The sequence below is a fragment of the Podarcis pityusensis genome (assembly GCF_964106645.2).
Source record: "Podarcis pityusensis genome assembly, chromosome: 9".
NCBI classification, from domain to species: Eukaryota; Metazoa; Chordata; class Lepidosauria; order Squamata; family Lacertidae; genus Podarcis; species Podarcis pityusensis.
Window position 1 is genome coordinate 28,578,038 of NC_138034.1, and position 144,179 is coordinate 28,722,216.

The 144,179-nt window shown below is 41.6% G+C and overlaps 1 long non-coding RNA gene across 2 annotated transcripts; it reads left to right on the top strand.

Annotated features, from left to right (window-relative positions):
• Positions 1–22,839: 22,839 nt before the first annotated feature.
• On the top strand, positions 22,840–105,880 carry LOC308485786. Of its 2 annotated transcripts, XR_013990776.1 has the most exons (4): positions 22,840–22,920; positions 70,735–70,873; positions 96,716–96,849; positions 105,095–105,880. It is a non-coding gene; the product is annotated as an uncharacterized lncRNA (long non-coding RNA). The 2 variants fall into 2 exon arrangements; XR_013990777.1 differs by lacking the exons at positions 96,716–96,849; positions 105,095–105,880 and adding an exon at positions 71,821–71,912.
• Positions 105,881–144,179: the final 38,299 nt, after the last annotated feature.

The following is a 144,179-nucleotide window of genomic DNA, read 5'->3' on the forward strand; positions in this document are numbered from 1 at the left end:
ATTGCATCTAGGGGATTTGCGGGATTTTGGAGTAGTATTTTGTATATTGCGGATACCGTCCCTTTACCGTTTCCCTTTGTTGTTAGGAGGAGGTTTTCGAAGGTTGTCAGGGGCCTAGTTGCTGCTGATTTTACTGTTGGGTTGTTTAAGAGGGCATGTAGTTGGTGTTGTGTTAACCAGGGCATTTGGGTGTCTTCTAGTTTGTCTTGTATTTCTTGTGTTGACAAGGGTTTGTTATTTTTATAAAAGTCTATTAGGCGATATAAGCCTTTGGTTTGCCAGGTTTTTATCTGGAGGTTTTGTGCTGCATGGTGGAATAATGGGTGGTACGCCAGGGGGATTAGTGGGGATGGGGTTGGGGATAGTTTGCCTATTTGTGTTTTCCATGCTTTGAGCATGGTCTGTGTGTACCTGTTAAGTGTTGTGGGAATTTTCTTTAGTTTGTTTGGGAGGAGTGGGTATGTTGTGGTGCAGGTATTTTCAATTGTGTCCCTCTCTAGGTGTACCCATTGTTTTGTCTCATCTTCTAGTATATATGGGATTATATGGCGTATTTGGTTGGCATTGTAATATGCTTCTATGTTGGGGATTCCCCATCCTCCTTCTGAGGTGGGGAGGTGCAGGTATTTGAGGCTTATTCTTGATTTTTTATGTGAGAAGATGAAAGAGTGTAGTTTTCTCTGCCAACTGCGAAGTTGGGTTGAGGGGATCCAGATTGGGAGGGTTTGGAATAGGTAGGTTAGTTTTGGGAGTGTGATCATTTTGATCATGGCTATTTTGTCTGAGAGAGTGAAATTCATGTTATTCCATCTCTTTAGGTCTTTGTTAATTTGTCGCCACAGGGGCTTGTAGTTGTGGAGGTACAATTTATTGAGGTTTCTGGTTATTTGTACCCCTAGGTATCTGAACTTGGTGTGGCAAAGTTTTATTTTGGTGACCTTTGTGAGTTCTCTTTGGGTGTGAGGAGGGGTGTTGAAGCACATAGCTTCTGACTTGGTAAAATTTACCTGTAGGCCCGACACCATTGCAAATGTGTTGAGTTCTCTGATTAGGGAGGTTGCTGTGCTTATGGGGTCTGGTGTTGTGACCATTAGGTCATCTGCAAAGAGCCCTAATTTATAGGTTCTGCCTTTTATTTCCACTCCCTTGATGTCTGTGGCTGCTCGGATGCGGATTGCTAAGGGTTCCAGAGCCAGGATAAATAAGAAGGGAGACAGTGGGCATCCTTGTTTCGTGCCTCTTTGGATAGCTATAGTATTAGAATCCATATTGTTAGTTCTGCATTTTGCTGAGGCCTGGGAGTATATTTGTTTGAGGATTTGTAGGAAGTTGGGGCCAAATTTCATGTTAGTTAGTACTGCTAATATGTATTTCCACTCTAAGCAATCAAAGGCTTTGAGGATGTCTAGGGACATAATTGTCAATGGGAGTTTGGTTGCCTTGCTGTGTTCGATCAGGTTCAGTAGTTTCCTGATGGGGTCTGTTATATTGCGGCCAGGGACAAAGCCAGTCTGGTCTGGGGCTATTAACTTGTGTAGGAAGATTTTTAGGCGGTTGGCCAAGATTGATGTGAATATCTTGTAGTCTTGGTTTATTAATGAGATTGGGCGGTATGATTCTACTTTGAGGCTGTCTTTTAGTGGTTTTGGGATGGAGACTATTTTGGAGTGGGTCCAGGTTTTGGGGATGGGGCCCCCTTTTATGATGTCGTTGACTAGGCGGGTCATGTAGGGCATCAAGGGATCTTTGAATTTCCTATAGAATTCTGCTGTGAAGCCGTCTGGGCCTGGGGCTTTGTGTGGTTTCAGGTTTTTGAGGACCACATCTATTTCCTCTGGGGTGGTAGGGCTGTCCATGAATTCCTGTTCCTCATCAGTTAGGGTAGGCATGGTCAGTCCTGCTAGAAATGTTCTGATTTCCTTCTCTGGTTTGGTTATGGGAGGTATATAGGTTGGAGTAGAATTCTGCAAATTCTGAGGTTATTTCTTCGGGGGAGAATGTTATGTTGCTGTCTTTTTTGGTGATGCAGTGTATTCTTGTTTTGAGTGCTTTTTTCCTACATCTATTTGCTAATAATCTGGAGTTTTCCCCTCCATATTCGTAGAAACGTTGTTTAGAGTATAGAATGTTGATCATTGTTTTGTTAATTTCTAGGGAGTCTAGTTCTCTCCTTTTTTGTTCTATAAGTTTGAGGAGTTTTTTAGATCCTGTTTGTTTGTAGCATGATGAGAGGGCTGTGATGTCTTGTTCTATTTTGCTAATTTTTGAGGAGGTTTGTTTTTTAAGGAATGTTTTCTCTTTTATGCAAGCTCCTCTGGTGACCGCTTTCATTGCGTCCCATTGTTGTTATATTGTTTACATCGTTTTCCTTGAAGTAGTTTTGGAGGGTTTTTGTGAGACTCTCTCTAATTTGTTTGTTTGTAGTTAGGATGGGACTGAAGGACCATGATGGGGTGGTTTGTGTTCCTTCTCCTATTTTAACTATGACTTCTACTGGGGCGTGATCTGTGATTTTAATGTTACCTATGTTTGTTGATTCCACTGAGGGGATCAGACCCTGTGTGAGTAGAATGCTGTCCAGTCTGGACACTGTATCATGGCGTCCCGATTGGAATGTATGGCTGATGTCTCCCGGGTTTTGCTCACCCCAAATGTCATAGAGACCCCTGTTTTTTAGCATTTTTAGTAACTTGTAAGGGTTCCTAGTTGTTGGGAGTTTCCTTCAGAGGAAGGTTGCCCATGGGGTTGTAGGGTGGATATCTTTCAGGGATATACCTTTCATATTTAGATTGAGGTCCCCTCCTAGGATTGCTTCCCCTTCAGAGAAGGAGAGGAATTTGTTTAGTGTCTTCTGGAAGAATTCTAATTGTTTCGTGTTTGGGCCATATATGGAGCCGATTGTCAGTTTGATTTTGCCAACTAGTGTCCCTTTAGCGAAAATGAATCTGCCTTTTTTGTCCTTGAGGACTGTTGTGGCAGTGAAGTTCAGGTCTCTACTGAGTATTATGGCTACACCACGAGCTTTCCCTGAGCCTTGTGCGACCCACTGTTGACTGAAGTGGAGGTCGCTCAGGAGTTTGCTGCCTTTGGGTGGGTTGTGTATTTCTTGTAGGAAGGTGATGTGTGGTTTCATGGTGTTTATGTATGCGGTGATGCGTTTTCTTTTGATGGGGTTTCCCAGCCCCCTCACGTTTAATGTAATTGCTTTTAGGTTAGCCATCTTGCTTATCTATTATGTGGGGCGATTCCCTGCCAACCCGTTTGGGTTGTCTTGTATCTCTCTCTTCGTGTTGTTTAAAGTACCAGTGGGGTTGCGCTGACCTAGGGTGTGGTGGGTGGGGGGCTAGTGGGATTAGAGTGAGATTTGGGTTAAAGAGTAGGGGGTAAGTTGTAGGGAGTTTCCTATATGTAGTCATATAGGTGTTTGTTTGGGGTATTTTGAGCCATCTGGCATTTAGCCGGTTGGTCCTAGGTCTCAGCTGGTGTGGAAGGCCATGTTCAAGGACAGGCCATCCCCCCTGTTGTTTGCGATAGGGGGTGATCAGCGAGACAGTGTGAAGTGACTTTGTAACGTCGCTGTCAGGTATAAGGTTCATAAGCAATGTTGCCAATGTTATGAGCAACATTGTTGGTGTGTTGGGGTGGGGATGTGGGTGCTGGTACGCTCTGGTGCCACCATAGTGCTGGTTGGGTATCAGATTTTAACCTGATTGTGGGTTGTGTTATTAAGGTTGGAGGAGTTGTTTTTTCTTAGTATGGAGTATGGGGATGTTGAAGGTGTGGGTGATGGGGAATGTGGTTGAGGTCGTCTGGACTGGTGTTGGGGTGGGGATTTCTGTGGGGGTGCGGGGCTGGGGGGGATGTTGATGGTGTTAACTAAATCTATGTTTTGGGGGGGAGAGAGGGGGAAAGGGGGGGGAATCACCAGTCCTTCAGTTTGTGGTTTTTTCCTGGTTGCTTCATTCAGCTGGGGTTGTTGTTGTAGGGTTGTCCATCTGCGATGAATTGGTTTGGTTAATCTTGGTCTGGTTTCTTGTGTCGTATGGCCGGCGGGACGATTCTGAGCGTGATGCTTCTCTGTATTGGTTTGCATTGTTGTGCCGCTTCTGTTGTTTCTTTTTCTTCTGCACCGTCGTCCAGTTGTTTGCTGTTGTTTCCTCCTGGTTGGGGCTGTCACTTGGTGGGTTTGTCGGCTGCCATTCCGGTGGGAGGTCGAGTTCAAGGTTTTTTAGTAGTTGCAGGGCCTCAGGTATGTTGGTAGCCATGTGTTGTGTTGTATTGGTTGTTACAATGAGGTGGAAGGGGAAGCCCCATCGGTATTTGATCCCTGCTTGTTGGAGATGCTGGGTGCATGGGCGCAAGCTTTTCCTCCGGTTTAGGGTATCCTGAGATAAGTCCTGTAAGGCCAGAATGGGGATTTCTCCATATCGAAGGTTGGTTGAGTTTCTGAGGTGGTTCCATACCTCTTCCTTCTTTTTGTAGCGTGTGAAGCATACAATGATGTCTCTTGGGGGGGCGCTGGGTTTTGGCATAGGTTTTAGGGCTTTGTGAGCCCTCTCCAAGTCATCTGCCTCAAGTTTCAGGCTTGGGATTTATTTTAAAAGAGGGGGTGGGGGGAAAGGGCTCCCCCCTCAAAAACAAACTGACAAACAGGCTAAAAAGGGGGGTTGATTTTAAAAAATAAAGGGGATAGAAAACAAAGTTGGGGATGGAAAGTGAAGGGTGGGATAAAAGGAAAAAATAAGGAGGGGTGAAGAGAGAGAGAGAGGAGAGCAAAAAGGAGGAGAAAAATAAAAGGGGGGGAGTTGAGGGGGAGAGTATCAATAGCAATAGCAGTGATATGGAGAAATTTTTTGTTTTAAAAGAGAGTGGTGGTCATAGCAGGGGGTGAAGGATTCCCCCCTCAAGAAGAAGCTAACAATTAGAATAGAAAGGGCTTTAAAAAGAGGGGGGGGGGGAATTGTGTGTGTTTTTTTTCCTTAAAAACAAAACAAAACTATTTCCCCCTAATTATTATTATTATCCTTTGTTTGTAAAAAAGTAATTAAAAATGTACGGGTAAAAGAGAAAAATGAGAAATAAAGGTTAAAAAAAAAGTTTTTTTGTTTTTTTATATATATAGATGGATAAAGTTATTTTATTTTTAAAAATGTGTAAAGTACGAAGAAGATAGGTAAAAGAGAGTGGAAAGTCTGGGGCGAAGTGGCAGTCCCAGGAAATGACCTGTGTTGTTTCAGGGCTCTTTTCTGGATACTGCCATTTTAATACTTAAGAGGGGAGTTAGAGGTGAAAATAAAATGAGGTTTAAATTGAGGGTGTGTGTGTGGAAAAGTGTGTCTTTAGATAGTGTGTAGAAAAGGTAGAAATAAAAATAAAAATTCAAATAAAGGGTGGCTGCAGCAGCAGTGGCCCCTCTTTTAAAAAGAAAAGTGATAAAAGTAGGTATATGGGGGGGGGGAGGGATATAAAATATTTTTTTTTTTTAAAAAAAAGGGGGAGGGAGGGGGAGGGAGGGGTTAAAAAAAGGGTTTAAAAAAAAAGAAAGGGGAAAAAAAGGTAGTTTCTTCCTTTCTGCGATCTCCTTTGTTATGTGGCTTCTCTGTGTTTTCCTTGCCGCTGGAGCTCCCGGTCGGGCTCAGCCACGTGTTTTTTCCGGAGCCTCTTTTGCCTTCCTGTGCTCACCTACCTCTCCTCTTATTTCCCGTCGGCAGAGATGGGGGCAGCAGCAGTAAAGTTGGGGCTCCTTTTTCTTTCTTTCTTTTTCTTCCTCTCTCCCCCTTTCTTTCTCCCTCTTTGCGTTAGCTCCACTGTCCTCCTGGTTTTGGAGTTCCTCTCGGCTGTTGGGGGTGCCTTTCCGGCTCAATCTCAGTCGTTGGGGGGGGTGTGTTTTGGCTCCTTTGATAGACGCCCGGGCACCCCCGATTCCTCTCCGCTGGCGGTGCTGGCGGCAGCAGTCCTGGGAGCCCGGGAGTCGGCCAGACAGAGCCTTTTACTCTGGCTGGCTTCAGGAGCTCTTTTCTGCTGTTGCAGCCGCCATGCTGCCTCGCCAGAACTCCGGATCACCACATAATTAAGAACTCTGGAATTCCAAGTTTCTAAATTACCTTGGGAGTGTGGCAGGCTCTCCCACTGAAGAAGTTGTCATGCCAGTGCATGGAGGTTTATGGAACTGAGTAACAAGAATATTATAGATTGGGTGAAGCCAATGGACTGGTCCTTACTCTCCCCGTCATGAAATCCTAACTGTGTGTATGGTGGCGGCTTTTGTTACAATGTGTAAACTTGAAGACTATCCCAAAAAGAGAGGGGGCAGATTGAAGATGGGTTGGTGACAAGATCACAAGGACATAAGAAGAGCATGTTGCAACAGGCCCATGGCCCATCAAATCCAGCATCCTGTTCTCACAGTGGCCAAACAGATGCCTGTGGTCAACCCACAAGCATGATTTGAGCACAGCAGCACTTGCCCCTCCCATTGTTTCTGGAAACTGGTATTCAGAAGCACTGCTGCCTCCAGCTGTGGAGGCAGAGCAGAGCCATCATGGCTATCAGTGCTCAGTAGCATGTTCCTCCATAAATTTGTCCATCCGTCATACAAACAGTACAAACCTAACTATATCTACTCAGAATTGAATTCAATGGGCTTACCCCCAAAGTAAGTGGGGTTAGGATTTCAGCATATAGAAGCAGTAGAGAAGCCAAGGATAATTTCTGAAAATAGGGTTGTGGATGCTTCATTGTTGACTAGGCAGTCAGATAGTCACAAAGGTCCTCAGGGAATTAGTTAGAGACAGGGTGTCATCTTGATTGCATCTGGATGTAGTGAAAACTGTTTTAGCACACCTGGGGGCACTGATGTTCTGAGCATTCAGATGCCATGACCTGATTACCAATTGACTGAAGGTACCATTAAAGTAGAACCATGTTTTGTAGGGTATTTGTCATGATCTGCAAGGATACCCACCACTGGGGAAAGGCGATGGCCCAGGCAAGGTGAGGTGAGTAAACCCTGGTTCCCCAGGCAGGCAAGATGATGAGGCAGAGCAAGGCAAGGCAAAATCAGCACCAAGTGTGGGTTCAAGGCAATGGCTAGTTCTCCTAAAGCTGAGACCAAATGCCTGTTGCCTCAGTGAGGTTCTAGAACAACTGGCAGAGTTGTATAGCAGGTTGCAGTAGTCACTACAGACCCCATTTTCAGTGCTGGCTTTTGGCCAGTTAATTTATGGCTACTTTCTTCTGTACCTGTTGGATTCATCCACGTAATTGTATTTCTGGCTCCGGGGATATCTCCTCAGGATTCTCCAAGAGGTTTGTGGATTAGTCATCAGAGTCTGATGTTAGAGGTATCTGTCTCCTTAGGGTTCAGGGAATGGGAAGTGGGCTTCAGTACCCAGATACGTACAGAGACAGAAACAAGAATGGCTCCATCTCCCCCTCCTCAGGATTGTAGCAGCTGGAGAATTCTGACTCTGGGGAGTCCAGGCCCAGAGCCATGACTATATTATTTGTATGATGTTACAAAATGTCAGAATTTCTTCACAAAGGCGTAGACATGAGCAATCTGTGGCTCTCTGCTTCTGAAAATATTTTAGATATTATTCAATAGTTTGTAAGGCTACTTGTATATACATTCCACCTGATCTCTCCCTTTTACATCAGTTTGAGGCTGAACCCGGGAGGACCAGAAGAGACAATTCTTCCAGCTTTGACGTTTCTGTCAATGATAGACAGCTTATCCATATGATGCTTCTATAGTTGCAGTAGTGCAAAGAGCGAGCAAAGAGCGATTCATACCATAGATACTAAAGCAAAATTTATTAGTTTTGACTACCCTAAAAGACAAGCACAATACTGAGCCCATGCACTCACATGGCAGCCCTCAGAATCATTTACAAGGGGGAGCAGTTCCATAGACACCAGCTATGTCTCAGCTTTCTCTAGCCACAGAGCTTGTCTACCGGCTTCAATGAGATCTAAAGTTCAATGCATCTCTTTCTGCAGGTCTGTTGAAATGGATAAGGAAGCCTATTTGTGCATGAGCTCTATGTGCCCACAAAATGTTTCAATAATGGCAATTTAAAAGACTTCATTGAGAAAACTCAAGGGCAAATCTTCTGTGGATAATGGCCAAGTAGTAATTTCCAAGTATTCGATGTAGATCTTTTGTTTTTATTAAAATAATTATTTCTATAGAAGCTTCATAAGCTGCTAAGTGCCTGCTACCTTCCTTCTCGACATCCAACACCAGTATAATGTGATAAATAAACTTCCATGAGTAATAAACTTCTATGAAAAATAATAAACAACAGTAACTCTACAAATCCTTCTTAAATGTGAAGAGAAAAAGCCTATTTCAAAGCTCCCACCTACTTAAACTTCATGAATTTTGAATTACAATAGAACATCTTCTGGAGTAATTATGACTACCGATTGATTTTATTATGATGAAGGCAATCAAAGTGCATGCCTAATTAATTTGTCTGACTATTTACAATAAATTGTTATCTATGTTGGCACACAGAGCAAAGGCAGGGATGCATGAGGAAAACATTTTTTAAGAGGACACCCACTGCTGGAACAAATTAATAACTATAATGGGTCTTTCTCCCTGTAACAATATGAACTGGAGGAGTGGTCTGAAAACATTATTACAGCTCTCCCTTCACAATAATCGGCTTCATTCAGCAGTCACTGTTCCATCTGAAGCACTGGGGCATATGCTCAAATGTTGATTAATGTCTGCATCATATTGATCTTGGATAGCTGGGCATAACAGGATCACATTGTACAGTAAACTTCAAATTGATTCTTAACAGAATCATTTTCAAAGTAATTCAGTGCTGATTTATTCATGAATCCGCAGGAGCCATTTTCCACCTTTTCTACTGTAGCTCTGGAATATAAGATATAACGCATTGTGGAATTAGTGTTTAGCCAGATGTGCATCTAGGCAGAAATTTATTTTAGCCCTTCATGTTGGGAATTAAGATTGTCTCCTGAGTGATGAATATTAACTAATAATTACATTGCTTTTGGCACACTCATAAAGTGAGGGAATGTGTCAGAAAAGAGGCATGTAGAATAGATTGTTCAAGTGGAAAAGAATGTATAGAAAGCTTTAACAGGCATATTCAAGCTTAGAACCCCAAGCTTTTATATAAAAAACCCCCAGACAGCAGTACATAAATTACTGAAGGAAATGTTTGATCCTACATTACTATAGGCCCCAAACTAATTGATGATTTAACAAATATACAGAAGTAAGGCAGGGCAATTAAAACAGTTGTTTAAATGGGTTTCTGCAGGCTGAGTGGCTGTTTTAATTGCTTCTGATCTGCCAGTCAGGGTCAGTCCACCCACGGGACAAGGTGAGGCAACTGTCTCAGTTGGCAGGATCCATAGAGGCAACAGACCCCAATGCCAACCTTTCTTCCTCCCCTTGTTAATGATGTAGATCTTTCCTTACCCCTTCTGACCTGGTGGGAGGTGCGTGGCATTCTGGGGTCTGCCTAAGGTGCCAAAATGTCTTGGGCCAGCCCTGCTGCAAGTCTACAAGCACAGTTGCTCAGGCAATAAGCAGGAAAATACTCCTCTGGAAGTTAAAGGAGAAGGTGTCCCAGAAGGTTGGATGTGGGTGGCGCTGTGGGTTAAACCACAGAGCCTAGGACATGCCGATCAGAAGGTAGGCAGTTTGAATCTCCGCGACGGGGTGAGCTCCTGTTGCTTGGTCCCTGCTCCTGCCAACCTAGCAGTTCGAAACCACAAAGTGCAAGTAGATAAATAGGGACTGCTCCAGCGGGAAGGTAAACAGCATTTTTGTGTGCTGCTCTGGTTCGCCAGAAGCGGCTTAGTCATGCTGGCGACATGACCCAGAAGCTGTACGCTGGCTCCCTTGGCCAATAAAGATGAGCGCCGCAACCCCAGAGTCGGCCACAACTAGACCTAATGGTCAGGGGTCCCTCTACCCTCTACTAGGCCATTATGCCATGTTGAACATTCCTTGTTGGGTCAGATGGTGCATCCTGCATGTTGTTAAGCCCACTTGGTGGAATTCAGTGCTACACTAATTTGATTGTTCCATCTGCAGAAGCATTTCTGTTCTCCTCTCTCTGTATACCATTCCAGGGTTTTTCCCAACACTCCAGAGCAGATTTGGGGGAGATGCGAGCATCCTACCAACGCTTAAGAATGAGCATATCAAAGTATGACCTCTTGCTCATTTAAACATGTTGCTGAAGAGAAGAAATAGAAGAGGTTTTAAAATATATTTCTTACAAAAATGACATATTAGGAAGGTAAATAATATCTTGTTTCAAATATTCCCTTTTTAGATATAAGAGAATATTTGGAACACGATATTATTTATCTTCCTTTATTATAAGAGAGTTGCTCTAATGGATAAGTCTGAGTTCTTAGGGTTTTGCTGTAAAGAATACTAGTCAGCCTACATGAACAACATACTGTAATATAGATGTATGGGTAGATATATTTCCTGAAGGGATAATTATGCTAGTTGACAGGGGTTTTTTTTGTAATATACTGTGTTATTAGTAATATAGCATCTTGGAAGTTTTGTAAAGGACAATATAATAACATAGCATCAGATTTATCTAGCCATTTAAAACGCGCTTTCCAACTGCTGTGTCTTTTCAATGGCCATTCTGATGTATCTTCATTTCATTAGAATTTATCACTGTGTGTTTTGAGGCCATGAAACTGGAATGGTAAGTGAGCTTTGATCAGGAGAACAGCTGTCACCCAAAATATATGGCTGTTAAGACACAGTTGATTCTTGAGAGTGATATATTTCAGGGACTTTAAAAAGTGATGAGTTACTAGTAGGTACGTGATAATTAATGAATGACACTCCTTTACTAATAAATCAGTCATTGTTAGCAGAACTGTTGCAACCGATTTCTGTCGGACTTACTTCTAAGTATGTCTTCTAAGTAAGTATATCAGCCAGGCTCTTGTGTGTGTACAGCACTTTGAGAACCACCATGGTGGAGTGACCTGGTTGGGGTGAAGGGTGGCCATAGATTCACAAGCAGGTCTGAATTCCTCCCAAGTTTTCTGTGTTTGTTTCTTTATATATATAAAAACTACAGAACTATATGTGCAGCAGCAGAGAATTGGTGGTGGATTTGCTTTTCCCGTACTGAGTGTTGGAGGTGACACAGAACAAAGATTTACTGTCAGTAAGAAGCCAGATTCAATAGATAGATCCTGACCAGACTTCATTCTTTTTATTATCTTTTAGCCTAGAGAGCCTGCATATCTCCTTTAAAGTTCCAAAGCAGTGAAAGAAGATGCAGTGGCTATGCCTTCACCTAATCTTTCACTGACCCCTGTAACCACTCTTCTTTCTTATGTGATTTGCGTAGAAAACGGAACTTTTGCTCGCTCTGTCAGACAGGAATAGAAGGGGGTGAGGCAACTGCATCTTTTCTTAATATTTCAAACTGGTAAAGAGACAAACAGTATCTGCAGATGGATGGCTGCTGGCAATGCTGCTAAATCTAAATTATATGTTCTCTTGGCTAATTCGCACTACAGTGTTGGTAAGAGGATGTTGGATTTAGACTGGGATAGGCAAAACTGTCTAATTCTGGCTTGTGCCATTTTCACACGTTCTTATCCACAATTCCATTACCCTATTACAAAACGTTCTCTGAAAATACATATTTAAATGTATGCATTTAAAATGTGTAAATTTATTCTGAATGTGCATATATATATATATATATGTGTATATATATATATATATATATATATATATATATATATGCATTTAAACTGTGGACATCTGCTTTGCAACATTTGGAGAAGAGTAAAAGCTTATGAAGAGCTAAGTTCCAATCTGCACATTATTTAAAAATCAGGTCTCCCCCCCCCCTGCCTGAGGGCTTCCCATAGGCATCCTTTTAGCTTATTGACAAAAAGTCATTAAAGGATAGGACACAACACTAAGTTATTGAACAAAACCAAATACCAGAAGTTGGCAATAAATGTGAAAACCCACAGCAGAAACTTACCATAAAAAGCAGTACAATGATAGGACATTTGCCCGGCTTTTCTCCCAGTGTAACCTGGGAACAAAAAGCAAGTCTTAAGGAATGATTCTTAACTGTACTGGTGCCATCTCCAGGGGGCCCTGGGGGCCCAGGGACCCACAGAATTTGGGTCGGGGCATCCACCTCCACTGTGGGGCCTTTGATGGGGCTCGCTGCAGTCGCGGATGTGCTTCCATGCTCTGCTGCCCCCACTGCTGCCCCCATGGAAGCACGAAAGTGGCGTTGGAGAATGGCAGCAGAACACACAATGTGATGTGACATCATGATGTCATGTCACTCATGCGCACTGCTGGGCACCCACAGTTTGGGGCTGAAGTTGGCACCTCTGCTTAACTAGATAGATCCAATACCTTGATTATATCAATTCTGGAACATTTAAAAACAATCTCAAAAGGCATGTAAGGAAGTAACGATTGGTTTCTTCAACAGGTGTCTGTAATGCATTGGATTAGAGATGGCAAACCTGTGGTCCTTTAGGTGATGTTGGACTACAACTTCCATCATCCTTAATCACTGTCCATGCTTACTGGGGCTGATAGGCATCTAATGGCACCTGTCAGTTCAGAAATCATTCATCCCTTCACCAGATGAATGCTTCCTATATTAACAATTTATTGGAACCCTTCTTATAGTTCAGTGAAGGATGGATAGTACAAGTCTGTGTGCCACAGAACTTAATGCAAATATGTAAGTGCAAATATATAATTGTCCTTGCAACCCATCCCTTCATCTGGCATAGAGATCATGATCTATTTTTACTTGCAGAGAGAAACTAGAAAAGGGAAAGATTATCCAGCAGCCAAAAGTGAAGTCATGAGCTCTGGTCATTCTTGTATTCTTTAGGCTGCTGGCCAGCAAATGAAGGGAAAAATGAGAACGGGAGTTATGCATACAAATTTCATTACTGATATTTGCTATTTATTAAGCAGTCTGTGGTCTTGCACTGCTTGCAACTCCCCTGCTTTCTTTCTAACTTCTGTTCTGAGATTTTTCAATAGCCTCCAAATAGAGGCAAAGTAGTCTTTATGCTTAATTTCCAAGGTTTAATTTCCAACATTGCCATTTTTTTTGCCAGTGAAAAGAAAAATATATATTCCAGTTCCCTCACCACAAGCCCATGCTGGATCTCAGATGTGATCTGCAAGTAATTTCTGTTTATAATATTTTGCTGAAGGCTCTTAGAGGTGCAGCTGCCATGTGGTTGGCAGTGCCACCAGGAAGGCTCAGGTTGAGAAGCAGAAGCCCTAGCAATATAAACTGTAATATAAAACTTAAGTTGTCTAGGGAATCTCCAACAGTACTACACTGTTAGATTTAAATATTTAATATAATAAAATCATGAGCCCAGGCAAGTGGTATGCGTGATTGCTACTATGGGGAAATGACTGCATGGCTTATTGTGGATGGATGCAGAAACAAGGGTACTGTAAACCTTTTCTAGAATCCTAAAGTGAAAGAAAAGGTCTAAATAAAGCTATTGCCTTCCATTTTTAAGTCAACCCAGCCCCACTCCAGCGTTGCTAGAAACCTCAATATAATTATTACCATTGGGCTATATTATCCCATGCATCGGATATACTATTCCATGATAGATGACCACTTGATTCAGCCAAGATCCCTGATTAGGTGTCAAGAGCCTATGCACATCAGTTTGTACTTATGTAGGGGCTATACTGACAAGGTCAATTGAACTCTATGTGGAATAACTTTTGAAAACCAACTGAAAAATTCAGTTTGCTGAAAGTGATGTGGTCAGGCTTTTGATTGGTTCTGGGTGTAAAGAGCATTGTTGAAGCAACTGCACCAGTTCCTTATTTGTTTCTGGGACCAAATTAAGCATTGGTTGTGACCTCTCAAGCGTTATCTGGCTTGGGAGCAGAATAGCTCAAGGGCTGCCTGGTCCAGTAGCAACCTGCCATATATAAAGATCCTCAGCATGATCATAACATGAATTTGTCTGTACTGGAACAAATGAGGGGGCCTTTTCTTACCTGTGGTTCTGGAACTCCCTACCCAGAGAAGCCTTCCTTGCCCCTTCCATTATTGCTATCCAGCACAGCATAAAGCTCGCCTTCTTCAGGAAACTTTTTGGTGTTTAGAGATTGGATTTAAATGCTTAGTTTTGATTGTCTGACTCTCCAGAGTGTGTTTTATGAGATTATATAATTTCCTTTATAGCTCTATATTTTTTAAAGAGCTGCTTGTTTTTAATTTCTGTCTGTTGGATTGTTATTCCGCTCCTTTTGCTTTGTAGCTTTCGGTCATTTGAATGCATATTTTCTGTAAGGTGACTTGGACTTTGTAAAGAAAATGCAGGAGATAAATGGCTTAAATAATAAATTAATAAATCATATCAATTCAGGCAGATCTAGCAGGTACAATCCTGATGACCCAGCAGACTCGCCCTCCAACACCGGTGCTACATGCCATGTAATCAAATAAAAGGTATAGGTTAGGAGCACAACTTTTGTAGCAAAACATAACCTTCATAATCTAGAAGCAAGTAATAGTCAGTACATTGCTGGAATTGCAAATAATACAAAAGAACATTATCTTGCGTTGTCTGAATCTTCTTTTCCAAAGCGAGGCTATGACTTCTCTTAAGGGGAATTGGGTGAGGAAGGTTTGTTATCAGGAATTATTGGCTTTCTGTATAACGGCTGTTCTCCTGCAAGTATGCTAGGTGATTATGATACCCAGCAGTCAATTACACTTTCTTCTCTGTTTCAGGACCTGTAATGGCTCTGCAAATCTGTCCCGTGATTACTTCATAGGTGTCCATTGTCTGCACCCTAGTAGATAGCACCATTGCCACAAAATATTTTGGAGCAAGAAGGTGAGCAGATTTCCTCACATTATCCACCCAGACTCATGATGGTAACCATAATAGTTAGCATCTGCCTAGTCCCAAAGCATCTACCTACTACCAAACTACATATTTTTGCCCAAGACTGCTGCTGGCTTGTGATGTTGGGCTTTTGTCTCTGAGAGAGTTTGGTGCTTATGAATGAGCTTCCTGGGGCATTGATGCTGATCTCCTGGTAGCAGGGCATAAGTCCTGCCCCTGACATAATTTGCTGCCAAGTCACCAAGAGCAATTTCACAGTGTTTGTGCTTTGCTCACTAAATCTTTGGGGATATTTCTGGGGGCTTTATCTATGCCTCTCCCAGTGAGAATTGTTATCATTGCAATGTCAATTCAATTTTTCTTCGGATACTTCTATCAGGGCATGTTTCAACATACTCACCACTTGCCACAGAATAGTTATTATCTGGAGAAGTTCTCATGGTTATTGTGTGAACTGAAGATTTATAAGTAATAATTTCCAAATAATTTTCAAAGGACAGACTATAAATACACTTATTTTATGGTATTCAGAACTCCTTAAACAATCATAATTTATTGGAACAAATAATGGCTAAAATCCATACATTATAACTACATCCCAAGCAGGGCAGAAATTGTGTTTATATGTTGATCTTTTACCTGAGCAATTTTATTAATTCAGAAATGTAAATGTACTATAAAATATTAATGGAGCACTACATTATGCCAACAATTAAAATGTCAAATTAAATATAGCTGATGTAGTTTCCATGAGTCTATTGATGATATATGATCCTTCTGTTAGGTTAAACAATCTTGCTTGCAATCAAATTTTAACACACAGTCTTAGCTTTGAAATACCATAAGTAGTAATCTTGTTTCTGTGTTATAAGGTAGATCACTCCACTGTTGCTTGTTCCCATTGCCTGCCTAAAATGTGAATAACCTTCAGATTTACCTAAAGGGGAGAAAAACAGCAACCATCATCTCCTATCTTTAACCTCAGAGGAAGCTCCTTTCTTTATGTTCTGTCAGAGGAAATGGTTTGGAAGGGTAATTAATAATAAATGAATTTAACATTCATTTGGAAGGAGGCAGGCTTTGGGTGTGTGTTGTGCATACAACACTCTTGAGGTGAAAAGAATTATATTTGATTTAATTCATTTATGGCTTGGCCTGTACATGTAGGAGAATGAGATGTGGGAGTCCAGAGATGGGCAGAATAGATTGTGTCATTTCTGACTGTGGTTCAAAAGGAATGTTATCCATATAAAATAAAATGCTCTGAAATCAGAAAACTAGTAGAACAGAGACTGGGCTGGGCTGGAATGTTTCTTCTGATGTATCTTTTGTTACTTACAGGAAGTATGATTTATGAGCAGTCAAAAAAGAACAGTAAAAATTGGTACCTGCCTTTAGTGGTTGACTTTAGGAAGACTGTACTACCTCATTCTGCTGGCTGCATAGACCTGATCTCATATGAAGGCATAAACAGACAACAAAAAGTGGTCTAAGATTTGCAACCTGAGATACTAGCCATACACATTTTCATATTTGATGTCCCTGGAGTAAAAAATGTTCAGGCTTTAAGTTTAAATATACTTCCTGAGTTTTAGACAGCATGAGACAGGGCAACTATGTACTCACATGTGCACTCAAAGTACACACTCAAGGCAACTGGAGAACTTCATTTAATTCTCTGTGTATCTACCTATCTTTAAGTTTATCCATCCTTCAACCCTTGGAAAGCTGTGGCCACACTGGCAAGACTGATGGATGTTGGAGTTCAACAATATCTGGAGGGCCACAGCTTTCCAAATGTTGAAGGATGGATAGACTTAAAGATTGGTAGATACACACTGATTTCTTACACAGGCAAGGGAGTTTTCTATTATTTTTTATGTGCTGTATTTCTCATTACAATTAAAGAGTATCTTGCCATTACTGAGATGGAATGTGGACCACATCTATTTTGTGAGGTTGCTGCCTACGAATATTTGCTAATAGTTGTAATTTTCAGTGGATAGTGAGGAGCTGACAATTTCTTTTTCCCATTGTCAGTGAATTCATACTAGTGCACACTGTGCTTCAGACAAAGCCCCCCCCCCCAAGTGTTTGGACACAGACCATCTGTTTTATACATGTTGGGTGGAGAATGAACTTCAATATTAATACTTTTGCCTGGTGCATTTTGATATGTGAGTAATGTGCTCTTGTGCAATATCAAGGCTTGAGGCAAAATGCCTTCATTTGTAAAGATGTTCTGGGTCTCCGTTGCAAGAGGTTAATTTGCAGCAGAATTTTGTGGGAAGAATGATAGAACTGAACTAATTATTTTACTATTTTACACATTGCACTTGGGTTACAGATAAGTGCTAATTTGAATTATTACTTCAAATGAGGTGTGTGCATATTCAGTAGAAGTATTTAAATATACTAGTGTATATATAGGAAAGTAATATGAAAATATAAAACAGATGTTTTATCTAGTCAGAATTTCCACTCTTTCACTCCTCTCAGTTCATTATAGGGCTTCCTGATTTATCTTTCAATTAATTCTTTCAAGATAATTCTCATACTCATAATTGCTATACCTGAGTATAAACTATGTGCAGTGCTAGATGTGATGTTCACACCTGTGTCTTGCTGTGTCTGCATCTTTAAAATGAACAGATATGGTGATATGGAAAGGATCAGGTCACTACTAAGGTATATTTAAAGGGACCTCTACCCCCCCAATGCCGCAATACATCTTTGCAGCATTCACATTATATATTGTGTACATGCATTTTGTGCTCATATATGTATAAAGTAAACATAAAGTACCAGACTTGCCTATGCATGGCTGGAAGGCTGGCATTTTCACTGAGTGGAGTTACTGGAAGATTGTCTTGGGAGATAGAACAGATTCCCCCCACCCCACCCCACCCTGACCCCATTAAAACATTTGTCTAAATGTCTTGAAACTGATACCATAAATAGTACTGGAGTTTTTAAAATGCCATAGGTGGTTTTTCTTCTTGGGCATGGAATTTCAGCATCTGAAAGAATGTCAGCATCTGATTGAACCATATTGTACAATGCTAAAAAGCAACTTCAGAGCTGGAGGTTTAGCTCGGTAAATTCAGGTGGAACTTATCTTGCTGTATTCAGCCACACAAAGGCAGGGAGCAGCTCACAAAAGGGCTGTGTTATGCCATTTCTTTGTTAGGTGCCTTCCAACGTCATCGTACGTGACATTCTGTCATTTAAGATGAATTAAAAATAGAATGTGATAGAATGGTGCAAATAAAAAATAGCAGCCAGGAAAGCACAGAAATAAGATCATAGGCAAACAAACTAACTGGTTTGTCCCTCCTAGATACACTTTTAAAAACCTACTGTTTTTTTATTTGCTGTCTTAGTTCAGAAAGGACAAATATGAAAGTGAGATCATGCAAAAGCAGAAAAATTCACATGAAGCTAAGCAGAAACCTGAATTATGGATTAATTGTGTGTGCAGAACAGTGGCAGAATAATCTGAAATGTCATATTATCTGTACTTGTATCCAGAGTCTGAATTAAAGACTCATTGGGTTGGTTTAGTCATTTTTATTTATTTTATTTAGTAAAATTTATATACTGCTTGAGTGTAAAAAAAGAAACCCTGCTGAAAGTTTACAAAAAGATAAAATCCAAGGACAACTTAAAACAATATGTACTTTAAAGCATACAAAAATAAAATAAAATATTAAAACAAATTAAAAGTAACCTCAACTTTCTAAGCACCTTGGTAGACTTGTCTAAAAAAGAATGCTTTTAGCAGGCGCTGAAAAGAGTGCAGTGAAAGCTCCTGCTTGATATCAGTAGGCATGGAGTTTGAAAACATAGGTGCTGCCGTGCTAAAAGATACAAATTCATACAAATGTGGAACGGGTATGATGTGGCACCTGTGGTACTGCCAGCCTAATAAAACCATTACCAATCAGACACAGAATGAGCCTTGCATCCACAAACTTCTTCAGAGGTTTGTAAACAGAGATTAAACTATAGTTTAATAGGATGAAACAGGAAACTGTCAGTTGAATCAACCCTAGAAGTACTGAATTATGGCATGCAAGAGAAAGCAGAAGAGGAAGCCCACATACACAAGGTTTGTTCTCAGTTAATAAACCATTAGACTTATATTATGACAGGACCAGTGCATTAAATCTCTCAGGAACAAAAGTTGGCTCAGTAAAATTTACTGACTTTATGTTGCTTCTGCATTACTCTCTAAAAAGCTCTGCAAAAAACACCCTTTTAGGAAAGGACCTGTAACTGGGCTGTAAGGTACAAAAGGGTAAAGGACTCCTGGATGGCTAAGGCCAGTCAAAGGTGACTATGGGTGTGGCACTCATCTCGCTTTTCCGGCTGAGGGAGCCAGCGTTTGTTCGCAGACAGCTTTCTGGGTCCTGTGGCCAGCATGACTAAACCACTTCTGGTGCAACGGGACACCGTGATGAGTGCCAGAGCACACAGAAACACTGTTTACCTTCCCACCACAGCGGTACCTATTTATCTACTTGTGCTGGTATGCTTTTGAACTGCTAGGTTGGCAGGAACTAGGACAAAGCAACGGGAGCTCACCCCATCAAATGGATTTGAACTGCCAATCTTCCAGTCGGCAAACCCAAGAGGCTCAGTGGTTTAGACCACAGCGCCACCCCCATCCCTATAACCTGGGCTGTACATAATCAAGGCTAGCACTCTATTCAGTATATCACAGGCAGATATTGCAAACTAGTTCCATATATTTCACTTATATGTGCACAACTCTCTTAAATAGTTGACACAGGAGTCTACTGGGTTTGAAAACTTTTGGGATAGCTTTATAAGCAGATATGTAGAGAAAATAAATACTTGTTCTTTAAAATAGCTGTGGTTGTTGCCCAAACTCACATAGCTAAGATCAACATATTCTTAAAATAAAAGCCTCTTGTTGAAGTCAGCCACTTGTTTAATTTCAGTCCTTAACCTCTATCTCATCTATCTATCTATCTATCTATCTATCTATCTATCTATCCATATCTATCATCTCTCTATCTCTCTATCTCTCTATGTCTCTATCATCTCTCTATTATCTATCTATCTATCTCTGTGTTAAAATAAGCATATTATCTCCCTGTTTCTTGCCCAAATATTAGTAAAGTATTTTTACTATATCAGAAGTAAGATTCTAAGCTGGCAACCATGATCTATTACTACTAATTTTTATATGACTATAAAGTATGATCTAGCTTATAAGTCTAGACATTTCAATGAGGATTTAAATTTCCAATAATTCTTGAATGAGCAATGATCGATCTTAATCAAAGAGATTAATAAAGTATAATTGTAATGTTCAAATTTGTAAGTGATGAAACTTTTCTTAAAGTGGATCTAGGTTATGTAGAATATTTGACTCAACTGTACATTTATCAAGTGTCATTAAATATTTTAAAATGAGAATACACTGGAAAGAGAAAACCGAGACTGCTAATATAGACTCATGGCTTCATGGGAACAATATTTGGATCATTTAGCACCTTTTCTTAATTCTAGTAAAAAATAAATAAATGGCATTAGTCAAATATTCAAAGAACAAGCAATAGTTCAACCAGCAAGAACATGGGTTATTTTATGATAAATACTTTGCAATTGAATACATGACTATGATTCATTTTTAGCGTGTTTGAAAATGTTTCTATATGCATTAGCATCAGGACAAAGCAAGCCGGCATTGTTTTACATCATGCCCTCTAGAAAGTCTGGATAGGAACCAATAATACACTGCAGTGCATGGCAAATGAGATTTATCACACAAGTGCATCTGTCTAGGTGTATCAATAACTTCAGACATTGTTGGGTTGTAAATTCCAACATTATGTGAGGAGAGAAAAGGTTTGTGACAATGTTAGTAACTGGGATCAATATAATCAGCTAATGCAGAATGTCCTGGAAAAGTCCTGTACAGATCTATTTCTAGCCTATTTTGTGCCCAGGCTATGAAGAAATATATTTGCTGGATATTCTTCATCCTGCTGGATTGCAAGTTGTCCTTCTTCCTATGCTTCTTCCATACCTGCTTTGACCTTTTGAGCTCCTAAGGCCTCTACTTGTACAGACTTTCTTCCACCAATCTACACACACTTACACACATGCATACACAGAGAGAGAGCTTTTAGTCCCAGTCAACCCATGTTTTCTGTGTAACAGGGTTAACAGGGAACCTGTAATTCTGCAGGAAGAGCTTGGACCAATCATTGTTGCTTAGCCTAACCTACCTCAGAAAGTTGTTGAGAGGAGAGGAAAGCCCATGTATCCCACCTTGAGCACCTTGGAGGAAAGGTGGGATAAGAACATAATAATAATGTAGCACATTTTCAAAGTTTATCACATTAGAATGCAACAACAACAAACAAGAGTCATACATATATGAATGAAAAGCATTGTGCCATTATAACCAGAGATATTTTTTTTTGGGGGGGGGGTCCATCTGCGGCTGCCCTGAGCAGGGAAATGACTTTCAAGATCCCATCCAACTCATCAGCTAGCACGGATGGAGCCAGGAAAACGCACATGCTAAGAAGCAGGTTCTGATAAAATGAGAATGCAGATATTGCCTATGAAATATAATGCTTTTGCTATGTGGATAAACTTTTGCCTTTTCTACTTTTAAAAGAATCAAGAAATCATTTTTGGTTCAAGATCAGTGTTCGCCCTCCTCCTACTTCTCTTTTCAACCTGGTAATATTATTAATGTACCAAGTAAGAGAAACTGATACCAGTTTAATGAACTACATGAATACTTATGCTAGTCAGATGCTATATACTACAACAGGCAAGAAATAGTGCTACCTTAAAAGCAGTGACTTTAAGATAACCCCTACATTTAAATACAGTGGTACCTCGGGTTACATATGCTTCAGGTTACATATGCTTCAGGTTACACACTCCGCTAACCCAGAAATAGTGCTTCAGGTTAAGAACTTTGCTTCAGGATAAGAACAGAAATTGGGCTCTGGCGGTGCGGCGGCAGCAGGAGGCCCCATTAGCTAAAGTGGTGCTTCAGGTTAAGAACAGTTTCAGGTTAAGAATGGACCTTCAGAATGAATTAAGTACTTAACCCGAGGTACCACTGTAGTTGGAAAGGGTTGCTGTTACCGGTATTTCTTTTTTCATTTTTGACAGATTAAGTTCCTTTTGTCAATCTTGAAATAAATTTCCATGTTCCTATCATTCTTGTAAAAACCTATTTTTGTGAGTAATTTAGTTGAAATTATATTGCACTGTAATAGAAATTATTGACTTAATAAGAAATTAAGTACAATTCTGAGATCTGGAGAGAAAGCTTAAACAACAGTGAAGGCTCTACCTATGTTTTTCTAAAACACCACAATATTCAGGCATATCAATATTACTGCTGAGCCCAAACCACATGCCTAAGAAGCTGTGACATTTTGAAATATGAATGTGCTAGTGTCCCAGCCTCATAGCTGCAAGTTTATTGTTTTATACCTCTCTTTACAAACTTGCTTAGTTGTGGGTGTGAATTGTTTGTGGTCAAGCCTATTAAATATCTTCGTGGCCCATACCAGTAGAAATGAAAATTATGTATCTTTGCTAACCACACCAGAGATAAATGAAAAGCTAAAAAAAAAATGGGGTCAGTGCCACACTTTGCTGAATATGAAATTGTGGAGGTAACGACCATTCGGAATGTTATTTTGGAATTGACTGACAGAACATGCCTGCATGAAGGGTCTTAAGAACAGTATGTGCTCTTACCCCTGTCACTTCAGGACAGCTCAAGTCAAAGTGTGAGGCCATCAGTGAGATGCATGCTGGTATGTGATTTTATTTTGGCACATAGATGTTTATGGGGAAATGGAAAAGTACATCTAGCAGTTGACTGTGAATGACACTGTCAACCAGTAAAGCAACAGCTTGGTGAGGTGACTGTTATGAGGCCATGGAGACTAAGATGAGAAGCTATTTTTAATTATGTTGAATTAACAAGTAAGTTTCTGCTTTTTCTTTGCCCCCAAAATAAATGGAGTATCTATTTTGCTAGAAGTGACTAGTGAATGGTCTGTGACCACTTAATGGTTGAGTAGTATAGAAGCAAAGATCTGGTTATTGGTCTGTGTTAGCTGTTCTGCTCTTTTCTAAGAAGAAATAGTGGTATGCATGTATGTAGATTTATTACAAAGATAATTATTAAAAGTAATAGATTGTTTCCAAACTTCATCCTACTCAGACTAGATTCATTGGAACTTATGGACCTCAGTTACTTATATTCATTACTTTCATTGGGTCTAGAAGTAGCTTTGGATACAACCTTTAGAATTATAGAATTATGTAGCTACACAAATAAACAGCTTTAGTCTATTCTTTAAATGGAATTTACCAAAAGCTACAAATCCATTCTAAGGAAGTGTTAAGGATCTGTGATGGCAGTATCTCCATCAATAATAAAAAAGACAAATCTATCTCTCCTTTATTCAATGTGAAATGTCCTGGAAGGTTGATAATGCTTTTTACCCCAAAGTGTATTTGATGACTTACAAAATGAGTGTAAGAGTCATAGAAAAGAAAGAAAGAGGACAGATGGCTGAAAAGTGTAGTCCAAATCTAGTATTCTCCATCACTGAAAATCCACAGAACTGGTAAAACTGCAGAGTGGTTTTATAATTCATAATTCTAATAGAGGAACCCAGGCACCTTCAGACACTACATTGGTATATTGTGCAACTTCTGTTCCTCCAAGTAAGATCTTTTTAAAGGCTTATATATATGACAGCAACAATGACAAATGAGAATACTAATGCACAAGGTCCAATTATTTCATACTGATTTCTTGATAGAAACAATCAAGAGCTTTGTGATGCCTTAAAGACCAACAACTATGGCTGCAACCTTTCGAAGGGAAAAAGTCTACTTCACCAGGTGCATTACTGAGTAAAAATGTTCAGGATAAGAATATTGACCTGTTCAAGCCTTGCCCACCCTAACTAGGATAAAGCAGCCCTTTGCCTTGAAATTCTGTAGCTTTGGTTGTGGCTAGAAAGTAAATGTGTTATTTATGTATTAGCTATTATGCCTAGATATGACGAGTTCTGCAGCAGAGCTGATAATATGATGATGTGGTTTCTCTCCACTGCTGAAACAGAATAACTTTTAGTGTGCAAAAAAAAAAAAGACCTTTTAAAGAAAATCTAAACCGAAAAATAAGCATTTCAAATGGAATGTACTTGGGCTAATAACATTTGGGTTGGGTTAATAATATATGGAGTACTGTTCTATCAGAATGCCTCACATACCACCGGTGACTAATCAAGGGCATCTCTAAAAAAGAGACCTTTGATACAATATGGTCTCCATTTTTCCTCTTTTATTGAAGAAGAACAGGATATTTTAATGTCATCATCATCATCATCACAAGGGTGTCTGTGCAGGAGAAATATTCATTGAAAATTTTAGCTTTTCTTCCTTTTCTTTTCTTTTTAAGAAAGTAAACTACCTGTTTGTTAAGTCTGGCACCGGAGGTCCTTCTCTAAATATTCCTGCTGCTTTGTAGGCTTTCTTAATAATAATTACTTTTATTTATAAGCCACCACGTGACTGGGTTGCCCGGAGACCCACGTTTTAGACATTTTTTTTTTTAAAAAAGATTGCCCAGGATTTTAACTGCTTTTATATCTAATGCTTTTTGTATTTTTACTGTTGATATGATGATTGCTTTTGTTTGTGATGTTTTTGATCTGTTTTATATTTGTTTTATAGTTCTCTTTTGAAGGCTATCTTGAAAATCTAGATTAAGGGGGAAATTTTTTTTTTATTGGAATGTACTCTGTGTGTGTGTTTCCTACTTCTTTTCAGGCCAGAATTTTTAATCCTCGGAGTTCAGGATGGAAAAGTTTTGCTTTCCCCACAATGGCTGGAGCGTCTCATTGCCTGTCAATACACATATTTATTGTTTTGCTAAGTTAGTTCAATTTGCTCCAGGAAGCCACTTTGCTCTTTTGATTTCAGGCCACGACTTGACAGCACCCATCAAGTAACCCAGCTAATTACCAAGTTAAAGCATAGCCAGGAAATGTACTGCTCTTAATTATTGTTAAAATCCAAATAGTGTCCTCATGCTCAAAAAAGGATATGGATTCAGCAAATGCCTCTGCTAACAGAAGGGGAGGGCAGGAGATTTGGACCAATTTGCAATTCCCCCTGCAGCCCCTTCCATACTTCCTTGTGTAGGGTGCTCCAAACTGTCTGGAGCCAGTTTTCAGGAACTCCTGGTGGTTGCAGGGAGAGTGAAATCAGCTAGAGGTGCTTCTCCTCATCTTCCATTAGCGGAAGCGCCTGCTGAGTCAAAAGGGCACCAGGAGGTTTCTATTCAATTTATACAAAAGACATGGGGCACAGTCCTTGTTTCTTGGCCCCCATTCATACAGTCAGCTGGAGGTGGTATTGAAATCACATTGTGGAGGAACTTTGTGAGTACTTCCTCTCTACCATGGAGATAGCCCCCGTTATGATCTTTGTCATGTGTACTTTTTCTTCCCCGAAGAAGAAAAAGAAGAGCAGGCTCTCGTCTACTCTTGCTCACACAGAGGTCTCTGTCCATACTGTGGGAATATCATTAAAAGATATAAAGATATAAAAACTGATAATTGTATATGAGAAATGTAGAAAGGTATGGCTGTAGTGCCAAAGGCCGTAAAGTTAAAATGGACGTATGCAGGAAATGTGACAATAGACAATTCAGTCCGATGGAATAAATTGTAAAGTCTCCATATGTTAATATGGAGACTCTATACTTTCAAAAGACCAAGGGGACCACCACTGGTTCTTGGTGGATGATCCAAAACTAACAGCGGGGCTTGTGTTGATACAAGAAGCAAACGAGAAAATTATGGAGAGAACATGAAGAGGTGCATATGGAAAGATGGATGTGAGAAGACCTCAGAATTTTGTTGCTGCTATGTCAGGAACGTATTTGTGATTGGTTGAAATAATCTCTTCACATGAGTCAGGAGCTATGTTTCAAATATGTAACCAAAGTTCACATACGTTAGACGTACTTGTTTCATGTACGCACTGATTTCCTCATTTTACAGTTTACATTTCCTATTGCCAGTTTTTTAATCCCTTCCATCCCTCTGCTGTTTTTTGGGTTGGACATGGGCTGAATGTAAGTGACCCTATATTTCATTTCAGTCAAGGATGTGATGATAAATAGCACACTTTGTGCTGCATAGGTGCACGTGATGAATCATACAGATATCGCTAAAAGCCTTCAGCACTCTCCCTGGTACCTTTCTTAGCATCTGTGCAATGCCAGATATGTAGGAATGAATGGAACAACCTAATCATCTGAAATGTTTTTTGAAATGTGCTAGCAAGATGGATCCAGATGGATTTTACATCAGAGATCATATTTATCCATTCCTCTGCTACTTGGTGGTATTACCAGTGAGGTGATCTATTAATGTTACAAGGAGAAATTTTCGTGATGGGGGTCAGGTGGTTGAAAATGAATTTAGCTTATTTTTTTCCACTCCTCACTCTGTTCCAGCTAGTTGATTTTCTCGGCTCTCTGATTTTTTGCTGCACTGAGAAAAACCCTCTGAAAAGTGCAATTAAAGATTTTCTGAATCAGTGGCTGTTACTTACAAATACAAAAAATAATTTAAAAAGCCCCATACCAAAGTTTGATTTGAGATAATATTTCCCATCCCTTCTTATTTTCACAAAACTGCTTTAACCGTAGCTGTATTATAATAAGTCATCTCACTTATAGGCCAGATCATAAATTTGTTTCCAACATCTTTATGGCCTTCGAAAAAGCAGAGATGAATTGAGCACTGTGGGGCTGACTTAATTGGCTGAAACGCTTTTAAAATGTGATGTGGTGTGATTTAATCAGACTGTGGCACTAATGGAGTTAAGCACTCTGTCCACTAGGAAATGATATGATCTTTCAGAGTTCTAAGTGCCTGTTTATGGCTCTGTTGAAGGTGCTCTTTTATAACTCCTGTATTCTAACCCATTGCCTGGGGTTAGAGGGTTTTTATTTTATTTTTAAAAAGCAGTTATGTACTACAAAATGTAGAGTGCCTAGGTCCTTAAGCTGGACTTCATGAAATGTATTCTTTAAAAAAACCAATCAATTATGCAATAAATAAATAAATAAATAAATAAATCAGATGAACGTTCTAAAACATCTGATAGCAAATGGACAAATCTTCCCTTTCCTCAACAGCAGCACATCTGCACTCATGCCCACATTTCAGAACTATCTGTAAATAATCTCATTTTCTATTAAATCAGCATTAGCTTGACCAAATTACAGTGCTTGAACAGTACTAATGGAAAGCGCTTTAGGAATTCTCTGGCCTTATTTCACATTGAGAATATGAAAAAAGAACCCTGCATTTTCCTAAAATGGAAGTGCCTGTGGGTATCGTCCAGTGATGTCATATTGCACAACAAACTTCTGCTTGCACACACAGGATTTCCCCATCCTCTTCTCCCCCTGTAACCCCTCTCCCATGCCCCCAAATCTTCTCCAGACTGTTGAGGTACCCTCTGCAGCAAATTGAGGGGTGCAGGAGTAAAGAAAGGTAGAAGGAGAAGTTTAATCTCCACCCCAGTTGCCATCACCCTAGCCTTCAAATGCCTAAAACAACGAGTTTACCTCAATGGAAAACTCAAAACAAAATGGGAAACGTGCCACTCTATTTTACAGTTAGACAGTCCTCAGTGATTGCTTGTTGCTTCAGTAAGTCAATCTAGTTGAACCTGGATATAAAAATCCCTTGTAGTTGGTTTAAGAATCTCAGATTCCAAACCCAAGTCAATTATGTGGGGTTTTTGTGTGTGTGTGTGTGTGTGTGTGTGTGTGAAAGAGAGAGAGAGAGAGAAAGAGATACTTAAGGCATTCTAAATACCGCAAAATTCTGAGGGATAAAATAAAAGTACAATGTGATAACTGAAAGATGTCTGCTTCTTTTTGGCTTCCTAGTATGGTCACCAAATTCTGTTCCATCACGGTGAGATTGATGCCTTCAGGCAAGAGGAAAGCTAAGGGCCAATGGTATCAGATCAACCAGACTACAGAGTCTGCAATGTCAATGACATAGTTTGAATACCACCCTATTTCTTCAGCTATATTTCCAGTCTTCTGTTTTGCCAGGTACTGTATGTGCCTCAATTCCCAGATATGCTATAGATTATGTGGAATCAACAAATTTGTATGATTGGTTAATCTTTAAAGCCTGATGCTAACATTAGAACTACTACATACAGAATATGACTGTAGTGTGATATATGGATATATACAAAAAATAATAGGAATTCATATGATATACAAATATGCTAGTCGAGGAGCTCCTTATATGAGAAAATAGTATATACATGGCTCCATTTCATTTTCTTACTTTGACGACAAAAGCAAATTTAAGTCTTCATATATTGCAAATTGAAACGAACAGCTGCTCAGTTTCTTCATAAACTTTAATATGGTTGCTATAAAACCTAATTGTGATGTTTAATAAGTACCTTTACTGGTAAATTCTAATTAATCTGAGATAGAGGGAGGAAAAAAGAAGTCATTTTTTAAAAAACGGACTTCCTTTCCTATCCACTTCTAATCTGAATATAACCTAATGAGGCAAATTTAGTTCGATATTTAGCCTAGCCATTCTTCTCTGGTAGCTAAAGAAACAACAGTTGCTGGTTTTTTTTACAGCCATTATACATGTAGTATAGCATTGCTAAGGCTATTGATTTGGTCAATAACCATTTATTCACATCTAAACTAAGTATAATTGGATGGGCACAAGATAAACTGTAACACAGTAGTTACCTAGTTAGGCACAGGAAAAGCCGAGAATGAGAACAGAAGCTGGTCCCTTCCTGTCATAAATGTATTGTATCATGTACCATGTACCATGTACTTCCACTAAAGTGTTTCTGAGGATTTCAGTGAACCACTTAGTAGTAGTAGTAGTAGTAGTAGTAGTAGTAATAGTTTAACAAATCAAAGCTCATGTTTTAACAGTGTTTATTTTCTTTGTCTCTGGCATCATCATCAAAATCAGCATTGTATTATAAAATCATAGGTCCTAAGACAGACCATTAGTACATTTTTAAAGGAAATATGAGTACAGTGAACTAGCAGTTTATTATAAAATCGTGGGTCCCAGCTCCAAGTCTTGTTGGCTAGTTTGATAACCCAGTTCTGGTCAAAACTGGGCCAACCACGAGAGTCAGAAAGCAAACTAATCAAATGCAGAAACAAATACAAATATTCTTGACTTTTTTTCAACCTTTCCATGGCCCACTTGAAGGGAGCTCATGAACCACAATTTGAGCATCTGGCTGAGTCCATAGAAAGAGAGAGCTAATTAGTACATCCAGGTAGATTTTTTATTATTATTCTTTTCTCAGCCAATATACACATGCAGAAGATTCATTGCTGGGCCTACCATTAGGCAGTGTGAAGCAGCCACACCAGGCAGCAAATGCTAGGAGATAGGGAGCCAGCAGGGTTGGAAGTGGCTATTTTGGCACCAGGACCAACAACATGAAATGCATCCCATAGTCAACCATGTATGTAGTGACATAAAAAATTAACAACAGTTGTAATAACATGATAAAAAACCCAAACATATTTATTTTAATTACATTGTAACATTACATTATTACGTGCAATCGCATGTAAAGGAGAAACATTAAAAAAATCATAATTATTCTATCAGTAACTTTACACATTATATTTTTTCATGCAGTCCCTTACCAATAGTGTCACCTAATACATTATTAGAATGAATACATTTTATTTTTGTAAATAATATATATAGGTCTATTACAGTATGGAAACATTTAACATTAATCATGATTTGACACCCTCTTGAATCAGGTGCCCTGGGCACAGGACACCACCCTAGTTGCATCCCTTGGGAGTGGCAGGGAAGTGTTGGAAGACAGAGTTGTATGTTCCATGTGACCTGCCCTACACTCCACAAAGCTAGTTAGTGCCCTCAGTTACATGGGTCCTGGCTTCCATCTCAGAAGCAATGTCAGATGCTCCTACATGTGTGTAAAAAAGAAAGCTTTAATCAATGCTTCCAGTGATTTTGGTCAGACTAAGAGCACAGATAGCAAATGGTGCAACTAAGAGGTGAAGAATGATATCAGTGGGTCCAAAAAGAGACTAAAGTTGTGAAGTTGCCTCAACAACTGGTCATGTCCCTCCCATCAGCTTCAGACGGAAGACGTGGTACACTCAAAAGAGCTCTCTCTTTCCCCATGAGATTGGTGTGCTTGGAGGTGTGTGCTAGCTGTCCAGCCTCCCCCAGCTGTCCAGTCTCCCCTCCTGGCAGATTGACATCTTCCCCTGTTGCTAGGGAATCTTCTGCTCTGTGCAAGCAGCTTGACGGAGCCACTCATGCTTCCTCCCTTCCCTGGCTTCTAAATGCAACAGAGTAGGGGTAACATCCTTCCTCTCAGCCCACTCCCTGCCAGTGGAGTGCTCTGTGCTCTCTTCTGACTCATCTGACAGTAACAGTCCCTTCCAGCCCTAAACCAGTTGGAACTGAAGGACTCACAGCACTGTCCTGTCCCCAATGTTGAAATAAGGTTCAATTACCAGTCTGAGCAGCTCCTGTATGTAGAACTGGGCAAGTAATGGGAGGTTGGACAAGCACTCGTATCTGGTCCTTTGCCTCAAGCAATGAAATATATTGGGCTGGCTCCAGCAGACTCCTCTATGTAAGAGGACTGGATCACATCAGTCTGCTGGCAAGGATGCATATTGCCCTAGCGCTTTCTAGATGAAGGACTCAAATATTGTTTTCTGCTACTAGCTTTAATCAGATCAGTATGGTACATAAGCTATGCAAGGGTCACTGCTATAGCAGGCACATAGAATGTCTAAGCAAGCTGAGATGTGGATCCAACCTGGACTCTTGTTATAAAGGAGTGGAGTGGGGATGGCTTCATTGCAGATCTTCCCACCTCTCACCTTCATCTGACCAGTCCTTCCAGGATGATTCCTCAGGACTCATGACACATATGTTTCGAGTGCATCCCCAAACCCTTCCAACATACACGGATGGATTCAGTTAACTTGCCCTGCTAGCAGAAGTCAGGGCAAGGATAGTCACCTGCTCTATGGGGCTATTCCCTTCCTCTCTTCCCCCTGATCTCCTTAGTACTACATTGAATTCCACCAATAGAAAATTAGAACACCAGGGAAAATCTAGCCTAGACTGCTTCCCTGACAATGCTAGTTTTAAAGAAACAGCCCCTCGTCTGCAGTTTAAATGCTGTGGTAGGAACTACACAATGAGAATCTGCTGATTGTAAATAGAATATCATGCTCTTCTAAATGGATGGCAGGTCTATGTGGATATTTAAGAGAGGCATTATTTATATCTGACCTTGCATGCTTATCAATTAATGTCTTATTGATACTACAGCCAGAATTGATCCCTGCCTCCAGTTGCGGATTCTCTTGATGAAAGGAGGAAGAAAAACAAGCAGGTTTCAGTGTGTTGCTCTGCCCTCAGGAATAGTTTTCTTGAAATATCTGGCATGAAATACATTACTCTTAAACCCAGTAAAGATTTTGCTGTGATCTTTGTGAACTCAGAAAAGACCTTTCACTCTGCAAGGGATATTGGCTTGGAATATATTGGGTATGCAGAGCACTTTGCCAAAAATAGACTTACTTGTGCATCAAATTTTTACTTCTATGAAGTTTGGTAGTGGAATCAGACTTTCTGCTGGATGAGGCAAAGGTCTCAGTTGCACTCAGTTGGTGCAGGAGAATCAGAGTTGCTGGAGGGAAAGAGGCAGTCAGGCCTAGAGTAAGAAGGCAAATTGAGCAGCAGCAACCCTGAGTCACTACTGAGAGTTACAAGAACAGAGCTGGCCTGTTGCCCAGGCAAGAGTTAAAAGGTCACATAGAAGAATTTGCAGGTAGTTCAGAATCAGCAGTAGTCATTGAATGTATAAGGGGCTTCCCTTATACAACAATGTTTTAGGTTTTTTAAAAAACAAAACACATAAACAAATACTTGTTTAAATGTACATAGTAATCATAGGGAAAAATTGCAACTTTTAAAGATCTGAAAAGGAACTGATTTTTAATGCTCAAAAATGGGTGCACAGATTTTTGCCCTCTAGGGTCATATGTAGTGGTGGGTGTATGGTTGAAGACCCTCCAGGTGTCCCTATATTTGCCAGGGATGGTTCTGGATTTACAGAAGCCAGTTTCTGATTTGCTCCCAGAATGTTCTGCTTCTCATTAGGATGGACCTATGGAGAAATGTTGAAGGGTATGGAGTTATGTGAGCTCTGAGTCAAGGAGATAAGTAACTATACAACCTTTAGACATCTATATAAGGAAGTTTTTAAAAAATGTTTAATGTTTTGTTATGTTTTTATATGTGTTGGAAGCCACCCAGAGTGGTTGGGACAACCCAGTCAGATGGGTGGGGTATTATTATCATTATTTTCATTGGAGAAATGTTGGAGGGTATGTGGTTGAGGACTACATGTCAGTGGTTGTGGTCAGTGATGGTCAAGGCCATGAACACGCACATATTCAGCAAACACACATGCATTTCACTGGGATTACTGGTCTGCACAACCTTGTAATCATGATACTTGACAAATCACTGTCTGCACGCTACTAGAATCATAGAATCATAGAGTTGGAAGAGACCACAAGGGCCATCGAGTCCAACCCCCTGCCAAGCAGGAAACACCATCAGAGCACTCCTGACATATGGTTGTCAAGCCTCTGCTTAAAGACCTCCAAAGAAGGAGACTCCACCACACTCCTTGGCAGCAAATTCCACTGTTGAACAGCTCTTACTGTCAGGAAGTTCTTCCTAATGTTTAGGTGGAATCTTCTTTCTTGTAGTTTGGATCCATTGATCCGTGTCCGCTTCTCTGGAGCAGCAGAAAACAACCTTTCTCCCTCCTCTATGTGACATCCTTTTATATATTTGAACATGGCTATCATATCACCCCTTAACCTCCTCTTCTCCAGGCTAAACATGCCCAGCTCCCTTAGCCGTTCCTCATAAGGCATCGTTTCCAGGCCTTTGACCATTTTGGTTGCCCTCCTCTGGACACGTTCCAGTTTGTCAGTGTCCTTCTTGAACTGTGGTGCCCAGAACTGGACACAGTACTCCAGGTGAGGTCTGACCAGAGCAGAATACAGTGGCACTATTACTTCCCTTGATCTAGATGCTGTACTCCTATTGATGCAGCCCAGAATTGCATTGGCTTTTTTAGCTGCCGCGTCACACTGTTGGCTCATGTCAAGTTTGTGGTCAACCAAGACTCCTAGATCCTTTTCACATGTACTGCTCTCAAGCCAGGTGTCACCCATCTTGTATTTGTGCCTCTCATTTTTTTTGCCCAAGTGCAATACTTTACATTTCTCCCTGTTAAAATTCATCTTGTTTGTTTTGGCCCAGTCCTCTAATCTGTCAAGGTCGTTTTGAAGTGTGATCCTGTCCTCTGGGGTGTTAGCCACCCCTCCCAGTTTGGTGTCATCTGCAAATTTGATCAGGATGCCCTTGAGTCCATCATCCAAGTCGTTGATAAAGATGTTGAATAAGACCGGGCCCAAGACAGAACCCTGTGGCACCCCACTAGTCACTCTTCTCCAGGATGAAGAGGAACCATTGATGAGCACCCTTTGCGTTCGGTCAGTCAGCCAGTTACAAATCCACTGAGTGGTAGCATAGTCAAGACCGCATTTTACCAGCTTCTTTACAAGAATATCATGGGGCACCTTGTCAAATGCCTTGCTGAAATCAAGGTAGGCTACATCCACTGCGTTCCCTTCATCTACCAGGCTTGTAATTCTGTCAAAAAACGAGATCAGGTTAGTCTGACATGACTTATTTTTCAGAAATCCATGCTGACTATTGGTGATCACAGCATTCCTTTCTAGGTGCTCACAGACTGTTTGCTTAATGATCTGCTCCAGAATCTTCACTGGTATTGATGTCAGACTGACTGGGCGGTAATTATTTGGGTCCTCTCTTTTCCCCTTTTTGAAAATAGGGACAAATTTGCCCTCCTCCAGTCTGCCGGGACTTCGCCTGTTCTCCAGGAATTCTCAAAGATGACTGCCAGTGGTTCTGAGATCACATCTGCCAGTTCTTTTAATACTCTTGGATGCAGTTCATCTGGCCCTGGAGACTTGAATACATATAAACTAGCCAAGTATTCTTGTACTATCTCCTTAGTTATTCTGGGCTGTGTTTCCTTTGCTGAATCATTTGCTTCAAATTCTTCAGGTCTAATAGCAATCTTATCTAAAGTAGGATTGATGAGGCATAGAAGTTCTAACTTTTCCCATGGCTGTGACCCAGTAAAGAACACTGGCCTTGCTCAGTTAACAGCTGGGCAGCAGGAAAAGGAGTAGCTCTGTGGGGCTAGATGAGCTGCACAAAGATTGGCCAAGAGAGGCTAAAATATCCCTTTGCCTAATTATTATTATTTATAAAATTTATCTACCACACCTCATCCGCGGATCACGAAGTGGTTTACAATATAAAGACACAAAAATACACAGTAACCAACAAAAACAATTATGCCCCAAAGACCACGAATGATGTTCGGATGAGTTAGTGTTCCCTGGTGCTCTTTGGCCCCATGTTCAAGTCAAATAGTCATGCTGCTGACTGCAGGTATCACCTGACAGCTTGGTCTTTGTAAGCTTTTATTCAATGGCACCTTACCTCTTTGTTTCCAAACAACAATTCTTCATTTTCTTTCCAAGGGGGAAAAACACTTGCATGAAATGTGAGATTGTCATTGTATGAGTGAGTAGTAAGACTGGCCCAATTTATCATTTTTCCCTGTACGCATTAATGTCAACTTTTCCATACCATATTTGCATGGCAAGATATGAGAATGAAAAAGAACACCGTAAGTTACCATAGCATATGAAAACATTTTAAAAAACCAAATATTCATTCTGTTATTAGTTCTGCCACCATGAGGCATGTTCACTAAAAGTACTAATTAAGGAAGCAGGGGTGATTGAAGCATGAATGCCACTGTATTCTTCTAGGTTCAATATTCAACATGGATCTTTTTCCACTGGTACAATTGTCACAAGCTTTTCACATGTCTGATTCTGTCCAGGTCACTACGCATCAGGGGGTATAAATAATCAGTACCTGCTGTACAAGTTAGGTAGAAAAATAGTAGCTTAGATGCTCATCCAAGTGTAGATTTATGCCAGGATTTCGTTCCTCTTGATTGATGCATGTTTTGATAGGCATTCTGATGTGAATTAAAACGCACATTCTCTGACATAGCAAGCACAACTAGTCATGCATAACTCCATATACCTGTTGCACATGCATGGACAAAGCCTGATGGAAAGAAGCAAAACAGTTTTTTAAATTATAGCCGACATTTTCCAGAGTGTTCTATGCAATGTACCGGTATTTCCCTCATCCAGTTTTCCATGTGCTCAGTTATCACGGAAAAGCAGGACATTGGATTGAAAATGTTAGATAGCAATCAGCAGTTTTACATATACATACCAAAAGTTAACCACTATAGTTCAGAACCCCTCCCTCCTGCAGCAGAAAACATTTGTTTGAGGATCTTTTTGGCTGGTGAGGTAGAGGGAAAGGATATCCAACATATCAGGTTTTCAATGAATATTTGGCATAATTATTCTGTCTGAGACTTTAGCACTGAATGAGGGAGTAGAGGTCTTTCTTTCTTTCTCATATCTTGCCTTCCAAGGTGTGATATTTATAGGTACCATGCAGGTTGAACAACCTCAATGATTTTTTTGATGACACAGTCAACCTAGAACCATTTCAATATGAGCTTTGAATGTTAGCATGGTGATGTGAATAACACAGACAGAGTCTACAGAGAAAAGAAACTGACAATGCTTTACTGAGGGAAACTGAACAAGACAGTATAAAATATTAGCAGAAATAAACACTGGGGAGTTTGTCTTTCTTATAGGACTTGTTGAAAGCATGGAGTCAACAACATAGCCCATGAGAGTTCAAGTTACCTCAGCAAGGTTCATGTCACGCTGGCTGGTTGCTAGGCAACATCTTCATCTCCCTCTTCATTAGCTGACTGTCAATAGAATTAACCCTTAGATTATTAACAGAATGATCCCTGCTTTTGCTCTTGCAACACTGACTTAGGCAGTGTTAATGGCCCAGATTATAAATGTTTCCATAGATGTGAAACATCTCTGTGTTTATTCTGTTAGGTCCTTCAGCAGCTTTTAGATATTGTCCATTCCATTCTGCTTGGGTTGTCCCAAGTGATAGTGACCCATTGATTTAAATATGGTTTTATCTGCCCATGTTCAGAATGAAGTCATTGAGTTATATGAAGTCATATTCATCAATAGCTAGGAGCAATAATTTTACTACTACAACTTCCCTAAGAAGGTCAAATGACTAACTCTGCCCTTGTGGCATTCCAGAAAGGCTCCAAGAGCTTCCTATTTTGGATGACTTCCAGGGCTGACTGTGTGTGTATGGGCATCTCTGAATCACTAGTTTTGCTGCTGAAAGTATTCTGGTTTTGATTGTTCATTGTCTATCTTAACTACGTTGTTTTATTGCATTTTATGTAAGTTACCTTTAATAATCAATAGTGAGCAGTTGCTGTTGTTTTTTGTGATATGTATAATGCAATAAAACATTGCAGTTTTACCACAACATTATTGTGCTTCTATGCTTCTCTTGGCAGACATGAGGTGCTCATCTAGCTTTTAACTGCTCCTGCCTTTCACAGCCTTGCCTTTCTAACTGCAGACTGAGACAATATAGTTATGGCAACGATGTGGAACTCTTGGACACATAAGAACTACCCTCATACACAAGCTTTCTGTTGCCAAGCAACTCTACACAAGCCTTGACATTTATCTCTTGTTGAACAGAGCAACTTGTTTTTTTTGCTTAAACCTCAGCTAATTGCATTATCAGAATCTGAATAAAATTTATTGAAGGAGTATTGATGAGCCTTAGATCCATGACAACACGTAGATGGTGGAAAAACCCAGCAATGTGTGCTGGCACTACATGCCAAAGAAAAGTTACTACGTTAGCCAGTTTCTTAAATACATTGGAAATACTGGTCAAAAGGTTAATTTAAATTATGCTTCTGCATAGTTCTGAACAAATCCCACCAGAAAATCCCACCTGCCTTCACCAGGTTTCTTTTACCAGGGTGGCATTGGCCAGTGATCAAGAGCTGAGCCATGAAAGTGAGAGGTGAAAATGAGTTTATTTTATTTATTTATTAAATTTTATATCCTGCCCTTCCTCCCAAATAATTCCATCACCCCATGAGTCCCTACAGCTCTGCCTTGGTCTCCAGAGCTGTTGGAGGCTGGTTCTGGCTCATCCATTTTGCCTATTGTGCCACTAACTCTACCTCCAGAGTAACAGAAACCATGTGCAGTTCCACTTCTTCAGTTGTGGGGTTGTTACCCTGTCTGTCCCGCCCACCTCTGAGGAGGCAGCTCAAGGAGACACCAGCACAGAGATGGGAATGGTGAACCCATCTGGGAGAAGTGCTAAGTTGCTTGCCCAGTATAAGAACTGGAACCACCCACTGTGATAAGTTGTGCACATCCCTTTCCCTTATAACAGGGTTGAAGGGTTTCAGTATACCTAAAGGAGCATGTCCACTCCCATCGTTCAGCCCGGCCACTGAGGTCCTTCACTGAGGGCCTTCTGGCAGTTCCCTTCCTGCGAGAAGTGAGGTTATAGGGAACCAGGCAAAGAGCCTTCTCGGTAGTGGTGTGTGCCCTGTGGAACACCCTCCCATCAGATGTCAAGGAAATAAACAACTATCTGACATTTAGAAGACATCTGAAGGCAGCCCTGTTTAGGGAAGCTTTTAATGTTTGATGTTTTATTGTGTTTTTAATATTCTGTTGGAAGCTGCCCAGAGTGGCTGGGGAGGCCTGGCCTGATGGGAGGGGTATTATTATTATTATTATTATTATTATTACTAATTTCAACATATTTGCTTGCATAGACATACGTAGCACCTGCTGTGCCTTTGAACTATGTTTTGCCTACATATTGCTCTGATCCGAGCATTTAAAGATTTTGGCAGAAACTGCAACCTGAATTTGAGTTCTCCATTGAGTTACAGCCCAGACACACAGAGCATCTCTTCACACAGTGAAATTGCAGGCTCAGGGCTGCATGGGTATAAGAAATTCAGGCTAAAATGATTTTCTGCAACAACCTCCCCCTCTCTCCCTAACTACCTTAAACTACTGTTTGTGGTACCCTGAAAAGTGGGAAATATTTTCCTTTCCTAACATTCTTCTAACTGAATAATAAATACCCAGACAATCATCTATCACTCATATTGCACCTCACTGAATCTAGAAAGAACTGTACAAAGGCAGCCTTTAGTGGGTAAAATGAAAGAAAAACTGAAAACTCCACCTTTCATAATTATATTTATGTAGCACTAAGGAGCTTCCATAGTACTTCTGCACTTATAAAAAATAGGACTGTGGCACTGCATTCACATTGATTTTCCTCAACAGCAACAAAAAGATAAATAATGTTTTAATGTTCAACGGTAACTCAAAATGATAAGCAACTCCGTTGTCTGTGAGAGTCACAGCATAAAACATTGCATGTATTCAGTTTATAGATTCCTTGAGGAAATGGTGTCTGCAAATAGATCACAGTGAACTAGAATGGAAGGTTTTCAAATATACGCTTAAAAACACAATTTACTCCCCTGGGTGCCAAAACATAATTAACTAGCAGTCCAATCCTACAGAAAGTTGACTGGAAAGGAAGGGGGGGGGGGTTCCTCCCTAACAAGTGTGGTTATGGTTGCAGCCTTCAGTGCATAAATGTCCCATTGCATCACAATCCTTGTTATAAGAGAAAACACCTCTCCTGTAAGGAGCGCAACCCTACAATTTAGGCCTTCTGGGAAAACCCTGCTCAGAGTCTCCATCATACAAAACGTAAGATCTGTATGTGATATATATGTAGGTAGGTGTTAAATAATGTGTGTATTATATAATCTTTTTGCTAGGTGACCATGCACATGGTCATATCTGAATGTAATCAGGAATTTCCTGTTGGTTTCTGGTTCTTATTAAAGATAGACAGCTAAAGTTCTTCTCTAGCTTCCTTCAGTGACAATGTGTTAGGAGAGAGGTTTTCAGCCTTTTTGAGTCTACAGCTCCCTTGACCAACTACATTATTTCTGTGGTTCTCTAGTGAGGAAACAAACTCTGAGTCTCAGGAGCTCAGTTATGTCACCCCTTGCCTGCCAAGCCATCAGTCCCTCACCCCTTTTTGGACATCCTCGCTTGTGGAGGGTTCCTTCAGCATCCTCTTCCCTCTCCTCTCCTTGGGAGTCATCACCCACTTGCTTGCTTACTCCAAGGTGACCCCAGCTCCTGGCAACCAGCATTCCCTGGCTGGCCCAGAGGTACCAGTCACCTGGAGAGCTTGTAACTTGGGCCACTGCAACAAACAGCTGCAAAGCCTCTAGAGGCAGAGACACAAGAGGGAGGAAAGGATGGAGGGGTGGAGGCTGGTTTCACTTGCAACACCCCTGACCACCATTCAAGTCATCCTATTTTTTTAAAAAAATGATATTTATTGAGAATTTAAAATTACAGAAAGAGAAAGGAAAAAGCAAGAAAAAAGAAAAGGAAAAAAGGTATACAAAAAAGAGATTAAACAATATAAGTGAATAAAAACAAAAGTAAAAAACAAAAACAAAAAAAACACCCAATACATCAGAATCAAAAAAGCAAAAATAAACAACAAATTTAAAAGCAAATCCAATATTCCCAAATCCTTATCTTTCATTAACTTGTTTCATCGACCTCCTCACACCTCCCTTTTTTGTATTCTAGTTATTAATTATCTCAGCAAATCCTTTCCATCTTTCACAATATTCTGTCATTAAATTACCTTAATCTATTTTAACCTTATCTTACCATAAAAAACCCTAAAGCTTAAAACTTAAATCTTATTTATACCTAATTCTTTTTAACAAAACATATTTATACATAATTCTTTTTAACATTTCTACTAAAGCCAAATAGTTTCATTCCAACATTTTTCTAATACTCATTAATTTTACAATGATTTTCTAAATGAATTTTTAAAACTTTCTTCCAATCTTTATCCGTCATCTCTTCTTCCTGGTCTCGGGTTTTGTCAGTCCTTTCTGTTCCATCCATCTAGTCCATCAACCTGGTGACCTTCTATCCGAGGCTCTTAAGTCTTTTCCATGTCCCTTCTGCAGGTCTTCTTCATGTTTATACCTGCACTTCACTTTATCTTCTGCTGATCTTATTCTTAATTTCCTTCCTTTCTCTCGGGGAGACTCCAACTTGACAATATCTTTATCCCTTCTCGACAAGTCAGCCCATTCTCCATAGTCGACACTGAAATCCAAAAGATATTTAAAGGCATGTTTCAAAGACCCTCCAAGATTAAGGGCCCCCACAACTCCGAACTCCCCCTGGCCCAAAGCCAGATCCGAAAAGTCAAAACATCCCTGCATAGGGGGATCTATCCAACTTCCCATCTCCAGACCAAATAGTACTCCATCTCTCCAAATCTGACTTTCTCCAGGTTCAGTCGTCAAAGACAGCAACTTATGTTCCTGCAAGGCCGCAGCTCTCTCCATTTCTGGTACTTGAGGTTCAGCAACTACATCTTCCTTTATCTTCTTCACCACTTGCTCTGTCAAAGCACATTCCTGGATTGATTCCTGAGTGGTTTCTATATAAGTATTCACTGTTTGTCCAAAATTTCCAACTGCAACAGTCATCAAATCCATCTTCTCATGTAGCTGTTCCAGTAAAGCACTTGTCTTGCAAAAAGCAAGCACTAAAGCTTCTTCTGGGCACATTCTTGTTCAAGGTCGGTGTCTAGTTCCCACGATCTTTTATCTCTACAGCTGTAGAATTCCCCAGATCGACTCCAGCAACAGTTTCACAAGCTCCCTCTAGAGGAAACAATTTCTATTTGTATCTGTCTTTTTAAAAGCAGATCTAGCGACAAAGTTCCTTTCGTTTTCCAGATATTTTGTTCCTTTTAAGTGCAAAAGGGAACATTGGAATCAATATGTTTCTCTTTTTTAACTATCTGTCAAAAACGTTTTGTCCACAGTCAATGAACTTCCCCAAAGTGTCTGTCTCTGACACCCCGCTCCCAGGATCAAGACGGTGGAAATTTATCTTTCTTTACTCTCTCTTCTGCAGGTTTAAACAGTCTAAAAAGATTCCCCCCTCTTCTGCTTCCAAGGGGGGTTTAGTGATTTTAACTGATGGAAATTTAGTCCTTTACAAACGACTTTCCAGACTCTAGCTTGCAATGTCTTTGCTTCAATCTATTTACAAAAGCGGAAGGTGGACTTCCTGTTTAGACCTTCCCGCTTCGGTGCCAAATTAAAAAGTTTCTTAATCCAATTTTCCGTTCTACTCACGGGCATTTGTTTAAAATCCAATTGTCCACAGGAAAAAGTCAGCGCTCTCTGGCAACGACAATGCGGCTTCACTCCATGAAAAAAGCAGTCGATTCAAAGCACCGCGCCATTCACCCCACGTCGCTCCGGATCCCCGAAACCGGGTTTCCCCGCAAGTAGGGGAGGCGCAAAAGGTGCCAGCCGAATCCCACGTCCACAGGCTTCTCCCGCCTGTGGTTTTTAATGGGTCTCCGCCTCGCCGCGGCGGTCCAGACCCTAGTTCTCACGAAGCGGATTCCTCCTGGTCAGAGGAAATCCGCCATTGCCGGAGGCGCTAACCTGGAAGTCCCATTCATTCAAGTCATCCTAGGGTGCCATGGCACACTGGTTGAAAACCACTGTGTTAGGGGATGGAGGAAGGCCTTTTTTGGTTGTAACCTCATAATTATGAGGGTCTTTGCTGAAGACTTTCCATGCAAGCCAAATATGTTAGATATTTTGTGTTTCATCTTTCTTCTTTGTTGTGAATGAGGAGACAGAACTAAAGGCTCACAACAGTTCAATAAGTATTCAGGAAAGTAATGTGTTTGTACTGAATGCAAGTGGAGCTTGTAGAAGAATCTGGGGAGAAAAATATATAGCAGAGTTTTGGCAGAGAAAATTAGTGCTAACACTATTAGCTGAAGGAGTAAATGCTGACTGCCCTGTGTTGTAAAGGTTACACTTTTGTATACTCTGGCAGTTAGGCATTGGAATATGGTTGTGTGTTGGAGGGCAGGGTGTGGCCATCACCTACCCCTCCATTTTATGGGTATTCCGGTAAAGGAACCCGGCGGTCGTGGATCCTGTCTGACACCCTTGCTGGTGGCTAGGGCCATGGCACGACCCCCGGTGACATCAGGGGGATCTTTCAGTTGTATTTGCATCAACAGGCTCCTTCCACTGGTGGTTAACACTTGATAGACTCACCCCTCCCTGAGGGCCTGGAGTCATGCTCTGTTGTTTTATCCAATGCCTAAGCCAATACCCCTCACATGCTGTAATCAATAAAGTTGTGGGCTTTTTTAGCCCATTAACGTAATATACTGTGTCCATGTGCCTTTCTTATCCTCAAGCGGGTGGCGGGTCCTTGAATCACAAAGAAAATTAGTGCTAACACTATTTGCTGAAGGAGTGAAAGCTGATTGCCCTGTGTTGTAAAGGTTACACTTTTGTATATTCCAGGGGTGGGAGACTTGCACCCCAGTACAGACCTTGTCTTAATTTCATGAGGGTGAAAAGGAGGTGAAAAATAGCTAGAGGATAGCAGAAAAACAGGGGAAAGGGTGGCACAGAGCAAAAACTAATGGGTCGGCAGGAAAGGTGGGTGGAATGGTTTCAGTCCCACTGTCAGCATGCAGTTGTTGAGAGAATAAAGGTTAATCATCCTAAGCTATATACCTGGGAGTAAGTCTCCATCAAACTCAATAGGGCTTAATTCTGAGAGTATACTGTATGTATAGGATTCCACTTTAAGTCACCTATTTGTTTGACTTAATTTAAGAAAATGTATCTATAGTTTTAATCTGGTCCACATGTATGATTTGCCCATTTTAACCTACTTTTCTACATTGGGCAAAAAAAGCTATCTAAATCTCATTAATATATCAGCATATGCATTCAGTTCTAGCTGAGTAGGTTAATCTTGTAATAGATAATGCTTATACAGCAGCTGTAGTGATTGCAGAAAAGCTATAACAAATTACATTAAAGGTGTTGGAGAAATAAAGTAGGGACTTTTTATTATATGTACAAGAAGAAAGTGTCATATAATATCTCATTTTGACTAGTGGCCTGGCCTTTAGCAGAATATAAATATTATTGATATTGATGTTGCACCATGAATCACCTCTCGTTGCACTGGCTCCAGCAGTAGAACCTTTACTGTACATAGAAGGAAAAAACCCAACCATTATTTATTACTAAAAGCTAAATCTTTGATAAATTCTTAACAGGAATATGAGCTCACACTTCAGTTTCTTATCCTCTCACAAGATCATACACCTTCCCACCTTCAAGGCTAATACCATTAAAATACTAATAATCTTACTGCACCATTCAAAAACCAGTTATTGTTTTCATCTACACTCCTATCATGGTAACACCTGAAGCAGGTTGCTTCACTGTTGCATAGCAGGGACACTCCTAGTTTCATAATCACAAGCACAATTCAGGAGAGCTGCTTCTGTCTCTTGTTGTATTTTCTTTTAAATGAGCAAAATAAGCAGCACAAGGAGCAATGCCATTCATGTAACAACTGATAGCTGAAATATCATCTGCATCACTGCAAACATGCATAGCTGGTGTGGTCATTATAAACTTTTGGTATATTACTTGAAATAGCACAAAGCATAATAGGACAGACCTTCCTTACTTACCTCATGCAGCATGCTGTTGTAATAATTCTAACTCATGCAATCCTACATCCCAGCAGCTATGCATAGCTTTAGGCTTGTGATGTTCAAATATATATCAATTTTAAAGTTTCTTTACAGTACTCTATTTGTGGAAGTTCAAGTTATTAACCTTGCCCTTCAGTATTGTTCTGCTTTGTGCATCCCTGTATACCTTGGAAATGCAGCTTTGTGCTCAATATGCATATCCAAATAGTAGCTGATTTTGCAAAGCATTTGATGATGATGCCTGCTATATAGATGATCTCTGAGCTGTGTTTTTTCTAAGGGGTTTCTCCTTTTTTGTGTGTCTTGGTAAGCAAAATTATTCTGCAATGGTGAAAACAACTGAGGAGGTGTGTGTTCATGAGCTAGTGGAACATTTGGTGTGTTCCATGCAGAAGGAAAAAAAGACAGCCTCAGTCTACAATCAGTAAAAAGCCACTTCCTCAGACCAGTCACTTTGACATCCCATTTAACAATATGTGACTACTCAAGAAGTATTTGAGAGCAAGCAGTTTATGGATTGCAGTCTAAGTACAATAGATACTGAGGAATAAGAAGGAGAAAGATTGTGAAAGAGAAATCAACAATTTAATGGGAGTGGGTGAAAGGGGCAAATAGTTAATAATGCTGTTGAAGACAGTCTATTTCCTTGTGAGACAGTGCTATTCCTGGTGCTGGATGAAATCTGGGAAGACCCTTCCCATTTTCATTTGTTCCAAATGGTATAGCAGTACACCATTTCATCTTTACTAATGCCCACTGAGCTATATTTATTAAATGTCCCTAATACTGCTCACAGAATGACACCACTATGTTCATACATTTATGTGATTAACATGGAAATATTTTATTATAATTATCTGAGCCACCTAAAGCCTAATGCAGCCCTCACAGTCTTAGGCAGGTTAGTGTGAAATTTAATTTGCACTAATCTGCTAGGCTGATGGGTGTATTATAAATCAATGTGCAATGAAGGAAGGTAGTGCAGCTTAAACAAAAAAGGCTAGAAGTAAACAGACCTTGAATAGTATTTTCATAAAGGGATGACTAAAAGGGTGACTTCCAATTACGCATAGAGCAGTGAGTGACCTAATTTTTCCATGCATCCAGGTGAGGTGAGAAGTCTGCTACATGTTTAATATGTTTCAAAATGAGGGAAAACATTCATTGGAATAAGGAGCCAAGTGATATGTTTTCAACTAGCCAAGCACATCCTATTCAATTTAGGACAAAACACCTACATGCATGTCTACCCAGAAGTAAGACCCACTGAATTCAATAGGACTTATTCCCAGGTAAGAGTGTAAAGGATTGTAATCTTAGGCTGCACTCCTGTAGTCACCTAGAATTAATCCTCATTAAAGTCCCAGAAGTGGGACTTACTTCTGAGTAGACATGCATAGAGCTGTGCTGTTAATCACTTAATCATTGTGGGTTTCCATTCCTCAATTGGTAGATACCTGCTTCAATGCAAATTTGGTTTTATAAATACAGAACTATATTTTAAATATTTAGACCCATTTCCAGTGTCTAATGATAAAATAAAAACATCAGTTTAACAACAAATAATTAACAACAATAAAAAAATGAAAGCTGCAGATTAAAACTGCAACAAAAATGCGTAACACAGAAATGGTACACTTGAGAACAGAAACTTTTTGGTGCATTAGCACAGAATCGGTTGAAATCCCGAATGAATAAAATGGTTTTTGTGAGCCCAGGCTGCTGGGAAGGGGGCACAGAAAACAATACAAACAACATGACAATATATTGTGATCAAAATGACCACAACTTTATTGAATTCAGATGTCAATAGGTTTTGCCATAGGCGTTGAGTATACATATTGAATCAGCTGATTGCTGACTGCTCATTTAATCAGGGTCTATCCTGGATTAAGGATCCTCATATGATGCACATCATATACAGGTAATCCATCTGGGATGCCATTTTTGGCGTTCTATGGCCCATTGGCTCCTTTTTGGGCACACAAACAGAATGGATTCCTCTGAATCCCTTTACATTTTCTCAGGCATTCCCCACCTCTCCTCTGACTATGAGAACACTAGAGTAGGAAATCAGATGCTGATCTCAGTTCTTAGAAAGGTTCATATGGCAGAAGGCAGGACTTCAAGAACCTCATTCCAAAGCTATCTTGGTATTTAAGGGTTAAAAGTTAAAATCATCACTTTGAGTGTGGTATCCCAGAACTCAACCTAGACAGGATGCCCAAATTGATGGTACCAGAAATGATTATATTGTCAATTGTTGAGATGTATAGGAGAAGTATAATAGATTGTGCTCCTTGCACAGGCCATCCAACTGGGTGACCAGGATGGTTTCAATTTCAAACGCAGGTCGGAAGTTAGATTGAAACGAATCTAGATTAGAGAAGAAAAACCTATAGCTTTCTAGATGTTGTTGGACTACAACCTGTACCATCTCTCACCACTTGTCATGTGAATTGGAGATGATGGGAATTTAAGTCCAATAACATCCAAAGGGCTACAGGTCCCCTCCTCATGTGATCTAGATAATCCATGTCATTGAGGAGCCAGTACACATCTCAAAACCTTGCCCTCATAAGGCAGGCTTGCAACTGGATGCACAGCAGCCTCCATCAAGAGAGCTTCAAAAGCTCCACCTAAAGAAGTATTCATTATCTGCTGGATCTATCTTGGCTGATAATATCTGGCAAGGGAAGTTTGACTGAAGTCAATAAAGGGTCTGGGTCTACTTTAGGCCTCAAATAAGCTCACTTGTGGTACCCAACCTACCAGGGTGGGTGGCTCTTTTGTGCACATTTATTAGGCTTCCATAAGGTACTAACCTTCCATGATGCAGGAGCACTGGGGAGAGATTTACAGAGGGCTAGAATGAGATTTGAAGAAACCAGATGTGGCCTGTAGGGCATATACTGCCTGCCTCTGCTTTAAGCATTTTATTTATACTTTCTCTCCCTACCCCATTACCTGGGGTGTGCTGTGTGTGTGCCATATTTACAATGCCTAATAAAAGGCTGCTGCAGCAGGTAGCCTGGTCTTCAAGGTGCTCCAGTGGTGTAAGACTCATGATTGAAAGGCACTTTACAAGCCACAGATGAAAGGAACAATAGAACAGCCAAGTGCACTTATTAATAATTTATTTAAAAATCATACCTTTGATGGACAAGGCATTGTATGTGGGTTGTGCACAACTGACAGTATTGACATTATTGTAATTTTCAATTGGTTTTAAAAGACCAGGGGGCGGGGTGATGGTGTGGGAAACGCAATAGTCCAAGGGAGAAAATACATTGGGATAATTGTTAATAGAACTTGATTTATAGCTGTACTTCACTGTGTAGGTTCTTAAGACTCGCTGCAACTTCCCTTTTGTTTGGACTGATGAATAATTAATACCCAAAGCTTCTTATATTTCTTTACGGCTAACCTTTTGACCAGTGTGTTAGCTAAGCATTATGTTAGATTACTGATAGAGCTTGGAGGAATAATGATAGCAATCGTGATTGCAGCTATTGTTCGTATCATAGGGGTGGGTGGGTTATTAGGTTAGAAGCACTGAACTGGCTTTTTTAAAGGAATACCTTTGTAGGAAAAGAAATCAAGGTAAATGCCTTGGGTTGTTGTTTTTTAAGTTGGCTAGCCTTTCTTCCTTTCCAAAAAAGCAGAACTGGTCATTTTTCAGGGGTGGGGTGCGGATGATTTGGAGTGGACTTTAAAGAAGACAGACACCACGACCCTGGGGTTCAGCAATAGCTAGCACACCAAGTTAAGGCTGTGGTTCCTGGCTTTGAGCCTGATTCTAGTGCTCACTGAACCACATACCATAAGACCAGGCCTCATCAAACTGGATCCAGGGCTGTAACACACACCTTCCCCTAGACCTGAGGACCCCACATTACAAAAGGCGGGAAGTCATGAAACACAGAAGTGCCAGTCTCTACTTTTCCACAAGGGAGTGGAGTCTAGGAGATATGGCATTGAGGTAGATGGAGCCTGTCTACACACCATACATTAAAAGTGAAGTGGGATATGTGATTCAAATGTATGCAGCCAAGGGCTCAAAGGGAAAAAAGTTCATTTCCAGTCCTTGTTGGAAAAAGTTACTCTCTAGGAGCTCTCCGTGGTGCTGATTAGCAACCAGTCCATCTTGCAGCAGCCTTGTCTTGTGGGCTGCTCTGGTTGTGTGTGTATTCCAGAACAAGAAAAATCCCACCACTACTTATCACCTATAAGTAAATGGTACCAGGATTTAGTTGCATACAGACAATGTGGAGGGGCAGCTAGTAACTAGCCCCTTCACATTGTTTGAAAAGTTAATGTAGTAGGCAGTTTTGCTGGCTCATTCTGGCCCATTTTGCTGAAGCATACAGCCTTCCATTATGCCCATTCATCCAGTTTGGGGAGATCCTTTTGCAGCTGCTCATAATCCCCTTTTGTTTTTACAACCCTGAACAATTTGATGTTCTCAGCAAACTGGCCTCACTCCTGGATAATTTACAAACAAGTTAAAAAGCACCAATCCGAGCACACAGACGTGGGGTACGTCCATGTCTGCTTTATCCCTTAGGTGTTATGGCTCACAGAATTTTGATTTATGAGCATATTATTACTACTTTGTGGGCCTTAATACAGATGTTCTCTCCCCCTGACATTTGTTCATGCACTTGGGAGTTGTTTTAAAGTGAAGGTGTCTGATCCTATTATAGTTGGTCAATCTCTCTCATAACATTTTCCTTACTGTCTGTTTATTTTTTATATTTTCATAAAGCAATAGCCCTTGTTTCCCTCAGTGGTTTCTGCTCAACTGCAGAGATATATTTAGAATTTACACTTTTCTATCATGCCAGAAAAGATCAGTGACCCATTACCCAGCAAAGATGAGATGAAGCAACTGGATCAAACTGAAGACTGAACTTTCCAAAAGAGACCCAATCCATCTTATTTCTGCTTTATGGATAGTACTGAAAACAAAACAGTCCCATCCAGAGATGGTTGCATGCAGAAAGGTCTGGTTATGAGACAAGGCATGGGTTCTGTCTAATCAGTGCTGTGAAAATGGAGATTGTGTTGGCATTTGATTGAAACACATGTTATAAAAATAGCAGGGGAATCTGCTTGTGGAAGCAGCTTTTATATGCATAATATTATATTATATATTATAAAATATATAATATATAAAATATTATATATTTTCCTTGCTGGGCTGTGGCTCATCTTTTTAATCCCGCAGGCCAAAATTCTATATTCCAAGAAGCTCCCCCAAACCTCTCACCCTTGGGAGGTGAGACTTGTGTCAACTAGGGCTAGGTTCTTTTCTGTTGTGGCACCTACCCTATGGAATGCCTTGTCGAGTAAGGTCCATCAGACCTCGTCACTATGCTGCTTCAGGTACTTATTGGCAATTGTTTTTTAGTTTTTTTAAAAGATCTATGGTTAATTGTAGGGTGTATGGGGTGTTAGGGGAGGGACCTAGTGGGGGACATGTCATGCTCCTTCTGGGGTAGTATGCCCACCTTTGGACCCCACCCTGCACTCAGCTCTCACCTGTGGCTCCTAGAAGCTGTCAGCATGCGACAGCAGTCACACCCCAGGAATTGGCTTCATCTGGTTGGCTAAACCAGGTGAGGGTAGTGGATGGGTCTCAAACCCTCGGTGAGTTAGGGACTTCCTTTGCTATAGAAGACAGGCTCTGGTGGATTGAGCAAATGAGACCAATAGTGGTCAAGAAGGTGGCTACTGCACATGCTGTAGAGGGAAGTGTGGGGCAGATGGTGCCTGGGAAGGGAGCCCATCTAGGAGAAGGAAAACTGATCCTAAACCTCTGCTGCCTTTCAGGATATCTTTGGGAGAAGAAAGTGCCAAGGAGTAAATCCTACACAAACCTGGAGTGGAGTCTCTAAGATGATTGGATGGCATCTTGTACACCCCCTTCCAGCAACTCCTGCAGCCAAGCTGGTGCCAAATGTATTGCTCTGCTTTCCTTTGGGTCTTGTCAACTGGGCAGCCCCTGAACCTCCATACAGCCCTGGAAGTTTGAAAATTTAGTCTGAAAAATATTGGAGTGGATTTGGCACCAAACTAGTGCCAAATGTATTGCTTTCCTTTCCTTTGGACCAGATCTGTGAGGCCGAGAGGTGGGTTGGTTTGTTGTCTGGGCAGCCCAGGACCTTCATAAACACTGCCCAGACTTGCACAGAGGTTTGACTTCACCTCTGGAGGTGCACTCCATTGTCTCTCGAGATAATGCACTTAATTTAATGAATTAATAATACCCAACCTGTTTAATAAATTCCAGCGGCAGACAAATAACAGAACTGAGCCTGCAAAATTATGCAATTAACAATATTGTTGGCATCCGTCTAAGTGCATACTTTCTTTTTCCAGGGATCACTTGCTTTATTCTTTCTTTATTCTTTGTTCATTAGCCACCTTTAGTCCTTTTGAAGAAATAGGTACATTAAAACATTGTTGTTGTTTAGTTGTTTAGTCGTGTCCGACTCTTCGTGACCCCATGGACCAGAGCACGCCAGGCACTCCTGTCTTCCACTGCCTCCTGCAGTTTGGTCAAACTCATGCTGGTAGCTTTGAGAACACTGTCCAACCATCTCGTCCGCTGTCATCCCCTTCTCCTTGTGCCCTCCATCTTTACCAACATCAGGGTCTTTTCCAGGGAGTCTTCTCTTCTCATGAGGTGGCCAAAGTATTTGAAAACATTAAAGTAAGAAATCTTACATGCCTTTTTTTGGGGGGGGGTAGGGGGCACCAGAGCTCAGTGGTAGAGGACATGCTTTGAATGCAGACTCCCTGGCCTCTTCAGTTAAAAGGTTCCAATAGCAGGTGATATGCTGCACTGCCTGGAGAACTGCAGTCCAGCACAGCAGACAATGCCAATCTAGATGAAAAAATGGTTTAGCATGGCATAAGTCTGTTTCCTATTGTCAGGGGTTCAGGAGCAGAGGCAAGGGCAAGGGAGGAAACAGAGAGCGAGGGAGAGGAGGCAGAAGAAAAGATGAGTGATGACGACGACCCGAGATCTCCGAGTCTTTCCAGTGAATCAGAAGATTCACAGAAAGGAGCACCAGTGGCCAGGGCAAGGGGGGAGCCTAGGGGGACACCCCAGGAAGATAGAGCCAGAGGGGACTCAGAGGGGAGCAGTTGGAAATCAGGACCAGCGTCACCGCCAGAGAGCAGGGAAGAGGAAGGGCGCCAGGGATCAAGCGCTGGCAGCTCACAACAGGGGGGAGGGCACGAGTCAGGAGTGGCCACACCTCCATCGGGGAGCGAAGAAACGGTCAGACGGAAGGTGGAAGGTTGGGCGCGCGTGCCAAGTTCAAATGCACAGGAAGGTGGCGCAGTAGGCAGCCCGGAAAGGGAGCCAGGTCCTAAAGCCCGCCGAAAGGAGGGAGAAGAGTCAGGGGGGTCAGCGTCAGAGGAATCCCGGAAGGAAGAGACCCCGGGGGGCAGAGGGACCCAGAGAAGAACAGTCAGGCGGAAAAGGTGGAGCAAGGCTAGGATATTAAGTTGGTGTACAAGGGGCGGAGACTCAGATGGAGCTTCGCCGATCTAACCATGAGACGTAGAGTTGCACGCAGCAGCTTGAGAATGGAAACTGTAACCCAATAAAGACTTTTATTTAATGATCGCTGGCTAGCGTGATCCTCTGTGAGCTAGGATCTGGAAGCAGCTCTGACAGTAAGCTCCATCTCTAGATTGTGGGCATCTACGTCCTCGCGGAGAGGAGAGAAAGCGGGTGCCTACTAGCGAGCTCACGAACGGCAGACAACATGACGGCCGAACAGCAGATAGTGGAACTCAGAGAAGCAGTGACACGACTGAATGCCGAGGCTCTTGCATCCAGGAAGAGAGAGGAGGACGCAGCTGCCGCCTACAGGGATCTCCAGGTCAGGTTGGAAGTGCTTACGAAGCAAGGGCAACTGACACCCAAACCGGAGGGGATTGGGTTGGGGAGACGAACAGGCGGTCTGGTCTCTCACTTCGATGGGAATTTGCAACAGTACCCCAACTTTAGAGCAGATGTAATGTGTGCACTGCAACTGCTGAACAAAGACTTTAGAGATGAGCAAGAGAAGGTGGGATTCATCATGTCCCATTTGCATGGAGATGCTAAAGCATGGCTGCGCAATTTGTGGAGAGATAAGGATCCGGCGCTCCAAAATGCGGATGCCTTTATTAAAGCGATGGATGGGTGCTTTTTGTCAAGCATTGACGTGGATCTTGCTCGGCAGCAGATACATGGACTGAAGCAAGGGAGGGCCAGCGTAAGGCAGTACCATGCCCGCTTTTTCGCTTTGGTCAGTGCTCTGGAATGGGACAGAGATTCGGCTCCTGTAAGAGACCTGTTTTGGGAGGGATTGCACGGCTCGGTTAAAGATGAAATTGCGAGGGGGGAGAGACCCCGGACCACGCAGGAGATCGTTCAGAGGGCGCTGGCGGTGGGGGTGCGGCTGGAAGGACGTCCGTGGAGCAGTGGCGAAGGGCGTGGAGGGCGCGAACCAGCCAGGGGCTCCTCCTTCCTTCCCAGAGAAGCAGCGCGTGCGCAATCCACGCCTCCGCCAGGAGGAGGAGCGGAACCTATGGAGGTTGGAGGTGCAAGGGCTCAGTCAGCAGCCAGAGCCCTAGCACCGGCAGCAGTGAAAGCGAAGCCTCCTAGAGGGAACAGGAAGTGTTACATCTGCGATGATCCACAGCATATGGCGAAAGAGTGTCCCCAGAGGCTCCACAAGCACACTGCAGCCTCAGCAATGGTAACTGCAGCAACGCAGCAAGGACAACCACAGCAGGGAAACGACGGAGTCTGGTTGGAGGAAGAGGCACTGGGGCCCAGCCAGACGTGTCAGTGAAGCAGTCCCCAGAGATTTTACAGCCCATGGACCCCCTCCCGCCCAAACCGGTAGTGAGGCTCACCGCGTCGCTCCAGCTGCCCAATGGAATCACCATGGACGTGCCAATCACCATTGACTCAGGAAGCAATGCGGACTTTATAGGGCAGGACTTTGTCGACCGGCACGCTATACAGTTGCTGCCTGCCACGCTGCCCCTGCAGGTTGTCACGGTGGATGGCAGGGAGCTGCTAGGGGGGCAAGTGGTGAAGCAGAAGCCACCAATGGTGATGCGACTTGGGAATCACAGGGAAATCATCAGCTTCAATGTCACTCAACTATCGGACACGCCCATTGTATTGGGCATGAGTTGGCTGGACAAGCACAGCCCGACGCTGGCTTGGTACCAGAGGCAGCTGACCTTCGGCTCTTCCTTTTGCGCTGAACACTGCATCGTGCCCAGGCAGGAAGGAGGGGAAGAGGAGTCACAGCTGCAGCTAGGCACGCTGCAAGCGGTTCCCCACAAGTACGCAGAATTTTTGGAGGTTTTCTGCGAGAAGGAGGCAGACAGGCTACCCCCCCACAGACCATATGACTGCAAAATTGACCTGCTGCCGGGGGCGGCGCTGCCCAAAGGGAAGCTGTATTCCATGTCTGAGGACGAACTGCAGGAACTCAAAGAGTTCATAGATCATAATTTGGAGCGCGGTTTCATCCGAGAGTCCAAGGCAGCGGGGGGCAGTCCGGTATTCTTTGTTAAGAAGCGGGACACGCCCCAAAAAAGACTTGTAGTGGACTTTCGCATCTTGAACAGTGTGACCAAGCCATCGGACTTCCCCATGCCCCGAATCGACGACCTCCTCGCAAAGGTACGGAAGGGCAGAGTGTTCACCAAGTTGGACCTGCGAGGGGCATACAACCTCATTCGCATGCGGGAGGGAGATGAGTGGAAGACAGCCATGTTCACGCCCCTGGGCACCTACGAATATAGAGTTATGCCTTTTGGATTGCAAAATGGCTCCCACGTTTTTCAAGCTTTCATGCATCACGTGTTGGCGGGGCTCCTCTACAAGACGTGCGTCTGTTTCTTGGATGACATCCTGATCTTTTCGGAATCGCAGCAGGAGCATGACAGACACGTCAAGGAAGTGCTGAGCAGGCTACAGCAACATAGGCTTTACGCCAAGCTGGAGAAGTGCCAATTCGACGTGACCGAGGTGGATTTCCTGGGCTACAAGTTGTCTGATAAAGGGCTCGCCATGGACAGCGCCAAGGTCCGAGCAGTGTTGGATTGGAAAAGCCCACGCAACCGGAAGGAGGTCCAACGGTTTGTCGGCTTCGCGAACTTCTATCGCAAGTTTATCAAAGGCTTTGCGATGCAGACAGCGGCCATCACGGACACGCTCAGCTCCAAGAAAAAGAAGTTCATCTGGACAGAGCAGGCGGAGCAGTCCTTTCAGGCACTCAAGCGTCTCTTCGCGTCGGAAGAGCAGCTGCTTCATGTCAACCCCAGCAGGCCGATGAGGGTGGAGACAGACGCTTCGGACAGAGCCGTGGGAGCAGTCCTGCTGCAGAAAGACCCGCAGGGGGTTTGGAGGCCGGGAGCGTTTTACTCAAGGAAGCTCAGCAAGTCCGAACAGAACTACACCATCTGGGACAGGGAGTTGCTGGCCATTCATGCAGCGTTCAAAGCGTGGAGGCACTTCCTGATCGGCGCCAAGCACACGGTGCAGGTCTGCACGGACCACAAGAATCTAGAGCACTGGCACACGGCACAGTTCCTGAACCAGAGGCAGATACGTTGGGCTGAGTTCTTTGCGAATTTCGACTTCCGAATAGAGTATGTCCCGGGGGACACCAACATCATGGCGGATGCTCTCTCCCGTAAGCCACAGTATCTGGAGGAGGCAACGCCAGCGGCCGCCATGCACATCTTCGCACCGACAGTGTGGGCGTGCGCGGCGGCAACAGTTGACCTGGATGCGGTGCGACGAGCGTTGCAGGATGACTCCTTCGCGCAAGCAAAGATGGCAGAGGTGCACAGGGGCACGGCAGCGACCGGCGAGTTCCAGCTGCGAGATGGTTTGCTCATCCGTAAAGGGGCCATCTACGTGCCGGGAGACGAACTTCGCGCCAAGGTACTGCAGCAGCTGCACGACGCGCCCACTGCCGGGCACTTTGGCAAGGAGAAGACGGTGGAATTAGTAGCCAGAGACTTCTGGTGGCCCGGAATGAGAGGGGAAGTCGCGGACTACGTGGCGAGGTGTGACACCTGCCAGAGGTCCAAACCAGTGCACAGACCGCCGGCCGGACTGCTGGAACCGCTGCAAACTCCGTTCGAGCCATGGGAGAGAGTGGCCCTGGACTTTGTCACGGATCTGCCCAGCTCGAGGGGCAAGACGGCTGTGCTGGTGGTGGTGGATTTGTTCTCCAAGATGGCACATTTCATTCCGTGTGCGAAGGTGGCCACGGCGGAACAAACCGCCAAACTGTTCATAGACCACGTGTTCAAGGTTCACGGTCTGCCGCGGTCTATTCTGTCCGACCGAGGGCGACAGTTCATCTCAAACTTCTGGCAGAGGCTGATGGGCTTCCTGAACGTCAAGATCAACCTGGCGTCGGCTAGACACCCGCAGACCAACGGGCAAGCGGAGCGGGTCAATGCCATCATGCAGCAGTACCTGAGATGTTATGCGAATCAACAGCCTGCGACGTGGGTGGATTACCTGCCTCTCGCCGAGTTCGCCTACAACAACACGAAGCACGTGTCCACGGGGGTCACGCCGTTCTTCGCCAACAACGGGAGGCACCCTAGAACCTTCCCGGGACTGGAAAGAATGGGGGAGGGGGAGCCGCAGACAGCAGATGCGTTCGCGTCGGAGTTGCAGGAGGTCCACGATCAGCTGCGGCGGCACCTGGAGCTGGCTAAACACGCATACAAGGTACAAGCGGACAAACACAGAAGGGTTGGCGAAGAGATCCATGTGGGAGACTGGGTCTGGTTAGCAGCCCACGCAGTGCCGGCCAGGTCGTTGGCGAAGAAGAAACTAGGGCATAAACAACTGGGGCCCTACCAAGTCGACGAACAGGTCAACCCGGTGGCTTTCAGGCTGGCTCTTCCGGAGGGTTCCAGAATGCATCCGGTGTTCCACAGATCGGTGCTCACTCCCTACAAGGCACCTCACAGGTTTCAGGAACCAGGAACGGCACCGGGTCCGCTCCGAGAGAGAACCGGGCAAGGGGGAGTGGCACAGGAGGAGCGCATCAACGAAGTCACAGAGATTTTGGACTCCAGATGGGGGGAAGAGGGGGTAGAATACCTTCTCGCCAAGGAGGGCACCCCGGCCAGTGCCAACAGCTGGGTGCCGGGCTACGCTTTAGACGAACCTCTGCTCAAAGAAGAGTTTCATGCCCTCTTCCCACATAGGCCAATGCCAGCAGACTTTTTCGACGACTGGCTTTTCACGCCCACGCTTTCAGCCAGCACGTTCCGGGGGTTTGACTCGGACGAGGAACCGACACGAGACGCCCGTTCCCCAGAGGGGTCACCCTCGGGATCTGCTTCAGAACCCTCGTATTGGTGGGATGATCGACCAGAGGAGCAGTTCCGCAGAAGGTGGCTGGAGGGTCCAGGACGAGCAACGTCTCCAGAAGGCAACGAGGGAGAGACGGACATGGACGTTTTCGGGGACGACCCGGGTTTCGAGCACGGCGGCACAGAGATGGAAGCGGAGGTGACCGTCGTCAACGAGAGCAGGGAGGAAGAACCGGAAGACTTCGGATGGCGGCCCGCCACGGGAAGCGAACTGTATCCGACATTCGTCCCCCTGACACGGCAGCACCCAGATCCCGCACCGGAAGGAGGGGAGGGGGGAAGAGGGGGCTTCGAGGGGGGGATGGATGTCAGGGGTTCAGGAGCAGAGGCAAGGGCAAGGGAGGAAACAGAGAGCGAGGGAGAGGAGGCAGAAGAAAAGATGAGTGATGACGACGACCCGAGATCTCCGAGTCTTTCCAGTGAATCAGAAGATTCACAGAAAGGAGCACCAGTGGCCAGGGCAAGGGGGGAGCCTAGGGGGACACCCCAGGAAGATAGAGCCAGAGGGGACTCAGAGGGGAGCAGTTGGAAATCAGGACCAGCGTCACCGCCAGAGAGCAGGGAAGAGGAAGGGCGCCAGGGATCAAGCGCTGGCAGCTCACAACAGGGGGGAGGGCACGAGTCAGGAGTGGCCACACCTCCATCGGGGAGCGAAGAAACGGTCAGACGGAAGGTGGAAGGTTGGGCGCGCGTGCCAAGTTCAAATGCACAGGAAGGTGGCGCAGTAGGCAGCCCGGAAAGGGAGCCAGGTCCTAAAGCCCGCCGAAAGGAGGGAGAAGAGTCAGGGGGGTCAGCGTCAGCGTCAGAGGAATCCCGGAAGGAAGAGACCCCGGGGGGCAGAGGGACCCAGAGAAGAACAGTCAGGCGGAAAAGGTGGAGCAAGGCTAGGATATTAAGTTGGTGTACAAGGGGCGGAGACTCAGATGGAGCTTCGCCGATCTAACCATGAGACGTAGAGTTGCACGCAGCAGCTTGAGAATGGAAACTGTAACCCAATAAAGACTTTTATTTAATGATCGCTGGCTAGCGTGATCCTCTGTGAGCTAGGATCTGGAAGCAGCTCTGACACCTATGTTCTTTTTCGTTGTTGTTTTTTGTTTGCTCTGGTCAAATAATGCAACCTGCACTATTGGAATATACCCAGAAATATGGCAGGAATCCAAATCTACTCTGAATTTAAGAATTGTTGTTGTTTGAGAACACAGGGATGATTCTCTGATTCTAATTACATCTACCACTGCCCATACACATGCTTCTTTATCTTTACTCTTTTTAAAATTGTGAATGCTGGACTTAGATGACGGCTTTCTCCATCACAAAATATAGAACTCATTTTTTAAAGCTTAACTTTCTTGAGCGATTACACAATTTCAGTAGTTGAACCTTGAAGAAGCAAAGTGAGACTGTCAATATAATTTTTATGGTTGCAAGAGGGCACTTTTCCTGCCTCTTTGGATCTCTTGCAAGGACTTCTTCCTAGCAGGGAGCTAACTGGTTCAGTGGTAATAATGTATCTCAGAGGCTTGTATAATACTTTTCCCCATGGTGAGCTGATTGCAGAGTTCCAAGATTTCTATTTCCTCTGATATGTTTGAAAGACACTTTACATCCCATTGTTTCTTGCATGAGATAGATAAAGCGTAATGCCTTCTGCTTTCACTGAAGCTATTCAGCACTGACAACTTTGAGCTATTGTTTCTGTACTTACGCCATATAAAGCATTTGAAGCCTTCACACCAGCATTTTGTATTACTTGCAGGGATTCATTTGAAATACAAGGTCTGTTTGTCCTTGTTGATGTGAATGGGTAATTAAAGTCAATTAAATAGAAGCCATGCAAAATAATGGGCTTGATTCCTAAATTTTGGGAAATGGATCTCTTTTTAAAATAGTCCATTGAACAACCTTACTTTAAATTCTGCAGTAATCTTTTATCTCATCATGTTTCTAAAGAGAGCAGCTTCTGTATCCTTTCTGTGCCTTCTTATATTTAGTATAAATGATGGTATAGGCAGGGATAAAATAAGACCCTGAAATGGTTGCAAACCAAAGAGAATGTGACTAATTCTATGCATCCATCTGCCCTTTTATCTTTCTTCCCCCAGCTATACAACATTATGGTATGTTTTAAACCAACGGAGCTTCCAAAGAAATGTTGAAAGATGTGTGTAAACCCTGTGGCACACCTAAAGAACTTTCCTGGATAGCAGCCATTGCTTTAAGAATCAATATTTAAAGAGGAATTAGTGTATGTGGTTTTCATAAAAAGAAAGGATATGCCATGATTGCATATAGGCTGAGGAAATGCCCGTGAAGTCTGGTAGGGGAAGTGGGAGAGGAAGAAAGAGAAATCATGGCTATGAATGAATGAATGAATGAATGCCACAAGCATAGCTGGGCCTTGCTATGGTCAACTTGCCGTTGCAATTCTTGGCTTTCCTGTGGAACCCCACTGTGTGTATCACCCTCTGGATGAGAGCCATGGGTTTCAGCCTTACATTCCCACTGTTTTTCTATAAACCTCATTATGTTTGTTTTTATCAAATAAAGAAATGAAAACAGATTTGAAATTATACAGCTATTTATAGAATGACACATTCTGGCTACTCTCTCTGTGTGAGAGAGGGATTGAGTGCTGAAATAAATGATCAGGAGAATCACATGTGTGGGATATGGATTAAGACATAATTGTGATAGAGGGCCTTGTGTTTATTTTCTCTTCTTTCTCTTCTTCTTCTTCTTCTTCTTCTTCTTCTTCTTCTTCTTCTTCTTCTTTATTTTATTCCTTTGCTTATTGTTGCTTCTTTCCTATTTATATTAATTAGATTGGTTTGCTTTTTATTGTATTATATGTTGAAAACTCTTAATAAAAAGGATTTTTTAAAAAAGAGAATCATAGGATGAAGTTTTGCTTGGGTTCATCTTCAAATGGCAGAACTTTGAATGTTCCCATACTAAAATATCACTGTATACAGAAAACTAACAGGTTAAGTGGAAAAAAGATGCATCATGTGATTCTCTGGAGCATGTGTTTTATCTAACAGGTGTGCACTTGCACACACATTCGGAGAATGTGCTTGGTATTAATTGGTTGCATAGTTTTTGAATTCATTGTTGGCTGGAAGTCAGTGTTGTGCTATGATGACCACTTCAGCAGCATAAGCATTTATGTTGCCAGAAGAAATGATCTCCCTTCTTCCCCTGCATGCTTATCATAACCCTCCAGAGTGGATTTGGGGGAGGTGTAAGGGGGCTCAAGGGGAGGAGAGGGAAGAGCCCTGTTGCACCAGTGGTAGTCCTTGTACTGGCTTCCACAAGTGCACCAGGTTAGTTGAATCCACCCGGAACCTCTAATAATGGTTACTTACTTTAGAAGTAGAAGGAAGACAGAACTTGTGATGAACAATCATTTTATCTCATTGTAGTCATGATCATGTATGGTCCTTTGAGAGAAATGATGGATCAGCAAGAAGTCAGGGCTCATGGACTTATAACTCCCTTTTCAAAGTTCTGTTTGCCACCTCAGGATGCATATCCTAGTACAGTTCCTTCTGCTGGAATTGCAAAGGGAGGAACGTGCATCAAGAAATGACCCTTAGATGGCAGGTTCATTGGAAGAAAAGAGGAATAGAGTCCTCTATCCTTTCCCTGTTAAGCTCTCACAAGGCAGAGTCTGTCCTTTGTTGTAACAGAACAATATATCTATATATTCCTGTTGCTGTTACTAGCCTCATTTATATTTATGAGTTAACATTGCAAAACAATTGCATGTGAAGATTAACCTTTTTGTTTAAAATAAAACATTAGGTGCATGGGCACCACTGATTTAAATTATGCAGGTCAGATACAGCCTGCTGGCTTCTCTTTGTTGGCCTTTCACAGCCTCACATTCCCCCTGTTCCTCAACAGTTTCTGCCAATCAGCTAAGGAGAGGGGAGGCTGAAGCTGTGACATGCACTGTGGAAGGGAAGCCTACCAAGGAAGCACAATCCTGGCAAATTTGAGGGTGGAGGATATGGATGTATTCTTGTGTCCGTGGATGGATGTGTGTGAATGGCACATCCATGTGACTTTGACCCTGCTCATAGCTGGTATGTGGTTATCCACAAGATAATGCAGGCCTCATGAAGAAAAAGATCACTGACCTCTGACTCAGAGGCAGAACAAGGTGGGGCAGACCGCCCTGGGTGTTATCTCCGGGGGGGTGGACATTCGGCATGCCACCTGCCCATGACTCCAGCCTACCACAATCTGTCTGGGGAAGGGGTGGAGCTGTGCAGTCCCACACTCCTGGGCTGCTGGAGGAGGCATGCAGGCATGCAGGGAGAGGACGTAAAGGAGAAAGGCAAGCAAAGAAACAGAGGGTGGAGGGACCCGAACCCTGGAATCCCAAAAAAAGCTCAACAACTCTTTGGTCAATCCTTCCCTTAAAAAAGGTCAACAACTCCTGGCAATGACAATTGGTAGATCACAGGCAGTCTTTTTATACTGTGAGTAGATCGCTGTCTCTTGGGAGTCGAACTAGATTTCAGGGGGGGGGGTGGTTTGAAAAGAAATTTTCTGCACCGGGTACGACCTGACCTTGCTACGCCACTGCCCTGACTTAAATTAAAGGTATGTGTGCTGTGAGTTTCCAGTTAGTCCTGGAAAGTTTTGATTTCCCTCCTGCCGCAATGTATGCCATCTATGCCACAACATTCTTGAATGATGATGATGATGATGATGAAGAAGATTTAACAGCTTTGCTAAAAGACCAATGGAAATAGACCCTCATATATATATGAGCCTTGGATCCATGCAGTTGTTTCCTTTAATGGATCCTTGAAAAGCAGCTAGGCAGAGGAGAGTCTTGACTTTTATCAATGGACCAAAGTGAGCTGCTTATGTGAAGGATGACCTAGAATTCATATTGACTGCTAGTGTAATATAAAACTGAGGAGTAAACCTCCTTCCAGAAAGGTTTCCTTTCCTTTTATGACTAGAGGTGTAGAAATAGTGCTATTTAAAGTGGATGAGTACAGCCATTGTCTGAAAAACATAAAATAATTTATACTTTTACAGGTAGCGGTGCAGCAAGATGAAAGGCCTCCTTTTAGATCTAATTGAACTTGAATGACTGCCAATTAAGTTAAGAGTGGCAACCACAGTGTGCTTATTGCACATTTCAGTGTCTAGTAAAAACCAACCATAGGGAAGGGTGAGTGTGCAATTCTTTGAGACAGTGACCCATGGAAAGGAAATTGCAAAGGCCACAAATTCAAATAAGCTTGCAGTTCCAATGCATTCTTCTAAATCATTTTGCAAGTTTATATGGGTGAAGTCAGGTGTGTACACAGCCAGTTGTTTGCCTTGTTTCCCTTTAGAGAAGAATAGCTGTGCATCTGAGAAAGCCAGCTGGATTTTCTTTGGGATGTAAGTATTGGTATTGGTAAAGTCTCAGCACTTTTATTTCCTGTTATTTTATACCCAATTACCAAATTTTAAAGCTACAGAGTATCACACACTGCCTCTAAAGAATGGAATATCAGATAGTAAGCAATACAGTGAAGGCAAGATTCAGAAGTGCAGTTGAACAAACCTCTGAAATGAGGACTTGTGTCCTAAAATTATTACAGAACATCATATGCTGGTTTGAGGTTGAATTTTATAGATAGAAGTGTCAAAACGTTCTTGTACATCAGGGTTGGTTAGCCTTTTTGATGTTCCTTAGCGTAACTTGGTCAGGAACTAGAATGGGTTTCCATCATGAAGACCTCAAATATATATCATCTTATTCACTGCTTTATGTATATTTGCAGAAATAGAGCAAAACATTACAGCTTCAGGTAAGCTTCTAGTTCCAGCAGGGAGACATTATGCCCAAAGTGAATTAAACATGGAGGAAGTCGTATTTCTCAAGCTGTCTTCCAGTTCGGTAGTAATTTGAGCTTAACCTGCATTTACTACAGAGTTTAAATTCAAGTTTTTTTTTTTTAAAAAAATTTAATGTCGGCATCTGCAGCATTGCATATGAATAATGCTGTCTCTCTGCTCAACCTGGTGGAATCAAGTGGATATTTTTCTTCTTTAAGAAAAATCAGATCATAAAAGTAGAGAATTTCAAGATTGCCTGTCTCTCACATGTAATTATCTGGAATAGAAGGAACTATACCACAATACTTTTGAAATAGTACCTCCTTGGTTAATGTCCAAATCTATTTTATTTGCTCGGGGCAATGCTTTAATAATACAAGGAGACTAGTGTAGGCTTATGCCTTATTTTCCTGTATTTCTAGCTATATATTACCACCAATTATATTTTGGGGGGTTTGGACAGACCTTGGTATCTGTCTTCTTCATGTGTACATAAACCCCAAAGGTAGGAAATAACCATCACCTTATACTGTATCTATTTTTATGTTTAAGATTAATAATAAAAAGGCTCATTGGCCTTGATACAGAGATATCCTTTGCATCCATGTGCATACCAGCAGAATTGTTTCATTTCCTAGCTGTGGCTTCTTGACAACAGTGTGTGTGTGTGTGTGTGTGTGTGTGTGTAGCCCCCTACTTAAGAACAACCTACATACCAGCTAAGAAAGCAATTCTTATTTTAACCTCCTTCCTTATACATCCTTGCCCTCTGAAGCTCTGGCCATTTCCCCAGTCACTTTAGTTTTTTCTCTCTTGGAAAAAACTGTGGCTGAAACTCTCTGATCAGTCTTGTCAAGCCTTGTTAATGGCATGATCCAACCTGGGAGCATGAGAGCCCAACCTCAATCATCTCAGTTCACCTCATTATATGCGGTACACACAAAGACAATGCACCCCACTAGTATATAGTGAACATTATATATACAGTCAAACCTTGGTTGTTGAACGTAATCTGTTCTGGAAACCTGTTTGGCTTCTGAAATGTCTGACAACCGAGGTGCATCTTCTGATTGGCTGCCCTCAAGCAGAAGCCACATCAATTGTTCAGCTTCTGAAAAATGTTTGAAAACCAGAAAATTTATTTCTCAGTTTTCGTCGTTCGGAGACAAGGTTTGACTGTATGTGGATTTGTTGGAAGGGGCAGACTCCCCATAATCCTAAATTTAGTAAAGGGGTAGAATTTAGCTGATTTCTGCAGTTTAAAGGGAAGGTGCCAAGCCAATGAAAAATAGGAGCTGAACCAGTTCTCCAGTTCTAGAGATCGCTGATAGCAATGCCATTAAGAACAGAAGGAGAACTAGGTACTGGGCCATTAAGAACAATTGACCATGCAGGCACTGTGCTTGCCTCAATTTGTCTGTTAGTTAGCAGAAGACAATAGCAAAGTTTAGAGGAGGAGGTAGCCCGGGTAACGGGGGAGGCATGATGTCACCGCAGGAAGAGATACCATTTTACAACAGAGGTTTGGGGAGCAGGGGTTTCTGGGAAGAAGAAGCAGGAAGTGGGCAGAACTCCATGTGAGCGGCAGATATGCTAGCTGGATCAGGCTGTTACAGAGCATAGGCATCATCTATGCAGGGCTGTGGGTGCTGAGGCAACCACAACATTTTCACTGTGGTGGCCTGGTTGGGTGAGCCAACACATCACGTGTGTGACGTCATGATGCGTCAAGGCCCAGCGGGACTCATTGCAGTTGTGGGAAGGCCCAACAGGCCTTTCAGAGGGCATGATGGGCCCCATCAGGCCTCATTGCGCTGTGTGACGCATCAGGCCTTGCCGCGATGCACGTGACATCACATGCGCGTGACTGGCACCCCCAATGTGGGGCAGAAACCGAATGTGCCTTTTACAGAGAGACATGGGGATGGCACTTAGGATGCCTTTGAATCCATTGCTGCACTGCTGGGAAGGACAAGCCCCTCTTGGGATGTAGAGGCTGTGAACGCTCTCTCCATAAAACTAAGGTGTAAATATGTGTGAATAAACCATATTTCTAAGACTCCACTGTGCCTCATTCCAGACAAAACCTGAATTGCCATTAGCTCTGACTGAGCAGTAAAGAGTGGGTTTTCTCAGGGGAAAGCAGTGGGACAAGAGAAAATGTTGCTACTTGACAGCTTGGGGTTTTCCATTGTCACTTAATTTAGAACACCATGTGATTCTCTAACTTGTTTTTCTGTTTTGTCTGAAGCTTTGTTCTGTAGCAGCATGCCTGTTCTTTTAAAAGAACAGCTATGGTGCAGTTATTTGGTGGCTGCAGGGTAGGGTGTGTGTGTGTGTGTGTGTGGAGTTTCAGAGCCCCAGTCCTGTGCCACACAGCCCAGCGCTAATGATGCTACTAAATACAGAGGATACCCTGGAGTCTTGTTTTACAATTGCTTGTCCTGATAAACATTGCACACAAGAAACAAACTTGATCTGATTGTACATACAACTGTCTAAAGATTAATTCAGTCTAGCATTTTACAACCAGACATACAGTCACATCAAGCTTGCTTTTTGTTTGTGATGTTTTATCAGTGAATACAGGTGCAGGGGCAATAAAGATGAAAATGAATTGAAGAAACCGAAAGCTGCAGCAAGATGTAAATCTTCCAATTACAGAAATAATTTTACAATTCTTTTAATTAAATCAGAAGTCAGAAGTGGAACTCTGGGGCAGAATGAACCAGAGAAAGTACAAAAGAATAGAATACTGTAATGGAAATCCTGTCATCCCTACATCATGTGCTGAGAAATACATTCTTAGAATGATGTTTACTTATATAATTAATGTTTGCTACAAAGGATTTTAAAAGATTTTAAGATTGGCTGTATCATACCCTATGTTTATTTATTTTTAATCACTGGGGCTATTATTCTCTCATGAATCAAGAATCCTTCTCTATTAAACATAACAAACCTAGTAACTTTATTAATTTACATATCTACTAGTTGTTTTTAAAACAGAACACTTAAAAAACCGAGGCTGCAATCCTATACACACTTAGCAAAGAGTAAGTTCCACTTAAGTCTTTGAGGCTTGCTTTTGAGTAGGCACAAACAGGATTCTGCTGTGAATTATTATTTCCTTTTTTAACATGCATATGAAAATGATTTACATTATTCTTAAAAACCTCTCCATCACACCTCCTGTTCTATTGAGTAGTAAATGTCATGTTTTAGCCCAGTGAGAATTATAATTACTTCTTGAGAACTGGTGGTTTGAAATGAAAGACACAGAGAGACAGCTAACTGTTGAGTTGTCAATGTGAAAATATAATTCAATATAATAACATATCTGATTATGAACACCAGCACTACTCCCAGAGGGAAGTCTGTGTTTATATGCTCTAGTGTAATCAAGATAAAATTATTATGTGTACAAGTGACAGGTAATCCTATTTCTCTTAAAGTAATAATGCCTTGATTTTAATAACCTTTTGTGTGCTTTATAACAGAGACCAAGGGTTCTTCAATAGCATTAGGCATGTGGTAGTTATAATAAGTGACTGACATTTGTAAGCCTGTAAGGGGTGGAGGAAAGCATATCATATTTGTAAGGCATATGATCAGGATGTAGAAGCTAAATATACTTAAGTCTCTATGACTGCCTTTGAAGCAGGTGGATTTGTCTAAGGCTTCAAAATTCATTATGGACTTGCCAGGCAGAAATTCAACTTAAGTCTAAATCCTTGTTCACATAAACAACAGGTGAGGTTGTTGATAAAGTTGCTCCCAGACTATGCCACTTCAGATTGCATGTAGAATATTGAATCACTGATTGCTCATCTTTATTAAAATGAAACAACAGCCATCAACTCACCACTCCTGAAAGCTAGAGGGCAAGAAGAATTCTAGCCTTGCCAATGGGCATTCTTAAGAAATGTAATAATAATAATAATAATAATAATAATAATAATAATAATTTATTATTTATACCCCAGCCACTCTGGGCAGCTTCCAACAAAAGATTAAAAATACATTAAAACATCAAACATTAAAAACTTCCCTAAACAGGGCTGCCTTCAGATGTCTTCTAAAAGTCAGATAGTTGTTTATTTCCTTGACATCTGATGGAAGGGTGTTCCACAGAGTGGGTACCACTACTGAGAAGGCCCTCTGCCTAGTTCCCTGTAACTGCACTTCTCGCAGGGAGGGAACTGCCAGAAGGCCCTTGGCACTGGACCTCAGTGTCCGAGCTGAACGATGGGGGTGGAGACGCTCCTTCAGGTACAGTAGAACCTCTACCTATGACCACCTCTACTTGGGTCCAATCCAAGTCGCAACTGCAGCAAACCCGGAAGTAAATACTAGGTTATTGCAATTCTCGCACGTGCAGAAAAGGCTGCCGCCATCTGCACATGCACACAACGGTGCGTCTACCAGTGAGCTGTTTCGCCTAAAGGACAGGGCGCCGGAATGGATAATGGTGGTAAGTAGAGTTTCCACTGTATACTGGGCCAAGGCCGTTTAGGGATTTAAAGGTCAGCGCCAACACTTTGAATTGTGCTCGGAAATGTACTGGGAGCCAATGTAGGTCTTTCAGGACCAGTGTTATGTGGTCTTGGTGGCCACTCCCAGTCACCAGTCTAGCTGCTGCATTCTGGATTAGTTGAAGTTTCTGGGTCACCTTCAAAAATAGCCCCATGTAGAGCGCATTGCAGTAGTCCAAGAGGGAAATAACTAGAGCATGCACCACTCTGGTGAGACAGTCCGCAGGCAGGTAGGGTCTCGGCCTGCGTACCAGGTGGAGCTGGTAGACAGCTGCCCTGGACACAGAATTGACCTGTGTCTCCATGGACAGCTGTGAATCCAAAATGACTTCAAGGGCACAGCTACCCCATTAAGGACCAGGGAGTTCTCCACCCCTGCCCACCCCCTGTCCCCCCAAAACAGTACTTCTGTCTTGTCAGGATTCAACCTCAATCTGTTAGCCACCATCAATTCTCCAACTGCCTCCAGACACTCACACAGGACCTTCACCGCCTTCACTGGTTCTGATTTAAAAGAGAGGTAGAGCTGAGTATCATTCACATACTGATGAACACCCAGTCCAACCCCCCTGATGATCTCTCCCAGTGGTTTCATATAGATGTTAAAAGTCCTGTTCAGGTATTTGAATGAAAAGGAGAGTGGGGGCATGCATAAAAACTGCACCCCCAGTGTCCCTATACTGGATCTATATCAAACCTTCACATTCAGCATGACTGCTAAGGAGGACGTCTATGTGCATTCGGCTTCTAAGTGCATATTTGAGGTTGTTTGTTACAGATTACTTACAGATTAATTTGTAAAAGGAACGGAACAGATTTAAGGAAGAACACATACAAAATGCTGTAGACTGGAAATGGACGGATGTGCCCATATTAATAGAATTTATGCTCTTATTAGTATTGTGAACCACCCTGGGATGCATTTTACAATGGCAGGTGGTATGCAACTCGATACCACTTCTAGAAAGTAGCACTTGAAGACATTTGCTCCACTGATTCGTGATCCTGCTTTCCATTATGTCCTCTATGCTTGGCACTATCTATATAGTGCCCCTGGGATAGGTCACTTAGGTATCTGGAATGAGATGAGCCCCAGCTCTATCTCTCCATCTCACCTGAATCAGGTAAGGCAGCACAATAGTAGGTGCCTAGAGGCAGTAATGGATTGGATGAGGGCCAATAAAATGACTAGATGGAGGTTCTATGGAGGAGTGGTTCCTCTGGAGGAGTGAGGAGGTGGCCTGTTCTGGACACAATTACAATCTCTGGGAAGGAACAGGTGCATAATTTGGAGGTCCTCTTGGATACAGTTTAGGTCACTGGAGGCTCCAGTGACTGTTGGACTGCTGAAATTTCCTGCTTTGGCTGTTTTGCCAGCTATGACCATTCTTGCTACAGTGATTATCTCTTGTCTAGATAATTTGGGTGATCTCACATCTAGGTTACTGAATAGGCTCTATATGGGGCTGCCCTTGATGGTTTGCAAATTCCAACTGGCGCAGAATGCTACTGCTCACCTACTTACACATATTTCTTATGATCTTCACAGACTGCTTATCTGTGGAACTGCTTATCTCTGGAGGTGGGTCAGGCATCTTCAGTTTTGCAGGTTCACTGCTATGTAATATGCACCACCTGGCGCTCTATGTCCTGCTGATCTTGTTTTACCCCCCCCCCCCAATCTGATCTGTTGAACAGTTTACTAGTATATATTATCATGTTGGTGTTTCCATCTGATGAGTTGTTTTGTGATTTTAACAACTTTGCTTTTTACTGGTTGTGGCTACGCATTTTATATCATAACTTGTTAATTACTTTGTGATTTTTATGAATTGTTGTATATAAAATATAAAATAAATGAGCATGCTCTTTATCTGAAAATCTGTAACCAGTCTGAGAAGAAAGAGATGCAGATAGGAAGCAGACTGTTTCTAGGCAGTATTTGCTCCCTCAGCTCTGCCTTCCTATGCTATTACTTCCTCACCCATCTGTGGTTGACCTTGTGCTTTTCCTTTTCTCCTTCACCACAGATGTAGGCTTCCCCTGCCTGTAATATATTTTAAAAGTCATTCTTGATATTGAATGGTGTCGAATCCAGTTTGGATTAAATCAAAAGGAAAGGATAGGGAAATACCTACCTAACTAATGTGTTTCCTTCCCAAGCCATTCTTAAATTTTGAGCTTGTGCAGGCAGACCTTGGAGATAGACTGTCAGTTTTCAAACCCTCTAGATTAAACAAAAAATGCAAGCGACAACATAAAATGGAATTCCTTATCATCAACTTTTTTATTTTTGGTAATATTTTGATTTTAAAAAACAAAACCCAGAATTATTATGATTTTTCTTAACATTATCTTAAGTAGTGTCTGACCCATTTTCTGTGCTGTTATATTTTTAATACATTGAAATGCTGCCTTAGATGAAAAGAAAATGCAAAATTCAAAACTATATGGCACACTTACCATCCACCCCACATGCATAGTTGCAGCCCAACTGGTATTTCAGGACATGCTAAAAGTGAAAGGAAAATACTCACTGTTGCAACGGGAGGGCTATGTGCAAGTCCCAAATGCACATCATGCTGTGCTCATCCTCCTCCTAAACCCACAGGGTTCAGACCCACAAGTAACTTCATCCTAGGGAAGAACAAATCCAGAGAATGTAGCTACTTTTTATTAAGTTGCCAGTCATTGTTGTCTACTTACATATCTAGAGAAAGGATAATTCTAGAGAAAGCAGTCCAGTAAGCTCTTAAACTGAGATTTTTTCAAAGGGAAAATGGGATGCTTTCTAGTAATGAATCACAGTGCAGAAGAACATTTCTTTACATGGAGTTAAATATGCACTGGATGCATATGCAAGAACTGCAACAAACATGCAAAGGGGATTACAACTATAACCCAACCTCCACTCTTCTACCACTGACAGAAGCAATTGTGAAATCAGCCATTGCTCATAGACCCATAGAAATAACATCATGTAGTCACCATGCAAAATTTCTGCTTTATCAAAGGAACCTTCTCACACTTCCAATTTATATCAAAGTACCTAGTGCTGCCTTAAGAACATTTGGTACCTGAAGTGGAAAATCAAAACTAAGTACATCCATACAGGTGTGTGCACATGTACTCACGTAAAAATGACTACAACTTCATACTGGAGCTCTTTGCTGTTATATTAAGTTGGAGGAGCTTAAAAATTGAGTTCTATATCACAGAAGAAGCCTATGCATGAAGAGGCAGCTCTTTTTGACAGATGTGCCCTATCAACGCATGGATTGGTGGTCGTGGGTGGGGGACTGTTAAGACTGCAATGCAGGATTGAGGTCAGCATGCACAACTTTGCTGTCACATTCACACAACTGTTAAAATGCATGGGAATGCTTAGATAGGACTTTTGTGCATCTCACATTGCTCTGTAAATTGGCTGACCTCCCAGACACCATTTTATTTTGGGGGGTAATGGCTGTGGTATTGCTCACATAACTGAAAGCAGAGCCCTAGTTTTCTTATGAAAAGTATAGATAATGAAATATAGCAAGTGTTTACAAAAGCAAATGCACATTATTCAATTAGAAGCATGCCATGAGTGCTTGTGAATCAATAATTATTTATAATTTCCTAGCAACAGCTTTGCATTTACATAGAAAAAACACTGGGAGCTGCTCACTGTGTTCCTCACAGTAATTTTGTCTAAGGTGCCATTGAAATTGCCTGTTTCATAGAGTTAAATTATGCTTGCAGAGATGCAATAGTGGAGGTACGTGATCAAAAAGCCATGTGTACTGAGAATAAGCAGACTTATTTTATTTTTTATTACACTTTCCAAAAACTGTACTACATTCACTATATTGTCCCAAAATCGAAGATTAACCAAATTTGCCCTTCAACCTTTTGAGTGTTGGGAGTTGTAGCGACAGATATATTTCTCAGCATGTTCTTGTGGAAGCTTCAATGAAAAAGTTGTTTCCTACAATCCTCTTCTTAAAACATGCTCTGAACTTTCTATGATAAGAGTTTAACTTCACTTTGAGGGACCTGGTTTTATCATTTTTATTTATTTGAAGGAAATATTTCTCTTCATGCTGAGATGTGTGACAAACCGCAGATCCTTCTTTGCAATGAAATGAAGATATTTACCAAGTACAAAACTCTTCAGACTTGAGATGGCTGAATCAGACCAAGCTGTAGCAGTGAAAAGAACAGGTACATTCACAGTAACTTTCCCTGGATTCAATTTTTTGGAAATTGGATTTAAGATTTAAAAATCTGGTTCGCTGAAATGTGTTTTAATATCTATGACTGTTGGCTAAAACTCTTAATTTTTAAGTTTAAATTTGAAATTTGGCACTTGGGATTACTTCTCTCAATCTGGCAGAATCAATGATTTATACAGATGTCAGATATAGATCGTCATCAATGTACCTTCCCATGCAGATTCTCTGGATTATGTGAAAATTCTTTGGGCCACTGCCACACATTCCTTGTAGCAGATAATGTCATAATAATGGAGATTCCCTGGGAAATGCAGAATATCTAGAAAGGAAGCTATGTTGCATATTAGGATGTGGGAGGGGAATACATGTTAGGACTGCCACATAGAGCTGCTGGCTGCCATGCTACAGCTTTTTTTGGTAGCCTCCACACAGGGGTCCACCTAATAAGAAAAGCAGCTGTAAGAATTTCTAAATTTCACTTGTGGGAGTAAAAAAAAATGTATTAAGCTATATTGCAGCAGAAAAGTCTGTAAAGGAAATGAGGTCACTGTATCCTCTTCTATCAAGTACAACCTCAAAGTGATTAAGTTAAAGCAGGTGAACAGTAGTTTGGAGTAACAGCTGATGTGTCAAGACATAAAGCACAGACATAAATTGGTTACTGCTGCTACATGGTTCTAAGTCAAATTCATCCATTTTGTTGCAGGTCTATCTACCATTGTAGTGCCTTTGCCTGCCGTTCTCTCCTCCTTTTGCCTGAGTTCATAAAATTGGCTTGGTGTTCTATCTCTTAATGGCCTCCTAATCCTTTGCAATAGCAACTCCATCACAACAAATGAGACAGATAAATTTCAAGTTCTTTTCTATGAACAAGTAATTACCAGTTCATTCCCTATTGAATTCCTTCTGTTCCCTTTCTGTTTTCCTTTTCTTTAGCTTTCTGTCCTTGTCCACGTAGAATACGCTGACAAAACTAAATGTAAGAGCCACATAATCACCAGATTGCAGGAGGTATGAAAAAGAATAAGAAAGAACTCACTACTAGATAATTATGCATTGACTCTCGTCCACCTTCTTTTGTAAAACTAAGAAAATATCTGGGGGGAACAGGAACAGTGTATCAGCGGAGGAAAATGTTATTTCTGCCAATGTGCTATGGGTGAGAAACATTTTTTCCCCCTCTACTTAAAACAATGCACTGATATTTTGCAACTCAGAACAACTCTATTGGTTTCAGTGGCTTGACATAGCGATAGGTGGTTGTTTCTTAAATTGAAGTTTGTACAAATGAGGATTTACATGATTCTACACAAGGAATGTAAAGTAAGTTCAGATAATTAGGAGATTTGGATAATGACAGAATGGTGATGTTCTCCTGAACGATTTCACAGAAGCAGATTTTTTTTTATAAAAAAAGATCCAATTAATGTTATATTATCATTTTCCTTTCATGATATCCCCTGGGGGAAATGCCATTGCAAAGTGTCTCTATTTAGCAAGCACATGGAAATGAGATCCAATCATGTTTGAAAATACACAAAGTAAATTACATTTTAAACCAACATCTAGAAGTTTTAAACCACGATTTGTTAGCAGAGAGTCACATGCTGTCAAGTGCCCAGTTTTTTTAATCAAGCAGAAATAAAAGCCTCACTGGTCAATTACAAGCAATGAGTTTCCTTGTTTAAGAACAACACAGTCCTTAAGCATAAATCAATACATTACAAGTTGCAAAGGAGAAAAATCTGAAAATAAGCCCTCACGTATTTGTTACATAGTAAAGGACGTCCAGGACTGAGGCAAAATAGTGGAATGGATGTGGAGGTTTCGATGAGGAAGTACCAGTGGGGTTGAGGGTTTTGTCTAATGCTAAATTTAGATAGGTGTCAAATCAACAATATAAGCTGAGCTTAAGTGATGGACCTGGCCTACCTTCTGATATCACAGTACCACTTCTAACACCACTAAGCTAAAATTCATCTTTGCACATCAGGTGCTTTATTTATTTATTATAAACTGCACAGTTAATTTGAATCCATTTGAAAATGTTCCAGAGATCGTGTCCTCCCTAAAAGAGGGCACGTGTTGTGGGGAGACCTGGAGACTGACCTCCTGGTTGTGGGTGGGTATATTGGACAGCCACAACATCCAATTGGTAGGTCCCTCATTGCTGGGTTTAATCTGGCCAATGGGGTGCAGTCTAAACGGATCGAGGGACCTATATGCATGTGACCCAGAGCTTACTCTTTCGGCTCATGCATCGGAACACCTGCCCACCTCTCCCTACTTTTAGGGCATTTTGCAATTGAGCTTGCTATGCCGTCGTGTGTCGTCTATCATTGGGACAGGGGCACGGCAGGAATTTTCCTCACTTGGCTGATTGGCTGTTGCCATTTGGGTTTCGCCTGCCATGTAGCAAATCATCACAACTTGTAAGGTTGCAGATAGGCACTGGTTCAGGTGATAGGGATAGGAGAATGGTCTCACCATCCCTATGTGAAAGGTATTCCGTTAAAGGAATCCAGGCTCTCAACTTGGTTTGGTCAACCCCCGAGAGGGGGTTGTGCCTGTACCTGAGTCCAGGGGAGCATCTGGGGGAGTGAACAGAGTCTGTTCCCGGTTTTTCACCTTCCCAGGTATTCACCCTTGGCTGACCTACGCTGGTGCTCTGGGTCAGCGCTACCTGCAAGGGTGCAGGGAGCTAGTCAAACCAGAGCCTATGCAACCACTCACTTTTCTGTAATCAATAAAGTTGTGGCCTAAATTGTGTCAAAAACCAAAACTAAAATTTGAGTCAAATGTGTGTTTATTTAGGGGGGAGGTCTCGCAAACATATGTTTTCTGCTTATTAACAGAATAAAGATACAAGCCACATTTGAGCTTGAGTTTTAATCCTGGTTGTGTGAAGAAGTACATCCTCCCAGTATTCAGTGTCATCCATCTATTTAGTAGGAAGTTGAAAAGTGTCCCCAGGTTCACTGAAAAAAATCTAGTAACCTTACTATAAAGCCTTAAACAGCTCTGGACTGCAATACCTCAAGGACCTCAAGGACAACCTGTCCCCACATGAACCAACCCAGGCACTGCAATCATCATCTGAGGTCATTCTTTAGATGCCTCCTCTGTGAGAGGTCCAGAGGATGGCCACACAAGATTGGGCCTTTTCTGTGGTGGCGCCCCACTTGTGGAATGCTCTCCCCAGGGAGGCTTATCTGGCACCTTCATTACATAACTTTAGACTCTAGGCAAAAACATTCCTTTACACCCATGTCTTTGGCTAAGTAAACAATCTATGGCCTTTTAAACTGTGGAGGTGGGTGGGGGTTATTATTTTTGTTTTTTACCATGGTATGTATTTTTGTGTTTTTATATTGTAAACTGCCCTGTGTTCCTAGGATGAAGGGTAGTTTAGAAATTTAAAATAAGAGTACGGGGGGGGGGGGGGCGTGGTGAGAATCCTAAATATGTACAGTATGTCAACAATGTGGAATCCTAGCTACACTTACTTAAGAGTAAACTCCACTGAAATCAATAGGACTTATTTGTCAGTAGGCATGCATGTAATTGCACTATTAGGCAAACATCATATTTAGGAAGGTTACACTGGCATACCTTACAATATTTCTCCAATGAAAATAGCGACGTCCCATTCCATAATGTTAATATTAATATTTATACCCCACACATCTTACTGTGTTGCCCCAGGTACTCTGGGCAGCTTCCAACATATATAAAAACATAATAAAACATTTAACATTAAAAAACTTCCCTATAAAGGATTGCCTTCAGATGGCTCATGGGTTGGATAACTCCATCCACTCCAACATTTCTCCAGTGAAAATAGGTACATCCTTTGCAAAAGTGGGACATTCTGGGATCAAATCAGAAACTGGGACAGCTTCTCTAAACCAGGGACATCCCTGGAAAATAAAGACACTTGGAGGGTCTGTACTGGGCCATCCTGGCCTGCTGACTTCATTCCACGGCCACAGCAACAAGTCAGCCAGCTGCTCTTCCTCAAACTTGTCTCTGGGTTAATACTATAATTCAACCTTAGGTCACCATAATCTTTACCAGGCCTGAAGACTATTAATATAAATGTCTATCTCTAGTAACTCACATTGTTATCAGTTAAATTGTTTGGCCAACACAGCCAAAAATGCTATATGACAACACTGATGGTAGCAATAGCTATTACTAGTGTTCAGGTTGTCAGTCCTGCTCACATGCAGATTGACCATGAATTGAACATTGAATCCACCTTCGTTCCTTACATTTATATAGTTTTTCTCCTTCCTGCACCATTATGTATTGCTTGTTTTTCCTGATAAAGTTGTATGCGGGGCACCAGGGTAGTTACAGATTCTGCTTTCCAGAAAAAAATAAATGAGAAGTGTAGAGAGAGCAACTTCTTATGGGTGCAACATATGTCTCAGAGGATGCTGGCCTGGTAGGTATGGACCTGGGTGAAGATGGTAGGCAGATTTGTGAAGAAAAAGGCCACTCCTGTCCCACTTTGATTTGGTGAATGTTACTGAAGTTACATTTAGAAGCAGTAGTTCTCACAACTCTCGATACAGGCCTGATAATTGTAGTTTGGCTGCTTTGGAGACTTACAGCTGCCGTGCCACTTTGCAATGATTTAGCTTAGGTAGTAAAAGGCCTATATATAACAGCTGCAAATCAATCAGAGGCAGGGAAACTAAAAATACATCCCAGCAAGGTCTCAAAAACAGCAGACATTAATTTTATTGCACATTATTTGGTGTGTGTAAATAAAAGCTCAATGATAAGCAGTGCCATTTTTTAATTAATTTCAGGCTGACAAAATGAACTAGAGAAACAACAATTAGTATGCAAGAGTATTTAGGTATAAGGTTAACTATGGGAATGAGCCGACTTATGCAGTATTGCTAATAAAAGCTTCAGCTTGTCTAAAATTAATTGTATTAATTCAAAATAATAATAATTGAAAGTAGTTCTGTTTTCTATTTGCATGCCAGCAGACACCAGTAGTAGAAGCCATGCAAACTAAGTACCATCATGAAAAGCTGGTATTGATGCCGGATGCTTATGAAATGGCCATTTGCCATGAATGTTGAGATTCCTGCATTGGGGGGGTGGGTTGGAATAGAAGAGCCTTGCGTCCCTTCCAACTTTACAATTCTATGATTCTATGAAGGGGGTAGGCTGTGGGTTCATATCCCCATCCACTGGGTGGCTGGTGCAGTAGCCGTCTCCCAGACCTGCGTATCTTAACAGGGTTGTTGTGAGGCTACTATAGTGGCAGAATGGCATATACAGCACACTAAGACCTACAATGGCTCCCAGTACATTTCCAAGCACAATTCAAAGTGTTGGTGCTGACCTTTAAAGCCCTAAACGGCCTCGGCCCAGTATACCTGAAGGAGCATCTCCACCCCCATCGTTCTGCCCGGACGCTGAGGTCCAGTGCCAAGGGCCTTCTGGTGGTTCCCTCACTGCGAGAAGTGAAGTTACAGGGAACCAGGCAGAGGGCCTTCTCGGTAGTGGCACCCACCCTGTGGAACGTCCTCCCATCAGATGTCAAAGAGATAAACAACTACCTGACATTTAGAAGACATCTGAAGGCAGCCCTGTTCAGGGAAGTTTTTCATATGTGACATTTTGATGTATTTTTAATCTTTGTTGGAAGCCGCCCAGAGTGGCTGGGGAAACCCAGCCAGATGGGCGGGGTACAAATAATAAATTATATTATTATTATTATTATTATTATTATTATTATTATTATTATGGTCCTTGGAAGAAAGGTGAGATAAACCCACAATAGGTAAGAAGAATGAAAAGACTAGTGTGGTGACTGTGGAGGTGTGTGATGACAGTCCACTAATAAGCAGACAGACTGCACCAATTACATCTTGGGAGAGAAGAGCCTGCTTCTGTGACTGTGTATATCACAAAAGTATAGCAGTGCATTACAGCAGGAATGTAGACGCTCAGGTCTGGGGGAAACCAATCCATCTCTCTATCTGACCCTCTGGACTCTCCCCAAGCCACGCCCCCTGTCCAGCCATACCAATCACTGGCCTTGCTTTGCATCCTTCTTCAGTGTGATCAGAATGTGTCCCTGAACTCTGATGATGCTTCTTGTGGATGATTGTGTATGTAGATAGAAGCCTACTCTACAAAGATAAAATTCACATTTGTTTCTCCATTCACCAAATGACACCTGGCCCCCAGAAGGTAGCCCTTGGGCTGAAGAAGGTTTCTCACTCCTACATATCGGATTACACCCGATAAATATTTGCACACACTTCTAGGACTAGGGGATTAAGAGCACAGCCTGCAGGAGTAAGTAACATGAGTAGCTAGGATGGGGGGCAGGATTCTATATACAGTTGCGCCTTGGCTCCTGAATGCCTTGGGAGTCAAATGTTTTGGCTCCCAAACGATAGAAAACTGGAAGTGAGTGTTCCGCTTTTTGAACGTTCTTTTGGAAGCCGAATGTCCGACGGGGCTTCCACGGCTTCTGTTGGCTGCTGTAGACTTCCGGAACAGATTCTGTTTGACTTCCGAGGTACGACTGTAGTTCTACTACTTTCTATAGATGCAGATGTGGGACTAAGAAGTAGTTTTCCTTGGAACAGCCTCTCTGTGAATTGCCCCAGCTAAGGTTGTTTTCCTGAGAGGCGGTGGGGAGAGTATGATGGTACTAATTTCTCCTCACTTTAATTTTCTTCATAAAAATAAATAAATAAAGATAGTGAAATTGTAATTGTAATATATATCAATCTATACTGCTATTTAAAGAGGTAACACCAGTCCCCACCCCAGGGAAAGAAAGTGATATGGAGCAATTCACAGATAAACTTTTCAGAGGGAAATTAGTCACTGATCCCCTGGAAGGGATCAATAGGAAGCAATAAAACTGCTGGAATATGCAAGCAATAAACCTTTATTTGAAGTTGCCAGGAACATTTGCAGATGTTCCTTACCTGTGAGTAGGCAGCACTGAAGCTTTTGGCCACGGGGAAGGACATTGGTAGCTAAACGTAGCATCATATTCAATGCATTACAGAAGCTTCATTTTTATTCCAATTCCAGTAGAAGAGCAGTGACTCCCAGAACGGATTGGATTTACTGTGGAAGCAGCTCCAAAACTGGTTACCCCAAATTCCACTCATAGCCACGCTACAATTTGTGAGCTGTTGCAATACAGCACATGTCAGCACGGATATCAAAGGTGTCCAAAAGGAAGCCTCCTTACCGTATCAAATTTGCATGAATATGTAATCCATGAACAAACCAAGTGTAAAAACTTGTGGTGAAAGCAGTATGTTTTGGCAATGATTCAGAGGGTAAAGATTAAAGATCTTGTATAACGGATGTCTGAGACACTTACTTTACTGGGAAAGTAATGAATAATAGAAGGGCTGATCCATAATTCATTTGCAAATAGACTTTGTGTGCTGTTTCCTTTCACTTACCTAGTGTAAATGGGAGGCGTTGTAATGGTAGGTTGGTATGAGAACAGTGTAAAAAATGGCCCTTTTTATTGTTTTAGAAAATAAGTTCAAATATTTGTGTCACCCCCTGCCTGTTGGTTGTAATTATATCTTTTAATTCTCAGTAGTAATCACAGAATTTGCTGGTGCTGAATTTCAGTTCTCTATCTAAATTGCAGCATCTCTTGATTTTTTTTATTTTTACCCTATAAACAAAAACACATTTAAATTGTATATATTATGAAGAGGGGAAATCAAAGGGAAGCTACAAAGCCAAATATCAAAAGCAAGTCATCATCGTTTGAAAATGAGTTGTTTCTCAATTTGAAAGACAGTTGCAGAGTGTCAGATTCTGTTAACTTATTAGCATTTCAGTGCAGAGCCTACACTTAGGAGAACAGGAAGCTCAACAGGAGGAAATGTATTTTAATGTGGTATGTTTAATGTTGTTTTAGTATGTACATCAGTATGCACTCTGCAAGCATCCCTAAACTTCAAAACAGGCAAGTTCAAATTTAATTTGCACTTGAGACAATGCGCATGAAGGATTTCAGTCAATATCATGTGCCTCATTGTATTCCTTGGTTTGGCATTTGATATTTTTCCCCTGACAATTCAGTCACATACTTTATTTGCATGAAGAGAGTTTATTTTAAATGTCAAGACTGAGGCACCATGATAGGTGTTCACTTTGATTAACATATTGACTTTTAAACAAAGGCATGCTATTTGTACTTTCAGCCCCTAAAAATTCAAAATTGTGGAACCAGGCGCAGGGCACCCGAGCTACCAGGGATGGGGTGTGGGATGAAGAAATAATGACAAGACAACAGCATGGGATCAAATGGCCAAAACTATATTGAATAGAGTTGTCAGTAGGTTTGGGCATTGGCATTGGGTGTGTATGCTGAATCACCCAACCTGTTTACATTGCGATTATTCCTTCTCTGTTGATCTTGGGTATTTGGACCACTCTATGACATGAATTGTAGGGACGCAGGTGGTGCTGTGGGTTAAACCACAGAGCCTAGGACTTGCTGATCAGAAGGTCGGCGGTTCGAATCCCCGCAACGGGAGTGAGCTCCTGTTGCTCAGTCCCAGCTCCTGCCCACCTAGCAGTTCGAAAGCACGTCAAAGTGCAAGTAGATAAATAGGTACCACTCTGGCGGGAAGGTAAACGGTGTTTTCGTGCACTGCTCTGGTTCGCCAGAAGCGGCTTAGTCATGCTGCCCACATGACCCAGAAGTTGTACGCAGGCTCCCTTGGCCAATAAAGCAAGATGAGCGCTGCAACCCCAGAGTCGGTCATGACTGGACCTAATGGTCAGGGGTCCCTTTACCTTTACTTTATGACATGAATTAACTCCAGGTAATCCCTCCAGAATGTCATTTGGGGGAGTTCTATGGCCTGTTAGCCCCCATGTGGTCATTCAAACAGATTCGAACCCCCTGGACCCCTTTAACGGAGTCCCCTCAAACTTTGATCAATGAAATGGGTGTGTGGTTCTGACCCATGCTCTCTGCCAGAATAAGGATCCAACCCAATGCCTTTTTCTGCCAACAAGTTGTGACAATTACTGTGAGGTAGGCAAAACCTCCAGACAGGTCCAATTTGTCTGCAGGAAAAATTCCTTCCTGGCCGCAAATATAACAACCATTGCAAGGCCTTTCACATGCCCATTTCCATTCAGAAAGGGCAAAACATTAGGGTGGGAATGTGAGGGCAGTCAGTTTAAATGCAGTGAAGGCAGACCTGATTGAAGCCAGGCTTCACTCAGGTCCACCCTGCCTGTCCCACCCCCAAATTTGCCAGTGATTGGGCAATTGAAATCTAAATCTTGTAGGCTTTCCTCTCACCCCATGCAGGTGATGGAGGAGATTTGTCACCTGTCAGCTGCACAACAGTAAAAGGATCCCCCCACCGACTTGTCCAAAGCTGCACTGGGCCCTAATTGCCACCCCCATCAGAATCAGTAAATGGGCTTTGTGTCTTTTAAAACTGAAACATTACAAAGATGATGACTTGCTGAGATCATAACAAACACAGTAGACTTTTTCATCCCAGGCCCTAGCATGGTATTTGACTAAGTTTTCCTCAGACAAGTGCCATTGAAATTAATTTAGTCATGTTCATTAATTTCAATGTGTCTAAGAACAACTTAGTGGAATGTCCCCCACATAGTCTATATAGTTAGTACTAGTACTAGTATTTGGTTGGAGTCACACGACTAATTTTATGCCTAATTTCTGACTTTATGTGCTTTTTATTCCTTGACTGCTTCCTTCCGCAATGTGGGACTGCTCTTATTCTCTTGCCCAGCCTTTTCTTGCTTCCTTATTGAATAAAGTCTGTCAACACTTCACCCTCAGCAGCACATTCACCAAGGCTCCATAAACTCATTGGGTTTGATCCAGACTAGGTCAGTTTGACTTTGTTCCTACTGAAGTCAATGGGGCTTAAGTTCAGTAATGGTTAACTTGTCCCATGGAGTTCAATGGCACGTAAGTTCAGCTAAGTTAGTCTGGATTCAAACCCTTTGTTTTGAAGTTCCTATAAGATTAATGGGACTTTCTTCCAAGTGTTATGATTTGGACTGGAGCATTAGATAGTAGCGGTGAAAATGTCTTTTCCATCAACAGGCTGAAGTCACAAACATTTTATGTCCTGCAAAGTATTCTTCTAGAAACCTGCCTGGGGCTGTCTTGTGCTCAGGCCATTCCTGAACCATCCTGTTGTCAGACTCCCCTTGCAATAAACAGAAGAAAGAAGTTTGGCCAATAAATTATCCACTAAGAATAATTGGTCATGGTCAGGGCAATCAGTTTCCCTCTGACATTTAGCTCAGCACTTCAGACCATGGTAACAGAATGAAAAGTTGTCCACGGCTGATGCAAATTGTTGGAAGCTGAAACAGCTTAATTGAGAAAGAATAATACAATCTAAAGAGGTCACAGTCCTTTTGGTGAATGAAGCTTTCCCAAGCAGATTTATAGCACTGCATCAAAGCTCAGGAGGCAGCATGCTATTCTCTTCATTAATCGGAAGCATGCCTTAGCCTGCTTCCTTGTTTATTTCGGCTGTTATTAGAGCCCAGCTATTTGTTGCAGGTAAAACAAGATTTAATACACTTGAAAACAGCAAAATTAATAATGCATATGTTTCAATCTGTTTGACGGTATGCTCCATTTCCTCGGTGCCCCAATGCACTTCCCAGGCTTGGTGCCAAGTTTTATTGGGGAAATTGGTCTTTAGTCAGTCATTATCCAGAAAGGGGCTTTAAGGGGACCAAGGAAGGAGAAACAAGAAGAAAGGCATATAGTAGTTTCTGGAGAGGCCCTCAAGAAGCTCCTATTATCCGTAATCAGAAGGATGGAAAATTTTACCAATAATACAAGTATGCAGAATTACAATCCTTTCCATGGTACATCCCAAAGAACCCATAATTAAAAAGATTTATATGAAATGTGGACAATGAAGAATCTCCTGTGAGCCTTCCTTGCCACTGTCATATTCAAATAAGACTGGGAATGGTGGGAGTGAGGAGGCACAACAAACATTATAAGCAGCTGAGGTGGTGGTGGTGGAGTGGCAGTCATGATTCAATATGACACTGGGAGTTTAAGATCCATAAAAGTCAATATTCAAAGCTGCTTTTCTGAGAACCACCTCATCACTACTAGAGAATCTGAAGGTAGTGTGTGGAACTTGGCCTCTGCAACTGATCCCATAGAGAGCCAACGTGGTGCAGTGTTATACTAGGAACTGGAAGACCAAAGTTTGAATCTCTGTTTGGCCATGAAGTTCACAGGGTAGCCTTGGGCCAGCCAGTCACTCTCAGTCTAACCTACCTCACATGGTTTTTGTGGGGATTAAATGAGGAGGAGAAGAAACATGTAAGTCACATCGAGCTCCACGAAGAAAAATATCGGATATAAATGCAATAAATAAATAGTCCTGCCAGTGGCGCAGTATTCCTAGATGCTGCACTCTCTGAGATGTAGCTGGGGGTAAGTTTTCATGCAGCCATTTGAGTGAATGGGAAGAGTCTCTATATGCTGCTCTAAAGGTGTGCATCATAAGAACTGATAAGTCATGAAAACAGAAAGGGTGGCTCTGCTGGATGCCCCCCCCTTTAATGACATTCTATTATTCATTTCTGGTCAGATCATTAGGTGAAAATGAAGCCTTAAACAGAATAAAGAAAAAGCCAAAGGATAGTATTCAATAAGAATTTTGCAAATTGCAGCTTCCAAGTTTTTAGTGGTGCTTCCAAAACTTGCAGTTAGCTAGTCTGCACTGCAAATCTAACCTGGCAGTGAATATTGCAGCAAGATACAACTAGCCATTACTAGAAAGGCTCTTGTGCCACATCAATGCACAGAGCACGACGCAGAAAACTTTGCAAGTGAAACATACACCCAACCACAGACAAGAGCCTAGAGATTTGGTAGCTGCGATGCCTGATCTCTTAAGAAAACCTGGGGATAAATAACAACCAAGCCCCCATCTGATGCTCTACTATGGCTCTGGTCATTAATATCATATATTCTGTATAGGCTTAGCTTCACTAACACACACTTTCAGGCACCATGTAGCTATTCTGTTTCAACTATGGTTCATTATCATTTGTTGGTGATGTTCCAAGAAGAATTGCTGATCATTCCCATCCAATAACCCTAGGCATTTCTATTTTCTACTTACTTATGCAATTTAAACAATACAATTCTTGTGGTGTGTTTACTAGTTCTATTTTTATAATGTTGTTTTGGATTTGTGAAATGCTAGCAGTTTACATTGCATATTTTTCCCCCAAATGATAACACGTATTTGTATAATCTGTTTTTCTGGATATTTATGGCATTGTAATTAGTCCAGTCACCAAATTCTGTTTAACAAGCATGTTATGTGCAGAAGTGAACAGTAAAGGGCATCATATTAGCACAGTTCCTTTGGGATAGTGCTATGCAAACCCTATTAATAGTAATGAAAGTCAAACAGTTAATCCTGGGGCATTGAACTGAAAAAAACCATTCCCCAAAGTTTTTGAAGCAATGCCATTTTCATATCAAGGAGTTGTGAGTGTATTGATGTTGTTCCATAAAACTTAACATCCAAGAAATGAATTCCTAGATGTGTAGCAAAAGTGATCACAACGAATTGTTCACCAGGGAACTTCGCAGTTTGCTATACATAATTTTTATTGATGAGAAAGATGTCAGGCACATAGGATTGGTACAAAGGTGACAGATCCTGGAGTTGCGTCCAATTCATTTTGAAATTATGTTAAATTTTTAATTAGCCATTAATTTTTCAGGTAAACTTCTGTTAGGATTTTTGATCCAGAATATGTTTCCTATGCATTGTCTTTTAACTTCAGTTTCAAAGGCATGAGGTACAGATGTCTTGGTGGTTTAGCTATGACCAGCAGACTGTTGAGAAGGGGGAAAAAAGGCCTTTCCTAAATTGATGTGAGGAGCATAGAAACTCTAGAGCAGCTTCCTGATTCTTCTGGACAGCTCTATACTTCACACAACAAGCACCACTGGACACGATGGTGTTACATTGTGTGAAAAATTACCTCACGTTAGGTGTGGAGAATCAGCTTCTCTTTATTACTGCTGATTCATCCAAGTGTGTGAAGGGCTCCCCTGTTTTATTCCCACTCCCATCATTGTCTTACATTTTCAGACCTTCACAAGAGGTTCAGAGTGTGGCAGCACAAGAATGGGCTTCTTCTTCTTCTTCTTCTTCTTCTTCTTCTTCTTCTTCTTCTTCTTCTTCTTCTTCTTCTTCTTCTTTGCAGTGGCTCCCCCTTTGTGGAATTCTCTCCCCAGGGAGATTCGTCCCAGCTTCACTGCAGTTCAGCTTCCTTTCTGCACAGATCATCAAGCTTGTGCAAGATGCATCCAACTGCATCAATTCCCCCCCACCCGAAGCATGTTTGCACATCCAGCCAGGGCCCCCTTTTTCCTTTGAGAATTAAATTCCATATGCATGTAAGTATATTTGTTTATTTAGAATATAATTTTCTAGCCCACACATCATCATATGATTCTGGGGCAAGTTATAATATAATAAACCAATAAAAGAACACTGCAATAAAATCAATTCAGCACAATTTATGAAAACAGATTAAAAATGCAGTGAATCCTTAAACACACCCAGGGACTCACAAATTAGCAAGAATTGGACACAGTTTTCCGTCTCCAGCAGCAGAGCTGCAATACCTACATGTCAGATTGAATGTTGTGGATTGTCACAGCATCCTGATAAATTCTAATAAATAATTATATCCCAATTTAAAACTGTTGTGTAACAATGTTCAGATGTTAACTAATGATTTGTTCAGGCTGTTCTTAATGCTCTGCAGCCAACGGAGCCCTTGGGCACCCTTGTTTTCTGTACTTTCATTGAAATGGATTTTAAATGAAGTTTTTGCAATGTATTTAATGTAAGGCAATGCACCAACACTTTTCTGCTTGATCAAGATTCCTATATCATATTTACTCTTAAGTAAGTCCTGTTTACCTATGTTAATTCCTGTCCAAAGGTACTACCTGTTTTACTGCTCCCTTTTGACAAAGGATAGCAATTTCTGAGAAATGGGCTAATGTAGAAGCAACCAGTCTCGATTATAATTTTCAGTGATTATATAAAGAGAAAAATGTTTCTATAAGAATTTTATTCTTAAGCACTTAGCAAAGTGATGAGTTAAGTACTGGCTGTGCCTTCCTTCTGTTGAGGCAAATTATTCACTTAACAATAAATCATACTCAAATTATGTGGCAAGCAACTACTTTAGGATTTCAATGAGATCTGCTTCATTATCATAGATTGAACACCCAATTAGAACAATACATTTCCTTTCCTTATTTGCAGAAGACAGCTGTTATGTACATGCAAGGTACACACAACTATCCATCTCTGTATGGATAGTGCTGTTTTCACATGACGTTATCCCCAATCCTGTACTGGTATTCTCGTCAAAGAACTTATAGGGGCACATAGCAGCATTAAGTCACTCTAGGAGAACAACACACAACTCAAATCCTATTATTCTTTCCTTCAATAAATCACCTCATTGACATAGCCCATATCTAGCAAGATGCATTGAGCTTTTATAGATATTTGATTCCCAGGATCTGAAGGAAACACTACAGAAACTGACACCACAGTTATTTTTTAATGCTTAACAAACATGAGGGATTATAAAAGTATATAAATATATCTCCAATGATACTATAAAAATTAAGAGGGGGTGAATGGTCTGCAGTTGGGTAGAAAGCTTGTTCTTATCTCCTCTCCCCTGGCAAAGAATAATTAAAATCTTAGTTTGACTGAATCTTGCACTTATAAAAATTTAGTAGTTAAAACAGGAATAAGAGCAAAATCAGAGACTTCTGGAGAAGAAAATCAAATTAAATGTTTAAGAATGCATTTTTTCTTATTTAATCTTTATTTTTAAATTCAAAATAACTCCATTCTATGTCATATACTATGAATATTGCATTTCAAAGTTTTAATTTATGTATTTTGGTTTATGTTTCATCTTAAGTATAGTTTTTCCATAAGCATTTATGCATGCTGTTTTGTCCTCCTGAAGTTATGCCAGTGATGAGTGTGGCAGCTTATTTGAATGGTTTGCAAATAGATCAAAAAATGAAGAAATTGTTTACCGAGGTAAATTATGATGATGTCTTCATATTCATGCTAATGTGTGACTACACTCTACCCTTTCCTTGCGTCCTCTTTTATGTGTGCGTAGTCAGAAGAGTATATATTTGATCCTTATGTGCTGTTTCAGATGTTCAGAAATTGACGTTAGAGAAAACTATTTTAGTTTTTAAGGCACTGCTTGAGACACGCATTAATGTTTATCATAAATGGACAGAAAGTATCACATATGCGTGAAATCCATATTGACTAAAATGAGGACATATATATATATATATATATATATATATATAATCTCTAAATTGTAGTTTAGAAATTGGCATACATGTATAAGCTGATTGAAGAGGATGTACCCAAAGGGTCTAATGGTCTGCATCACATCCAACAGACGTGGGATATTTTTGAAATTTAAATTAGTAGAGGTAAACAGGCGCAAAGATTTATTTGAATATATATCCAAGGCTGGATTTGAAATTTGAAAAACACTTTAAAAGCAGCTGTGTTTGTGTGTGTCTGTAGCAGGAAGGCTGCTGCAAATTGGCAAAGCCCAAGTGTAGGTTTCAAAAGAATTGTGTATGGATTATAATTTCTGCAAAGTAATGGGAATCACTTTCCCCTTCTGTTGTGACATGAATCCTGATATGGGATTGGCTGCTTGGTTTCTGTAGAAACATAATGGGATGACAAAGTCTCATGGTATGGTGGTGTGTGTGTGTTGTGAGGGGGTGTCATGAGAAGCCTCTTAATCCTAATTTGCTACCTAATTGCAACTGCATCCTCTAGTCTCAGATAAATTACTGGAATGACTGAGCTGCCTAGACTGGGCGACAAAACTCTTTCTAATCAATTTCACTCACTCACTTACTCAGGAAGAAAGGAAGGAAGGAAAAGTTCCTGAATAGTGGGGCATTGTGAGAGGAAAATATTGTCATGCACTCTCTTTTTCTATCTCACTAATGGGTTACAGGTACAGGTCTGTGCACATAAACTTAAGTTTTTTTGTGTTCATTTTTTAAAAAGTCTTTAAAAGCAGTTCATGAACTACTCCAGTAGAAAAGGTAAGTGTGTTACTCATCAAAGGCACAACCCAATAGATACACACAATAATAATCCCCAAATTTAGGCATGTTTATTGTTGCACTACAGTCTGTGCCCAGATAATGTGTATTCTTTGAGACGTGTCTATTCACAGCATGCTGAGCCCTTTTTATCTTTGAATTTTTGTACAACACCTAATAGAATTTAAACAGTTTTCAGTTCCTTCTTCTTCTTCTTTGACGATCACTTGTAGCCAAGTAAGATTGTCTTCCATAAACACAGTTTTAACAACGAGTCCGTAAGTGACTCTGGAGGCCAATTCTGGATCCGCATGTCCTTCCACAGTGGGGACATTGGTTCCCGGGCGGGAGTTGATCATGGTGTGGATTTGCCAAGTGTGCTGTTGCCAACTCCTTCTTTCCCAATAGCCCCAGGCCACAGATTGAAATCTTGCCCAACTCTTGCATTAAAATCACCCAGGAGTATAATTTTATCTTCCTTAGGTGTCTCTGATAGAACGGTATCCAGCTGAGAGTATTTTTTTTCTTTAATGTCTCCATCGGCATCCAGTGTTGGTGCATAAGCGCTTATAATAGTAGCCTATTGCTTTTTGGTGAGCTTTATTCGAAGGGTTGAGACTTGCTCATTAATGCCGGTAGGGACTTCTGACAGGAGCTTCACAAGGTCATTTTTGATAGCGAAGCTTATGATTATTAACAACATCAGTTGTTTTATTTCTGATGCAGGAAGGAAGTCTAATTGATTATCCATATTTAGAACACCTCTGTAACTGAAAACATAATATGCACACAGGTATCAAGCAGGTGCACACTAGAAGTTATCCACTTTCTCATCTCATGGTGGATATGATCTGCTTTAGGCATTTCCACAGGATAATTTCCAGCAGAAACCTGTTGCTGTTTCAAAGGACTTGAAATTTGCTGTGAGTGTGTCAGTCCCATTAATACAAGGGCTGTTGAGGCCAGGTAGGAGGGCCTCTCCATGGAGGTTTTATTCCCTTGCTTCTTGCCTGGTGCTTGTAGAGTTTCTTTTGAAGTTTTGCTAGCATGCCTATGAAATGAAGCTTTGAAGTTCCAAGTTTTGAAAATAGGGACTGTTGGCTTAACCACAAATCTCTCCCAATCGCTTTATTTCAAAGGCCATTTCTCCTTTCTCTCTTTGCTTCCCCCTGCATTCATTCCTTTGCAGAACAATCATTTAAATACATGCACTAAATTTCCTGGCTGTAGAAGTCAGAGGCTACAGGGGAAAACATGGTCCCAGGTCCCAGTGAGAAGACAAAGACTGAGGGTGAAAGCCATCTAGCCAACTTCTTTGGCAGCTGCTGTTGACTCTAGAGATGCTTCCAGCCCATATCCTGAAACAGACATCTGAAAAATGGGGGAAGCAAGTGTTTGAAATGCAAAGCACTTTCCTAATGTTTAGCAAATTGACTAGAGGGGCAGTCAACTCTTTCCCCCCATCAGGTAGAATAGCCCCTGGGCAGCACAGGCCAGTGGTTCAGTTAGTCTGAACTTCCTTAGCTCACTCATGTTACAGAGACCAACACTGTTTATATGTTTAAGCCATTTAGTAGACCAAGGCTCTAATGAGCACAGAAATGTTATTTTAGTTGTGATGCAAACATGAAAAGCTTTTTAAAAGCCAAGACATTATTTGGTTAACATTTACAGTGCGCACATTTAAATGACTAGTAATGTATACAAGTTTTTAAAAAATGGAAAGCATGGAGGATTCCCCCCTCCCTCTGTGTGAATATATTATATTCAAAATCTACCAAAATCAATTGTAAGGCTCTTTTAACACGGGGGGTGGTGGTGGTGGTGGAATAAGTGTCTACCTTCAGTTTTCTTGTTAAGGAATGTGCTTGTATAACAAATGTTATAAAGGCATATCTTTCAAAAACCATTGGAATATCCCTTAGGGAGGATACATGTAGGCTTCAAGGAGCAGTAACTTATTCATTGCTAAGGACTGAATTGGCAATACACTGTTAGCTGGAGAGCTACATATGTTGTTGTCAGTCACATATAACTTGTACAATATAGGGTTGTTCACACATTTCCCAGAACACAGATAAAAGCTGTTTCTACACATGTAGAAGAGCTTGTATGAGAAAATGTATACTTCTTGATTATACAGCTCAAGTACTGTATTCACAGGAACACAGATTTTACACTCATATGAATGGGTGACTTACCCTCATGTGCTGGTTTCACAGACCTACAATGATGCCAAAGAATATTTGCCCTGGGACAAAAATATACATTTCCAAGACTTTGCACTATGAGGCTTTGTACTTATTAGTTTCCATATACCCATGTTCAGCCCACATCTTCAGTGCCTGCATGGGCTGGGCGACGGGAGCACCTTCACTGACCTTCCGAGCACAGGAACGCAGGAACAGCAACACAGCATTCCTGAGGAATAGGTCCTGGTGCTGTGGACTCACATGTGCTCATGTGAGCACCCAAATGCAGCAGAGCAAACGGAAGCAAAGCTGTGGAGGTTTTGTAGCATACCTAATTTATTTCTCCTAATTAAACATATAAAAGAACATAACAAACATGTACGAGAGAAGCAGCTCTCATACAGCCATCCTGTCTCTAGACAAATCAAAGGAAAAGTCCTGCAATACTAGAGACGGACTGAAAGTAAAACAACATGATCAAGTGATCCTTGCAATGGGAGGGATGAAAATACTGACAATTAGATCACCCCTATATGAAGTGGAAGGAGGGACAAAAGAAGGCAAAATCACCTGCTTTCTGCACAGGCATGTCTGCATGCACTGATCAACTGATTACTTCTACTCCCAAAACAACAACAATAAATTCAGACACTGTCTTCATTTTCCACCCTAACAGGTAAACAACAGTGCTATCATGGCACACATCTGCTTGGTGGCAATGTAGGGTGAATTTTTTGGTGTAGAGATAGAGGTGGAACCTGTCATGCATCATTGCATGGTAACATGCAAGCGCGCGCGCGCACACACACACACAGAGAGGATAATATATCTCAATAAGAACAACACTACATTAAGACAGTACTCATCTTTGTTATCATTTCCCTGGGAACCTAACACATACTTATCTCTTCACACAAGGGGAATATACAATTTACTTGGTGCAGGTCTTTGGTGAGATCAGTTATGTCAGGAGGAAATCTCAAGTGGCTGTTCATGACAATTTTCTTGAGCATCAGAATAAAAAGTGCTGGCTTCAATATACCATTTAAAAACCTAAAGCTGTGACCTGTTTAATCTCAGTTATTGATATCCACATTCACCTACAGCTAAAACTTTTTTTTGCTATCTGAAAATAATAATTAAAGACTCTAAAATCACTGAAGACTATCAATATGTGGTAACCTTCGCCATATACTGCAACACCTGAAAAATAGTAATGGAACATTCAGAATCATGAGAGGATCTGCCTTAATTCCTAGTCTGCATTCCTCCACCACAGAGCTTCATATGGCAGCAATAAGATGCAGTTAGAACGATTTCTTAAGGGAAGCCTCTGCCTATTGTTTGGGTGGGCAGGTAGAAACTTTGACATGATTCACAGTTACAGACTTTAATCACGGCTCAAAGTCTAGAAAGCTGTTAATGTAATTCTTTATTTGGCTTCTGCAGGTGGATTTGGGAATTGGAGGTACGTTTGACGAGGAGCTGTAAAATAATTTAAAATAAACTAAAAAGCTCTGTACTTGTAAACCATGATCAATCCTCTCTCTCCAAGTTGTTGGAGAATTTCTACTGCCACTTGTGATTACAAGAATATCACATCTTCTTTTAGAATGGGTTCTAAATGAGTAAACTAAAATTAACATTTCTGGGTAGGATTTCCATTATAAAGATGAATGTACTTCCAAAATTAATCTTTTTATTTCAAATGATTCCAATACTGGGCGAAGCAGGTTGTCTCAAGATATGGCAAAGAGAAATTTCCAAATTCCTGTGGGAAGGGAAGAAACCTAGGATTAAACACCTGATCTTAATAGACATAAAAGAGAGAGGAGGCTTTTCCCTACCCGACCTAAAACTTTACTACGAGGCAGCATGTTTCACCTGGCTAAAAGATTGGTGCACATTGCAGGATTCGGACCTCCTCGACCTGGAAGGTTTTGACAACCGTTGGGGATGGCACGCCTACCTAATATATGGAAAAGCGAAAATTCATAAAAACTTTACCAACCATATAATAAGAAAGTCACTCTTTGCTGTATGGGAAAAATATAAAGACCTGATGGAGCCCAGCGGCGTAGCGTGGGTTATCAGCACCCGGGGCAAGGCAAGTAATTTGCGCCCCCTAACCCGGGGCAAGGCAAATAATTTGCGCCCCCTAACCCGGGGCAAGGCAAGTACAGTAATTTACTCTCCCAAGCAGCAGCAGCAGCGAGGCTTCTCTTTCCCCCGCGCTCTCCTGGAGCTGCCTCTTTTCTTTCCTTTTTTCCCTTTCTCCAAGGCTTTTCGCTTTCTCTCCTTAATTGATTCCTCCTCCACACCGCAGCGTTTCCTAGCTGCTCCCCCCCCTTCCCCCCTCTCTCCTCCTCGCTCTGCTTGCCTTGCCCTGCACCGGCAGCAGCAGGTGCAGCCAGACCCCCGCCAGCCAGCCCGCCCGCCCGCCCACCCGGCTTCCTCTCCTTTTTTTGCCCGCGGCAGAAGGCTTCGCTCTCCCCCTTCCGCGACCTCCTCGCCAAGCCGAGCGAGCGCGGGCTCCCTAACCCGTGGATTTTAGTAGGGGCAGAGAGCTGCTAGTGCGAGCGCGCCCCCCGCCCATGTTGCGCCCGGTGCGGCCGGCCCCCCTGGCACCCCCCACGCTACGCCACTGATGGAGCCTAAAGTCCCGTGGTGGACTTCTCCAGTAGAAGCCATAGCAGTAAAACGGAAAAATACTCAGGAAAGCTGGCCAACATATAAAATACTTCTAAAAAATGAAGATAACCAAATAAAATTAAAAAACTTTGAGGAAATAAGAGACCACATTTCAGACTGGTTCCAATACCATCAGTTATTTGAAAAATTTAAATCTGACAAACAAAAGGGGTTCTCAACAGAAATTTCCCGATTCGAATCTGATCTTCTAAATTCTAAAAGAAAAACTCTTTCCAAAACTTACCGACTCCTCCTTGACTGGACAGTCAAGGAGGAGGAGGTAACAGTGGCAATGGTGAGGTGGTCCCAGGATTTTGGCCACTCAATAACCATGGCCCAATGGGAAAATTTATGGAAGATCAATTGGAAATTCACAAATTGTTACACGATTAGAGAGAACTTTCAAAAAATGCAACATCGATGGTATCTAACACCATGGAAGCTTTCAAAAATGTATAAAAATGTATCAAGTAATTGTTGGAGATGCAGAGACTCAGGAACATTCTACCATATGTGGTGGATATGTAGGAAAATACAGGTATTCTGGGAGAATATACATGCAGAACTGCAAAAAATGCTAAAGATCTCTTTCAATAAAAAACCAGAGGCCTACCTCCTGGGAATAACAGATTTGGATATTCCACAAAAGAGGAAGGGTATCTTTTTATATGCGACGGCGGCAGCAAGAGTTTTGATCGCAGCAAAATGGAAGAGTAATGAAATCCCCTCTATTCAAGATTGGATCCAAAAGCTGACAGAATATGCTGAATTAGATGGTTTATCAGAAAAAATAAAAAATAAATCAAAACAGGAATTTGTTTCTAAATGGGAGGTTTTTAAAGAATATCTGAAAAATAAATATAGTAGTTTAAATTCTGTTGCAGCATTCAAGGAACTTCAGTAATAGTTGCAAGGTAGATATAAGAAATTAGATTTAATGAGAATAAGTTTAATTATGAAAAAAAAAGTGTATTGGCAATAAGTAATATGAATTTGAAGCATGGAATAGACGGGAGGTTGGGTCTTTAGTGTTAAGACCAATAGATGTTTTATTGTTTGCTAAGAATATTAAGTGTCTATGGTTATTTTTGTAATTTGTGTGTAATTCGGTATTTGTGTTTTTTGTTTGTTTGTTTTTCTTGTTGTATAAATATTTTTTTTTATATAAAAAAAATAAAAATAGAATGGGTTCTTAAAAGTCTGTATCATTTGATTAGTATGAAGATGGATGTTAGTGCTTGCTCAGGGTATCAACACAAGCCTTGGGATTTATCTTACGTTGGATTCAGTTTGAGCTGTGAGTTATGTATACAAGTTGAGATGTGAGAACTAGATGTGCTCTTCATATGACTGTGCGAGGTAAGCAGTGGCTAGGGATGTGAGATAAATTGGAGTCAGTTCATGCTTATGGATAAAGTTACCTAATTTGAACTTTCTAAAACAATATGAGAAGCAAAACATCTCTCTCCTTCAAAATGCACACTTCTCTGAATTTTGTGATGCAGTTCTCCAGCCAAGTAATGTGTACACAAATGTATATACTATGGTAAAGTGCACATCAAAATGCTTACATTTGTGGAGATACCATTAAAAATGCATTATGTTGGGGAAATTGTGTTGCAAAAATGTATCTGTGAGGAGACAGTCACACAAAACACTGATGAATTTTCATGAAGGCTTAAAAAAAAATAGCACCTTCATGAACAGATGCAGAAATGTGGATAACTAAACTTTAGATTGGAAAAATGAGAAGCACAGAGAGCAAACTGGACAGATTTGCCCATCCCTAGGTATGACCTGAGGCACGGGCCTCCAGCTTTCAGGTCTGGCATGATGGTGTGCACTGTTTCAAGATACCACCAGAATTTTTGTTCTGTCCCTTTGTCAAGAAATTGGAATGCTGGGTAATTCTATTTATAGCATTCCAGTAGCTAGGTGCATGTTCTGTCATTTGAAAAGCAGTTTGCATGCCAGCAGATAGCTATGCAAAAGCATTTTGCATTTTTATACAGGAGGGTATGACCTTCATAATTTACTTGGAGCTTCCATTCTCATTACCTGTGGGACACTCAATCAGAGATGAAAATAAATTATATTGTTCAGCTGCTTTTTCTCCCTGTATTCTGTTTGTAAGTGGGTATTTTTCATTGACCTGAGGTATTTGTAACAATGATGTGTTCTCCAGTTATAAATATTGATAGCGCAAAGATGAAAACATTTACACTTGGAATTTTTGATTAGTTTCTATAACACTTGTGGAATAAGCATTAGCATTCTAGGAAAAAATATTCATTTATTTTGAAAAGACAACAAATCATAGAAACAGTAAGTCATGCTTCAGGGTTGTTTTTTTAATTAAGTGCTTTGCTTCACCTATTGCTTTATTTTGATTTTGTTCTCCAAAGGCTGAACTTTATGCCCAGTATTATGGTAATGCATTGCATATGTAACAGTGTGGATTACGACTTGGAAGGAGAATTTTAAAAAACCAGCCAAATGAAGCACTTATTGTACAGTAATGTCAGTTAGACTGTGTCAGTATCCACCATTAGAGTCCATAAATCTACTCAGCTTTTCAAAATATTGAAATGTGTAATATTTAAGACATCAGAGTAGCTGTCGGTCATAGTCGGTTCTAATTAGTGGAAGCAACTGTTTGTGAGGTTTGACAAGACACTTGATCTGCCTTTGCCACAGTTGACCCAGTTGTGAAATTGATAAAAGATATCGCATAAAGGCAAGACGCCCTGAAAAACAAATCAGACAGAGGAGCAACACATAAGAAGAGTGCAAGTATTATGGGGGAAATATGAGAATCTTTCGTTGGCATATATATTTGAACATTTATCTATCTATATGAATATCTATTTTTCCAGTCCTTTTTGGGTTGAAAAATGAGGGGCTGATACTCATATACAGTGGTACCTCAGGTTACATACGCTTCAGGTTACAGACTCCGCTAACCCAGAAATAGTACCTCGGGTTAAGAGCTTTGCTTCAGGATGAGAACAGAAATTGTGCAGCGGCAGCGCAGCGGCAGCAGGAGGCCCCATTAGCTAAAGTGGTGCTTCAGGTTAAGAACAGTTTCAGGTTAAGAACAGACCTCCGGAATGAAATAAGTACATAACCAGAGGTACCACTGTAGTGATAAAAGTGTCATGAGTGCCAACACAAAATGACTGCCCTGTGTAGGAACAAAAGAGGTGCTGGTACTCTGCACTGGTAAGCGCTCTCTCTTTCTCTCTCTCTCTCTTTCTCTCTGCCTCTCTGACATATACACACACTATCTGTGTGTAATAGAGAAAGAGAAAAAGATATTCCGTTAGCAATTTTGGACTTCTACAGTAAACATATGAGCAGCTGGACAGGTCCTGCATGATTTGAATTTAGTGAGGTCTGGTAACATCATTATGCCAACTGGGACCAATATTTCATATTTTGGCCATGGAAAGAAACATTAAGAGAGACCCAAAGTTTATTTTAATAATGAGTTCTTGTGCAGCAGATTCTATGATCAAATCATATTGTTATGATTATTTTCTGTACTTTTCATAGCTCATTTCCTAATAGCAGTAAAATGACCAATATGAATAGTTTTTAAAGCAAAAACTCCACCTATTTCCAATACATCACTTTTGCATATTTCCCCTCTTAATTCTATTCCATTACATTTTTGCACATATTTTAATATACTTGTGGATGCATATTTCATCTCAATAGAGGCAGAATCCTCTGGAATAGCATACGTTCCTAGTTAATGCTTTTAAAAGTATGCAAAGATGTAGGCAGAGGCAATCCCTACCTAACATCAGAGAAGACCCCTCAGTGTATCGTCAGGAGAGGTAATTAGAGTAACCCTTGCTTTTGTATCCACTAAAATACATCTGTCATTACGACCTAAGTGTTGGCTCCTGACTGCCTCATGTCTGCTGTACAGACTGTCAGAGAAGACCTCTCCTCCTCCCAGAGGGGAGGAGTTGTGAGCAGGAGCAGCTTCCCGCAGCAGCAGGGATGCGTATTCGGCTCCCTGCCTCTGATTGCTTCTGCTGCCACGGCCAAGCCTTTCAGCCAGCCCAAAGGGCCAGCTGGTGGGTGGGGTTTAGCTGCATTTAAGCAGCCACAGCAGTGGTCTGACCACAGTCGGTTCCTGCTTGCATCGGACCTCTCGCCCTCCCTCCCTTTCAGGTCAGCTTCCTCTGCATATTGACCTTGCTATGGACTTTGGTTGGTTGCCTTGGTTGCCCAAGGGGCCTGGTAGGACTTTTTTTATCCACTTGGCAAATTGGCACCAGGCTCTTGGTTTTTTCGCCTACCTCGTAGTAACTCGTCACAACTTTTTGGTATTGGTGGTTAGGCATTGGAATATATGTACTGTGTTGGAGGATTGGGTATGGCCATCATCGACCCCTCCTCTTTTGGGTATTCTGTTAAAGGAATCCGGTGTTCGTGGATCCTGTCTGATGCCCTGCTGGTGGCTAGGGCCATGGCATGACCCCCAGTGACATCATGGGGAAGCTACCAGTTGTATTTGCATCAACAAGCTCCTCCCACTGGTTGTTAACCCTTGAAATGACTCCCCGCTGAGAGGGGTGGAGTCATGTATTGCTGTTTTATCCAATGCCTAAGCCAATACCACTCACATGCTGTAACCAATAAAGTTGTGGCCTAATTTTGCCCATTAACCTAAAATAACATGTCTTTTTGTCTTATTATAATCCTATGCGGGTGGCAGGTCCTCGACTCACAAGTCAGGATATCTTTACGGGAGTTGATGTCCCTACACCTGTGGCTGCTGTTCTTATTCCTCTGATCATATGGGAAATACATCTATATATATTAGATGCTGCAACAATGAGGGAAGAAGAGGTAAGTTTTTGTCATCATTTTCAAACTAAATTTTCAAAGTTCTATTTAAAATATTATATTTTTTCTACTTTTCACTCCTTTGTTAGAAAATACTTCCATTTTGACAGTACTGTAGCCAGCTCATTTAGGCACAATCCTAAGCATGTTTCCTCACAGGAAAGTTCCCCTGTCTCCAGCTGGGCTTACTCTCAAGTAAATGGGCAGGGTATTTCAGTCTAAGTAATTTTAGACTGAGTTATGTTGCATTAAACAAAATGAGTTTGGAGGGTAAAACTGGGAAGCATTTAAGGAGCTCAAGTTCCAGCTTGTGCATTTGTTCACAAACTGTTCATTTAAAACATTCTTCTTGTATTATTTTGTGTGAGACATTGCCTCCCTGGATGACTGCAATGTTTAACAGAAATGAATAATAAATACTGGTATAAAACATGTCAAGTCAATCTAACAAACCGGTAAGTTGCTGAATAATTCTTGCCTAAAATGAAAGGATTTCCTTCTCTCTTAGGAATGAGCCTATAGTCACCTGAATAGTTTCACATGATAATTATAACAGGGAGAAAACTCTTCACATTCTGTAGAGGTTTGGTGGACAACCAAAGATATATCCATTTGGCACAACAAGGCATTGGGTTGCACCCAACAAAGGATTAGCCATGGACTTCTGCTTGTGCAACAGAACTTCCCTTCTCTCTCTTTTCCCTGTGGACACCCCGCAAAGAATGTGTTCTGGGTTTCCCCCCAGCGAGAGGCACGTTAAGTTCCTCTGTGCAAGCAGAAGTCCTTGTGCTAATAGGGCAACTTCTTTGGATACAATACAAGATCATCTAGGCCACTTCACTCTCCAAAAATCCAGGGCCGACTAGCAAAAGTTTCCTGTTCCCTCATAGACATTTCCAGCTAATTAATGCAATCTTCATAGTAATGAGGGTAGCTGTGCTGTAGAAGAAGCTCTTTGATAAAAAAAAAAAGACTTTTTAAATGCCAGCACAATGTGTCATGTATTTACCATTATGTGATAATGTCACCATCTCATCTTTATAACCTTTTATAAAATCACAGCTATATATAGTCAGGTGTAGCTGTTTCACTTTACACCAATTTATTAAATGCTGGGGTATCAAGCATTTTTTTTTGCGCGTGAGAAAGTTCAAAATGTTGTAATGACAAGGATTCTGGCCTCTATTATCAACAGTGTGTCAAAATATGTCTCTTCATATTTTGGGATATGTTTCCGCCAGCCAGTGTATCCCGAGGCTCCACCTTGGTTAGTTCTCTGCAGCAGAGTTACTGTATTTCATATGGAAGACTGGAACTTTTAAAAGAGATGCCATCTTTTCCAATTACTTTGACCATGGCCATGTCATTTGGACTCGCATATTAGAAACAATGAAAAAACGTATTAGAAATAAGCCCGTTCTCCTGCTTTTGAAAAGAGGATTGCCTCTTGTTTCTTATTTTGAAGCAGTGCTTGCCTGTCCAACTGGTTATATGGTACACTAACCAGAAAAAGGTGTCACAATCACAGGAGGTCAAGGAAAGTAGAATTGTGTCCTACCACTCCCCAAAGCATGGAATGTTCACAGGGTCCTGGCTATATAGTGAATGCACCTTGGCTGTGAGTGCTGAAAACCTGCTCCCTGCCTTGAAGTCCTTTTTCCAGCTGTCCTGGAAGGGCAAGGCCCTGACTGACTCCAGCTACAAAAGCTGAGGCTGCTGAGAAGTCAGAGACCATCTTGGCTATCTCTTACTGCAGACCTATGTTGTTGAACCTGAGCTTCCACAGCTGCTGCCTGCCATGAACCACCATTGGCAAGATAGGCAGCAACAGCAGCAGATATGGTCTGTGGTGATGATAATATTTTATTCTCTTGTTAATTATGTTGTGTACATTTTATATTTGACTTCCTTTAGTAATGGTTTTGGGACACGGGTGGCACTGTGGTCTAAACCACTGAGTCTCTTGGGCTTGCCGATCAGAAGGTCGGTGGTTTGAATCGCCGCGATGGGGTGAGCTACCATTGCTCGGTCCCAGCTCCTGCCAACCTAGCAGTTTGAAAGCATGCCAAAAAGTGCAAGTAGATAAATAGGTACCACTCCGGTGGGAAGGTAACTGGTGTTTCTGTGCGCTGCTCTGGTTTCAGTGTTGTGTTGCTCCAGAAGTGGCTTAGTCATGCTGGCCACATGACCCCAAAAAACTGTCTGCGGACGAACGCTGGCTCCCTGGGCCTGTAAAACAAGCTGAGCGCCGCGACCCCAGAGTCGTCTGCAACTGGACTTAACTGTCAGGGGTCCTTTACCTTTACCTTTACCTTTTTAGTAATGGCTTATTTCAAAATCTTTTAGATAGTATTTTAGTTTCCTATTATAATCCTTCCATTGCTGCCAAGCTGGACAAGCATATCGTCAAGGCAGCCACAGCAGTGACTTGCCTCTCCAAAGAGTATGGGAGAATGTGAAGGTCTGTGAGGCTTGTGTGTTGAGCGTGCTGCTTTATGGAAATGAGTCATGGGCAACTTATGCCTGCCAGGAGTGATGCCTCAATACCTTCTATATGTGCTGCATCAGGAAGCATCACATGGCAAAGATGTGGTCTCCCAAGCCTCAGACACTAGACCAGCTCTGCATTACGAAGATGTCTTCAAACGTGAAGCCTGACAACATTAACTCTGCTGTATGGGAATGCCTTGAGGATGAGCTTAGAGATAGATAGTCAGGTCGTGTATACCCACAGCAGTGACTAGAGGCAGAATGACTGCTGGGAGAAGCACAGAGAGAAGAAACCTGGTTTTGGTGCTGCAAAACAGGACGTCTTCATCTGCTCCACCTGCAACAAAACATATCTCTCCCATATTGGTCTCTACAGCCACTGCAGGTACTGTAACTCTCCAGCAGTCCGACATTACCCACAAAGGCACATTTTTCCACTAAGTCACATGGGTGCAATGTTGCTTTGAATGTATACTTTCTATCTGACTTTCTTTAGTGATGCTTTATTCTGGATTGTTTTATTTGATGTTTTAATGTGTTGTGAACCACTTTGAGATTTTTTTTTTTTTTATAAATATAAAGTGGTATAGAAATAAAATGAATAATAGTAACAACAACAACAACAACATCTGAAAGTAAATAAATTCCATATTGAAGCCCAGTTTGTGTGTACATTTAAGCTGGAACACAGTTGTTGCTTAAAACATAACCACAAAATCAGGTTGCTCAGAATGTTTCTGTTTGAGGGGATGATCTGGTCAATATGAATTGGCAAGCTCTGCTATCCATCACCCCAACTAAAATCCTGTATAGGTCTAACTCGTTTGGCTTCTTTGGGTGTGGAGTATGGAGGTTTTTTTAGACAGAGGTTGGATGGCCATCTGTCATGGTTGCTTTAGCTGAGATTCCTGCATTGCAGGGGGTTGGACTAGATGACCCTTGGGATCTCTTCCAGCCCTACAATTCTATGATTCTATGGGCACAGTGTCTCTCCCATTTTTCTTCACACATAATGCTATTTCCCATGCCTGGGAAATAAAATCTGCAAGCTCAGGAGGTTGTTTTTTCTCCTGTTCAATTTATAATTTAAAATAAGTCAGTGACATGACACTAATTCAAATTGTGTCAGCTTGAAATTAAATGTGGTCCTTAGATCTGGAACTTTGTTCTTTCATCGTATTTGAAAAGCAAAGAACTTTGCTTGTGCTATGTGTCTAGACACAAACACATAAGAAGATTTCATTGGGAAGTTTTGCCACAGATTTATATTGTGATTAAAATGGAAAGAAAAACAGTCTTAACCAATGCTGCACTGGTGACATATTCAAAACTCAATGTGTATAGTGCTTAGTAATGTTCAGAATTAGCACCATGTGTTTTGAGATTCTGGATCAGGCAGTTGTAACAGACCAATTTTCCAGGTTTGTTTCAAATGTGTGGGGTTTGATATTTTAGGATATGTTATTCTGACATTTTGCATGTAAACAATTGCTATCCATCCTTTGGGCAACAGAGCAATAATTTATCATAGCATTTTGGGGGATCTGAATCAACATTATGTTATTGGAGCCCATTGTTTATTTGCTTTAAGAATGAGTCAACACAATAATAACAGTGATGTGATAACAGCTTTTGCCCTGTCCTAAACCAGCACAACATCAAAACAACTCTGATCTATCATTTATGGATATTGCTTGTCGTCCAGTTGTTCTCAACATTTCAGGCTTCAGGGAAAGGAAAACTGGACGGAGGTTCTGCATGGCTTATTAAGCGGAAAGAAAAGCCATCCTAATTTTAAAAGCAGAGAAAATGTTTACATCAAATCTAGCACTCCAGTGGGAGAGGAAACAGCTCTGTAGCAGAGAGCACATCCTTTGCATGCAGAAGGTCCCGGGTTCAGTACCCAATATCTCCAGTTAAAAGGAGCATGTAGAAAGTGATGTGAAAGACCCTGCTCTGTTTGAGACCTTGAAGAGGAGAAATCAGATGTAGCAGTGGATGCAACTGAGCTAGGTGGATAAATAGTTTGACTGAGTATAATACAACTTCTTCTCTTCTTCTTTTGGTCCCTAGTTCATTTGCCTTTTTGTATTCATATGGGTTGCTTGCAGGACAAAAAAAAAAGCCCTTCTATTTTGAAGTAAACAACCTGATCCTGCTATGTAATTTTCATCAGAAACCAGTCCCACTTAAATCAGTAGGATTTATTTTCCAGTAAGCATGCAAAAGATTGCAGCGGTGACCTGAGATTCTGTTTGCTGAGAGTTTAGTCTCCCTAGAGCCCTATTCAGGGTTGTCTTTTAGGTCAAATAGATAAGGGGAAAGAGTGGGGCTAAACATGCCAGCTCCAGCTCCATTTCTGCCTCTGCCATCCTTCTTGAGTTGGAGGAGTACAGGGAGTTTCCCACTACAGCCTAACCATACAGTCCCATACATGCCCAGGCCAAAAAAAGTCCCACTGAGTTCAGCAGGGCTCACTCCATATTTCTCTAACAGGAATTGGATTTCAGCCAGAGTTGTTTAGCAACTCAAGTACAGAATACAGTACATTTGAAATATGGCATATCAGTGCTAAAGGCTAAGAATCAAGATGCCAATAAAGAAACACTTGAGCTCAATAGAGAGACACTTCAGCTCAGTATTTCTTTGTGAAATAGAGAGGAACAGCAAGGAAAGTTCATAATATGTTCACATTTTATGCAACACACCTGGGTTACAAAATGCAATACTTGACAGATGAAAACAAATATTTTGTCAGGACTGGGGATTTCTATGTCTCCTTCAGTGGCAACAAGAAGCAGGAAAAAACAAAGAGTCCTTAGTAATGCATTTATTCAGTCATCACGGTGAGAAACAAAGAAATCCAGTCAGCCTCTCATAATGGTGTTGCTCCAACTGAGCTCCTCCCCCTTCTCTTCCTAGCAACAACACTTCCCCTTATGGTGTCCGTTCATGGCCAACTGCCTCTGAGTCCTTTGCTCTTGCACTCTTAATGAACATTGAGTTCTAGGAGAAGGGAGGTCAGCTATACTCTCCAGTGACAATGTGTCAGCTGGCTGCTCTGACTCTTCCTCCCCCTTCTCCCAACACCCCCCAACTCTTCTGCTCTCCTGTCTCTGAGCTGTGATCTTCCTCAAACCCCTGCTGTAAGTCAATACTGCGTTCCTCTTCTCTAGAAGCTTCAGAAGGGTGTGTGTGAGATATCCACAATTCCTCCTCTTCACCTTCGATCCAGTTCCTGACATGTTTGCTACATCACTTTTTATTAAGAAAGATGGACACTTTGCTTCTTAATGTGTTTACATGAAGCAACTTCTTGCCTCCAGCTTCAAATTAGGTTCTGTGCCCTCTGTACACATTAGTCACATGTTGGGTATTGCTCTGTTGAATCTAGATCATTGGGCAATAACCCCCATCATGCCTGACTAAATTGGGTGGGGATGATGGGGATTGTAGTCCAACACCATTTAGGGACTCAAAGTTGACCCAAGTTTGAACACTGATTTAGAATATAGTAAAGAGGTAATTGTTCTCACATTTCTTCTTCTTTTTTAAATATCAAGGCAAGCTGCATATGGCAGGGAACCATTTTCATATACTAAAGCCACTGCACGATAATGCTGCTACCAGCACTTTCCAATTGCTCTTGCCATACCACTGCCATTTCGTAGATTACACTGCACCAGTACCAAAGAAGCAAATATGGCAGCACACTATGGTCCAGCCGGGTTCTGTAAGCACATTTGCAGGCCAACACTCAGAAGCTAAAGTAGCCCATTTCATTCTGCTTTGGGCTGCATCAGAAATTAGGTGCCCATGTTTCAAAAATACATGTTATTCTGACACTTAAAAGATTGTTGTGATGGCTGAATGTCAAGGGGAAAAACCTGACTGGATTTTTAGGCATTAGTTACAAAACTTCCCCCTAAAGATCCAATATTGACAAAATTATTAAAAGAAGATTTATGAAGCTGTCATACTAGTTTCTGCCAAGTAATGAGGAATCCAAGTAATGTGTGACTGAATTAAAATATTTACACCTTGGCCAGTGGGGTGGAATACTTTGTTGTAAAAGAACATCCCAGACTGACAGACTAAATTCTTGATTTGGTTACTTCCACCAGTTCCTTTTACATTATTTAGTGCAAGGCACTTCCACTAAGAATATAATGGAAGTTATAAATGAACAGTAATGGGAAAACATGTTTTTCTTGTTTGCTCAATGTTAATAGATTAACAATTGTTTTTTGTTTCCTGTTTAAAAACAGCTTTGGAATTAAATTCCACTACCACAGATTTCTGTACAGAGATTGATCAAGAGATTTATTTATTTTTTGCTTTCTTTTTAAGTTGAAAAGGCCCAAAGAGATTTTACAAAGATGGAGCATTAAAGACAAAGGGAATAAATCAATATGTAGGCTGGCTGGAAGTGGTCTGTGGCTGTAAGCCATATTTGTGAGCATTGTGGAAACTGCCATATATGTGAATCTAAGCACGTGCAAGCAGTTTCAGGATCACAAGAGTCCAAGCTGTGAAGATGTTCTATGTTGTAATAAGAAAACATTCTAGAAACATTGCTACTATGTGAGGGGATGAACATTGTGGGAGGAGAAGTAAAGTACAGAAAGCTGGATTTATGCAGCATTAGAGTTGCCTAAATGTGCTTCATTAATCAAACCACAGTTCTATGCAAAGCTGTACAGCTTCTGCACAGTCAATACAATGCTGTCTAGTCACTGTAGTGATGACACCTGAGCTAATCCAAAAACCAAGCTGTGTGACAGCACCAACTTGGTCTCACTTGTAGAAACAACAAATTGAGAAGAAAAGGTAGGTATAATCACCATGAACCTGAGCCTATTACATAACTGCTAAATAGAAGTATGGTAAAGTATGGGGTGTGGGTGGCACTGTGGTCTAAACCACTGAGCCTCTTCGGCTTGCGGATAAGAAGGTCGAATCCCCACGACAGAGTGAGCTGCCATTGCTCTGTCCCAGCTCCTGCCAACCTAGCAGTTCAAAAGCACTCCAGTGCAAGTAGATAAATAGGTACCGCTATGGCGGGAAGGTAAACGGTGTTTCTATGTGCTCTGGCTTCCATCATGGTGTTCCATTGTGCCAGAAGCAGTTTAGTCATGCTGGCCACATGACCCAGAAAACTGTCTGTGGACAAATGCCTGCTCCCTCAGCATGAAAGTGAGATGAGTGCCACAACCCCATAATCACCTTTGACTGGACTTAACCATCCAGGGATCCTTTATCTTTTTTACCTTTACATAGAATTATGTTAGTCTAATAAAGGTATCACTAATGTGATGTTTTCCAGATGTTGCAAACTACAACAATGAGTTCCTGGATGCTCTGCCTGATTTTATGACTGACATGGTTGGTGCTCCTGTTGATGCTCTAGTCTTACCATGGAGCAAGGAGATGGAAAGGACTATAAAAAAGGATCACTTCTGAGTGCCCTCTCTTATGTTGCAGGGCTCATAAAGCTTCATGGTATTTGGGGAGCTTAAGATGATGAATAAAGCAGGATGAGCACAGGTGATATGAATCTTAGGATGAAGTCAACAAATAAAAGTACAAACACATCTTCATGTTTACCATGTGGTGGTGGCATTTCTCTCCTTCTTTTCTTTACAAAGGTATATTGCCCATTGTCCCGGCACAGTATCAAATAAGTTATTTCCAATGTTTTGAATGACAAAATACCCCTTTTCTTGTGACCATTGCTGACCTCTTGACTTCATCGCAGGAATTACTTTATTCAGCACAATAGAAGAGGATTCGTACAAAAGAACACGATGAGAAATGGAACAAAATACTGTGCCGATTCTATCAGGGATTGTGGTGCCTTCTCCTTTACCCACTTGAAGAAGAACTGTCAGCAGGGAAATGATATAGTATGTAACTCTGTGAAACTACCAGGGGATTTTATATTATATTATTTGACACATAAGACAAAAAGTTTGCCCCTGTGTGCTTTAGATAGGGTTTTGTCCTTGAATCTTAACTACTTGACATGATGCTATAAGGGAACAGTTCATGAGGTACAGAGGATGTCAAAGGCACTTGGGTCATACCCATGTCATTGCTTTGCTTGCATATTTGTAAAATAAATCAAAATTACAGACTCCTGTACAGCTCTAGTGATCTCTCCTCTCAAAGGAGGCTGAACATAGGTAGTGCTGGCCCCTGGAACTTCTCCTTGCTGCAGGAAGTGTGGAGTGCATACCAATGTGTCAATGGGAAGGTACAATACAGGTAGTACATCTCTTTATGCAGTTTTTGTTGTTGCATCATATTTGTGGTTGTGTTAATATAATGCAGAAATGCTTGATTATTTCGTTCAGGTCATGTGGATCAAAGACTCTGTCTCTGTCTCTCTCCCTCTCTTTGTCTCTCACACACACCATGAAAACACAATCATCGGCCAGAGATTTCTTTCCTGAATTTTGTGATGCTGTTATCAGCTCAAAAACATAGAAAAAAGTGCAACAATATGTATAACAATTCACAATATACTATTGAAATGTGTAAACTATGGCCAAACATCTGCGCTATGCAATATAATATATTAGTCATATTTCAGTGCAAATTTCTCGTGTGTGTGTGTGTGTGTGCGCGTGCCCTTTAACTGTTTGATACAGTAATTGGATGCTCGTATCTAGTTACAGGTAGGTAGCCGTGTTGGTCTGCCATGATCAAAACAAAATTTAAAAATCCTTCCAGTAGCACCTTAGAGACCAACTAAGTTTGTTATTGGTATGAGCTTTCATGTGCATGCACACTTCTTCAGATGCATGTAGTGGATCAATGACAGAATACAGTGGTACCTTGGGTTAAGTACTTAATTCGTTCCGGAGGTCTGTTCTTAACCTAAAACTGTTCTTAACCTGAAGCACCACTTTAGCTAATGGGGCCTCCCAGTGCTGCCGTGCCGCCGGAGCACGATTTCTGTTCTCATCCTGAAGCAAAGTTCTTAACCCGAGGTAATATTTCTGGGTTAGCGGAGTCTGTAACCTGAAGCGTATGTAACCTGAGGTACCACTGTATGTAAAAAACAGAATGGCACAGAAACTGATTGACCTTTCCATCCACAGTATACTATACACTTATTGAGCGGTTGATGGCATCTAGAATCACTTCATGTCCATGACCATATTATTTGAGAGATATCACCTTCTCCATCTTGCTATAATGCCCAGACAGAGGAGTATCCAAATAGTTAAAAATATTGCCAATATAAGTCAGGCAATTCATTTACCCAGAACCAACACCTTGTGATTTCAAGCATTCGCTTTATTTCAAATGTATTTATTGTTCTTTATTGCCTATATGACTTTTCTTTCTTGTGCTGAAGTATACTGTGTGGCTATTTACTTTTCTTTAAAAGCAAGCCTAATTGCTCTCTCCAGGCCCCCTTCCCTGCAAAAAGGCAAACCTGCCCCCTTCATTACATTAAGGGTGTGCTTTGACCAGTCCCCTGGATATGTCCCTTGGTGCTCTGTTGTGTTTCCAACAATAATAAAGTTTTCATGTGTGCAGTTCCCATACTATTGAACTTAGGCAGCATTTCTATTCTGCAAAATAGTTTGGGGTTTTTGAATGTCATGTTTTTAAAAGCTTTGGAATGCCAAATTAATATACTTCATTCTCCTTCTTTCTTTTCTTGACCTGCTGATGAAGAGAGACAGATAATTAGTTAATTAATATACTACTTGATCCCCAGCTGGCTTTTAAGCAGTTTACAAAAACATAAAAGCCAACTGCACGACAAAATTGTTAAATAAAACTCTTTTATTAAAACAAGTAAACAACCATGGTTAAAACTTGCAATAAGACAATTCCATCAAAGGAGCACATCACTTAAAACTTGGATTAAGAGATCAAGTGCATATTCAAAAGCCAGCAGAATGCTTCTCATACTTCAGCTGGGAGTTCATTCCACAATATTGGTGTCACCAGTGAAAAAGAGTATCTCCATGTCACCACAAACCAATAATCATTAGGCCATGGAAAGAATATCTGGGAATGACAATTGGTTACCCATTATTAATCAGTGCTGATTCTTTCTTGAACAAAAGAGAGGTGGAGTTCATAATGCCTCTTATATTTAACACTTTTATAAATAAACAATTGATATTTCAACCAAATGTAATGGAACTATCTATAGACAGAGTAAATGTATGCTTTTTAAAAATATTATTATCCCAAGTCAACTTTAAAGCCGACTAGGATGAAGGAATGGAGGGGATGTTCATAAAATTTGTAGATGGCACCACACTGGAAGGGGTAGCTAATGTTGCAAAGGATAGAATCAGAGTTCAAGAATGACTTCACAGATTGGAGAACTGGAACCCAACTAACAGAATGAAATGTCAGATTCTGTATTGAGGCAGGAAGAACACCAATCTAAGATGGGGGACACCTGGCTTACCAGTAGTATATGTGAAAAGGATCTAGGGCAGGCTTCCTCAACCTCGGCCCTCTAGATGTTTTTGGCCTACAACTCCCATGATTCCTAGCTAGCAGGACCAGTGGTCAGCGGTGATGGGAACTGTATTTTTTTTTTTTTTTTTTGTAAAAATTTTTATTGGTTTTACAGAAAGATTTTAAACAATACAAACAAATAAAAAAAGACATACAAACATGTAAAATTTCATAACCTTTTTTTTTCATATCCCTCTCTTCTCGGACTCCCCCAAACCTCCCCTTCCTACATCTCAATTTCCAAAATTTATTTCAGCAAATTCTAATTAATTTTATCAAATATATTTTTTCTTATTCTTTTCTTCAACTTAATCTTATGTCACTGTAATCTCCTTTTCTTTCTCCAAACCTCGACATTTTAACATTCCTCAATTTTATAATAGTTCTTAAGGTAAATTTTAAATTTCTTCCAATCTTCTTCCGCCGTCTCTTTCCCCTGCTCACGGATTCTGCCAGTCATCTCAGCCAGTGTCATATAGTCTATTACCTTCATCTGCCACTCTTCCAAGGTGGGTAATTCTTCTGTCTTCCAATACTTTGCGATGAGTATTCTTGCTGCTGTCGTAGCATACATAAAGAAATTTCTATCTTTCTTTGACACCAATTGGCCGACAATGCCCAAGAGAAAGGCCTCTGGTTTCTTAGGGAAAGTACATTTAAGTACCTTTTTCATTTCATTATATATCATTTCCCAGAAAGCCTTAATCTTCGGGCACGTCCACCAAATATGATAAAAAGTACCTTCCGTTTCTTTACACTTCCAACACTTATTATCAGGCAAATGATAAATTTTTGCTAGCTTGACTGGGGTCATGTACCACCTATAGATCATTTTCATAATATTTTCCTTTAAGGCATTACATGCCGTAAATTTTATACCAGTGTTCCACAACCATTCCCAGTCAGCAAACATAATGTTATGACCAATGTCCTGTGCCCACTTAATCATAGCTGATTTAACTATTTCATCTTGTGTATTCCATTTCAGCAGCAGATTATACATTTTTGACAAATTCTTAGTATTGGGTTCTAACAGTTCGATTTCTAATTTTGATTTCTCCACCTGGAATCCAATTTTCCTGTCTTGTTTATGTACCTCCATTATTTGATAATAATGGAGCCAATCTCGAACCTTGGGTTTCAATTTCTCATAACTCTGTAACTTCATTTTTTTTTTTTAAAGCAATTTATTAAATTTTACAATAAAAATAGACATAATAAACAATGTAACATCGATCTTAACATATTTTCACATTTTCTTTGGACTTCCTCGCATCTCCCGCTCCCATTTTCATCGTTAAAAACATTTTGTCAGCAATTTATCATCTTATTTAAAATCTTATATCCCTTCTATATTTCATACTCATATAATTCTCAAAAGGAGCTTAATTTTCACAATCTTACTTAATTTCTTAAAAAACTTCTAAATTTAGTGGTGCTCAGTTGTTTTAGTCTAGCATCTTATTTAGCATTCACTCAAATTACAATGTTTTTGTAAATAGTTCTTAAATTTCTTCCAATCCTCCTCAATCCTCTCTTCTCCCAGGTCACGGATTCTGCCGGTCATTTCAGCCAGTTCCATGTAGTCTATCAGTTGTATCTGCCATTCTTCCAGTGTGGGTAGATCTTGAGTTTTCCAGTGTTTTGCGAGAAGTATCCTTGCTGCTGTTGTTGCATACATAAAAAATGTCTGGTCCTTCTTTGCCACCCCTTGGCCGACAATACCCAAAAGGAAAGCCTCTGGTTTCTTAGTGAAGGTATATTTAAATACCTTTTTCAGTTCATTATAAATCATTTCCCAGAACGCCTTCACTTTAGGGCAAGTCCACCAGAGGTGGAAGAACGTTCCCTCACACTCTTTACATTTCCAACACTTATTATCAGACAGGTGGTAAATTTTAGCAAGTTTGACTGGGGTCATATACCATCTATAAATCATTTTCATTACATTTTCTTTCAGGGCGTTACATGCAGTAAATTTCAATCCATTAATCCACAACCTCTCCCAGTCCTCAAACATGATATTATGCCCAATGTCCTGTGCCCACCTTATCATAGCCGATTTAACCGTTTCGTCTTGTGTATTCCATTTCAACAGCAAGTTATACATCCTTGAAAGTACCTTAATCTTTGGTTCTAACAATTCTGTTTCTAGTTTCGATTTCTCCACCTGGAACCCTAATTTCTTATCATTTTTGAAAACTTCTTTGATCTGAGCGTAGTGTAACCAATCTCGCACTTTGTCTTTCATTTTCTCTAGACTCTGCAATTTCCATTTGTCTCCATCCTTTTCTAGTATTTCCCAATATTTTGGCCATTTAGCCTCCATGTTGGGTCTTTTTCGGGCCTTGGCTTCCAAAGGTGAAAGCCACCTTGGTGTTTTATTTTCCAGCAAGTCTTTATATTTTGACCAGACATTAAACAATGATTTTCTGACAATATGGTTCTTAAAGGCCTTGTTTGCTTTAACCTTGTCATACCATAAATATGCATGCCATCCAAAGGTATTGTTAAATCCTTCCAAATCCAACACATCAGTGTCTTCAAGAAGTAGCCAGTCTTTTAGCCAGCAAAACGCTGCGGCTTCGTAATACAACTTTAAGTCTGGCAGGGCAAAGCCCCCTCTTTGTTTTGCATCGGTTAATATCTTAAACTTAATTCTGGGCTTTTTGCCCTGCCAGACAAATTTGGAAATATCTCTCTGCCACTTCTGAAAGCACTCCGTTTTGTCCAAAACCTGAAGTGTTTGAAATAAGAACAACATCCTTGGCAATACATTCATCTTGATAGCAGCAATTCGGCCTAACAAAGAAAGTTTCAATTTTGACCAACTATCTAAGTCTCTCTTAATTTCTGTCCAACATTTTTCATAATTATCCTTAAATAGACTTAGATTTTTTACTGTTATGTTTACCCCTAGGTATTTTACTTTTTTTACCACATTAAGTTCCATCTCATTCTGAAACCGTTCTGACTCTGTATTAGTCAAGTTTTTCCCCAAAACCTTAGTTTTCTGTTTATTTAATTTAAATCCAGCCACCCGACCAAAATCATTAATCAGTTGTAATGCTCTTTTCGTACTGGGCTCTGGCTTCTGCAAGGTCAAAACCAGGTCATCTGCAAAAGCTTTTAATTTATATTGTTTCTGGCCGACCTGAATTCCTTCCACCAACCGGTCCCTTCTAATCATGTTCAATAGCACTTCCAGAACCGAAATAAATAACAGCGGGGAAATAGGGCAACCTTGTCGTGTCCCTTTTTCAATTTTAAACTCTTCCGTAACCACATTATTAACTATCAGTTTAGCTTTCTGTTCTGAATATATCGCCTCAATCCCATTCTCAAAACCCCGTCCCACTCCCATCTCTTTTAAATTTCCCATCATAAATTTCCAGGAGATATTGTCAAAGGCCTTCTCCGCATCTATAAAAATTAAAACTGCTTTTGTATTTATATCTGTTTGCAAAAGTTCCAAAATGTCAATAATGTTCCTTGTATTAGCAAACAGATGTCTTCCTGGGAGAAAGCCAGCCTGGTCCTTATGAATTACTTCATTTAAAACTTTTTTAAATCTATTTGCCAAAATGTCTGCAAATATTTTGTAATCCACATTTAAGAGAGAGATGGGACGGTAGTTCTTAAGTTGTGTCTTTTCAGCTTCCGACTTTGGTATTAATGTGATAAACGCTTCCTTCCACGACTCCGGTGCCCTCCTCCCCTCCATAATTTCATTGCTGACCTCCATCAAAGGTTGTATCAAGTAGTCTTTCAATGTCTTATAGTACTTGGAGGTCAGCCCATCTGGTCCTGGAGATTTGCCAAGTTGCATGTTCTGGATAGCTTGTTCGATCTCCTGTCGTGTTATTTTAGAATTCAGGATTGTCCTATTTTCTTGTGACAATTTAGATAATCCGTTTTTTGCCAAAAATTGTTTAATCTCAACGTCATCTTGCGGCCCTTGGGTATATAATTTTTTGAAATATCTCTGGAAACACTTTCTGATGTCCACTGGATTCTGGATATTTTTTCCATCAACCTCTAAGTTTGTAACAGTATTTAATCTTTGTCTTCTCTTCAACTGCCAAGCTAGCAGTTTTCCACATTTATTCGCCGACTCAAACGTTTTTTGTTTCATTAATTTAACCTTCCATTCAATTTCCTGATTTATCAATTTGGAATATTGTGTTTGATAAAGTTTAATTTCTCTCAGAGTTGGCTGTGACTTCGGATTCACTCTTAGTTTCTTCTCTAGTTCTTTTATTTTATCCAAGATCTTATCTTTTTTCTCATTTTGTGTTCTTTTCTTCACTGCATTCTGTTGTATCAAGAATCCCCTCATTACAGCTTTACTTGCGTCCCAGATTATTCTTTTTTCCACCATATTATTCATGTTTATCTCAAAATAATCCTTCAAAACTTTTTGGGCCTTCTTGGTAATTTCCTGATCTCTAAACAAATTGTCATTCATCTTCCATCTAAAGGATCCAGTTGGTAATAGTGTCATATCCATCTTTACTGCATTGTGGTCGGAACAGGTCTTTGGGCAGATTTCCACTTTTCTGACCTTAGGTGCCAGGCCTCTAGAAATCCATATTTGGTCGATTCTTGTCCAGGTCAGTTGGGCTTCAGAAAAGAATGTTCCCTCTCTTCCTAGTGGGTTCTTTGTCCTCCAAATGTCAATCAAGTCCATATTGTCAGTCATTTCAAAAAAGGTTTTAGGTAGTCTGCCGTCTTTTGTAACATTTTGACTTTGTGACTTGTCCATGTTAGTTGATACGACCCCGTTCATATCTCCCATCATTATGATGTTGTTATAGTCTAGATAATCCAGCATTGTCTCCTGCAACTTCTTGTAAAATTCCGATTTCCCTTCATTTGGTGCATAAATTCCTAATATCAGCATTTTCTCTCCTTGATGTTGTATCTCAATGGCCAAAATTCTTCCATGTTCATCTTTAAATAGGAATTTAGGTGACAGGCTCTCTTTTGCATATATCACTACGCCTCTCTTCTTAACTTTGTCCGAAGATACAAATTCCTGGCCCAATCTTTTATTTATTAACACTTTTCTGTGGAGCCTCGTCACATGTGTTTCTTGTAAACAAATAATGTCCAATTGTTCTTTTTTTAATATATGAAATATTTTCTTCCTTTTTTCCGGAATGTTACAGCCATTAATATTCCAACTCAACAGTTGCAGAGACATCCTGAATTATCTGGTTATTTTTCAAGGGGTGGTATCTTCTCAGGAACTTCAGGTTCCACAGGTGCTGATGTTGGTGTTGGCGTTGCCTCAGGCCCAGCGGGTAGTTCAATTCTTTTTTGAAGGTCCTCTCCGTGTGTAGACAGGAATTTGTCTCTCTCCTCCAGTGTTCTAACTTTAACCTTTCTCCCTCTAAAGGTAAAAGATAATCCTTGAGGAAATTCCCACCTAAATGGAATTGCGTTGCTCCTTAGTAGTTTAACAAGTTCAGAATAGGCGGTTCTGAGGTCAAGCAGTAATCTTGGGATATCTTTATAAATTTCAATTCTTCTGTCCAACACCTCCAGTGATTTTACAAAGTGTAATCCCAGAATCTTATCCCTTTCCTCCTTTGATCTCAATGTTATCAAACAGTCTCTGGGCCTCTCCTTCTTTATGAATCTTCCAAGTCTGTAAGCTGACACAATTTTAAAGTCCTTTTCTTCCAAGTTCCAGAACTTGGAGAATTCTTTAGTCAAAAACTCAGTTAGATTTCCTTCTTCTGCCTCTTGTAGTGATCTAATCCTTAAGTTATTCTCACGATTTCGCAGTTCTATCATCGAGAGATAAATCTGGTGTTCCCCAACTTGTTTAGTGAGTGGTCTTACCTCTTGCTCTAAATTTTCAAATCTTTGTCTAGTGTCCTCAGTCAATTTCCGATTTTCTGCTGAGGCCTCAGTTAGCTGTCCAATTGCTTGTGCATTCTGTGTCACTTGTGTGGTTAATTTGTTTAAACATTCTGTATTTTTATCAATCTTTGCTGATTGGGCATCTGCTTTCTTGTCCAAAGCTTCCAATTTTTCAAAGATTTTATCTAGTATAGAGGCAGATGCTCCTGAGGCCATATCTTCCAATTGTAACTGCTCTGCTTCGCCCTCACCCTCCACTTCTGAGGGCAAAGCAGGCACAGATGATCTGCGTGTCTGTAAGGCTGAGGTTAGAGTTGTTAAAGTTGTTTGTTTAGCTCTCCCTCTTTTTCTTGTGCCACTCATTCCAACGTTATCTATCAGTCAAGGTCACACTGAGTTGTTCCCATGAGAATGGAAAGGTCCAGAGCAAGCAAACAGCAAGGGAATCGAAAGTAAAAAGTGTATGTAAAATCACTGTTATAATCCAGTCCTCTAGAGGGAGCTTGATCTATCTTTCAGAGTCTAAATTAATGTCCAAGAACCTTCAGATACAAATACTTAGCAGAGTTTATAAATGGTTACCTTGTTGCAGACAGTGCTTATTTATTTCCAAAAAGAATGTTTCAAATTTAAAAGGTATCAATACCCTCAGATTGTTTCCAGTTCCAATATGTTGTATCCAAATCTGCAGTACTGACAGCTCCCTTAGTACTCAGGCAGCTCCTGACTCTGGGTTTCACCTTTAAATTTGTAATCCAATAAGAGGAGGAAAGTCAAGTACAAATAAAGATCCCAAATCTTTAACTTGAAGTCTTTACTTTAAAATGCAAGTTCAAATAGATGCTTAGATCTGTAAAGTTTAAAGTCTCTTTCTTTTCAGCCTCCACTCCTCCAGCTGATTGCTTTTTTTCAAGTTCAATGGCTGCGGAAGACGGACTTCCTGCTTCCACGTCTCTCCGCTCACAGCCAAGTTCAAGCCAATTTAAATTTCTCTTTTAAAATCTCAAATTCCAAGTGATTCAGTCTTTTACTCACAAATTAGTTGCTTTTTCTTCCGGATCCGTAATTTGGCAGGAAAAGGGATCAGCGCTCACCGACAGCAGCAGCGCGGCTTCGCTCCTCAGGCTGCGAAACGGCTCACAGCGCCGCAACCCCCCTCCGTGCTCCGGAGCCCCTTACGGGGTTCCTTCTGCACTTGGAGGGTCGCTCTAGGCGCCCACCGAGCCTCAAGACCCCAGGCTCTTGCCGCCTGGGGTTTTCCGATGTGGGTCTCCGCTTCGCCGTAGCGGACGACCCGTTGCCTGCGGAGCCTCCTCTCCCGTTCAGAAGAGGACCGCCATTGTCGTTCGCGCCGCCCCCGGAAGTCCCATAACTCTGTAACTTCAATTTATCTCCATCTTGTTCCAGAATTTCCCAATACTTTAGCCATTCCGCTTCCATATTAAGCTTTTTCAGCGCTGTAGCCTCTAAAGGTGACAACCATCTAGGGGTTTTACTTTCCAACAAATCTTTATATCTTATCCAAACGCTATATAATGCTTTCCTGACAATATGGTTTTTAAAGGCCCTATGCACCTTAATTTTATCATACCATAAATATGCATGCCAACCAAATGTATTATTAAAACCTTCTAAGTCCAAGATATCTGTATTCTCGAGGAGCATCCATTCTTTCAGCCAGCAAAATGCTGCTGCTTCATAATACAGTTTTAAGTCCGGCAGGGCAAACCCCCCTCTTTCTTTTGCATCCGTCAGTATTTTAAATTTTATTCTGGGCTTTTTGCCCTGCCAGACAAATTTCGAGATATCCTTCTGCCACCTCTTGAAACAATCTATCTTGTCCAGAATTTGTAATGTTTGGAACAAAAATAACATTCTAGGCAATACATTCATCTTAATAGCTGCAATTCGGCCTAACATTGACAATCTCAAATTTGACCATATTTCTAGATCTTTTTTAATTTCCGACCAACATTTTTCATAATTGTCTTTATACAAGTTCAAATTCTTAGATGTCAAATAGACCCCTAGGTATTTCACCTTCTTTACCACTGTCAAACCTGTTTCATTCTGGAACTTCTCCCTTTCCATGGCTGTCAAATTTTTTTTCCAAAACTTTAGTCTTTTGTTTATTCAATTTAAATCCGGCCACCTGACCAAATTCTTGAATTAGCTCCAACACCCTTTTTGTACTAGTGTCTGGCTCTTGTAAAGTAAGTACTAAATCATCTGCAAAGGCCCTTAACTTGTAATGTTTGGCTCCGACCTGTACACCTTTAACCTGCTGGTCATCTCTAATCATATTAAGCAACACCTCCAGAACAGAAATAAAAAGTAAAGGGGAAATTGGGCACCCCTGTCGTGTCCCTTTTTCTATTTTAAATTCTTCAGTTATCACATTATTTACAATCAACTTAGCCTTTTGTTCAGCGTATACGGCACCCATACCATTCTCAAATCCTTGGCCTACCCCCATCCCATGAAGATTCTTTTTCATAAAACTCCAAGAAATATTGTCAAAGGCTTTCTCCGCGTCCACAAAGATCAGAACTGCTTTAGTGTTTATATTCACCTCTAATAATTCCAGAATGTCTATTATGTTCCTCACATTATCTGATAAATGCCTTTTTGGGAGAAAGCCTGCTTGGTCCTTATGAATCTTCTCCATCAACACTCTTTTCAGTCTTTTTGCCAGAATGTCTGCAAAAATTTTATAATCCACATTAAGTAATGATATTGGGCGGTAGTTCTTAAGTTGAGTCTTTTCAGTCTCTGTCTTTGGTATGAGTGTAATATACGCTTCTTTCCACGATTCTGGTGCCCTTTTCCCCTCCAAGATCTCATTACAGACTTCCTTTAATGGTTGTACCAACCACTCCTTCAAAGCTTTATAGTATCTGGAAGTCAGTCCATCTGGTCCTGGAGATTTGCCCAGTTGCATATTTTGAATGGCACTCTCTATCTCTTGATCTGTTATTCTCTGGTTTAGATCCATCTTACTTTGGTAGGAGATTTTTTGTAGTCCATACTTTTTAAGGAATTCATCTATATCTTCCTCCTTCTGCGGTCCTTGTGAATATAGCTTTTTAAAATAACTCAAAAAACAGTTTCTTATCTCGTTAGGTTTAGAAATATTCTTTCCATCCACTTCTAGGCTTGTAACTGTATTTAGTTTCTGTCTTTTCTTCAGTTGCCAAGCCAGAAGCTTACCACATTTATCTGCTGATTCAAAAGTCTTTTGTCTCATTTGTTTTATCTTCCATTCAATCTCTTGATTCATCAATTCCATATATTGTGTCTGGTATAACTTAATCTCTCTCAGAATCTCCTGGGACTTTGGTTTTGATCTCAATTTCTTCTCTCCTTCTTTTATCTTTTCCAAGATCTTATCCTTCTTCTCATTTTGCTTTCTCTTTTTTACTGAATTTTGTTGAATTAAAAATCCTCGCATCACTGCTTTACTTGCGTCCCATATCACTCTTTTTTCTACATCAGTTTTTAGATTTATTTCAAAATAGTCCTTTAAAGTTTTTTGGGCCTTTCTATGGATCTCCTCATCTCGAAATAGGTTGTCATTCATCCTCCATCTGAATTGACCAGTTACTGTAAATTTCATCTCCATCTTCACGGCGTTATGGTCGGAGCAAGTCTTTGGGCAGATTTCCACTTTCTTAATCTTTGGAGCCAACCCACTAGTAATCCAAATTTGATCGATTCTGGTCCAGGTCATCATTGCTTCAGAGAAGAAGGTTCCCTCTCTCTCGAGAGGGTTCCTTGTTCTCCATATATCAATCAAGTCCATATTTTCAGTCATTTCAAAGAAAGTCTTTGGTAGTCTCCCATCTCTGGTAATTACCTGTCTTTGTGCTTTATCCATACTTGTAGATACCACTCCGTTCATATCTCCCATCATAATTAATTTGTAATCCAAATAGTCCAACAATGTCTCATGCAGCTTCTTAAAAAATTCTGACTTCCCTTCATTAGGTGCGTAGATCCCTAGTATCAAAAATTTTTCACCTTGAATTTGCACTTCAATTGCCAAATATCTTCCTTGTTCATCTTTAAATATAAACTTTGGGGAAAGTTTTTCTTTTGCATAGATTACCACTCCTCTTTTCTTAACTTTATCCGATGAAATAAATTCTTGACCTAATCTCTTATTGACGAGTAATTTCCTATGCAATCTTGTTATATGAGTTTCCTGTAAACAAATTATGTCCAACTGCTCTTTTTTCAATAAATGGAATATGTTTTTCCTCCTTCGCGGAAGGTTGAGTCCATTACAATTCCAGCTTAGAAGTTGCAGGGCCATCCTGAAGCTATTTACCTCCTGTCGCTCCGAGTAGTTGTTCTTCTTCTGTCGGTGATTTCAGTCCAAACGTCAGGTTTAAAATGTCTGTTGCGTCTTTCGTTTCTGATGTTATTTCCTCTCCGACTGTTCCTTTCAGAAGGTCTTCCCTGTAGTGATTTAAAAATTGATCTCGATCTTCTACTGATCTTATCCTTATTTTCCTACCTTTGAATTTAAAAGATAGGCCTTGCGGGAATTCCCACCTGAAAGGTACTTCGTTCTTCTTCAGCAATCCGACCAGTTCTTTATAGTATGTTCTTGCGTCTAGAATTTCCTTTGGGATATCTTTAAAGATCTCCACAAAAGACTTTTCAATCTCGAGTGTTCTTTGAAAATGCAAGCTCAATATTTTTTCTCTCTCCTCTCTTGATCTTAATGTTATTAGGCAATCCCTTGGCTTCTTCCTGCCTTGTGCTCTTCCCAGTCTAAAAGCTGTGACTATTTTAATTTCTTCCTTCTCTAACTCCTGTTGCCAAAAATCAGAAAATTCTTTAGAAAGGAAGTTCGCCAAGTTGTCTCCTTCACTTTCAGGCACCGCTCGTAGTCTTAAGTTTCTACCTCTCCTCTCCAATTCAAGCATAGACAGGGCCAATGTATGATCTTCTAGCTTTTTGCAAACTGGTACAATTTTTTCCTGTGTAGCATCCGCCGAGACTTTAGCCTCATCAGCAGAGACTTTGGCTTCTTCTGCGATTTTACGTATATTAGCAGAGTCCTCTAATATTTTATTAATAGATTCTGTATTAGATGTCACCCTTTTCCCTAATTCATTCACACTTTGTGTATTCTGATCAAGTTTGATTGAGAGTTCTGTCAATTTTCTACTATTTTCCGCCCCCTGCTTTGTCAAAGATTCCAAAGACTCATTTATTTTAACCAAAGCTTGTGTTACAGGATCTGATGACATTGTTGTTCTTGTCTGACCAGTTGCAGCTGGTGCCACTGGGATGCCTGGGACTGAAATTCTTCGCTGTGAAGATTTTGCTTTGTATTGTCTCCCAGACCTGGTTGTTGTCTCTTCTGATGCACCACTCATGCCTAGCCAAGGTCACTCTCGCAGCTGTTAGTTGTTTTTCAAGGGAAATTTCCACTGCCTTAATAGTTACCGCCCAATTTGCAACAGTTATCAAAGTGCCCTCTAGGGGAACAAAGTTTCCAAAACTAAACAAAATGTCTTACAGTCCAAAATTCCCCTGAGGTTTCCCAATAGTCAATTGTAACAGTTCTTATATTTTCAGAGTTCAACAAACCAGTAATTTAATGTCTCTCCTGAGCTGAGTAGTTTGAAACAATGTAACAATCCAAGTGACAGCTCACTGACAGTTCTCTCTCTCCAGGTTCCTTTGCCCCGGCAGTCCGTTTCAGGGGTGTTTGACACAGCGATAAAAAGTTTTAAAATCTTTTTCTGGCAGGTTCTAATCCCAAATTCCTCCCCCTTTTGCTCCTGCCTACCAAAAGGGGGAAAATTCACAGTTTATGTCTGGTTCTCTTCACTCTTTGCGATCTCTCAATGGTTGCAGCTTTTAATCCTTCTTTGCTTTATCCTTATGCAGTCCGGGAAAGGCTGACTTCCTTACTTTAACCAATCCCGTTTTCAGCCAAATTTCAAAAAGATAATTGTAAATCCCAATTAAGTCAGTCTTACTCACTGGTTTTACTTTGTAATCCAATTTTCAGGAAGGAATCGGCGCTCTCCGGCTATGGCGATGCGGCTTCGCTTTACAAGCTGGGTAGCGGCTCTCAGCACCGCTTCTCCCCCCGCTGCCGTTCCGGAGCCTTTAAAAAGGCTCCCTTGCGATTTCGGGGGGGCGCGATGGTGCCCACCGAGCCTCCTTGTTCACAGGCTTCCGCGCCTGTAATTTTTAAGGGTCCCCGCTTCGCCGTAGCGACAGGACCCAAACTTGTAAAGCAGACCCCCTCCGGAGCTCGGAGGGAAATCCGCCATTAACCGATGGCGCCGACCGGAAGTCCAGCGGTGATGGGAACTGTAGTCTCAAAACATCTGGAGGGCCGAGGTTCAGGAAGCCTGATCTTGGGGTATTAGTAGACTACAAACGTAACATGAGTCAATAGTGTGATACAGGAACAAAAAAAAGACAAACACAAGATGCTAACACTATTCTAGACTGCATCAACAGAAGTATAGTGTCCAGGTCAAGGCATCTATGCCCCTCTATTTTGCTTTGGTCAGACCACACCTGGAATACTGTGTTCAATTCTGGGCACCAAAATTTAAGAAGGATATTGACAAACCAGAACATGTGTAGAGGAGGGGAAAGATGATCAAGGGTCTGGAAACCATGCATTGTGAGGAACGGTTGATGGAGCTGGGTATGTTTAGCCTGGAAAAGAGAAGAATGAGAGGAGGTATGAGAGCCATCTTCAAATATCTCAAGGACTGTCACATGGAAGATGGATGGAGCAAGTTTCTTTTCTTCTGCTCTGGAGGGCAGAACCAATGGATTGATGTTACAAGAAATGAGATTCCAACTAAAGGAAGGTCTTTCTCATAGTAAGAGCTATTCAACAATGTAACAGACTCCCTTGGGAGGTTGAGAGCTCTACTTCATTGGAAGTTTTCAAGCAGAGGTTGGATGGCCATCTGTCACGGATGCTTTAGTTGAGTTTTCTGCATTGCAGGAGGTTGGACTAGATGACCCTTGGGGTACCTTCCAACTCTACAATTCTATGATTGATTCTAATCGAGAGGTTAAAGATTCACATTAATAAAAGAAAGCAATTGAGAAGGCTATTAGCAGGCCCTTCTATCAGTACGTTTCATGATCATCATAACACTACTTCCCAAATACATGTGGACAAATCTTGCATTGTGTTTCTATGGAGCCTTGGCAGGAAAAGTCCCAGTTGCTCAAATGCACGACTCCAGCTATAGTGTTATTTTGAAAAACACAGACATTTTGACAGATCATGCACATAAATCTGCCTTGGGAGGAGTTTATTATGTACCTAAAAGTGTCATAATCCCTAGTTTTATGCCTCTGGAGAAACATAAGCTGGTCTTTTCTAAATGTTTATTTCTGTTTCATGCAATTAGCACTTCTAGCTTTTAGACATTGCCAGATATTCCCACTTGATTACACTTAGCCCTTAATTTCTTTACGTCTCACTCTCTTGCCTCACCTTTTCTTTTTATCCAGCCTGTCTGTTTTGTTCATTCCCCACAGTCTTTTGTTATCCACTGTAGTTACTCCTTATTTTTTATGAATCCTACAGCCAACCCCCAGGCATAAACATCCAGCTTTCCTTATTTTTATGCATAATTTGTACTCTACAAATAGTCAGCTTCTCATGTTCTCCCACATGAATAAAAGTCTAACAGTTTTGATAAATACAAAGTGTATCTCTTTGTTTGTCAAGTGCCTTGAAAACAATAACTACCACCCACTAGAACTCTTATCAATGTCAGTGAGAGTTACGTGAGTGCTGCAGATGAAGAATATATCCCCCTACTGCTATTCCTATTTAAATGTTTCATGCGCTGTACTAAATTCTGCTTGGCTAGCTGTAGATATATTAAAAGCATTACCTCAACATTCCATCCAAACCAAAATGGTACATGATGGCTGCGTTGTCTATAATAGATGCTGCCGTAATGTGGACTGGAATATTATTTTGTTGACCTAAGTACAATTACTAATATTTATAACAATGAAGGCAAGCATTAGGTTTTTATTACGAAGATGTACGTTTGCAAATATTGTCAGGCGAGATAGCAAAATAGACTCTTATAGCTTTTAAGCCAATTTGTATTATTGCCAAATCCTCCCCACCATGTTTGAAGATTGAAAGCTTCTTGGACTACTGCCTAGTTTAAAAGAAAATCTTCATGTATATAACTGATTCCCAAGGGGATAAATGCACAGAAAAAGCCCGGCATCAGAGGTGTGGTATTTCAGAGGAGAAAATATAACTCAAGGGGATAAAAGCAGTGCACACAGCCTCTTACCAGCCAACTCTATTATGGACTCAAAGGAAACTAAGTCTTCTGTACAGATGCTTGATAACCTTGCCAAGAAGCCATATGTTACTGCTAGAAGAATATTTACACAGCTTGGCATCTGGATCCTAATGTTGTCGTACATCCGAGAATGAGAGAGATGAATAAATCACTGGAATAAAATGGTTTCTGCATAACCGAAGGCCACATTAGCAAGGGCAGCTTTTAAAGAGGCAGCTAACTGAAGTTCGCACATATTTATATAGTGTCAATTTATTTATTTTTCAAAAAGTATGAACAACTTACCAGAATAGCATGAGCTGGCACAACGTACTTGGATTCATCTAAACCTCATCCAGCTTGTGGGTTCAGATAGTTTTGAAAAAAGTGAATAGCAAAGGGGTCTGCTCTCTACCTTGCTTGCAGTTCCTGCTATGCATTGGAAGTCCAACAGTACAGTGTACCTTTGGTTTACTGTTGCAGCAGCAGTGTGCAACTCAGGCTCAGGGGCTAAATCAGGCCTTCTATGCATCTTTGTCAGGACTTCAGGACTCTGCCCAGACCACACCCTGTGCTGGATCTGCTTTACTTCTGTGCTAAGTGGTTTTTCCATACTTGCAATATGTCATTGAACTCTGATAATAGAGGGCTCTTGAGTGTGTGTAGGAACTAGCTTCCTATACAAAAAGATTTACATTCTTTGCTGTGTCCATTTTTGCCTCTAGCTCAATTCACCACTGGCCTGTAGTCGCAGAAAGTTGCCCAGAAAGGACTGTGGCCCTCAGGATGAAAAAGTGTCTCTGTTATCACTGACTTACAGAGTGAAGCAGAAACCTAAGGAACTTAGTTTAGAAAATTAGTGGGCCAGATGTCTGGCCCAAAATATGAGGTGGGGGGGGGGGAGAGAAAGAATTACACCCATGACCTGCTTATTGGACATTCATCATTATTTGCTTGCACAAATCATGGTGGTGAGATTATATCCTGTCTTTATTACCGTATTTTTCGCTCCATAGGACGCACTTTTTCCCCTCCAAAAATGAAGGGGAAATGTGTGTGCGTCCTATGGGGCGAATGCAGGCTTTCGCTGAAGCCTGGAGAGCGAGAGGCATCGGTGCGCACCGACCCCTCTCGCTCTCCAGGCTTCAGAAAGCTATCCGCAAGCCTTGCAAGCCCGGTGGGAGTTCCCGCGGGCTCACAAGGCTTGCAGGCAGCAGCCTGCAGCCCCGGCCAGTGTCCGCAAGCCTTGCGCGCCCGGCAGGAGGTCCCGCCGAGCGCGCGAGGCTTGGGGCGGCAGCTTGTCGCCCGAAGCACGGGGAGCCCTCCGGAGGGCTCCCCGTGCTTCGGGCGAGTGTCTGCAAGCCTTGCGCGCCCGGCAGGAGGTCCCGCCGAGTGCGCGAGGCTTGGGGCGGCAGCCTGTCGCCCGAAGCACGGGGAGCCCTTCGGAGGGCTCCCCGTGCTTCGGGCGAGTGTCTGCAAGCCTTGCGCGCCCGGCAGGAGGTCCCGCCAAGCGCGCGAGGCTTGGGGCGGCAGCCTGTCATCCGAAGCACGGGGAGCCCTCCGGAGGGTGCCCCGTGCTTCTTGCAGGTGTGCACAAGGCTTGGGGCGGCAGCCGCGGCGGGGGGGGGGAATAATTTTTTTTATTCATTTCCCCCCCCAAAAAACGAGGTGCGTCCTATGGGCCGGTGTGCCCTATAGAACGAAAAATACGGTAAGCATTTGTTTTATGACAAAGCGTGTTCTCAATAACAGAGAGCAAGTGTTGTGGTGGGGTCTAGCAGGCCACCCCACTGTTGTTGGGCAGATCTGTTTGAGTGGCCACAGGCAGTCATTGGACGATTGAGTTGTTGGGGAGATTTCAATGTTGCCAGTTTGGGGGTTGGGCCAAAGGTTTTAAATACAGGACACACAGCTTTGGGCGCCCCTTTTGCTGCGTGCAACGGATCACCCGCCCACCCTCCCTGAGCTAGGGATCTTATCTCTTTGACCTTGCTATGCCTATCATCGGGTCGCCTGCTTTTGGGGCAGGGGCATGTTAGGAATTTTGTCCATTTGGCTGATTGGCTGGTGCCATTTGGTTTTTGCTTACTGCGTAGCAAATTGTCACAACTTGTAAGGTTGTGGTTAGGCATTGTTTAAAAAATTGGTTGTTGGAGGGGTAAGTGCCTGCTCCTCCAATGCTGGTGATGCAAGGGAATTCCGTTAAAGGAATCCGGGGGCTTGCCATCCTTTCGTCCAAATCCCTGGCATCTGGTTTGGGCAGTGCAAGCCCCTGGGAGCATGCGGGGAGAGGTGAGGTTCTGTTGCCCAGCTTCATTTATCCCCAATATTGTTTTCCCTGAATGGCTTCTGTTGGAATCCGGAAGTCAGTTCTGTCCCTAGGGCAAGGACAGATAGTCATAAACCAATGCCTAAGCAACCACTCACATTTGTGTATTTAAATAAAGTTGTGGCCAAAATTATGCCCGAAAACCTTAAACAAAATTTCCGTGTGAAGTGTGAGTTATTGGGGTGGCTTGGGGACCTCGACACGCAATGAACATTCATCCTGATGTGCTTGCAAGGAGTTCATATGTCTTCCCATTAGCTGTTTGTTCACCCCACACTTTTTCAGTGCAGTTCCCTGCACCTTTTCAAAGCATAAAAAGTGGGATATGTGAGAAAGTGAGAGAGCTTCATTCACTTTAACTGTGCAAACCTGAAGTTTCAGGGTGCACTTAAATGTGTCCTGCAAAATGGTGACAATGTGGAGGCATCCCTTGTTTTGGCACCCTGAAAAAGCAACACAGCAAAAACAACAGTAATAAAGGCCAGCAGAAAACCAGTTTAAAATGTCTGGGCACATAGTACACATAGGTCTCCCACAGCATCTGGTCCCTGCCTCATTCTTCTTAATGAGATTACTGGTCCAGTTTGTATCTCATGATTGAGGGGAGCATATTGTCACTCTGCATCTGCACTCCTCTAGATTTTGAAGCAGGGTTATTCCAAATAACATTACATCTAGACATTTAGCTCTATCAGATCCTGGATTCCCAGTTGGCTTTGATAGGATTGCAGCCTCAGGGAAAGAAAAGTACTAGGTCAAAAGACACATTTGAAAAGCATTTTGATCACAGCCATTGCTATGGATTTTGCTTTGACGCAACATCAAGCCTGGGTGTGATTTGCAGGTAGAACTGAAGCCATGCTAGGAAGAAAAGAAAGTGCACTTGTTGCCCAGACATTTTGACATGCTCCCCTTCCGATCATCATAATGTCCCATAAAAGGTCAGATATATGACTGTGACTTGGAATGAAACAGACAAAGTGAGGTTAAGGGCTGATATGAAGAATCAAATGGGGGAGACATAGAGGAAGAAGAGAAGGGAGGAGAACCCCTCCACATCATTTATGGGCTGGGGGAGAGACAGTGTAAATTGTGGAGCTAGAAAGTCTCACCTCTGACCCTGAGTTCCTTCCAAAAGACAAAGACATTTTCCAATTATAAAGTTAGAAGTTAGTGCACAGTTAGAGAATCAGGCTTGAAAGGATTTATTAACTAAAAGGCTTTTGCAGATAGCCATATATCTGTCTGAGCAGAGTGAAGGCTTCTAGATCACATCTACTGGACCAGCCCTCACTGCACATGACTTCCAGTAGCACATTCACACATGCACCAAAAGGTGGCAGCTGGCTCCCTCTCCTCTGCCAAACACACACACAAGTAGCTACCATCTGAGGTGACCACGTCACTCTGCTGGTTGGACTAGGTCATTTCTTTTCTACTTCATGGACTTTTAAAAGAAAAATCTCTTTCTTCAGAAAAGTATAATCCCCTTTAACTGCTTTTCTGCTATTCTCGACTCCCTCTTAACCAAACTGGAGTTTCTCTCTTGGGGGCATTGGGGGTGGGGGGGACAGGGCAAATGGTTAACGTCTCTTGAGCCGATGTCCCAATATTGATCATCTCTCCCTGCTCTACCTAGCTGTTAAGTTAAACTTTTTAAAAAATGAAGTGCTGTACTCTTTAATTTCATTTTTGCTGATAGGGGCTTTCCCCCTAAACTTAGGGGTTTCGGGGGGGGCAGTATTTTTTTTGCTGTGACTACAGCCTTCTGTGCCAGCCTGCTTGAGTTCTGATTATTGTATCTCTAAATAAATAAATAAATAAATAAATAAATAAATAAATAAATAAATATGGCTAATATGACTGCAAGTGATGCAACTAGCATCATATATAGTTAAGCAATGCATTTTCTTTAGTGTGTAGTTAAGCAATGCACATTTTATGGATGGAAGCATTCAAGCAAAGTGAGAACGCGCAGCTTCAATGAAAACCATGCAGTTTACAAAATAATATAAAATAAAATGCTGCCTTAGTGCAGTCTTTCTGTTTTTATAATTCAGTCTTGTTTAAGAAACTGAAATATACAAAGGTGACAATAGGTTATGCTGAAGAACCATTTCATGCCTGATTAAAATAAACATGGATGTAATATCACGAAGCTATTTGTAGAAGCCCTAACTAGTCTCTGAGGTGGGCTCAGTGTGGCAGCATATTCTTGCTGGGAAAATCACAACAGTGCTGCTAAGAGATCTCCATGTCAGAGGCTTAAGAACTATCCATGTTGCAACTGCTTACAAATCAACCTATTAAATATTATAAGCATTAACCTTGTTCTGATCTTGGATACGTAGCTGCAAAAGTATACTTAGGCAGTAGTAATTGGAAAATGTGAATTTTTAGATACATGGGACCGTTAAAAGTATTTTTCCTGAGGCACAGCCAAGGGCTAGATTATGCCATATAGTTAGCAGCTAGGATGGTAGGCTCTGCCTGTCATTGCTGTTCAACTGTCCAAAAGAGAAGAAAGAAATTATGACTTAGTGTTTTTTATAATTTATAGGAAGTTTTGTCTTTTAGCTTTACTCGCTGTGTAGATGAAACAGATTTGGAAAGTTTCATCGTTAGCAATTTAAATAACAAAGCCCAGTTAAATTTAAGGGTGTTTTTTTTTTTTTTTTTTTTTAAAAAAGCCTAATAATATCCCTCCCAACTCGACATATTTACAATCCAGCTTCATTAGCTGTACAGCTGCTCGCATGGAATTTTTGCAAAATATTAAGAGCACCAGAAGAGGCTTGAAGGACCAAAGATCTCCCATGTGCAGCATCCCACTTCCCACAGTGGCTAGCCAGTTGCCTCTGGGAAGCCTACAAGCAGAATTCTTCCTTGACAACTGCCCTCTTCAGTACTTTCTTTCCTAAACCAAAAAGTTCCAAATGCTGTCTTTCTTTGTAGGGTGGTCTCCTAAGCCCTTGGTCATTTTGGTTCTGTTTCTGTGCAGCTTTTCCAGCTCTATAGTATATTTTTTTCAAGGTGAGCAGTGTTATATGATGAATCAGTGCCATTCATTCTCTCAAAGAGAGAGCCAGTGTGGTGTAGTGGTTAAGAGCAGTAGACTCGTAATCTTATGAACTGGGTTCGCGTCTCCACTCCTCCACATGCAGCTGCTGGGTGACCTTGGGCCAGTCACACTTCTCTGAAGTCTCTCAGCCCCACTCACCTCACAGAGTGTTTGTTGTGGGGGAGGAAGGGAAAAGGAGATTGTTAGCCACTTTGGGACTCCTTAGGGTAGTGATAAAGTGGGATATCAAATCCAAACTCTTCTTCAATTCTAATGATACACCCTACCCTTCTCTCTCTCTCATATACCCTCTTTCCAGATATAGATATATGCTTGCCTGTTAGCACTAAGCACTGCAGTCACCCTAGCATGCTATTCAGTCTTCCAGTAATAGCAGATAAAGACCTATTAGATTGCACCTCTCTCCAAATGTCCTTCTCATGAGCAACTTCTTCCTCCAGTGTTGGATCTCTTCAATCAGGTGTCATTTCTTTCCAGTGATTTTCTTCTTCTTCTAAAAACATGTTTAGGGGTACTCTCATTTTGACTCAAGAAAATCACCATTTTATAGTTCAAATTGGGGAAAATAAATACAGTAAATGGACAAAAGTATTCACAAAATGTTTAGGGGTGTGTGTGTCCCTGCATCCCCCTCAGAAAAAGCACTGTTTCTATAAGCATGCTGTGTAAATGATATCCTCAGTCCACCCCCTTTTAGCTGATCTGAAACATTAGCACCGTCAACTGTCAGGGATGAACCAAGTGCTCCCTTAGTTCCATTCACTTCTGCCTTTCTCCCCAGAAGTTCACTTCAAAGTTACTCTGCAACCTGTCTGACATCCACCACCAGCAGTTCAGTTCCACTTGTGGGAATGTTCAGGGGTGCAGGAGAGGATATATTGTGAGATTATATCCTAATCCAACTTGTGCTAACAAGTTCCCAAAATATCAGCAGAGTTTATAGACATTCCCCTTTAAGTTCGCAACGGTAACGTGTGCACAGGTTCGCTAGAACCTCTATAATAATTACTCTGGTAACTTCCCCTTTTGTTCCCTCTTAAAATACAAGACACGACACAGTCTTTATAAAAGTATAAAAGAGTTTACTCACGTTCTGTTCACAATGTGATCCCAGAAGGCAGACAGCTTAAAAAAGGTAAAATACACTCAGAAACTATCTTATAGGAAGATAGTACTGTCCTCTCTTGGCTGAGAGCCAAGAGGGCATGTTGCTCCTTCAGAAGATGAAGATGAGAGAGAGAGATATGGCTGCCTGCCCTGTGCTTTTTTTTTTTTACCTGCACAGGTGAGGCCACACCCACCTCTGGTCACATGTGGAGGAAGTCCGTCCCCAGGAAGTTTACCTGCTTGCTAGACAGACATCCCTCCCCATGTTCTAACATGTACACTCTAGGAATGTTGTCATTGACTGCTCCTGTGTTTACATCCCACACCACTGCAGTTCAAGTATAGCCCTGACTACAAAAGCTGAGGCTGCTGAAGAGTCTAGAGACCTTCTTGGCTGTCTGTCAGGGAACAGTCAGTTAGAGACTACTGGTCACGCTTTGCCATGTTAGTCCACCGGCTCGGGTGGGAATTGGACTCTGAACCCATTCAAATGCTGTTCGAGGAGGGGTTGTCCCCAACGGTGAAGGACGAGCTTTCCCGTGCACCCCGCCTGCAGTCGATGGATCAGCTGACCAAGGCTGTGCTTGCGATTGGTGTAAGGCGGGAAGCGCGGGCCCAGGAGAAGCGGGAAGGGAGAGAGCAACGTTACCATGACTACCGCATTCCTGAAATACCAAGGCAGCCTTCCCCGCCGGCCCATGAGGCTAGAGACCGACGCGTCCGACAGAGCCATTGGGGCGGTTCTTTTGCAGCCAGGGAGGAGCAAGCAGGAATGGAGACCGTGTGCCTTTTTCTCGAGAAAGCTGAACAAGTTGGAGCAAAACTATACAGATCGCGAACTGCTTGCGATCTATGCGGCGTTTCGTCGATGGCGACATCTACTAATAGGGGCGCAGCACAAGATCCAGGTTTGTACAGATCACAAGAACTTGGAATACTGGAGGACCGCACGAGTGCTCAACCAGAGACAGATTCGATGGGCACAGGAGTTCTCCAAATTTTCCTTCGAAATCCGATACGTGCCAGGAGAGGAAAACGTAAGAGCAGATGCTCTCTCCCGGAAGCCGGAGTACTTGGAAGGAGAGGGGCCGTCGGAGATACGACACGTGATCCCCGAGGACCGATGGGTGTGTGGGGGAACCTTGGTGGGGAAACGAGAACTGGCCGGACTTACTAGAAACGACGTGTTCGCACAAACTAAAATCCGGGAACTCCGAGACGGAAGAGAAACCCAAGGAGGGTTTGAGGAGAAGGAAGGGGTGCTGTACTATAAGGGGGCGCTGTATGTACCGGGGGAGACCCTACGGGGGAAGGTACTCAAACAACTCCACGACAACCCCACAGCACAAAACCATGATGCTCGTCACCAGGCAGTTCTGGTGGCCCAGGGTGAGGGAGGATGTACGGGAATATGTACGGGGTTGCGACCGCTGCCAAAGGGCAAAGGGAGAGCGGGCTGCCCCCGCAGGATTACTGGAACCCTTACCCACGCCGGGGAAACCTTGGGAGATGGTGTCCATTGATTTTATGACCGATTTGCCCAAGTCCCGGGGGAAGACAGCGGTCATGGTAGTGGTCGATCTACTAACAAAAATGTGCCATTTTATAGCTTGTGCACATGCGGTCACAGCAGAGGAAACAGGCAGGTTGTTTGTAGATCACATCTTCAGGTTGCATGGGGCTCCTTCGAGGGTTATCTCCGACCGCGGGAAACAATTTACTTCCCATTTCTGGAGGAAGCTCATGAGCTTGCTGCAGGTCGAAGTGGGCTTCTCAACGGCGAGACACCCAGAAACCAACGGGCAAGCAGAAAGAGCGAACAGTATACTCCAGCAATACCTATGCTGCTACATCAGCGAGAGGCAGAACAATTGGGTAGAGAAACTAGCGCTGGCTGAATTTGCGTACAATAACGCTGAACATGTGTCCACGGGAATGAGCCCGTTCATGGCCAATTATGGGTGTCACCCCAGGGCCTTCCCGGGGAGTGGGGAGGAAGGTTGGAGCGTACCGGCGGCAGAGCAGTTTGTGGAAGAAATGGAAGCCCTGCACCAGCAACTTAAGATGAACTTGGAGCGGGCCAAGGAAATTTACAAGAGGCAGGCAGACAAGCGCCGTAGGGAAGGGGAGACCATACGGGTGGGAGATCGGGTGTGGTTGTCAACCCAAGGGTTACCTTTTAAGGGGGGGTGCAAGAAGTTGCAGCCCAGGCGGCTGGGACCGTATGAGGTAACACAGCAGGTGAACCCCATGGCATTCAAGCTCAAATTGCCTGACAGCATGAAGATACACCCGGTGTTCCATAGGTCCCTACTCTCACCGTACAGGGAAGGACGGGGATTCCCGGGGCGAGAGGGAGAAGTGACCACACACCCGCAGGTAGAAGAGAGGGAGCACCACAACATGGCCACGGAAATACTTGATTCAAGGTGGCGAGGACGCCAGGTGGAGTACTTGGTGGCTTGGGAGGGAGAACCCGGGTCGGAAAACACGTGGGTTCCCGCGGAGGCAATCACTGACGGGTATCTGGTGGAGGAATTCCACCGCCTGTTCCCGGACAAACCCAAACCACTAGCGAGATTCTGGGAGGAGCAATTTGGAACCACAGACGATGAAGAGGATTTTGTGGGTTTTTCTGCCTCCGAAGGGGAGGGAGAAGAGGCTTCGGAGGAAGAAGAATCAGACTGGGAGGCCCACCCTGTGGGGAGGGATCAGAGTGGGTGGGAAGCGGGTTTTGAATCCTCAGAGGATGGCGACAGCTCCTTCCGGGGGTTCCCCGCATCGTCGGCCGAAGAAAGGGACGAAGTTGGGTCAACAGGTTGGGCCGGGGGTGGAGGGGGTCCTGGGGGGGAGGTGGATGTCAGGGAACTGACATCGGAGCTAGAGGCGGAGGGAAGGCTCTCAAATGATGCTGGAGAAGGGCCCAGCAGGGAGAGAGGCAGCTCAGCAGGTGGGGAAGCAAATCAGCGCAACACCAGGGATAAAGGGGGGCAGGTGGGGGAATCGGCAAGAGGGCTCCAGGACTCTTCACCGGACACCAGCGGGGAGAGCACGGGTCCTCCGCTACCCACGCCCTCCCTGCGCAGAAGACTTCCACGCAGGGAGAGTAGGAGGAGACTTGGCGTCAAACAACTTTTATGTTGGAAAAGATTTAAGAAACGCCCACTGACGGATTCTGCTAGCGACTGAGGCAGCCACGAAGTGAAGGGCTGTCCAGACAGAAAGGTTTAACAAGGCAACATAGCCAGGGGAGGTGGCAACTTACGCACGAGCAACCCATACTCATTACACTGTCTCTTAGTGCAGATCCAGGTCACCCAGACTGATCTTCCACAGCCACCACACGCCATGAACCACCATTGGCGACAACAGCAACAGATATGTTCTATGCTTAAGATAGCATTCCCTTGCTAATTATGATGTTTTTAAATATGGCTTCCTTTATCAATGTTTTCTTTTGAAATGTTAAGATTATTATTTTTGTTAACTCTGCTGTGTTAAATGTGCATACTATCCTTGACTTCCTTTGTAATGTTTTATTTTGAAATCTTTGAGATAATATTTTAGTTTCCTGTTAATTATGTTGCTTTGAATGTATACTTTATATTTGACTTTCTTCTGGGTTGTTTTATTTGATGTTGGAAACTGCATTGAGTTTGTTTCAATATAAATATAAGTGGTATAGAAATGAAATGAATAATAATAAATAATAATAATAATAATAATAATAATAATAATAATAATAAATAATTTTATTTATACCCCGCACTCCCCGGCCAGAGTCGGGCTCAGGGCGGCTAACACTTACAGTAAAAACAAAATAGGGGAAAAAAAATTTAAAATACAGGTTAAAATGCAATTTAAAATGCAGCCTCATTTTAAAAGTAGCCCATAGATCAAAACCATGGGGGAGGGAAACATAAGGGTCAGACTGAGTCCAAACCAAAGGCCAGGCAGAACAGCTCTGTCTTGCAGGCCCTGTAGAAAGATGTCAAGTCCCGCAGGGCCCTAGTCTCGTGACAAAGTGTTCCACCAAGTCAGGACCAGTACTGAAAAGGCCCTGGCCCTAGTTGGGACCAATCTAACCACCTTGCGACCTGGGGCCTCCAAAATGTTGTCATTTGTGGACCTTAAGGTCCTCCATGGGGCATACCAGGAGAGGCGGGCCCGTAGGTACGTGGGTCCTAGGCCGCATAGGGCTTTAAATAATTAATAATAATAACCTGCCACTTTTGTAGGGTATGTTCCAAAATGCTTTCTATTGCCTAACAAATCTGAACCCTTCTTTCCAAGCACAGTTTCATTCTCTGATAGAGACAGATTGCTGTTAACTTTTCTCTCTCTCCCTCATTCCATATTATCAAGCTGTACATTCACTTCCACCCAAAAATAATATTGGGGGTTACCTGCCAGCTATACCTATTCTGTCTTTCATTGGGCAAGTAGCTCTCTTATTCAATTTTACTCAATTCTGAAATGCGGAGAGTTTGAATATTTTGGAAGTGACAGTGAATGACAGTGGGTGAGTAGGTGGGTAGGGGACAGATTTACGTGATGAGCTGCATAGTGCAGAAATATATACCCTGAAGGGAATGATAAAGGTATGTCACCAGACCTGACTGCAACAGGAACTAACTCAAGTCCACCTAGCCATAAAATTTAGGCACATATTTTCCTTTGTCAAATACTAGAAGGTGAGAAACTTACACCAAGTCAGATCACTGGTCCATCTGCTTTAATTGTTTACACTGGCTAGCAGCAGTTCTCCAAAGTTTACAGCACTACCTGGAGATTTCAGGAGTTGCACCTGGGATCCTCTGCATTCAAGAAGTTCTGCCCACTGAACTAGTTCTACAATTGTTAACAGGTGCCTCCTTTTACGTTTTTAAAGATTTTATTTATTTGCTAATTTAACCGGTGATAGACTGCAGGTAAAAACTGAGCTCATATCTTGTAAACCTGTGGCCATTAGCAGCAGCACCATTAAGATAGCAAAATAGCCTGTGGATCAATTTCTGGCCTGTTAACATATTACAATCAGACTTTCTGCCTCAGAAGATGAAAACATCTATACAGCAGGAGGCTTGCAAATATTCCAGGCTAATTTGTTAGGAGCTTGATTCACTGAAATGCCAGTGGACTTTACCTAACAAGACTGTTATAGCAAACAACTCTTGTGTTTCATTCAGTGGGCCTGCAGAAAAGGGAGGGAAAGCTGTGAGGGCTGCCTTTGGCGTGATGAAGCTGCCACTGACTCATAACTCTCCAAAGGGTAATGATATCAACACAATCCACAGGAGGATTCTTGTCTGTAATAAAGCCCTGATTCAGAAACCATTAATAACTTTTTATTGATCATAAGAAAATCCTCATCTGAATTCTGCCTCTGTGAAATCCCAATAACATGGCACAGTCACATTTTCTGATGGAGACAGAGTGAGCGGGTTACTCTATGCTTCCCCCACCCTCTCCTCCCTTGCCTATTGAGATGTGCAGTCACTTCCAGTAGAAAATGAAGTTGGCCGCTGTGAGCATTAACCCTGGCTTCTTCAAACGGCCTCATATCCCCTAGAGGTGTGTTACACTTTCAGGATTTAATAGTCACTTAATAAAGTTAGCCTGGGAAGGGGAATAGAAGACTTTTGTTAGAGAGGAGAACTGGAAAAGTTTAAGGATCTCCAGAATGTTAATGGTGCTGTTTCCCTCTGGCAACAATATTACTAATATCTGATTTATTCCCCAAATGACACTGGAGCCAGTATCATCCTTAGAGTAGCTGAACAGGATCTTAATGGTCCACCAAAATCAGGGGTAGCCAGACTGGTGTCTTCTAGATGTTATGCATCATTCCTGACAATTGGGCACAATGGCTGGTGCTAAGGGAAGTTGCAGTTTGCATCAGCTGGAGGGTACCATATTGTCTGCCCCTGACCTAACTTCATGCATACTAGTGTGCATACTAGCAGTTCACCTCTGTCAGTCCTATCATTGGATTTGCCTTCTCCTGCTCTTGAGTTTACACTTGACCAGAAACTGTAAGATACTGCACTACACTGGTCCAGAACTGAATCATTATTTCTGTCTGCTTGGGCAGAAAAAGCTGGCAGTATCTCCACTTCAAATGCAGCGACTTTCGAGCTCCCCTTAAAACAAGAATCAATGAGTTCAGTAATTGAGTATATCTTTTCTAGATGCACTTTCCCTGTTTCAGCCTCCAGAATACTGGAGGGACCAGAGTTGTCTATGCTATGGTCACCTCAAGGTTGGATTAAAGCAGTGTGTTCTATGTGGGGTTACCCTTGATATTAGTCTAAAGGTTGAAGCTAATGCAGAACGTTGTGACTAGATTGCTTGTGGGGGCAAACTACCACCAGCCTAGAACACCTTGTGCACAGGCTTTGCACTGGCTGGCAATTGGTTTCAGGGCTGGAATACTTAAGCACTGTAGTTGGCACTTCTGACTTTCCTTATTCATTAAGCTGGGTGACATTGGAAAGGTGATCACAAGTTTGATAGGAAAAGTAAGGGGAAAGAGTCCTTGTGAACCCCATCCCTGAGCTCCCTTTCACTGAGAAAACCAGGACAGAGCCCCCATTTTTTATGTAAGTTCTTTGAGAAAGCTTATCTCTCTTTGTTAGAGCATGGTGCTGATGATGCCAAGGTTGTGGATCTGATCCCCATATGGGCCACCTGCATATTCTTGCATTGCAGTGGGTTGGACTAGATGACCCTTGGAGTCCTTCCCAACCAGTGCTTGAGATATGAAAGCTAGGAGCTAAATGGCACCTTAAACGTAGGTTAAAGCAGTTGAACCTGTAATGAGCCCCGTCAGCTTTGAGAATCGAAACCATGATTATGAATGCACAGAACAGAAGATTTATGACATTTAAGTTTTGGCAAAAATGTAAACAATCACTCCTGTTGTTCAGATAGTTCTCATGCTAAATCTGTGCAGCAATATTGCTACATATGCAGGCCAGGATCCAATAATATGGCAATCAGTTTCACATCCCTAAGGGTTTCTTTGGCCTTGGAGCAGTAATCCTGCCATTCCACATGGCAGACTACTTTGGAAACAGAGGGTGGTTTCAACAGCAGATTGTGCATAGTATGAAAGCTTGCTCTATGTGAAAAGAAAAGGGGAAAGGGAAAAAATAATATCTATTAAGTGTATACAAACCCTTGGGTTTATCTAAAATAGATCCTGGCAGTGGTGTATTTATTTATGTGACAGAACCAATTCTGAAAAGAATATTTACTCTTTGTTTGGCTACATATATGGGAGCATACCAACAATCACTTTGCATATTTTGGACAGCATAGCCAATGATCCTTTACTCTGTCAAGTTGTTTTTGCTGCATAAATCAGTCAATGTGAGATCATTTCTCTACCAAGCAAATCAAGAAGCTAGTAGTTTGTTCAAAAGGAAAAATCAATGGGGTAAATGCAAATGCAATGTTGCTTGCGAATGTGAATTCATTCTACTTTTGTCACACTAGCTTGTTTGTGAAAGGGTATCAAAACCAGAAGGAAAACAGGCCTCTTTCCTCTGCGTTAATGACGTTAACACTGTGTGAAATGTGCCGTATGGGTGAGTTGTGTTCTTCACTTTTATTGAGACTCAGTTGCAAAATATGCTGGATTTCTGCCACAAGAAAGAAGGGGGAAGAAAGCAATTTCACTTAAGCCTATAAACCCATTTTGAGTGAATTACCCAGTGTTTAAATTGTAAAATCAGAATCAGGGAACTATCAATCAGTGTACTTTTTTTGCAACTCTAACAGTACCAAATTTGGCTAACACTATAACATTAAATAAATAAAAATAAATGAAGCTGCCCCTGACCAGAATTTCAAAAACATGAATCTATTAATGATTTTGTCTTCTTCTCCCCAAAAGCCTGTAGTTTACAACAAGTGCAAGGAAGTCCAATGAGTGTATACACGTTTCTAACTCCCTGTAATTTTCTTTCACAATAAGGCTATAATCCCAATTCTATTCAACAAATTTAATGGGACTCAATGGGAATTATGCACATCTAGTTATCACAGAATTTTATTTATATATGTAACATTTTTGTATACCTTTTCCATCACAAGGGACCTCAAAGGAGTTGGCACAAGTCAATCAAAGCAATATAAATACAAATCCTAAAATGCAATGTTAAACCATAATAAAGCAGTGGTAAACAACATAGCAATACCAAAAAGAATTAAAGGCTGAAGTCTCCTACATATGGCTTCCAAAAGCTTGGGAAAACAATAGCTTCTTCACCAAGCAGCACAACCTGAACAGTGATGGATAGCCCTATGGTTTGATCCTGCAGAATCCTTTTTATGGCCCTATGGACTCAGCCTATCCATTCCAGGAAATCAGCCCTGAGTGCTCACTGGAAGGACATATCCTAAAGCTGAGGTTCCAATACTTTGGCCACGTCACAAGCAGAGAAGACACCCTGGAAAAGACCCTGATGTTGGGAAAGACGGAGGGCACAAGGAGAAGGAGACAACAGAGGACGAGGTGGTTGGACAGTATTCTTGAAGCTACCAACATGAGTTTGACCAAACTGTGGGAGGCAGTGGAAGACAGGAGTGCCTTGTGTGCTCTGGTCCATGGGGTCACGAAGAGTCGGACACGACTAAACGACTAAACAACAACAATGGACTCAGCCTAGAAACTCTAACCAGTGTGTTTTGTTGGGTCTCAGCTTAATTACTGTGATAATCCTCAAGGGCCTTGTTCCCCCTCCATCTTAAGCACAGTAGGTGAGCCACAGGTTGTGGGCTTTCTGATGCTGATGACAAGAAAGGAAGTTCAGCCTCACCACAGCACTCCTTTTGATGAACAGGTTCCCCCTCCAGTGTATTGACTTTGAGTTTATTGTTGTTTTAGCCCAATTGCATGCATTTTGTTGTTTGATATTGTTTTAATTTCCTGTCACGTTGTTTGCTGCCTTGATTTATTTTTCTTTTATGGGAAAGAAGGGGGCAGATGTTGAAAATAAGTAAAGGAATAACCAAACACACATGTCTGAATTAGCTCTTGTCCAATTTTAACACTTCTGGAATGGCAGTTCCCAAGTGTGTGTGTGCACCCTTGGTACCAAAGAAAAAAATGAGGACATATTGGCAAATTCATGAAATCCACCAGACAGAAATTTTACCCCTGAAAAAGAGGACATGTCCTGGAAAAAGAGGATGTATGGCAACCCAAAAAGAAATAACATGTTGTCCTTAACCCATCTCATCTCTTAGAAATGCAGTTATAAATTATTCTTATTTGTCTTTCTAGATGTTCCATACTGCTGCTTTCAGAGGTCTCTAGTGTCCTTTCAGTGAAGCCAGCGGGTTATTTTCCTGCAAATATATTCACTTTATGGAAAACAAGCAAACAAACATAGATTCAAGAATCAAATGAGCTTGTTAGAGAGCACTTCAGAACACTCAAGCTGTTCTACACGATGCCCTCCTCTTTATCATGGCCATACGATTAAATTCTTGCTATCCGTTGAACACAGTATGAATATTTCTTGCACATCAGCACAAAGTTATCCAGCACAGGTGTTTCTATAATTATGATATATGGTGAAAATTCATGGTGTTCAATGGCCCTCACAATCAGACTTCCACCTCATCAGTCACATGTCAGTTTAACCCCACCCTATGTCCTAAATCTTCATTCCACTGAGGAAATGCCGATTGGGAGAGAGCAGTTTGCAGCTGTGGTTTATCAGGCAGAACGTTTGTTGCAAAATACATGGATTATTTTTTAAAGTGGTTTGTTTAATGTTTATTTTATTTACAGCAAATTACATTTTATTTAACCACGATCATTATGCGAAAAGTATGAAAGCACAGCTTTGTTTCTTGAAAAAAATATATTGTACCCTTCAGTGAAGATTGTATTGCATTTCTTGCATAAGGAATGCCAACCTTGAAGGTAAAAACAATTCCCTTCTTACCTTTTTGGTCCCATAGAAGCCCACCTACTGTAATTCTCTGACTATGTGTACTCAGACCGCAATGGCAGCTGGATCAGCCCTAGCTATTCACAAGATAAATCACTTCCTATGTTATGTAGAATGATTAACGGACAACTCACCAGGCTGAGCTTGGGGGGGGGGGACTCATTTACTGGCAGCAAAGGAGACAACCAGCATTTTATGACTAAATCTCTAAACTGTCTTCATGGACCAACACAGAGCCAGTTAACTATAATTATGTTGACTTCCTTGAATATCGTTTCTTGAAAACGATCGTAACAGTTCTGTCTTTCAGTCTTTTATTGTATAAATATATGTTACTGCTATGATTGTCTCTTTTTTAAGTTGTTCAGAACCTAGAAAGTCATAATTGACTCAAAATTATTTAGAAACAACTCCTCATTCTCCTTAGCTTTATATGCTCCCATCCTACCTGCCCTGTCTTTGATCTGTCTGTTCCATAGAGGACTTGGGGACATGAAGCAGGATAGGAAGGCAGTAAACGATGGAGTCTTTGCAGGCACAGGGTGAAGCTCTCTTTATGTTCTTATCTGGTCCAGCATAGGTCCTATTGGAGCTTCTCATAGCCTCTAGAGGCTGTCATCTGCAGCTGGGGATCATGCAGGCTTTGAAGATCTTATGGTCCATACCTGCATTGCTTTCCAAGGACAAAAGAGCTCCAATGAACCATCTCCTTGCTGGGATAAGCTGTTATTATGAGGCTTTGGAAACTGGCTAGGTAGGAAGTGATTATGCACTTTTCTTTTTTGAGGCAAACATTATCAGGTCCTGAAGCTCAGATTCAGGCCCAGCAAACTCACTGTCATCTTAAATTGAAACAGCTATAGATTTTGGATGGAATTGAAGAATATTAATGAACTTACAGGCTTGGAGCCTTTAGTGGTTTCAAATGTCAGATGTATTTCAAAACTTTATGCTTTTGTTTTGTTTTTTTAAAAGGTAGATGGCTTCTTTCATTTCTTATTGTTTTGCTCACTCCACTTCTACGAAACGAGAACTCTAAGATGCCTCCTAAGTCCATTCTTAGCTTTCTGAATTGCTGTCTTTCTCAGTCTCACTCATACTTCAGTCTCCTTTGTTTTCTCCCATGCACAGACCTAACTTCTTCCCTCCCACTTCCTAGACAGGCAAATGAGAATGAGTCATCTTTTCCAGCCATTACCTTGGGCTATCTTAACTTAGATAAAGAGACCTATCACCAAAACATAAAGGCTATCAACACTCTGGCTAAGTCTACTCACAAAAATCTGACAGGAAACCCATAATATGTGCAATGTAGAGGGGTCTTTTTATTTATTTATTTTTTAAAAACCTGACCCCAATGACTGCTGAGAGCTGCTTAGGTTTATACAAAGAGCAGATTTCTTTAAAACAACAGCACCCATCTTTAATCCTTTGAACAGCTGACCCTTAAAAAACATCACAAACTCACATAGTTTTCAAGAAATCTTGCCATGTGGGCATTTGAGTACAATGCATATAGTGAGTAAAAGAAATGAGAAAATGAAGAAATGGGGAGAAGAGAAATTGACCAAGGTGAAAGGGAGAAAAATAAAACACCATACAATTTTCATTTGTCCATGTGAGCAATAGAGAGTAAAGAAATGTAGCTTACTGAGTACACAACAAATGAAAGCTTGCACTTATTTGTTAATTCATTGGGGTTTTTTTTAAAAACACACACACACACACACACACACACACACACACACCCTAAACTACGACTGTTCATATCCAAAAGCTGAATGAACCCTTACTGAGATAAAGCATAGTCTTCATTTCTTGTGGATGGGCATCCTAGTTGTGTCCTGCAAGCACATCTGCTGTACAAAAGATAAGCATGTTCCATGTGCTGCTTTTTTTTTGGCTGTTCCTCCCACCTGTGCTATTTTGTGAAGAAATAAATCCCAACACTTTCACAAAAAAGCAGGCTTGTTTTACTGGCAGATTTTCAGCTTCTTGCTTCCCAGAAGTAACTAGCGTTTGTGGCAGTCTTCTTTGATTCTAGCAGAAATCCCAACAGAAAAGAGTTACTGTTGGATATGTAAAAATACAGAGTCCTAGTTTGGGGTTTTAGGAACATTCCCAATGTCCTTTCATTGCCACTGAAAACCGAATGGCCAGCTTCTCTGAGTGATCCCAAGTAAGACATAGAATAAACCCAGTCGCTCTACTCTGACCATTGACTTAAATGGACATAGCCTTGCTTTTTTGGGAGCCACTTCCCCCATTGTGAAGCATTTTTCTGGGGCCCGAAATGATGTGACCTCACACATGGACAATACCTTAGCCCTGTGCCCCAGTTTTTTCAGAGGAGAGCCCTTTGTAGGGCAGTCCTCCATTTTAACATATTTTCCATTTCAAGGATAGGGAACCTGTGGCTCTCCAGGTGTTTGTGGACATCTCCCATATTCCCAATATTTAAAAATGTGCATTCATGCATATAAATTATCACAAGCAAACTTTATGCAAATCTTTGTTCTCTTTTGTCCTATTTTTCTCGGTAATACATTTCCTTTGGAGGGGTGATGCATAATTGGCAACTGTAATGGGTAGTCAGGTTCTAAAAGAAAATTGGCATCAACCAGCAGAAAAATCTTCAAGCTATAGACCATATGTGCTTAGATGGCATGAAGTCATTGACAGCGGGGAAGGGGACAAGAGTTTTTCCTGAATGTTCCCTTTAAGAGACTGATTGGCAGTAGTCCTTTGCCTTCCCAGAAAGCACATGAAATTTCTCCAGATGCTATAAAATATTTCCAAATGAGACGTACTGCTTCTTTTCCTAACAAGTGAGACTATGTCTGCATACATGCCAGACCTTTAAAGCACATTCAGTGCACATTCTACCCCCACAGAGCTACAAATCCCAGCAACAAACTGCAGTGCCTAGAATACTTTGAAGGGAGATATGGGCTTCAGATATGCTTTAAAGGTATAGTGCCTATGCAACAAATAAAAATAAATAAAAAATAAATGGCACTGAATGGCCATGATAAAAGATTTTACACAATGTTTCTCAAATTATAGTCTATACAACGGAAGAAAGTTCTGAAAGGTTTTTCTGAACCAATGAAATGTGGAAACAGTAATGCAAACCTGCTACCTAGCAACGCTTCCCTTTACTCTTATACACTTGTACTTAGACTTTGCAAGCTACATTGAGCTGATCTGCATGTCATACTTAGCCAAACCCCTCCCAGAGAGCAGATCACAACCATTTCCTTCTTGCCTGGAGCATGAATGCTCATACATTTGCACTAAGCTTGGTTTAGTGTGATATCCAAACCAGGCTGCTGTCTCCCAAAGCAGTTGGATGTTTGTTTCCTTGAAAAAGCGTCGCCTGAAATGTTACTGAGAACAAGCAGTTATGTGTAACAGAACTGGAACCTGCAACAAAACATTGCAATCTGTATAGGCTGGTTGGGTGGGACTTCCTGACTTCCTGTCACTGGTGCTGCTTACTGAGAGGGGAGGGGTGATGTTGGCGCAGTGCAAACACACTTATGGGCATGCCTGGCTGGCTCTACCAGTGTGTTTGTACCGTGCTGGCATTGCCACTGCTTCCCCCTTCTCTTCTCAGTAAGTCACAGTAACACTGGAGGTCAAGTAAGCACCTGACCACACCAACTGCTACTGATTGCAATATATCATCGTCCCATAGGGTTACTTATTAGGGTTCCAGCTAGCAGGGTGAGTGGGTTGTTCTTTTTTGTATGCGTTTCTGAAAACTTCAGAGTTACTCCTAGCACGCTGATACCCCCTTCCTCCTCAGATTTGGCTATAGTCTTGCAGGCACTAGCCACCTGAGCTAACTATTGAAGGAGGGGGGAATAACAAGCTTGGGTTCATTTCACCAGGTTGAATCCAAAGGTCACCTTCCTGTGACACTAGGTGCTGTTGCCTTAGTGAACTTTTTGACTTTTCTATAAATAAATAAATACAAAAAACGTGTGATGTGGAAAATCTTGTTTGGAACTCATGGGAGTTTCAAAAACAGTTTGTGGTGCATCATGGGAAGATGTTGTTCAAAGGGGAAAAAAGGTCCTGCTGAGTGCATGGAAGCCCTTGGGTATGCCTGGATGAGTTTGCTCAGGATTGCAATCAATATGGTTAGGTTTAATCATGTATTCCCCTTCCACTAAAATGTAAGGCATCCCACTGGTGGCAAAAAATTGGACACATGATAAAGTGGTTTGCAAGACAGTAGTGATTTGTTGAATCCCAATCATATATAGATATATAAACATTTAATCTCTTTAAATATAACCTAATTAATTTTCTGCTCTGGCACTTCATGTGTTGTTTCAAAATTATAAGATGATATTTTACCACACTACCTCTTTTAAGATTAAAAGATGGTATAGCCTTAGAAATCAATATTGCTTTGGGGAGGTTAGACATGCTTTCATAATATCTCACTGCACAGAATATATGAGGATGGTCACAGAAGAACTCTCTTTAATCTTCACACTAGGTTATGTCTTTGATCATCTATTAACTGAGACTATAGTATATTAACTTTCAGCTGAGTCAAGATAAAAGGTTTATGTGAGAGAAAAGTTTTCTTCTTTGCTATTCAGCACTCTTGGATATTAATAACAAGCAATATATGAACTGTCTCTAGATATAAACAATGTAGGCAACAGAGAACAAACTTTCAAATACGTTTTTCTGCATAGGTTTATCATGTCTAATATATTAACAGAACTGCATCTCAAGTGTTGAGTAACAAAAGAATACTAAAGAGGAAAAGAAGGAGCTGTGAGACTCTTTTTAAAATAAATATATGGGAGCAGGTTCAATTACATATTTTTATTCTCCCCACCCCCCAAAAAGCCAAAAATAATTCAGCACTGGAGATACACAAAATAACAACAACAACAACAACAACAACAACAACAACAACAACAACAAAAACAACAATTCTATACCTCCCTTCATCCAATGAAATTAGGCTATTCCTGTCCAGATAGGGATGCAGCTGGGCTACCAGCCAAACCTGATGGAAGGCACTCCATGCCATCAAGGCCACCCGAGCCTCACGTGACAGCAATGGGTCCAGAAGTACCCCCAAGATGCATACCTGCTCCTTCAGAGGGAGTGTAACACCATCAAGAGCAAGCCACCTCCCAGTCTAGGGAACCACTATCTAAAAGTGCCTCAGTCTTATCTGGATTGAGAACCATCCAATCCATTACTAGGGCAAGACAATAGTTCAACACATCCACTCCCATATCTGCAGATATAAAGGAGAAGTAGAGCAGTCTGTCATCAGCATATCCGTGACAACATACTCCATCCATCAACCTCTGAAGGTGGACCATCCTAATACGTACCCTAACTGCAGAAGAGAAAAGTTGCTGAAAGCCCAAATTTCAGCAGGAAGGGATCTGACCATTACAACGGACTGATGTCAATATCCCTTACTTTCAGATCACCCTCTTTCTGCCCAGTTGAGAAAGCAAGGTCCAAAGTGTGGCATTGGGCCGGTGACATGTTGGGACAGCCCCATGGTTACCATGGCTGCCATGAAGTCCTGAGCCACCCCAGAGCCATCCTCAGCATGGATGCTGAAGTCCCCCAAAACCAGGTGTCTGGGAGTCCAACACTGCCTCAAGACCAGCTCTGTTAGCTCAGGC